Raw genomic sequence first — 144,179 nt, 5'->3', positions numbered from 1 at the left:
GGGACTGCCCGTCTTAGATGCGTACCACAGCCAACCTGAAGCCCCATTTTGAACACATATAAATAATGAAAAGAGACAGACATATTTGTAAAAATGTTCAGTCATTTTATGTTGGAGCAGCATAATTTAGGTTCCACACCGTTTGCGTCATGTGCATACATTTATACACCTATATAGGACATTTATATGTAATTAAATGTAACTGTTGGACCTGTCAAACTGTGGGGGGTCTCCCCCAAACCTTTTGCCTGCTTCCCTTTTTAATGGCCTTCAGACTCTGTGCACTTTACTGCTGCTAACTGTGCTAACATGCTTGTTTTCACTCCCCTAAACATGGTTTCCTTGGCATATACCTGATGGGCATATTTAATTTACCTTTAAGTCCCTTGTAGAGTTGTATACCATATTCCCAGGGCCTGAAGCACCTATTGTGCTAATCACTTAAGTAGCACTTTAAATCATGTCCCAGGCCTGCCGTTGCAGCCTCAATACAGTTTTAAACTGCCATGTCTACTTGCCATTTAAACTCTCTTCCCAATCCTTAAACTTCCCTTTTATTACATATAACATCCCTAAGGTGGGCCCTTGGTAGCCCATAGGGCAGGAGGATGTTTAATTAAAAGGTGGAATATGTACTTGTACGTTTTACATGTCTTGGGACTGAAAACCTCCCAAATTAATTTCTCACTACTGTGAAGCCTATGCTTTCCATAGGATAACATTGGGGATTTCTTATTACCTTTAATAAGCTGCAATTCTTCATTAGGAGCAGATGGCTATGTTATGTTTGGTACCTATGAAATTGTAATAATAGCCCCCTCTTTAATGGTAAAGTCAGACTTTTCATTACAATTTTGAAAATGCCACTTTTAGAAAGTTGTCCTTTTCCTGCTCTCAGTCCTTTGTGCCTGCAGTCTGTCTTAGGTCACATGACTGGGTGTAGCTGACAGCAGACTTTCTGAATTCCTCCAAGGCAGTCACACTATAGAGGAACTTGGTATGCCTCAATGGGCCATCTGCCGGCAGAATGGGAGTAGCAGAGGTGAGCACAGACCCACTTACACCTGAATAGCCTGTGCTCTAACTTCACATAATGGGCATAACAATCTTGTATTGTCACAGCAACCAGCTTGGAGCCGGGGCAGGTAAGCCAGCACATTCCATAAACTTCAAAAAACCTTTCCAGAAGCTTCTTCAACTTCCAGAAGAAGAGCACCAGGGTATAAAGATATGACCTTCAGAGCCACTCTTCAGTTCACTCCTGGCCCTGCGAAAGGACTCACAGAGGGCAGCTTGCTGCTGTGAACTGCTCTGCACTTAGCCAAACTAATGCTGCATCTGGAAGGACTGTTTTACTGGATGAAGCCTGCCTTAAACCCTTTAGAGTCCAGCCCTGCTTTTGAATGCTACATCTCCATATGCACCCTGGGCTAGAAGATGTGATTCTAAGAGCTAGTTTTCATGCCTCCTGTTAAGAGCCACAGGGACATAAAAAGCTTCCACCATCTTTCACCCTCTCCTAGGCCCAGCCTGAGTCCTAAACCCCCAAGAGGTGTCCCACCAGTCTTGGACCCTTGGTTGTGGTGCTAAAGGTGCCCAGATGGCCAATTTCCAAAACTAAGGACTTAGAATAATTTTGGCCCAAAACTACTCCGAGAACCAGGACGAGACCAGGACCAGCTTCCTCACCTATCTACCCGAGGTGCATCGCTGGTCGGATTGATGTCATGGATCCTCCCTCTATGTTCATTTCCATAGCTGCAAATCCTTTTCAGCTGTCCTTCGACAAAGGGGTATCCAGCCTCATGTAACTGTGTTCGGCGACAGCCCTCTGCCTTGTCCCGGTGGAGATTTTTGATTTCCATTTTGGCAACTAAGCCCGAAAGTAGTAATCTTCACAGTGGCTTTGACCCCAAACCATCTGACAACAACGTTCCCTCCTCTGACACCTCCTGCAGCCTTGCCCTTTGAACTTTACCTTCTCTAACACATTTTCTCAGAATTTATTTTAAGTTCAAAAGTAAGCTCTGGCCAGGGCAATGGCTTGCTTGTATCCATACCATGCTCCATCGCATTCAGTCATATTTTTGGGCGTTGACCTGGTCTCGCGCCAATAGATGTCTGCTGTTTACATTTTGATCTTTTAGGTGCTAGTTTGCACTAAAAACATTACAAATTCATAAGTCCAGCACTACGGATTAGATTTTTGTTGTTTGGTGTCAAATAATTTATTAAAAGGACTCTATTTTTCTAAATTGGTGTGGAATTTTTCTTCTGTTGTGTTTTTACTTAATTCCGGATTGTGTGCTGCATAAATACTTTACAAATTGCCTGACTGCTTTTTGTGTCAAGCTACCCACATACAGGTAATTTTAATGACTTTGTGTGGTTCAATCTGCAAGGGATTGTGGCTGTTGCTTGTCCAGGGATCACGCTAACGTCAACCAACAACCCAAACAAGTTCATATTTATAGACATTAAACTATTTTATAGACTTATGTATTATTGATTTTCAATACTGTGATGAGGACACATGTTGATTTGCAGGTTAATGTAGATTAATATTAGGCCTTAACTGAAAATGTTGGATTTAACATTGCCAGTATTGTGCTCCCTTTCCTTTACATGTGCATTATTGTGATTCTCGTTAGCTAGTGATATTGTTGTGTATTAGACTGATGATAGTGAGGTCCAGGAGAAGGGAGTTGGTAACATTTGTGAAGAATCAATGGTAAGAGAAGGTCTTCTGTCCATTTTGTACCAGGAGGAATCAACATTTAAGGATACCAGCTCTGTACCTAATTATTTTGAGATAGGGAATATGTCGACTCCTTTAGAATGTGGTTGGCATCCGATGGTGTGAATGAGATATGAATGTACTAGAAACTGTCAACTGTATTTTTAATTAGGGTTTCATAGTTAGTTGGGCAGACTTCATCCTGATTTCAAGAGGAAACATATTTCTCTCTTCTGTGCTTTCCTGAATGTAAAACTTCATGCAGAGCACACTTCCCCTTTCTTTTGAACTTCTACTGAAGTTAAACTTATTCTGACACCTTCAATGCTTCCCTTTACAAATTATTTTAGTTAAATTGGTCTAACATGTTTAGAATAGAATAGGAGAGTTTCTTTATGAACACCTGATTGCAAAAATTTGCATGCATTATTGCTATTTCTATTTTGTATCTCATTTTATACGACAACATTTACTGCCACATTTTGGTCTTCAGACCGTATTGTTGTATCATTTGAATATTCCTCCTTTGAATATATACTTGTTGGATTAATGTTCTGAAATAAACCATTTCAGTTGAAATAATTGATTCTTGGTCTTCATTGTGGAGTCACATTGGCTTCACAAAATTGGAAATGTATTTCTGATGTTCGATCCCATGTATCAATCACTTCAAGTCGACTAAAAAAGGTCCATACGGCCAATGGGGAAATATATCTGATGATTTCACTACAAGAATGAGGTTCAAAAAACCACATTCCGTCAATGTTTATGCATATCTGCTACCTTAAAAAAAAATGACATCCTGTGAGAGGGAAGGTAACACTTTAGAAGCGGCAGGCCATGTACACATCACTGACCAAAAACAGAGTAATTGGAATAGGTGGAGTTTCATACGGGAACTGCGGGGACAGTAACTTCCATCACACCCAAAAACCCTAACATCTGCAGACTACCCTGTTGTGGGGAGGTTTGAAATCCTTCAACTGGTTCAACTATGGAAAGACTCCACACGAGAGCAGGAACCCAACTGTGTGCAACAGTTTCCAGTGCACCCTGTGCACAGTATGACGTCAGGTCTGCACTAGGTGACCGTTTGAATACTTCCAAAATTGTGTGAAACACATAAGTTGATGAGTTTGTTAATGTTTAAGAAATTTTGCCCACCAACACACTTATTTTTAGGTCTCCCTTCACAGTGCAACTGTTACCAGATCCTGGAATTAACAGAAAAAAATTTAAGAATCCCTACTGAGAAAGGAGTTTTGCTTCACCGACCTTTTGATTTGGCAGCAAGCCTGAATTATTTATTGTGTAAAGCATTTGTCAAATTCAGTAGACCATAATGGATATGCTTGCCAAAAAAAGGAAAACATACGAAGCCCTCAACACTGTGAATTCTCAGACAAATACAAGAGGAAAGGGGTAGGTGGGGTTGGTGGGTTACGTTGGGAACTACTTTTCAAAACAATATTGTGAACACTCTGACAATGCAGAAGGAATGGAGTTTTTATTATAAATTCTTACAAATGCCGTTGGAAGGGGCTTCACATTGTGAAGTCTCTAATAAATGCAATAGGGTTGGGGTTTACTTTGTGAACTCCGACATACAGCAGGTGGGTGTAGTTGAACTCTTGTTTATTTTATTACAAGATTAATTATTCCGAGGAGCGCCGGCCGGCGCTCTGCTATCTGCAATGTTCGGCGCGCTAGTGAATGCGCGTGCACCCGGCGCCAACATGGCCGCCGCACGTCACGTCAACGTGACGTGCATAAACTAGAACGCTACATATCTCCCCCTTTTACCAAAGACTAAAGCAGTCACTTACACCTCGTTGTCTAGTTCAAAGTCTCGAAATCTGGAGGGCCTTACCACTTGCCTTCCGCTCCTGGTAACCCTACCAGTGTTCTCTTGAGTCCCTTGATACTGCGTTCCAGTGCCTTCTATTTCTTCACTCACCGCTCCATCACTGTTCACATTTTCTCCTGACATGTCCATCTCATCTCCTTGAGTCTCGCTCCCTTCTTCACCTTCTCGCGCCTTCGCTGCACTTGCTCCATCACCTTGCTCACTTCCACTTTGCCTACTTTCCACATTCCACTCATCCATGTCTTCACCTTCCGTTCCAATTTGTCCCCATCTCAATACCTTGTTGCACCGAGCCATGCGGTCCTGTGACCACACGTTGCCGTCGCTCAGCAGGGCCGCTCGATCAAACACTTCCTTGACTTGCAGGGGCCTGCTATACTTGCTGTCTCCTTTCTTTTGTAGAGTGGCTAGCTTTACTCTCACCCACTCTCCCTTTTCCAGGTTAGTCTCTTTCACATTCCTCCTTTTGTTGTAGTGGTTGGTGTAGATTGTTTGCGCTCTTTCCAGGTTGGCCCTTACCACTGCAGGGGACCACTCACTGGTAACCACCTTTTCCTTCCAGATCCTGTTGTCGTGCGTGAAGGGTTCACGTCCTCTCAATATTTGAAACGGGCTGTACCCCGTGCCTGTGGGGGTTATTCTGTAGGCCCACGCCATGTTCTCTAGCGCTTTTTCCCAGTCTTTGTTGCTGGATATGGCGGCTTGTATGGCTCCCATCACTACCCTATTAAATCGTTCTACAAGGCCATTTCCCGCTGGATGGTAAATTGCCGTGTGTTTGATGGTGATGCCGTCTCTCAACATGAATTGGTTCCATCTCTCCGACGTGAACTGTGGCCCATTGTCGCTTAAAATGGATTTGGGGATTCCTTCTCTTGTGAAGGTTTCGGACAGGAACTTCAGGATATTCTCAGTGTCCATGGACTCGCTCACTTTCAGCTCTGGCCATTTGGAGTATCGGTCTATGAGGACGCACACGTACTTCTGCGTGCCCTGGTCGTCTAGCACAGGTCCTAAAATGTCTATGGACAGCTCTTCCCACGGATTGGAGGGAGCATCGAACTTGCCAAGAGCTGGACGTAGTGGTTTCAATGTTTTGTCAGCTCCTTGGCATTGGGGACACTCCCTGACATGCCTCTCCGCTCTTATGTCCATTCCTGGCCACCAGTAATTTTGTTTCGATCTGGCCTTGAGTTTTCCTATGCCCAAATGGCCTTCATGTAGCAAGTCCAATAGCTTGTTGGTGAGGTTCCTTGGGGGGATCACCTTGTCTCCTCTATAGATAAATACCCCCTTGTCTCCTACTGACAGTTCCTCCTTAACTTCGTAATAGGGCCTAAGGCTCGTTTTCACATTTCTCTTGTCTGGCCATCCTTGCAGGATGTGCGTTTTCACTTCTTTGATGTCGGTATCCTCCTCGTATGCTTCGGCCCATTCTTGTTGGCTGATTAGCTTCTCCTGGTCCTCTATGAGGGCCACCATCTCCCCTTTGTCCGCAGGGTCTTCTTCTCCGGGATCCATGGCCGCTGCTCTGCTCAAGTAGTCCGCTACTCGGTTCCGGTTTCCCGGGATGTATTCCACATCGTACCTGAACTCAAGTAACTTCAGGGACATTTTGGATATCCTGGGGGTGGCACTGGCGTGCCCGCTCGATGTCAATACTTTTACCAACGGCTTGTGGTCTGTCTTGAGCAGAAATCGGGTACCCCACAGGAATTGCCGGAACCTTGTCATGGCCCAAACCACCGCTAGCATCTCCTTCTCGATCACGCTGTATTTGCTTTCAGTATCCGTCAATGCTCTGGATGCAAAGCTGATCGTCTCCATGTCCCCTCTTCCTCGGTCTTGCATGAGCACAGCGCCCAGACCTTTGTCGCTGGCGTCGGTCGTGAGCACGGTGGTGCCCTGTGGGTCGTAGCCTTGGAGCGGTATGGCTCCCGTGACATCCTTTTTGATGGTTTCGAACTCTGCTTGAGCTTCCGGTGTCCACTGAAATGTCGTGCTCTCCCTGGTCAGCAAACTCATGTTGTAGGTCTTTGAGGCAAAGTGTACCACGAATTTACTATAGTACTCCGCCATTCCCAAGAACGACCTGACTTCTTCCTTGTTCTTGGGGGGTGGTGCTTCGGTGATGGCCTTTACGTTTTCCGCCTTTGGTGTGACCCCTTGTTGTCCGATTTCATGGCCTAGGTACGTCACTGATTGCAGGCCCAACCGGCACTTTGACCATTCTGCTGTGACGTCTTTGACTTCCAGTGTTTTTAGCACCTTTCCCAACTTCCGATCATGATCTATCCTATCACGCCCCATCACCAGGATGTCATCCTGGAAGTATTGGACACCCTCGCAGTCTCTGAATAGTTGGTGCATCATTTTCTGAAAGACTGCAGCCGCCGAGGCTAGCCCGAACGGCATGCGACAGAACCGGTAGCACCCGAACGGGGTGATGAAGGATGTTAGGCTTTTGCTGTCCGGATGCAGTGCTATTTGGTGGTAGGCCGATGTCGAGTCAATGGTGGAGTACCACCTCACTCCTCTGGTCTTGGCCAACATCTCCTCGATTCTGGGAAGGGGACATTTCTCCACCACAATGTTTTTATTCAGTTCTCTCAGGTCCACACAGAGCCTGACCTTCCCGTTGGGCTTCATTACGACTACTAAGGGCGCCAGCCATTCGGCGCATGTGATTGGTTCTATTATGCCCTTCTTCTCCAGTTCTTGGAGTTCCGTCTGGACTGCTTCTCTCACTGCAATTGGTACATTTCTCACTTTGTGAGCTACTGGGATGGCTCCTTCCTTGAGCACGATCTTGTGTTGGAATTTCTCCATTCTCCCCACTGTGCCTCCGAACACCTTCGGGTAGTTCTCCTTCCATTTGTTCATGTCCGGCCATTCCTCCTGTTCTGTAAGTAGAATTTGTTCCTTCCCTCCTGGGTCTAGTTTTATTCCCAGGTCACCCTGGTCTAGCCATCCTAGGACGGAGGGTCCTTTTTCCGCCACGTATAGTTTGCACCACGCTGATCGGCCTCTAAACTCAAACAACAGGTGTCGGAATCCTAACATGGGAATGCGATCACCGTTGTAGGTGACCGGCCGAATGTCTAATTTCTCCAATTCTGGGCCCAACTTGGGTTGGAACTCTACTTCCCATACTGCCCGTTGTACGATGGTAAATGGAGATCCGGTGTCTGCCACTACTGTGATGGTGATGCCGCCCATGGACATGTCCAGGACGGGTTTGGTTGATCTCTTCCCATCCACGCTCAGTACTTGGTCGTATATGCATAAGACAGTAACCACTTCTTCTTCTGTGACTTCCTCGAGGTCTTCTTCACCTTGGTCGACATATTTCACCATTCCCTTTTGCTGTTTCTTCCGACACACCTTCTCGTAGTGGCCTACGATGCCGCAGTGCAGGCATTTGGCCCAGAATGCCGGACATCTTCTATCGTGTGCTTCATGGGACCAACTTCCGCACCTGTGGCACGTTTTCTTGCTCTCATTGTTCGCCTGCTTCCCTTGCCATCTGTTGGTTCCTTTGGTCCCTGGTGGCTTGTTTCTCTGGTCTTTGCGGTGTTCCTCTTCTTGTATTCTGTTCACCATGGTTGGGGTGGCCACTTCCTTCTTAGTTGCATTTGCGCACCTCCGTGCGAGTTCCGCTCTCTTTACAATGACCAACACATCTTTAAGTGTAGTGTCGCTGCTCGCCCACAGCTTGTCTTGTACGTTTGCGCTCGTGGTGTGCATGACAATCTGATCTTTGATGAACTCGTCCTCCCACAGTGCGTATTTGCACGTGGCCGCCAGTTTTCTCAGGGCCGCTACGTATTCTTCAATGGTTTCTCCCGCCTTTTGTTTCCTTTGTTGGAAATTATATCTGTCCACTGAAACGCAGATGGTGGGGCGATAACGTTCATCTAGGTCTTCCACTGCGTGTGCATACACATCGTCGTCGGTGTCTTCTCTTTTTTTCGGTACCAGACTCTTGTAGATTCTGAGTCCCTCTGGACCTAGATTCAGCAACAGGATACGTTTCTTTCTTTGAGGGGTGAACTTTTCTTCATTTTCATCCTCCAGGACCCCTATGAAATTGTCTATGTATTCTTTCCAGTCCTCCCACTTCATCAGTGGTTCTCCGGGTTTCGGCAGGAATTGCACAGGTGCTATCGCATACCCCGCCGGTGTACTCATCTTCACTTCCCTGGTGACTGTTATGTCGGTGCCTTTGCCTGTGGGGCTGCCTGGGGTGCTGTCCTTGATCCCTGTGTGCGTGTCTCCCTGGGGACTCTTGGTGCTGGTCCCCACCTCCTCCTCTTTGGTAGCCAGCGCTACACCCCCTTGGCGTGGATCTACAGGAACGTAGTGCGTGTGTCCTTGACTGTGGGGTGCTTACGCTGCCTCTCTGGCCTATTCTCCGCTACTGTGATTGACTGTGGCACTGCCACGCTCCTCGGGTTCACTGTACCTCGGGTATGTCCTGCCGTGTCTTGATGCGTCGTCTAATCGGCTGGGCTGCGCCAGGTAGACCTTTCCTGTGTCTGGTTGGGCCAGGTGACCGTGTCTGGGTCCTTCTGTTCCTTGTGGCTGCCACGTGGAGTCCGACCTTCCTTTTATACTCTTCGTGGTCGTCTGGTTGTGCCTCCCGACCTCGTCGCCACTGTAAATTGCACAATAACGACATACAGCAGGTGGGTGTAGTTGAACTCTTGTTTATTTTATTACAAGATTAATTATTCCGAGGAGCGCCGGCCGGCGCTCTGCTATCTGCAATGTTCGGCGCGCTAGTGAATGCGCGCGCACCCGGCGCCAACATGGTCGCCGCACGTCACGTCAACGTGACGTGCATAAACTAGAACGCTACACATGTCAAACACCATAGAGGCATTACGTTTTGAACTATTTTACAACAGGAATGTGTTTAAGGATGTTCCTTTTTTAAAGAAATCATTCATCATCATCATCAGGTTGAGAATTCTGGTAGTTTGAACTAACAGTATACACTGTCATAATGAGCACATGCCTCAAATCCCCATGGCTGAGTCAGGTGATGCTTTCACATCCAGGCAGGAGCGCTTGGTAAATGTGTGCCTCCTTTTTCACGTAGTTGCTCGGCAAATGTCTGCAAAGGCACTCTTGTATGAAGGGCAGCAGCTGCCATCAAGTGTCTAACCAAAAGTGGATGCTTCACCTCATTGTGGCAGAATGTATTGCAGGCTGACAGCTATCGCTCTGTTTGGACTGTGGAAAGCCTCTTCCTGAATGGCCAAACAGCTAGTCTGATTGTCTTGACCATATAAAATCGAATGCACCCGTAAACATCCAGCAAGTGCAAAGATTTTTCTGCTGATGTTGAATTATTGGAAAAGAGATGGCTACCTGGTTCCATCGAGTGAAAGTGTGCGGAGCATGGATTTCGGTTTGGTTCGTAGGACAAAATTGTCTCTGGTAAATCACAGAAAGATACCTTTTATGGTAAGTGACTACAACTCCCCTAGGTCAATTAATAAGGCTATTTTTTCAGGTGTAGTCATTGGATGAGTTCATGGGGAAGTAGTACAAATTAGCTCAGTGCCGTGCTCCGCTACTATAGCACCGGTGGGTGCCGCTTAGGAAGGTAAGCCAAACTCCTTTTATACATTGCTTTATGATTCTTTGTGAAAACAAAGATGGAGAAGTCAAGTGTCTTCTGTTAATCTAAATCTTCAAATTGCAGCAGTATAGACTAATTTAGGATAATTTAAGACTACTCTGGACCAGGTCCAACAAATATGGAAGTACCTGATAGGGCTGCATGAAGATCGGCTTAAAGCCAGTTTCTTTGTGCAGAAATTATTCTATTTTGTGTTGCAGGGTTTTGTGATTCCTGATGTGCATGCCTGCACCAGAATGTCTCTGCAGTCTGCCGAAGGTGTAAATGGCCAAATTCTAGATAGTCAAGTACTAGGTTGTCAGGCAGAGAGAGCTAAGATCAGGGTGGAGTATCTTTCCTTTGTGTGTGCATAGGTGCCTGGGATGAATGGTCAGCAGAACTGCTGGAACTGCATGTAACCTGAGGAGGTTGCTGTACCAGTACTGGCGAGGCCATGCTTGGGAAATGAGGTTCACAAGCAGTGATCTGCCTTTGCCTTTCTCAGAGAACTGGGGATAACGCAAAGTGGCGGAAAGACAAAGGCGAAGACGCTCAACCATGTTATTGAAAAGGAATTGTCCTTTGACTTCAGTTGCTAGAACCTGCTTGTTTGCTTGTTCTGAAGTGTTGTAGCAAGACTACTGAAATCCAGTCCCATCTGCTAAATATATTCTCCACGTGGTCTTGGTGGAGCTTCCATTTGCAGCAGTCTGAAAAAGCATGGCTGAGCAGACCTGCCAGGTCATTCTGGCATCCTGGGAGATGTTTCACTGTGATTGTAGTGAGGTTGGTGGATTGACTGCAGACATTGCTAAATTAGCAGAAGCTTGGCTGCGATGCTGCTGCTGTTACAAACTTTACTACATGACTTTGTTTTCACTAAGACTCTGCTTGTGCCTGTTCACATGAGAATCGTCTGTCTTTCGCGTTCCTTGTTCTCTGTGGTTTTCGTCGGTACATGATGTGCAAGGTAAAAAAACAATGGCCCTTGTAATTCTGCTCTGGTCAGTCCCCCACATCTAGACATAACATGAAGAACAGCTGCGCTGCTGAAAATTGAGTGCTTTCAATATTGCATGCATGCATGCATGCATGCATGCTCAAGGCACTTGGAGAAAAACCTTTCCAGAGAGAAGAGCTGTGCTTTTCCAGAGATATAAACCTTTGTATCTAGATTTGGAGGTATGGGGTCCCCCTGACAAAGCCCAGCGGTCTTCCATTTTTATAATAACTAGTTCCTAGCATGGGAGGGTGGCAAGGTACAGTAGGCCGCTTTCCACCAGCTTTATAACAGGATATCCCCGTTCATATTCTATGGAATTGTAACAATGCTCACTATTTTGTGTTTATGCATTCTGCTGTTAGTAATAGCACGTGTACTGCATTTTAGAGCATGTTTGTTAAAATAAATATTTTACATATACAGTGTCTCTGATTACTCATGTTGTGGACAAGTATGAGTGAGTGAGCGAAACAGTGTTCTTGCTCCTGTGATTCCTGAGAGAGTCGGAGTGACATGTTCTGGGTTGTCTAATCATTGGTAGCTTCGCTGTAGTACGGAGAACGAATGAGACACTATAGCTAATTAGATTTTGAATTTGGGCAATAAGGTGGGTAGTTGGTACACCACTATACACTGAGGTCCTGGGATCCTGCGCATAGTTCTGTATATCTGCAGAATCCCTGCAACATGATGTCCATTGCATTAGAGATGGTCTAATCCCACAGCATCTGTTCTTCTGCAGATAGAGAATGGGACCATGTTACTTCTTGTTTTGCAATGTAACACATGTAGGTCATGCTGGCCATTCTAAAGAGCATGGCTCCTGCTACCCTCGGGGAGAATGATTGCAGGCCCTGTCCAATGGCCCATACCTTCTGGGTGTTGATGGGGAGTGTTTTCTCCATCTCGGACTAGAGGGTTCTGGTTGACAGATTTGCATGAGACTCCCAGCCCTCCAGTGATCCTTAAATTGTCATTACTATTCTGTCTGTCGAAGGAAGGAATGGAAGGCCCACACTGAAGTTTGATAGTGACCTCTACCATATCAATCAATGTTTCATAGAGCATTTGTGTAGCATGGGCCCACCTACCTGACTCCTTTGATGGTTTGGTTCCTGCTGTGTGGGTCTCATCTGGAGTCTGCAGAGGGATTTAGCTCAATGAGGGATAACATCAGGCCATTGACGACCTTTTACAATGCGTCAGAGACTGTTTGCTTAGAACAACTGCTTTACTATTGCTTGTAGTTTGACTCTCCTTCATGCTGAAGGGGAGGCTTTTCTTAGCTGCGTGTGAGCCAGCTTAGAAGAGCAAAACTCTTCTGGTTCAAGGTTAGGGAGCAGCCTTCTTCTATTCAGACCTGTGTTTTTGACGTTAGTTGGATGATTAGTCATGGTCATAGCACCTGTGCACTAGGGCGATACAGGAACGACCTTGACCCTTGTTCTGGGTAAACCTCTCCACCTTTGAAAGCCTGTGAATGACAGGATCCACAAAATGTAGTTGCATCAGGGTGCCTAAATTGCAAGAATTCTACGGAATGTTTCATATAAGTATCAGTTTTTATATTGTGTAAGGCATCATCCACGTGTTTCCCATGTAGGGCATGTCCAAGATCCTGGATTGAAGCTCAGAGCAGAAGGCTGTAAAGCAAAGCCATCCTGGTGGCAGAAGTCCAAATTGTACACACCTACTGCTGTGGAAATGAAGGTGGCCGACATATTGGCTCCTTCCTTGGCACCTCTCTCCTGTCTCCTGGAATTAAATGTATCAGTTAGGAGAAGTAATGCATTAACGAATGAATTAAACAATTTATTTCTAAAGCGCAAACATCTGCTTCCAAAGTAAGCATCCAGGCGCTAGGCTAATAGAAAAGCAAAAAACTATTTTAACACATCTTTACCAAGAACATCGATCTTTTATTAAACAAGGTTTTTAACTTGGCCTATAAAAAAACCCTGATACTGTGGCACTAAGTTGCCCTGGCACAGTGTTCCACAGTCTAGAAGCCTGGAAGGTAAAAGACCTGCCCCCCACTCTGGCTTTATGCACCTTAGGAATATATAACAAATTTAGGTTTGCTAAGTGCACTGTACTAGGGAGTGTATATATTGTTTTACTTTCATCTGTATATAAGAAGGGCCCTTTCTTAATTGCCCCTATGAGTAATCATTAGTGCTTGATACTTATTATTTGCTTAACTGGGAGCCAGTGGAGTTGCTTCTTTCGGAAATATTCAGAACCAATCAACCAGCTACATTTTGCACTCGTTGCAGCCTATTTATCACTTTCATGGGTGCAATGAGGTACACTACATTTGCACAGTCAAACCTGGAAGTTATTAATGCATGCACAATGTCCTTACATGTCACTATTGGAAAAAATGTAGCTTATGTTTAAAGATTTAAGCAAGGAGACCCAAATAGCCTCAGTAGCCTGCACCTGTGCTGGAAATGCAAATTCAGTGTTGTTAGACCTGGCATCTTTTGGCATGGTTTCTCCTGACTTTTTGCTTGCTGAACTCCTGTCTGTTTTGACTGTGTGTTGAACTTCTTTTTTGTTGGCTTTAGGACTCTGTGCACTTTTCTTTCACTGTGGATCATTGCTAAAGTGCATGCGCTCTGTGTATAAAATGTAATGGCATTTGTAATGTAATTTGATAAGTCCCTAGTACAGTGCACTTATATGTTCACAGGGCCTGTAAGTCAAATGCTACTAGTGGGCCTGCAGCACTGATTGTGCCATCCACACATGAAGCCTTCAAATATGTCTCAGGTCTGCTACCGCAGGGCCAGTGTGAGAAGTTTTAAACAACCATTTTGACTTGATAAGTTAACCTACTTGTCAGGCCTAAACCTTCCTTTTTATTACACATAGGTCACCCCTAGAGTAGGCCCTGGACAGCCTTTGAGCAGAGCGCAGTGTGCTCAAAAGGTAGGACATGTGATTTTAAGTTTTACATATCCTGTTAGAGAAAAACTAGTAAATTAGCTTTTTTACTACTGCATGGCCTATCTCTACCCTAAGGTTAGCACTGGAGCTGTCTTGTAAAATTTTACAAGTGTAACTTCCAATGGGTAAAAGATGGGAAGAGTAAGTTTCATATCTCTGGACTCATAATATAAAATACCTCTTTTAGTGACGCTGATTTTTAAATTGAGGTCTGCAAATGCCACTTTTAGAAAGTTGGCATTTTCTTACTTTACCCATTCTGTGCCTTCTGCCTGTCTCTGGGTTACATCTCTGAGTTGGGTGACAGCTGGGCTTTGTGCAGTCCCTCCAGACAGTCACACACAAAGGGATCTGAGGTGTGCCACTCACATGCCAATGGCCCTTCCTCAAGCAGATGGGTCTTCCCGAGCTAGAGTGAGAGGGAGGAGGGGACACTTGCACCTGAATAGGGCTGTGCAGGTCTCCACACAGAGGGCTGCCCTTTCCTGCCCTGAAGCCAGGGCAGGAAAAAGCAGGGTCTTGTGCATTATAAACCCCTTTTTTTGAAGTATCCCTACTACAAAGTCTAAAATGAGTATAAGTACTGGACCGCTGACACCATATACACAGATCGCTTTTTGAACTGAGGACATTCTACCAGGAAGAAGAGCTGTTGAGCTGCCAAGAGGAGATGCCTCTTTGCTGCGTGTTTTGCTGTGTTGTGATGGCCTGCTGCTGTTTGCCTGGGAATGAGAGGACTGAAATTGACTCTCTACATCCTGCATCTCTAAAGGTTCTCCAAGGGCTTGCCTCCTGTTTCTGAAGTCTCAAGGATATCAAAGACTTCACTTGAAGCTTGCGACCAGCATCTTGGTTTCTCTGCTGTGAGTCCTTTTTAGGTCTCGCAACCTATCAATGCGCGCAAGCGCATTGAGCGGAGCGAGAATTCAAGTGGTCAAAATGCTCGTGAAACCAAGGGTTTAATTCCTGCGGTTTTGTTTGAGTTCACGTGAATCAAGTGACCAAACAAGCACGCGCATTCCCGGCCGCACAGCACATCAAAGGGCTTCTCCTCCCCTAATTATTCATGGCCGGCCGCAGGCCGGCCGTACTTTCAGTTTCCCGGCATTATCAGGTAAGTGTTGTTTTTCACTTTGGTGCTTTTTCGTTCTAACCTTCTCTAATTTCTCTCTTTCTTTGCAACATCTAATCTCTAGCTGTCTTTGATTCTATCTACAATCTCTCTGTGTCTACCTCTTCCCTCCCCTCTTGGTCCGTCTCTGTCTTTGCCTGTCTTTCTCTCTCCGAGTGTCTCTCGCTTCAGCCCTACCCCCACACACACGATCTTGTTATCCACGTATCCTGCCTGTCTCCTTACCCCTGGCCCTATGGCTTGTTTTATGATTCTTTATCTTCTCCCCCTGTTCATGTCTCTGTCTCATCTCCGTCCCCCACTACCCTGGCACGTAGCATTTCATTTGGAAGAATCACGCCTGCGTGCCTTTCTTCTAGTGTGGCTCCCCAAACCATTTCTTTATTGAAAATTAAACTTTCCTAGGCAGCAGCATGCCATGCTTGATGTTCATGACCCCGCCCACTTTCTCCGTGGCTCGAGCTGCCTCCTTCTTCCCCCTCAGGAGAAAGGCCTGCTGCCTGCACCCAAGCCGCGCTCCTTGCACCAGGAGACTTGAAAAAGCACTCCCCAGCTGACGTGAGAACTGACCTACAGGATCATTCTCCGCAGATACGGTATGAATAGCAAAGAGGAGGCAGGTCCATCCACACAGCATGTCCCTCTGCTTCAATGTATAGAGCTCTTTGCTGCAGATTGTGCGTTATATTTGTGCTCCTGGGTCGGTTTACTCTTTGCCTTCCAATGCATATTAAACCATTGCACCTCATGTAAGGTTTACAGCTGATGTACTTCCATTGAGGGGACACTTAGAATCTGTTATGTCTGGGTTAGTCCCCTGGGTGTGGTGGGGTCAGGAGAGCACATTCTCAGCCCTTGATTATTAGCCAAGCTCTCATTGTACGCCGAAATTCACTTCTAAAACAAAGTACACATTCAAGGTTGTTTCCACAGCTTTTTACACCTCTCAGTCGACAACAAAGTGCTGCTGCATGAATGTTGCGATTAATACAAAAACTGTTTTCATGCACTTTAAAGATTATTTTATTGCAAACTAGCGAAAACAAGAGACGGGACTGCTTGAAGCCCAAAAACTTGGGTGGAAGTAAGGAGCCAGCTTTGGTTACTTTTTTCCTTGCCGCCATTTGTAGTTTGACTTTTAATCCCTTTAAAACAATGAGAATCCCAGCTACCCCACTAACCACGAAGTGTAACCCTGAGTGCGTGTTCTAATACCTTCTTTCCCTTATTTACAAACATAACGGACGTACAAGAATGGTCTGAGCACTGGCTGTAAAACTAGTGCAGCCAATATTGGGCATCATATTACAGTTTAGGAACTTACACGGCCTTCTGCACAATAATGGGCAATACTCGAGTACAAGTGTAATGCCAACGATATCCTGTTGGAATGATTACCTTTGTTGTGCAAGGGCTACGAAGACTATGTTCAAAAATATTAATTAGTTTTTATTGATCTTTGCAAGAAAACTTTGCAGTACTTTTTCCAAAGAAAAATTGCTCATATTAACTACAAAGGACTATCTTAGGTTTCCGCTGATATTAATTTGGAATTAAAGTACTGATCTCAACTGACAGAATTCTGTGGAGGCAGAGCCAGCCACGTAGCTGCTAGTGGTCAGGATGCTGTGAGCTTTAGAGGCTGGTGGAAGCAAACATTGGCTGGAAAAGATGTCATTATGGTGCAAGAAATAGCACATTAATGTACATTTGTTTGAGTGGATTTAAAACGCAGGAGGACTGACATCCAGACATTTAAGTATGTATAAACCATGCTTTGGCAATTCCCATGTGTCTGTTTAAAGTAGAAACATGGAGGTACCAATATCCCATTATTAAATATTATAAGCAGAAAATGTAGCAGGTTTACTAACAACACAATGGGTACACAATGCACACATCTATAGCAACTGAAAACGAAAGCTGTCTGTAGCCAGACTCCAAAACCAGATAACATTTCACAAAAAAGTGGATAAAATAGTGCCAGATTTTACTAGTTAACTTTTATGGCTTCGAAGCAGTTTGTTTTTGTAATGCTACGACACCATTATTGAACTAACATTTATTTTTATTAAGTTCAGTTAAAACTAAAGTAAATAGTGAGAGGTTATCAATCAATCAATCAATCAAGACATTTGTAGAGCGCACTACCTACCCGTAGGGTCTCAAGGCGCTTGGGGGGGGGGTGCCGCTACTGCTCGAACAGCCAGGTCTTGAGCTTCTTCCTGAAGGAGAGGTGGTCTTGGGTCAGGCGCAGGTCGGCCGGGAGGGAGTTCCAGGTCTTGGCGGCCAGGTAGGAGAAGGACCTTCCTCCTGTAGTGGCTCTACGGATGCGTGGGACGGCGGCGAGGGCGTGGCTGGCAGATCGGAGGTGGCGTTTGGGAGCGTAGAAGTTGATGCGGTTGTTGAGGTAGCTCGGGCCTTGATCGTGGAGAGCTTTGTGAGCGTGGGTAAGGAGGCGGAAGGTGATTCTCTTGTTGACCGGGAGCCAGTGCAGGTCTCTTAGGCGTCCGGAGATGTGGCTGTGTCGTGGGACGTCGAGGATGAGTCTGGCTGAGGCGTTCTGGATGCGCTGGAGTCTTTTCTGGATCTTGGCGGTGGTTCCGGCGTAGAGTGCGTTGCCGTAGTCCAGTCGGCTGGTGACGAGGGCCTGGGTGACGGTCTTCCTGGTCTCCGTGGGGATCCACCAGAAGATCTTCCGAAGCATGCGCAGGATGTTGAAGCACGACGAGGAGACGGCGTTGACTTGCCTGGTCATGGAGAGGGAGGAGTCCAGGATGAAGCCCAGGTTGCGTGCGTGGTTCGTCGGTTTGGGTGCGGTGCCCAGTGCGGGGGGCCACCAGGAGTCGTCCCAGGCGGAGGGCGAGGAGCCCAGGATGAGGACCTCCGTCTTATCTGAGTTCAGTTTCAGGCGGCTCGTCGTCATCCACTCGGCTACCTCTTTCATCCCTTCGTGCAGGTTGGCTCTGGCGGCGGCGGGGTCGTTGGTCAGGGAGAGGATCAGCTGGGTGTCGTCGGCGTAGGAGATTATGTTGAGGTTGTGTTGGCGTGCGATGGCCGCGAGGGGGCTCATGTAGACGTTGAAGAGAGTGGGTCTCAGCGAGGATCCTTGAGGGACGCCGCAGATGACTTTGGTGGCCTCTGACTTGTACGGTGGTAGGCGGACTCTCTGTGTTCTTCCGTCGAGGAAGGAGACGATCCATTCCAGTGCCTTCTCCTGGATTCCGACGTTGCTGAGGCGCTGCACTAGGGTGCGGTGGCAGACCGTGTCGAAAGCCGCGGAGAGGTCTAGGAGGATGAGGGCCACTGTTTCTCCGTTGTCCATCAGGGCTCGGATGTCGTCGGTGGCGGCGATGAGGGCGGTCTCGGTGCTGTGGTTGGCGCGGAATCCGGACTGCGATGGGTCGAGTGATCCATTCGTCTCGAGAAAGGCAGCCAGCTGTTTGTTGACGGCCTTCTCGATGACTTTGGCTGGGAACGGGAGTAGAGAGATGGGGCGGTAATTCTTGAGTTCGGTGGGGTCTGCTGTGGGTTTCTTGAGTAGAGCGCTGAGTTCGGCGTGCTTCCAGCTCTCGGGGAAGGTGGCGGTGTCGAATGAGGTGTTGATGATGTCCCGCAGGTGGGGTGCGATGACAGCGTCGGCTTTGTTGAAGACGTGGTGAGGGCAGGGGTCGGTCGGAGATCCGGAGTGGACGGAGTTCATCATGTGGACAGTGTCTTCGGTGTTGACCGGGGTGCAGGCGCGGAGGGTGGTGGTGGGTGGCGTTACTGCGGTCGTGGCGTGCGTCGGTTGAGTGCTGAAGCTGTTGTGTATGTCCGCAATCTTGTTGTGGAAGTAGGAGGCGAGGGAGTTGCAGAGGTCTTGCGATGGGGTGATGTCGTTGTTTCCGGCGTTGGGGTTGAAGAGCTCTTTCACGATGTTGAAGAGTTCCTTGCAGTTGTTGTCCAGTCGGTTCTTGAAAGCCGTTTTCTTGGCGGTGCGGATCAGTTGGTGGTGTTTCCGGGTGGCGAGCTTGAGGGTGGTCCTGTTGTCCTGCGTGGGTTCCTTTCTCCAGGTTTTCTCGAGGGCTCGGCAGTTCTTCTTGGAGCTCTTGAGTTCGTCGGTGAACCATGGGGCTCTCTTACTGCCTGGTCTGCTGGGCGGGATCCTCAGAGGTGCGAGTTCGTCTGCGCAGTTGCTGATCCACTTCGTGAGGTTGTTGGCGGCCTGGCTGGGGTTCGCTGAGCTGGCGGGAGGGTGCTGGCTCAGGGAAGCGGCGAGCTGGTCGGCTGTGATCTTGTTCCAGCTTCTTCGGGCAACCTGTTGCTGGTGGTGGTGGATCGTCGTTCTTCTGAAGGTGAAGTGGATGCATCTGTGGTCCGTCCAGTGGAGTTCTGTGGCGTGGCTGAAGGTGATGTCTTTGCTGGATGAGAAGATGGCGTCGAGTGTGTGTCCGGCGAGGTGGGTGGGGGTGGACACCAGCTGCTTGAGTCCAAGGTTGGCGAGGTTGTCGAGCAGGGTGCTGGTGTTGCAGTCGTTGTTGTTCTCCAGGTGGAAGTTGAAGTCCCCCAGGAGGATGTAGTCAGCGGAGGGGAGGGCGTGCGGGCTGACGAAGTCGGCGATGTCCTCGCTGAATTGAGTGCGTGGTCCCGGAGGTCGGTAGATCAGGGTGCCTCTGAGGGTGGTCTTCGGGTCGGTGTGGATCTGGAAATGCAGGTGTTCGGCGGAGGGTGAGGTGTTGTCGGTGCTGGTCGTGATGCGGATGGTGTTCTTGTGGATGATGGCGACGCCTCCTCCCACCTGGTTGGCGTTGCGGTCCCTCCGGGTGATCTTGTAGCCGTCTGGGATGGCGATGGCGATGTCGGGCGCTGAGGAGGCGTTCAACCAGGTCTCCGTGATGAAGGCAACGTCAGGGGCTGTGGCGTCTAGGAGGTTCCAGAGTTCGATGGCGTGTCTGTGGACGGAGCGGGTGTTGAGCAGGATGCACTTGAGGTGGTTGCTGCTGGTGTTCGGCTTGGCGGGTGCTGGTGTCGGGCAGGTCCGGATGCAGGTGAACTTGCAGGTGTTGCAGCTGAAGGGTCCGTGGACGCGTCGTGGGGTGGCTCTGCAGCATCCCGGGACTCGGCCGGTGTTGAGTGCGATGAGAGTGGCGGCGGTGTATGTCAGGCGGGTCGGCCGGGGTCCTCGTGGGCCAGGGGTCCTGGCACTGGGCGCGGTCCAGGCGCGGACGGGCGTAGACGGGCTTACCTTTGGCGCGCCTTCGGCGCACAATCGGCGCGCCCGCTGCGCGTGAACGCGGCGCGTTCGCACGGTCGCCATATAAGGCGAAGTGCGCGGGTGGTCGGAGCAGCTGGGAGGCGGGAGCGGGGAGGGAACAGAAGGGAAAAAAGGGGCGGGGTTAGCGGCGGTGGCGGGAAGCGGGGAGGGAGAGCGGAGGGCGGCGAGACAGCAGCCAAACAGGAAGGAAAACCACAAATACGGGCACAGAATCAAATAAAAACAGGCACAAAGGAAGGAAAAGACAAAACAAATGCAAAAACAGTCAAGAGAAACTGGCAGGCGCTCACGGACCACGCCGCTCGAGGAGGGGGCGTGGTCAGGGGCAGCGAGGCAGGCAGCGAGGCAGTCGAGGCAAGGGGGCACACGCAGCAGCTGGTGGCCATGCGGCGCGGGGGTGTCCTACAAGTAGGTCACACTCACCTGCGTCGCACGGTCGCCATATAAGGCCAAGTGCGCGGGTGGGCGGAGCAGCTGGGAGGCGGGAGCGGGGAGGGTACAGAAGGGAAAAAAGGGGCGGAGTTAGCGGCGGTGGCGGGAAGCGGTGAGGGAGAGCGGAGGGCGGCGAGACAGCGGTTAAAGGGGCACCTGGAGTGTGCTCACTTCGTATTGTATGCATGGATATGTTTGTCAGAATTAGTCATTGCCATGGCTTTGTGGACCAAAGAAGCTGCACCTTTTTCAGTTTGTCTCCGTGCGTGCGTCTCCCCCGTGGTTTTACCCCACCACTCGTGTTGTTCTCTCCCTTGTGAACCCAACCCACCCCCCCCTTGCATTTCCCGTACTTGTCTTTATTTTTTTCCTTTCAATTCTTTTTTTCTCACGTATATTTTTGCTTCTTTTTCGTTTCATTCCTTTATTTTCCTTTGTGTCTCCCTTTTTCATAGGTAATGTTTCCTATCCCACTGTTCCGTCGTTCCTTTTCTCTTTCTTTCGTGCGTCGTGTTGGTGACGCATTATTTAACTTTGTCTCCGTGCTTGCGTCTCCCTCGTGGTTTTCACCCACCACTCGTGTTGTTCTCTCCATTGCCAATAGGTCTCGCAGTAGGAAAGTTGCAGCTATTACAATTGCAAATAACAATGCCTTTTATTTTTGTTTTCATTTTAAAAACATAAAGGGCTTTGTCATTTACAAAACCAATAGCTCCAACTTTCCTACTGCGAGATCTATTGGCAACGCCAGTGCTTGTTTGCCAAATGGTGTCGCAGGGATTCCGTGCTCATACAGAACTGTGCATAGAGGCTTGGAACCTTAGTAAATTAGGGTGTGCCAAAACTCACCTTAGTACCCATAAATCCCCTCCCAGACTAGCTACAGTGTCTCATTGGTTATCACAAACTCCCAATGCTTAGACAAACAAGAACATGGACTTAGTACACCTCAGGTAACGTGGAACACATGAACACTCTTTCATTATACAATCATTTCAATCCAGAACAAGGAGTAAAAGAGGACACGTGCATATTTGAAATGTTTATTCACTATTCACTAATGCAGTGTTCTCAAACGCAGTATCTTCGCTAATACAAGCAAACATATTATTAGAAACAAAGTAACCAGCGTAGTCACTAGTCCATAGAACACAAACGGTGAAAGCATGGTATTATGCTAAAATGAATAGGGTTTAACAAAACCTAATTCTCACCCTCCCTAGCTAGTATATTATATTATATCTAAGAAGGTCTCTTTGGGTTTTAGCAGGGCGGCCCATACCTCAAGATCCTAGCTCTCTGCATGCGAAGACCATCAAGTGTGTTTGTATGCTCTTGTGTAAAGCAATATAAAACAAGCCTAAAGCCAGAACTTGGCCACAGCTGCATGTATGTTATGTCTACGAATGTGCGAAGATCAGTGCTCACAACAACCACTGTGTTGCGATATCCTTGAAGGTTTCTGCACTCAATGTACAGACACAGCTCGCCAAGCAAGGCTGATATCAGAGTAACAACATATTATTCTGGCATGAATCAAAAACATTCTACTAGGCTCAAAGCTAAAGCAACAGCTATGTGTCGTTTGCAAAAGCAGCAGAAAGGTAAAATGGCGTTTAAACTCCTAAAAAGCTCATGCTAACTTAACACAGCATACAGGCAATATATATCTATATGACAGTGGTGTCAAATCTAGTCCTGGGCCCTTGGAAGTGTGTGTTGGAGCTGCAACCCAAGAAAACCAATGCATCTGCACCAAAGCATCAATCGTAACCTGTGAATTTCTCTATGGTGCTGGTGCATCGCCCCTGCCTGCACTAAAGCCGTTGCTACAGCTCGCTCACTGCGTGAGGCAACAACCTCGCCTTACAACACAGACCCGACTTTGCAGGAGCAGCGTCTTCACATCACTGAACAATGGGGGCTCCACCTGCGCTCCCATATATCAAAGTTCAATAGTACATCAAGTAAAGGCTAGCACAAAATGGTAATGTACATCAAACAATCATATCGCACAATAATAATCCCAATCTCGTGACCAAAAATTCACCGGTCACAAATGCAATGTCCATTCCTCAAATCCTGGTTTGAATGCAATTTCCAATATATCCAAGGGGTTCACAAATAATATCCTTAGACTGTAAATTCGGTCGTAAAGTTCTTCTTTATTCTTGGATTCTTTAGCTTGTCAAGTTCCAATATATTCAATCTACAGCCTAAAGAACTTTACAACCAAATTTACAATTTACAATTTCGTAAGCCAGGGGGCAACATATCCCACAGCCAGAACATGTAATTTTACATTGGCCATAAAAACATGAAAGTGTCGTTCTTACTGTGGTAAGGCTTGGTCACCCAACTGCTGAGTACAAAGTTGCATGTTGCAGTGATGCTAACTCTGGAACAGTGCGACCAAAGTGGGCCATTCAAGGCATCAAACAACTTGTTACATTAAGCTAAACTTTCTCAGGTTGAAATCAATGTAACAAGTTGCAGTGTGCAAATTTAGCAAAGTTGCCACTTTGTTGCCTTTAGTCCTCTGTATCCATATCGGTTGCACACGGGGTCCTGTCAATATGACAGCTTCCTGCCCTCCTGGAGAGACAGGGCTCCAAAGAAAGGATACAATAGGGACATGCTCTAAAAGGAGGTGTAATCTCTCTCATGCAGCAAGCCACGCAGGTTTTGGCCAAAAAGGTGAGCTTGAAAGAAGAAGCTGCCTTTCAAGGACAAATGGTTAACACTTGGGAGAGGGCCAGCTCCATTGTTCAGGCAGACAGGCTGGTACTAAGGACAGGAGAGGGAATACCAGTTGCCAAACCGTTTTTGCTGGGGTGTGTAGCCCCTTGGTAGCCACACCTCTGGGTTGGGATAAGGAGCTCAACACACCGGAGAGGGGTCCTGTCATATTGGAAGTGGTGAGAATGGTGCATTCTGGGATGGGCAGATGCCACTCTTTGCAGGAAGTGGTCATCAGGTGAGGAGGAACCTGGTCGTCCATTGTCTCCCAACAGCATGCTGCCCTGTGGGCACTTTCTGAGCATAGATAGGACACCTCTGGCACCCTGAACTCAGATTTTGAATGGACTGGAAGAAGAGCCAAGGAAGAATTGCCCTTCTGCACTGTGGACCAGCCAAAGAGAGGTCCCCCAGAACTCCCCAGTGGATCTTTTTCATCGTGGTGTCTAAATTAGTCTATTGTGATAAATTGGGTGTCAAATTTCTTTTTGTCTGGTTGATTTCTCCTTCAAATGTTTTGTTGCTGTTTAAATGCTTTATACATGTTCCTTTGTGTAAGCCTTACTGGTCAGACTCACAACTACCCAGGGTTGAGCTGAAGGTATGACAAACGAGACCCAAGGGGCCCAAAGAGGTTGATAAGTGTATTATATGGTGAGGTTCAGTAAAGACATGAGATGTAGGAGGACACCATTACACACAGGTTACAGCAGAGCTCTTCTCACGTACTCCCTGAACACAACATGCAGTAGAAATATGATCTGTGGTGGCCTTTGAAGTGGGTGAGTAAAACATCTCAGCACTTCTGCCTCAGGGGCTGAAGGTTTGGTTGTTTTAAGTGAGCTGGATGTGCTACTAAGAACGTTATTTAGGCCCATAGCCATTTTCACACAAGAGTACTGTTGTTAGATGGGTCTGGGGATAACCAGCCTGACAATGGAAAATTATTTAAGAATGTGAATATATGTTGAACGACCCTTTTTAGGTTGGTTCACAGTAAATGCTTGGTGTCCCTTGAGGTAAACTTTATGTTCATGTCAAAGTATACTTTGGGAAGGGAGGCGCTAGAGGGCGCAAGGCAAGATTGCCGCTCTTTAGAGCAGCTCTGCTGGCCAAGTAATTAATCCTTAATTTATCCTGCACTTCCGTTGTCACTTACGGGCAGAACGGCGAAAAACGCACCTTGGGAGGTGTGGAGGACAGCGTCACCGAAAAACTGCAAGTGGCGAAGCAGATCTTGGAGGGGATCTGCAGCTGGAGCCTTTCCAGGCCTGCGGCAACAACGTGGTGCACTGCGACTGGCCTCTGCTGTAGTGACTGGTGTGGGCCAAAGTGGGTGCCGGAGCTGTGCTGCGTTTGTTGTGGGAGGTATGGCGCTGTTGACCCCTAACCCAGTGGGGCTGCAGGGCATGAGTTGAGGGCTGGCGTGCTCCTGACATGGTGTGGAGGCGGGTGTGGGTGTGGGCCGCCCTTGACTTGCCGCCCTAGCGTCCTGCTGAGGCTGGGGGGTGGGAGCTGTGTTGCCCTCTGTTGCTCGCGGCTGTGGCCTGGGGCCACTGGTACCACCCAGATCCGCGGCTGTTGGGCTAGCAGGTATCAGTGAGAGAGGGAAATCCCTGCCTCTTTGTTAAGCTCTGTGGCATATGGGAGTGCAGGGGAGCCCTCTAGCTGATTGCCCGAGGCCGCTGCCAACAGATCAAAGCAGGTGAGCTCCGTATATGGTTGGTGACACTTGCTGTGACGAGAGGCGACAGCATTCCAGTGGTGATATCCGACATACCTCTGCTGCTGCTTGAGGTGGGTTGCTCTCATGAGGTCCAGGCCACATGTACACATTGCCACGATGAAAGCATTCTGAGACTGGCGGTAGTATTGTGGTATTGCAGAGCTTCTTTCCTTTTCTTCGTTGTTGCACTTGAGATCTGCAGTGGCAGGAAGTCCTGTATCGTCATGGAGCTGGAGGCTGAGTCATTGAGGCCTTGGTTGGTTTGGACTCTGTGGAAGGTGGTGCTTTGGATGCGCTGCTGGATTTCTGTAGCTGTGTGCCCCCTCCAATTTAAAGCTGGGATAATTTTCTGGTTATGTGCTGGTGGACTTGCAACTGGAATCCTTTTTTTCTGCCAGACATGCTGTTTCTGTATGGCGGCTGATGACGATCTGAGAACAAATTGACACAGTGTTTTTACAATATCAGCAGTTCCTCCCTCCCCTTCTCATTGATTGGTTTTTCTGTGTCATATCGACAGCCAGAATAGGTCTCGCCTCCTTTTTTATTTTGTATCCAGGCCTTTCTCCGACCATGGTTGGCTGTAACGTCATCATGGGTAAATCTGAGCGCGGCCAGCCAAGGCTTACGTTTGAACCACGGAAGTCCGGTCGGGCCCCTCAGCATGCAGCCTCTGACTTTGAGGCGGACGCTCCCACCACTCAACCCTCTAATATTGACAAAACGCTACTAGCTGTGCAGGCGAGCCTCCAGTCCATAGAGGGTAAGATTGACCATTTAAATCTACGTATGGACCACATGTCGGCGAAGCTTGATAAACAGTCTGGGTGAGGCGGAGACCCGTATATCAGGCGCGGAGGATGGGCTCAGGCAGGTCACGGATAAAGCAACCTCTGTGGAAAAGATCTTGGCAGTTATCTAGGCCAGTAATGAGGATTTAGAAGCTAGATCAGGTTGAAATAATGTATGCGTTACGGGCCTACCAGAATCCACGAGAATCTACTCCGTGAGATCTTTGGGGCGGAACAGCTGTCGGCAGTCCTGATAGTGGAATGGGCACATCGCTCACTGCTTGCACGCCCGCCTCGTGGGTAACCTCCGTGCCCTATCATTGCCTGCCTTTTGAATTATAGGGATCAAGACAGTGTACTCCGGTTGCCAAGTGAAAAGGGCACCATCATGCATCAAGGGAACACTGGCCTTATATCCTGATTTTACAATACCGGTGCAAGAGGCTCGGAGAGAGCATCTGCTAGTAAAGAAACTCCTAATCACAGCAAAAATCCCATACGCTATGCTTTACCCCGCAAGGCTGCGCATAGGGGACAAGGAGAAATTCAAGATATTCACCTGCCCGAAGGAGGCGATGGCCTTTGCTAAAACTCTCATGAGACGCTGCGGCTCTATTCAGCTAGTGCAGGTCCTGGTGCTGAAGAAAGCAGAGATTTGGTGGACGAAGGATAGGATCTGCGATCCATGTGTGCAGTCTTAAAGTTGATTAATGTGTTACTACTATATTGCATACTAGCCAGCTGATCAAACTGTTGCAATAGCTTTGTATAACAATGTGTTTGTAATTGATATGCACAATTAACATGTCAACTCTAATAATCTGTTGGAAATGTTTACTTTGCATTCAGGGCTTGGTATTTGCATGGTTATAATTAGGCAATTGGATGGTATAATGTTGGCTTGGCCACATCCTGTGCTAGCTGGGAGGGTTACTGTGCTCAGACGCCCCTCTCATGGGTGTTCCCCGCAATTGGTTTCTCCCTTGGCTTCGAACTTGAGAATTGTTTGGGGAGGTTCGGGAAGGCTTTTGCAGGTTGGGGTTGCTGAAGTGGGTGGGGGTATTGGTAGAAGTTTGATCCTGTGTCTGTTTTTGCTTTTTGTTTCTCTAATTCTGGCACATATGACAGTTCTGGCATCTACAACTGTACTTGTTTGCTTGAGGGGACCACCATTTCGTCGCAAAGGGCTGGTGATATCCCAGGTCTGAGTTGCTGCAATTATGTATAGTGATGCGATGTCTGTCTCCTGCATAACATGGAATGCACGGGAGCTGAATTCCCCCAAAAAGATCAAACAGGTCCTGCACACTTGGACCTCCATGGCATTGGTCTTGCCCTTATACAGGAAACTCACCTCACAAAAATGTCAGATAAGTTGGTGGGGAGTAAATGGGCTGGTTGTCATGCTGCCTCCTCATAATCTTCTTATAGCCGAGAAGTCCTCACCCATGCCAAGAGGGGTCTCCCATTTACTGTAATCCACACGCATACCGACAAAGAGGGGCGCCATGCTATTCTGCATGGGAAACTGATGGGCACGATTGTTACTATTGTTAATAATTATGGTCCCAACGTTGATGACCCGGAACTGTACAAGCGCATTTTAGCTGCTATCCTTGAACTCCCAGACGCTATCATACTTTGGGGCGGTGACCTTAATACACATTTGGACCAGCTCAAAGATAAATCTAGTGGCAAAGTGAGGCATTCTACCGGGGCAGCGCATGCGATCAAGGATGGATTGGTAGATTTGGGATTATTAGATGTATGGCAGCATAGGCACCCGGACGCAATGAGGGCACACATATTTCCACTGCAAAAAGCAGCTGGTCCCGTCTTGACTACTGGCTGATGAGTGAAGGGGCAGTGGGCTGGGTGACTGATGTGGCTGGATTACCGCGCACACTTTCGGATCACTGTCCAGTCTTCCTTGTCCTTTCTGTCCCGAGTAGTGTTCCCAGAGCCTTCACATGGCACTTTAGGTCCGAAGCACTGTTGGACCCGGTGTATATGGAGACGATCCATGCGGCTATTCTGCAGTATTTCGAACATAATTGGGGGTCAGTGGAAAGTGCAGGGGTGCTCTGGGAGGGTTTTTAAGGCCACCGTTCTGGGCACCTGTATCTGTACAACTTCTGGCATATTAAAGGATTTAAGGGGGCAACTAAATAAGCTTGAGATTCAGCTTAAAAATCGAGAACAGGATTATGGGGCTAGACCATGCGAGCAGACCCGAGCTTCCATTAAAGAGGCCATATTGAACACGCTAAATTGGCAGAAGAAGAGATGAGGTATGTCTCTTGACGACACAGAGCGCGTGCCTTTGGGGAGAGGTGCAGACCAGGGCACCACAATACGATTAAATTGTGTACGGAGAGTGAGGTAATCACTAAAATCACAGATGAGGTGGGTCAAGATTATTCTAGCGTTCCAGAAAAAGCCAATCAATTCAGACATTTTTATGAGCGACTATATACCTCCAAAGGCAAGAATGATGTAGCCGATCTTGATGATTACCTCTCACAGATAGCCATTGCGTAGCTGTCGGATGGTCAGAGGGCATTTCTAAGCCAGCCGATTACGGTGGAAGATATTCATAGGATGATAAAAGCATTACCTAATAAAAAAAGCGCCAGGTCCCAATGGGTTCACATGTGAATTCTACAATGCCTATATTGAAGAACTCTCCCCTTACTTATTGGAAATGTCCGCTGAAGCGTATGATGCAGGCCAACTGCCGTCATCACTGTGCGAGGCGCTAATTATAACACTATTAAAGAAAGATAAACCCCCCGCCAGTTGCGAATCATACAGACTCATCAATGTATTTGTAAAGATTCTGGCCACCCGTCTCCAGCCGCTAATGCAAAATCTTGTTCTTCCTGACCAGTCGGGCTTCATTCCGGAGCACTCGACTTTCCATAATTTGTGGACATTCTTTGCCACTCTCCACACTCTTAATCCCGAATTGCCAGCGGTCATGCTTGACGCCGCCAAGGCATTTGACTCTATAGAATGGGGCTACCTTTTGTTTAATAATTGGGTGCGTCTTTTATATACTGGCCCAACGGCGCGAGTTCGGGTGGGGGGATATACATCAGACCCGATAAAGAGCACCAGAGGCACCAGGCAGGGGTGTCCTTTATCACCAATGCTTTTTGCTCGAGAACTGGAGCCTCTAGCCTGTCTCATAAGACAATCTCACAAATATGCGGCGCTCAATCTCCATCATAGGCCCCTTATTATATCTCTTTACGCAGATTACATGCTGCTTTTCATTCGTGAGCCCCGCACTCATTTATCATCAGTTCTTCGTGAGTACATTCGGTGGTGATGTCATTGACAGACAGCACCACTCCACATGACCTTGATTTTCCTCTTCAGTGGTCCACAGAGTCGGTGAAGTACCTGGGGGTGTGGATACACCGGAATCCAGAGGTGGTAATTCGAGAGAATTATGGAACAGCTGTGGAACGCATGGAGCAGCAAGTGGATAGATGGATAAAACTCCCACTGTCGCTTGCAGATCGGATTGCTTTGTTTAAAATGGTGGTGCTTCCCAAGTATTTATATCTTTATTGTAATATTCCATTGCAAATTAAGCGTCAATTTTTTAAGCAGGTGCGAACTTTGTTACTTTGTCTTGTGTGGAGTGGCCGATAGGCTCGGGTAGGTTGGGAGACTCTCACGCTGAGTTATAAGCATGGTGGTTTTAACGTCTCAGATTTTTATCTTTACTATCTATGTGCGCAGGCCCAATATGCTCATTTTTGGTTCACCTCACATGACTTTGTCCCCCACGTGGCGGTAGAACATTGGGAGGCCATCCTATCCCGCTGAGCTCCTTAACTCATTCTCACAGGTCGTCCACTTGCTCCACATTTAACACCATTCACACTACGGTAGCCACTTGGCAGGCATTGGGTCGAATAGCAGGAAAACTCCCTTCATATTCTCCGTTATTGCCTGTGGCTTACCACTCGAGAGTGTCTGTGGCACATGAACATGGTGCCTTGCGTACATTTGAGCAAGTGGGAATATCTAATCTGCAGGATTTATTTCCGCATGCCGCTTTTTTGTCTATCGCAGACATGAACTACATTTAGAATAAGACTCCCCTATATGTTTTATGTACACAGATTAAAGAAGGCGCTGCAGTTTCACTACCCTACATTCCACACGGAACCACCCAAAGCATTGACATTACACACACTCCTTGTTGCCCCCTCACAACCGAAGCTAATAAGTAGGTTATATCAAGCTGCTCAAGACGACAGACCTCAGAGCAACGACAGGAGCCTAGACAACTGGAATGTGTATCTCGACCCACCACTCACGCAGGAGGATTGGGAGAGCTGTTGCCAACCCACTAGCGCCCTCCCCTCCAACGGAAACCTCCGAATTATACATTTTAAATACCTGCACCAGGTCTACTATACTCCATATAAGCTTTTTAAATATGGACTCAGAGACACAGATGCTTGCAAACGTTATGGGGCACTGGGTACAGATTTCTGGCACCCACCCTGGACCTGTAGATGGGTGTCAGAATATTGGGCAGCGGTGACCACTACACTATCAAAGATTCTAGGAATAACGTTGCACTGTTCTCCACAAATATGTTTGCTGGGGTTGGTTCCCTTCCTATAAGGTGCTATGGGTAGGTTGAAAAGAATGGCATTGCTTGCTGCTAAGAGAAGGGTGGCGATGGTGTGGGACATTAAAGTGTGCCCTACAATGGAATTGTGGCTTAAGGATCTGTCGCACTATAGAGAAAATGTAGCCCTTCCTGCTGAGGAATTACCAACGCCCTCAAAACCAAACAACATTTGGGAGCCCTTAGTGACATATTTACGTACTGCTTCCCAGCAAGGTTCAACTGAAGTTGAAGATACATAATCATATATGCCATATACTGTTGTAATGTTGTCAGTTTGTCTCATCTTTTGTCATATGTAAAAATGCAGACATTTGCAGTTTGTATCTTGTATACAGGTCAAACTGAGTAAGAGCTATGGAATGCTGATGTGTCTTTACAGTTTGTGTTCTACTTCTGTATTGTAAGTGTCATATGTACAGTATATCGTGAAAATCAACAAAAAATATAGATACTTTGGGAATGCCTAAAATCGTTTAGTCCCTCCAGGCATAAACCACTTAGTCCTGTTTATGTTCATGTTAAAACCTATAGGCCTACATTATTGATTTCTAACCCGTTTACCGCAGCCGTTTTTATGGCGCAGTGCGGGCATTATTTTAAGAGTGGGTGGGGATGCGGCGACCATTTGCAGCACCAGCCAGGTAGTGTTTGCGACGGCCAACGGCCGATGGGAGCACGGAAGGTGTTAAATGTGATGACAAAGGCAGTAGGCTTCCCATTTTTACATTCTGAATGACCTGACAAAGCATGTAGGCCTAACCATGCCGATTGAGAAAAGCTTTGTTTCACAATAGGACTATATGAGGATATTGCTTGTTTATAGATGGGCAAACTGTTCTTTGGTACCACACAGAACAGAAAGAGGCTAGGTGTACCAGGTTAGTTACCCATTGTGTTATTTGGGATACGTGATTTGCACATTGCAATTTTAAACCAAACTTGAAATTTTGTAAATATTTGTAATTTTGTGCGTAGCATTTAGCAATGTGTTCATTATAATTTTCGTTTTAAAAAAAAGCATTGGTTGGATATTGATTTGTTAACATTCATGCGTTGCTGAGGTCTGATTTTTTAGCCCACATCACATCCCTAAGTAACTTTGAGACGGATTTCCCTCATTATACTTAGTTGCAAGTACTAGAAGGGATACTTGTTCCCTGGTTTGAGGGACTGAGGTTCAAAAGCTCCAAATCACCAAAGGAGAAAGACCCCCATTGACATAGTTGTGGGTCCAGTTACTACTAACTGTCCTACGAGATCCTGAACCATAATTTTCAAACTCAATATGAAGAGCTTTCCTAAAATGTTTGATGGGTCTCTCTAGGCAAAGACCTATGGTCAAGTTTATTCACTTTCATATTAGATCCAACAGGCTTACTCTATTGATTATTACATTTGGTGACAAAGGCAGTACCCCTCTCTTTGTACATTTCGAATGTGTTGACAAACCTTGTAGGCGAAACCTTTTTGATTTTGAAAAGCCTAAAGTCTTCCAATAGGCCCAAACTTGAACTGTTTTTTTTCTATCTATTATGGTTAGTTGTCCCACTGAGATATTTCTTCATAGTACGTGATTTTGACCTCGATTAGTCAACAAGGCACATATAGGGATTCCAATTTGCAATTCCAATTGCAATTCTATACATATTTGCCATTTTGTGCACAGTATTTAGTTATATTTGCTTGAAAGCACTTTTCATTCTTAAAGATAAAACATTGGATGGGCATTAAATTCATTTATTGTATGATGATCAGCCCTAGGTTTCTAGCCCACCGCACCCCCTAATTCAGCTTGGACTGCTGTGAGTCAGGTTTTATTTATGAACTCTCTGACACATGTGAAAGGAAGGGATTTAACACTGCGAGCTCTGCAACAACTACAACACCTTCGTTTGGTTTGGTATAGTAGTGATTTACTGTTGGCCCAGGCTCTTCTACGATGACTAAAAATGTTGATGTTACTATCAGTGCTGATCACCTTATTGCCTCATAGTTAAGTGGAAACTGTTGGCAGTCCAGGCAGCTACCTCATCATGTTTGGAAGACAGGAGCCCCGTCTTGGTTGGCTTAGCTAAATATATCATCCGTCACCCTCAGATTGTGCAATATGCATCTGCCATGCCCGTTTCTTAATTCACTTCAGCAGGCTTATGTTACATCCCAGCTGGATTTCCTCCACAGTTTACCAGTGACTAATCAGATCGTTTTAAGACACTGTGCATGGTTCACAAGACACTTGATGGCATGTGTTTTAAGTAGCCCTGCTTCAGCACTAATATGCTCTCTCACATGCACTCTTGATTGTTCCCTCACATCAGAACAGGCCAAGATTTATTGGTTCTCGTTCCTACTCCTAGTATTGAAGAGTTTAAAGAGTCTGTCCATGTTAATACAGGGTGCAGCCCATTAAAACTACTGGCACTGCCAATGCTTGTTTAAAAATGAAGCACTAGCTACAGCATATCAGCTCCATTCGCCTTTCCTCATCACACCTCCTTCATCGTGATTGGTGTTTGCTCACAATCTGGCTTTCTTACCATAGCTGTCAATTGGCCAATAGGCTTGGCGAGCAGGTGGGATTTACTGTCACAACAGGCTTGATAAACTCATTAATTTAACACAGCAGTTCCCCTATATTAATTTGTTACACAGAGCATTCAATCATTAACGGCGATCAAAACAATTCATACACAATGAAGGACTGGGAGCTCTCTAGAGTTCAGTCTAGAGACAAACCTGGTAAAATGCATTTTAGAGCCCTCATTACTAGTGGCTGTTGGGCCACTCGAATGAGAGCGAAAATGTATCTTGCGGTCTTCAAAGTGTGACATTGTAATGTACTGTGGCCCATTTAGGTGTGCATATATATTTTATGCGATGTGGCTTAATAGGAGCATCGAACGTCCTGAAGTGCTCATCAGGTTGTGTCTGACACTGAGATAAAGCATTAGCCATAACTACTCGAAGAATGTTCGGTGCAAGCCAGTGAACTTGGGATGCTCTTACCAATTGACAGCCACAGGCTTGAGAAGTTTAACTACATTAGCAGGTCTATTGCCGTGGCGATACCATGTCTTACAAGTTCAGAGTGGAGAGATGTTCTGCTTTTTATTAAATTAAGAGATTTTGAACATTTAGCTCTCATAAAATTGCTGATGAGGTGGCTGTTCTAAACGTAAAACGTTAACTCAATGCACACGAGCATAAAATGGACAAACTGATGCTTTCCATGAGGCCAAATTGTGGTCTTCCACCTGAATGGCTGGAAGAGCTGTCAAAGAGTGGCATCTCTCTTAATTTTTTATTGTCAGTCAAATCATTAGGAATCACACTGATCAGCCTGAACTCACAAATTAAAGCTACTGCCAAATGTGCTAATTACCATCTCTGCATCAGAAGGAACCTAACAAACTTCCTACTTTAAGCAAACATTGATTCACAAAACTTGAACACAGCCACTCCTTATTCACAGTTTCCCAAATCCTATATTGCACCATTAAGAAGTGTACTTTACTCACAGGTTGACCTTATTGCGGGGAAAAGAAAATGTGATCAACTCAAACTAGGACACAAGTCCTAAAAAAGAAGTAGGGCGATTAACCAAATTAAGTAGCATGCAAGTGACATCATGACGGGTGAGATCACAGCACTTGACATCTCACATGGCATCATAGGAGGTGACATCATAGGAGGTGACATCAGATCATAAAACCTCACACATATATTTAGTAGGTCTATCATGAGAACATTTGAGTGCATTACAATATTTAACAAATTAGATTTTGGGTTGCTGCTCTGCCAGAATAGTTTTGCAACCCTTAAGCAATATCTGAGCATCAACATTATTTTTTAAAACTGCATCCTAAAATATTGAATAGGGTTAAGACACTTGCTGCAGAGATCTTTGTGTGCCCATTATATCTCAGGGAAAAATAATATACCCAGCCGTAGGGGCTATACCAGCCATTAAAGGCCCACTCTAGCGTTAAAGGCCCGAGTTGAGCTAGGAAGGAGGGAGGGGGAAGGATGAGTGCAGCAGGCTTCCAAGTCATATAGGCTGCTGCTGCTCCATTATCTTCAATAGAGCTCTCAACATTCCAATGCTCTAATATAGCCTTCTAGCACACTGAAGGGGCTATACCGGTCATTAAAGGCCCACTCCAGGGTTAGAGTTCCGACTCGACGGCGAGGGCCTTTAACAAGGGAGCGGGACTTCAATGCTGGTATAGCCCAGCTACAGAGGGCTGTTAGAATATTCCGCCAAGAGAGGGCAGCATATTTAAAAAAATAAAACAAAGGCCTCACAGAGCTGAGTGGATTTCAATCCTTTGAGGCCTTTATTCACAGCAACAGCTGTGAAGGACAGCATTAGAACGTTGGCGCTCGGGGCTTCTACTGGCAATTAGAGGCCCAGAGCACTCCTTTGTTTTAAATGGAGCTCTCAACATTCCAATGTGCTGATAATGGTCAAATAACTATGGGAGTTACAACATTTGCTGGAGAGATCTGTGTCTATCCAGTTGTTAATCAAAGTAACATAGAGGGTTAACATGCCTCCTGCAAAGCACATCATGTATTATTTTGATGACAGATTTTTTATTTTATGTAGATAGGTAAGTAACTGCTTTTTACACAGAAACTTTTGTAACTCGTAGTTCATTAAATGTACTCCTAATACAGCATAGTGAGCTATGAAGGACAAGTGACTCCGAAACCCAATAACTCAGACTTATGTAACAAATCCTGTACACTGATTTAAACACTTATATAACGTATTGTCAAATAATGTGTCTGTGTGATATAAGTGCTCTGACACTCTGCACTGGGAAGAGTAGTGGTAAAAAAGAAAAAAAATAGTGGTATTTAAATGGTTAGTTGTGTAAATACTAGGTCAGACCAATACATCTGACTTTCATACAATGCATGCATCTCTTATATACAGGGAATGAACGAAGGGAATGAACGAAGGCAAAAGTGTGTCTCTCTTCAGTACCTGTGAAGTGTTACCAAGCTGTATGACTTTGTATCCCCTCCATTGCATTTGCATCCAAGTGTGAAGCTCCATGTAGCTTTCAGCCAGGATATTCGAATAAGAGGCCTGGTGGCTCCTTAAAGTTGGACTTTGTTTTGGTTTCAGCTGGAATTTAAAGTAATAAAGACCTCTTGCTGTCCACACGTTGCTGGAAGTAAGGCAGACCAATGCAGTCACTGCTGGATGTGTCCATGAATTCAGCATATTTCAGTGGGGCCCAACATCTTGCCAGGGTAAACGGCATCCAGCCTGTGAAAAGAGTGGGTACACGCCGTCTATCCCTTGGTATCCCCGACTTGTGCCATGTCTCAAACCAATTCTGACAAATCTCAAGTGGCTACCCTTAGAAGACTGTACCACTTTTATGACAGCATTGATAACCTAGAAAGCTCTATACTTTGCCACATCTTCCCACCTGGCTACCGATTTATTTCTAACTGGTGGTCTAAAGCATTTAAGGGGAAAGCATGCATTACACCTCAATGTTCAACCTTGAAATGAGCCTTATTAAGCAATGCACCCAAACATGGAACTTTCTCTCCATCAAAACATGCACTCAATACACTCACATGGCTTCCTTCCTCCTCTCTGTTTGAGTACTCTAAACATGCTCAGTGAAACAATACATTGTTCCTTTGTTTCCTCTCTTAGGTCTGTTTTCTAATAGCCTAACAGTTATTTATAAGTTTTAATGTAAATCGCTCTGACTGGTACATGGTTTGAAAGTGCTAAATGAAAAATAATACTTAAAACATGGTTGAACGGTTATTGGAACTTAGTATGAATGGGATTTTTGATTGTTCATCTTTCCTTTTGTTCCACTGTACCTAGCTCTCTATATGTACGGGAAATAGCCTTTACAACACAGCCACTACCACACATCCATTACAGCGCATATGTCTTTACCATGCATATGCCTTTACCATGCATATGCCTTTAAAACAAAAATGTAAGTATTTAGCAGGTAAGTGTATTATACACACACACACACACACATATATATATATATATATATATATATACATACATACATTCACCGTAAGCTGCCTCTGAGGAAGAGGATGTGAATCCTTGAAACGCGTAAGGCAAATTGAACATTTAAATGGAATGCAGATGTTGGTTCCTTCCTTGAATAAAGAAATTGTCAGGTTAACATTCAGCGTGAGTGCCTCCTTGAAAGCTTTCGGGTCTCTGGTGATACATAAATTGCACACGGCTGCCCTGCCGTGAAGGACTGCACTATTTCTGAAATATAGAAAGGCATCTGGTTGAAACAAAATCCTTAGCTGAGTAGCGTCATACTAAATGGGAGAAAAAATGAACCGGCACTGCAATTCAACCTACTAAAGGAAAATGAATTGCTACGAGCAATGTGAATAAGTAAACGAACCTACTGAGGGATGAATCAGCTCAAATAAGAACAGCAAGTCCGAGCATGCAACATCAAGCATCCCGCACTAAGCGGAAGCCCACTGAGTATAACATGCAGTTAATTGAATAATTGGAGCCTCTCGCCAAACATTCACCGTAAGCTGCCTCTGAGAAAGAGGATGTGAATCCTTGAAAGGCGCTTGGCAAATTGAACATTTAAATGGAATGCGGATGTTGGCTCCTTCCTTGAATAAAGAAACCGTCAGGTTAACATTCAGCGTCGAGTGAGTCCTTGAAAGCTTTCGGGTCTTTGGTGAAACATACATATATGGAAAATAAAGAACTAACTATTTAATCCGCTGACAAAGGGGACAATATTGTCTTGCTGAATACAGTGGATTACATACAAGAGGCTTACCGACAACTTGATAACACAGATAATTACACAAAATTGCAAAGTAATCCAATAAACAAAATGACAATGGATTTAAATTCAAATCTAATGAAATGGCACAGTGAAAATTTGATTGATAATGATGAACTGAAATTTCTCACCAAAGACTTCCCGGTAATTCCTACAATTTACTTTTTACCGAAAGTGCATAAGACTCTTCATCAACCCCTGGTAAGATCTATTGTATCGTTCTGTGATTCCCTGTATGAAAATCTCTCCAAGTATGTGGACCAATATCTTGCTCCTATTGCACGGAGCATGAGCTCCTACATCCAAGACACTGGGGATTTTTTGAGAATTTTGAATGGAGTGACGTGGAATGAACAATTGATGTTAATAACCATTGATGTTGTATCCTTATACACGTCCATTCGACATGAAATAGGGTTACAAGCCTGCAAATATTTTTTACAACAAAGAAAGATCACGGAAATGAAGCATACACGTATGCTACTAACCATGATATAAATCTGCCTAAAAAATAACATTTTCTTTTTTAACAAAAGCCTGTTTCAACAAAACTGTGGGAGAAAATGATATTCCCATGGCGGTTCCAACTACGCTAATATAACAATGGGTTGGTGGGAAAAATTGGTGGCATGGGACACAGATAATCAGGACTACTTGGACAAAATTATACTATGGGTCCGCTATATTGATGACCTTTTCCTAATCTGGAATGGCACTGAAAATGAGTTTAAGAGCTATTTTAAAAAATTAAACAACAACCAGATTGGTCTATCATTTACGTGTAACATGAGCAGAACACAGATTGCTTTCCTCTACACGTTGATCTACATAGAAAATGACGAAATCCACTCAACACTCTATCGAAAAGAAACCTCTGCAAACAGCATATTGCATGGAACTAGTTTCCACCCGAAACCATTGATGGCAAGCATCTCCTACGGGGAATTCATGAGAATGAAAAGAAACTGCTCAAAAGCTGAAGATGCTGAAAATAAGATAGAGGAGTTGTTGTAAAGATTGAAAGCCAGAGGATATAAAGATCATACCTTGAAAAAGTGCAAAAAAAGAATAGATCAAAAAACAAGAGAAGAGATCCTGATACCAAAATTAAAAAAACAAACAGATGAACAAAAACCACGCTTTATGACAACATACAGTAAAGAAAGTGGCAAAATCATGGGCAAATTTGAAAAAATACTGGTATTTAATAGAAAAAGATCCTGAGATAGGAAAACTGGTGGGATCAAAACCAATTGTAACCTATCGGAAAACCAAATCGTTGAAGGACATGCTTGTAAAAAGTCACTTCACTCAGAAAATGGACAACAATTGGCTATCCACTCAACAAAATGGATTCTGCAAATGCAACTCCTGCAAGGCGTGCAAGATTGGAAAAAATAAAAAATCCATAATTGACCCAAATTGGAATACAATCACTACAAATGAAAAAATCACATGTACTTCAACATACGTGATATATATCATCGAATGTGAATGTGGAAGCAAATATATAGGAAGTACAACTTGCGCCCTGCGCAAACGCATCTTGGAACATATCAGAGCAGTAAAAAAATAAAGACTTATCATATGCAAATTAGAAACACATGATGCTTTGCCAGAAGGGAGAATGGAAATCAATGTGTTACTATGGTATAAAATCAGTCACCTTAAACGAACGAGGTGGAAATAGAACCAGAACATTGCGCCAAATGGAATCCAAATTCATTATAAGACTAAAAACTAAGGCTCGAGAGGGATGAACAATGATGAGGAGCTTTACACCCATTTGGAATAAGATTCAAATTGCGAACTAAGGACTGTGAGGAGCCTGATGACAGGGTTTAAGCTGTGAAATAACATAATTACCATTCTGCAGTATGAAATGTTGATTGAGCTCAAAGAATCATAAACTGTCCATGAAAAGACACTCATGAGTACTAAACAATATCACAAGGTCCAATGCAATTAAATCGATTGCATTAGTATCACGAAAATTATGAAATGAATTGACAATTTGTCCAGTGATAATTTTGAAAATATGTAAATATGAACATGAGTACTGAACTCGTTTAAAATGGACTAAAGATGTGGTATATGTTGACTTTAAGGATTGTCAAACATGTTAAAATATACAATAATGAAGGCAGAATTGTGTCATGATAATATCAAAAATAACCTCCATAAAAGGGTCAGTGAATGTACATAGAATTCCCCTTTTTTCTCTTTCTGTTAATTATGATTTTGAATTTCAAAGATGAAAAACACTACATTGCTCAGATTGCCCCATTATGACAGACTAGGCTTTAAAAGTGTGGAAATAGAAAACTCACTAACTAAGAAGCCGAGAAGGTTTGTTTTTGCTGAATAAACAAACTTAAGACTTTCACTCCGGAGTGCTTTGCATCTTTGTCCGCAAAATTGAATTCGGGGCCAGGATCCGGCTCCTACGCATAGCACCCTTTGCGAGAGCGCGCTGTATGCAGGATCACTTTGTGGAATACATATATATATATATTCACTGAAAAAACTATAGGTTTCACACCAGTTATAGTTAGGAATTAGCATTTAAAAAACCTATTAAATTCACTGAAAAAAACATAGGTTTGACACCAGTTATAGTTAGCTGGAAATTTTACTGACATAAAACCATTGAAATTCCCAAGTTATAGTTAGTTGGACTCACAATAACTTGCGCGCCTGCAATGCACTGCTGATGACGTCACATATTACATCACTCATGACATGGTCAGTGACATCACTCATGACATCACTGATGACACCATCCAGTGAATGTGTGTCTTTCTGAAAAATAAATGTTTTATATATGTATATGTAAAGGTCGATGGAAGAATACATGTTTAACCCCTTCCATGATCATGACGAGCTGAGCTCGTCATGAACAATAGAAAATCAGGGAATGCAGCACAGGAGGAAAATATCTCTAGCAGCCAAGGTGTCAAATAAGTGTCTAAAAGGATGTTTTTTAAAAAAAATTGATTGGTTAACTGGCAATTAAATTAAGTGTATCTTAGTGAATACATATATTAGCGAGTAATGTTTAAATATTGAAATATATGTATCAGTGTTTCACTTTGTGTATAAGTGGCTGCATGGGTTGGTGAGTAGCTACATGTGTGTGTATATGGGTTATTAGATTTTTTTTAGTATCAGTATAAGTGTCTGTATGGTTTGGTGGGGGTATTACTTAGCACATAGATGCATCAATGACTGACTCACTGTTTGTATGTGTTTTCAAGACAGCATATGTGCAGGACTGTATGGGTGGATGAGTGTGTATATGTGTGTTAGTAAACAACATATGTTTTAATCTAGTATATGTGAGTATTGATTTATATAAGTGAGTATATGTGAGATTGAGAGATTGTAAGAGTTCCTGTTTAAATAAGTATATGTTTCTATAAGTGATTGTTTAAGAGAGTAAGTATTTGTAAGTTTCCTTAGAAGTAAGGTGGTAGTGTGTGTATAGTTGTATATGCAAATAAATGGATGTTCAATAGTTTATTTGCATGTGTGAGTATGTGTGTGAGTAACTTTTGGATGACTGTCGGTGTGTAACAGGATGTATTGATGAATCACTACATATGATGAGTGAGTATATGTATGAGTGACTATATAGAACTGTTGGTGAATGAGTGGATGTGTATATAGATGGAATTACTGAATTGGTTGTGGTAACTGGTATGGGTATCTCTTTTTTTTGAAAATGTTAGTTTCTATTTTTGAATATGTGTTTCAAGGGTTACATTACACTGAAAGGAGGTCTGTCACTCTGTCACAAGGATGGTGTCATCAGTGATGTCATGAGTGATGTCACTGACCATGTCATGAGTGATGTAATATGTCACATCATCAGCAGTGCATTGCAGGCGTGCAAGTTATAGTGAGTCCAACTAACTATAACGTGGGAATTTCAATGGTTTTATGTCAGTAAAATTTCCAGCTAACTAGAACTGGTGTCAAACCTATGGTTCTTTCAGTGAATTTAATACGTTTTTGAAATGCTAATTCCTAACTATAACTGGTGTGAAGCCTATGGTTTTTTCAGTGAATTTCAAAGGTTTTTTAAATGCTAATTCCTAACTATAACTGGTGTGAAACATATGATTTTTTCGGTGAATTTCATAGGGTTTTAAATGCTAATTCCTGACTATATATAGGGCCTCAAACCTATGTTTTTTTCAGTGAATTTCAAAAGGTTTTTTAATTGCAAATTTCTATAGCTATGAAATGTAATATTTTTTATAATGATTCCTATATTGTATATTTATGTAATACTATTTTTTTATGTATATTGTTCATGGTTTTTTTTGGTTTTTTTTCTTGCCCTGGAGCGCTCCCGGTGCGCGTACCGGTGAGCGCACCGGTAAGCGCAGTCATGCGGCGCGCCCCGGTGCGCGTACCGGTGACCGTCCCATTAGAGCTATTGCCGCAAACGAAAACATCATTGTGACATATCGCGTAGGCGCGTCCGCGTGATACGCACGGTGTAAGCGCACCCAGAAGCACTCGAGCGCATACGATCGCACTACGTAGGCGCCTCCGGGCGCGCCCCGGGGCCCACCCCGGAGCACGTAGCGTAAGCGCGTTGGGTCATGTGACCTGAAAATAACACTTTTCATTGGTTCAGGACAGTTTTGGTTTCCAAATGATACAGCCAGTGTCATGTGACCTGAAAATAACACTTTTCATTGGTTCAGGACAGTTTTGTTTTCCAAAAGATGAAAGCCCCCACCTTTTTTCATCATTCTCACTTTTTACTTTGACTGAGGAAGACCTGTTTGGAGACCTATTTGTACCTATTTGTACTGAGAAATGGCTACAGTAGCAGCAGCAGCAGGAGCATCTCAACCACCACCACCACCACCACCACAAGGACCACCACAACACCACAGTGGTGGAGAAGAGGAGGAGGAGGAGAGGCGGTACCTGCCTGAAGATACTACCACCTATAAGCCAAAGGAGCACATTGTCATGGAGTTTTTTAAAATCCCAAGGGGCCTCAAGAAAGTTAATGCGCCAAAGGTTACTTGTCTGATCTGTGGCACTGTACTTTCCAGGGGGAACCCTGCCAAAAAGTATTCTTTTGGCAACAACACCATGATTCGCCACATGCAACGCCAGCACCCAAACAACTATGCGGCAGCAGAGGTCAGAGAACTGACCAGAAACCCTCCCCAATCTTCACCCAGCACCTCCCAAAGAAGGCAACCAACTCCATCAGGTCCAGAGACAAGTGAGATGGTCCCAAACATCCAAACCCAGTTTGGAGATTTCAAAATTGTTTGCAAATTTTGTGGAAGGACAATTTGCTATGGAGAGCAATGTATTAAACTGATTAACCACGCCCCTTTTTACACCTCTCTGCAACGCAGCTCCTGTGCATGTTTGAAGAGGGGGAACTAATTCCCCTTGCATACTAGGGGTCCCTGGGGGCCAACTAGCCCACCTGGAACCTCCAGTATGCACCAGGGGGCACCATTGCACAAAGGTGTAATGAGGCTATGCCCCTTTTTACACCTCTCTGCAACGCAGGCCACTGGCGCGTTTGCAGAGGGGGGACTAATTCCCCTTGCATACTGGGGGTCCTTGGGTCATATCTGCCCAAACACTGATATTCCGAACAATTGAAAATGACTTTTCTTGAGAAACATTCAGATTTGGATTATCAAGTCCTATACTTTGGAATTTTTGAAAGACTGACTTTGAGGATGCTATAAATTACTCAAGTCTGCCCGAATTGTGTGGGTAAAATTGATACCTAGTCACTTTGAATAAGAATGTACTTACGTCTCGTCTAACATTTGGAAGAAATATCTAGTTATATGACAACAGGATACCGACATAACTTGAAGGAAATAAGAACGCCCTGACGAAGTTCTGTTGTACAGAACGAAACGTTTCGGCTGGCTGTGGTACATAAACTTAAGGAAAATAAAAGCATTTGAATATACACCAAGATTCAGCGCTTCAATAAGGACTCTAAGTGATATGATTTGATTGGACTTATTGTGCAAGTGGTGCTGTGCCAAACTTTGGAATATTCTCCACTACTCTCTACTACTTACTCTCCTACTCCACTACTCTCAAATACTCACTCTCTACTACTCATTCTCTACTACTCTACTACTCTCTACTACTCACTCCCTACTACTCACTATCTACTACTCTCTCTCTACTACTCACTCTTTACTACTCACTCTCTACTACTCTCTACTACTCACTCTCTACTACTCTCTCTACTACTCACTCTCTACTACTCACTCTACTACTCACTCTCTACTAGTCTCTACTACTCACTCTCTACTACTCTCTACTATTCTCTCTCTGCTACTCACTCTCTACTACTCTCTACTACTCACTCTCTACTACTCTCTACTACTCACTCTCTATTGCTCTCTACTACTCACTTCACTACTTACTCTCTACTACTCTCTACTACTCTCTCTACTACTCACTCTCTACTACTCTCTACTACTCATTCTACTATTCACTCTACTACTCACTCTCTGCTACTCTCTCTACTACTCTCTACTACTCACTCTCTACTCTCTATTACTCACTTTATACTCTCTACCTATTTCTACTTCTCTCTCTACTAGTCTCTACCTCTCTACCGCTACCTCTCTACCTCTGCCTCTCTACCTCTACCTCTCTACCTTTCTCTACACGCACACATATACACATATATATGCATATGCATTTATATATATGTATGTGTATGTATATTTATATATATAAAATACATATATAGACATATATAATCTGTATATCTATATAAATACAAATATAAATGCATGCATACATATACATATATGCATACAGATGCATGTTATTTACAAGAAAGTTTAAAAAACACTAATAAAAGCAAAGCTAAAAAGCCACCACATTACAAACAGAATGGCTTTAACTTAAACGAGGGCGAGATCTATTGCATTTTCAATGCTTGTTTACTTAGGTTCCATCAATAAGGCATTCAGATGTGTCACACATTTGCCATAAATTCTGAATGTTAGCACTCTAGTTGCTCATTAGATCACTGTAGTAAAGCTACTGCTCACCAGGGAAGTCTGCTGCTGGTTTTCAAAGTGCATGTTTCAGTCTGCATGTCAAAATTGTTTTAATGAAATAGAAGAGGATTTGAGAAGTCACTCAAAATGATCCCTAATTTTTCTTTCTGAAGCACTAATCATACTTTCTATGGCAAAATGAACCCCCTCATTTTGTTCCTTTTTAAATTAAATGTTTTCAGACTTACTTCTTCATTCCAATCAAGATGGCTTCTGGTGTGCCATACTTTTGTCATAAGTAAGACTGTTAGCGCTCTAGTTGTTCTTTAGAACACTCTGGGACATTCTGTCATTGGGCTATACTTGGGCTACATCTGGGTGATATTTGGGCTAAATGTAGGCTCTTTTGTCTCTGGTGGCCATCTTGGGAGACTGCATGTCAGAATTTTTTAATGAAATTGAAGAGGATTTGAGAAGTCACTCAAAATGTGCCCTAATTTTTCTTTCTGCAGCACTAATCATACTTTCTACGGCAAAATATACCCCCTCATTTTGTTCCTTTTTAAATTAAATGTTTTAAGAGTTACCACTTTATTCCAATCAAGATGGCTTCAGGTGTGCCATACCTTTGTAATAAGTAGGACTGTTAGCGCTCTAGTTATTCTTTAGAACACTCTGGGACATTCTATCATTGGGCTATACTTGGGCTACATCTGGGTGATATTTGGGCTACATTTGGGCTCTTTTGTCTCTGGTGGCCATCTTGGGAGACTGCATGTCAGAATTTTTTAATGAAATAGAAGAGGATTTGAGAAGTCACTCAAAATGTGCCCTAATTTTTCTTTCTGCAGCACTAATAATACTTTCTATGGCATAATATACCCCCTCATTTTGTTCCTTTTTAAATTAAATGTTTAAAGAGTTACCACTTTATTCCCATCACGATGGCTTCAGGTGTGCTATACCTTTGTAATAAGTAGGACTGTTAGCGCTCTAGTTGTTCTTTAGAACACTCTAGGAGGCTGCAGTAGAACACAAAGGAATCAACTGACAGTCTCTGTCCTTGTTGGATGTACATGTTTTACTGAGAATGTCAGACTTCATTCTCACATGACTGAGAAAGATAATGTGAATTTTCAGAAAATATGCTTTCAGTTTAGCTTATAGATCCCCTTCCAAACCACTGTGGGAAAATCATGAGATATTAGTTTTCTTTCAAACATGATTCATGATATCACAGCAGAAGGCTTTTTCACATGGTAAAATCACCTTAGAACACACCACAATTCCTAAAATGAGTATGGTACCATCAACAAATGATTTATAATGTAACTAAAGTCCTAAAACCTTTATTAACTACAATGCTTTTTAATGAGGTGCTATCATGTATATTGGTCCCAAGATGGCTGCCAACACTTCCTGGATGAAGTGCTGACAGCCAATCAGATCAGATGTGTGGTTAGGCTCTGCCCAGATATATATATATTTTTGAACCTAAATTACTCAAAATCCATGGAGCACAAATCTTGAGACATAGCAAAGGCACATCGGGCTACTAGTCCCTACAATTTTGCCAAGTTTGGTGGAAATCCATTCAGCCGTTCGGGCTAAAAGTGAGGTTGACCGCCCTATGGAAATTAACATGGGGAAAACACGTTTTGGGACCCCCCTTTTATCTCGGCCCCCGCTTGACGAATCCCCCCTAAACTTTCAGGGAAGGACTGGAGCGAAAACATCATCGTGACGTATCGCGTAGCCGCGTCCGCGTGATATGCACGGCGTAAGCGCACCCGGAAGCACCCACGCGCATACGAACGCGCTACTTAAGCGCCCCCGGGCGCGCACCGGGGCGCGTAGCGTAAGCGCGTCGGTTCATGTGACCTGAAAATAACACTTTTCATTGGTTCAGAACAGTTTTGATTTCCAAATGATGAAAGCCCGGCTCATGTGACCTGAAAATAAAACTTTTCATTGGTTCAGAACAGTTTTGTTTTCCAAATGATGAAAGCCCCCACCTTTTTTCCTCATTCTCACTTTATTCTTTGAGTGAGGAAGACCTGCTTCTATTGATAGAGAAATGGCTACAGTAGCAGCAGCAGCTGGAGCATCTGCACCACCACCACCACCACCACAAGGACCACCACAACATCACATTGGTGGTGAAGAAGAAGAGGAGGCGGAGGAGGAGAGAAGGCAGTTCCTGCCTGAAGACAATCCCCCATATAAACCTAAAGAGAACTTTATATGGGAGTTTTTTAAAATCCCAAGGGGTGCAAAAAAAGTTAATGCTGCAATGGTGAGCTGTCTCATCTGTGGCGCTGAACTTTCCAGGGGGGAACCCTGCAAATGCAACGAAAACACCCCAATAACTATTCTGCAGCAGAGGTCAGAGAACTGACCAGAAACCCTCCCCAATCTTCTCCGAGCACCTCTAAACAACCCACTCCATCGGGTCCGGAAACTAGAGAGATGGTCCCATGCATCCAACGGCAGTTTGGAGAATACAAGATTACTTGTATATTTTGTGGGACTACCATTTCTTATGGGGAGCAGAGCATCAAACTCATAAACCGTGCTGGAGACAACCACCGGTGCCGAAAGAAGCCTTAATTTGTTCCTGTTTTTTATGCTCCAGTTGAGCTGTTTACAATTCCCTGTTTTTTGTTTGGCCCCATAAAAAATACAAAAAATATATAAAACTGTTCATAAAAGCCAAAAAAAGTATAAAATGTTCCAAAAAACAAAATAAATAAATAAAACAAGAAAAAGAATAAAACAGTCCTTTATAAATAAAATAAAATAAAAATAAATATTAAAATCAGGCTCCCCGAACGATGGCTGCCCACCCTCAGTCCTAGGAAGCGTATGTCATTCCCTACCGGAATGCATCTTACCTCTTCTGAACGGCTCGCTCAGCACAGGCATTGTCCCCAGATCCTTCAAAGAGGCCATCCTAGTCCCGCTACTCAAGAAACCTGGCGCGGACTCAGCTGAACTGTCCAACTACCGCCCCATATCGCTTCTGCCCTACTTCTCCAAACTACTCGAAGCACATGCCACCAGATGCCTCTCCAACTTTATCGAGACCTCTTGCTACCTGGAGCCTAATCAGGCCGGCTTCAGGCCTTCCTTCTCTACTGAAGGCCCTCGTTCTCCTGGACCTATCGGCCGCGTTCGACGCGGTTGACAATAACATCTTGCTTCACAGTGTCGAATAGGCTGGCATCCAGGACCCTGCCCTCAGCTGGATTCAGTCTTTCTTGTCTGGTAGAACTCAAGCCGTCCGGCTGGGCCCCTACACAGCACCCAAGACCCCACATCATGCGGAGTTCCAGATATATATATATTTTTGAACCTAAATTACACAAAATCCACTGGAGCACATATCTTGAGACATAGCAAAGGGCTACCAGTCCCTACAATTTTGCCAAGTTTTGTGGAAATCCATTCAGCCGTTCGGGCTAAAAGTGAGTCCAACCGCCCTATGGAAATTAACATGGGCAAAACACGTTTTGGGACCTCCCTTTTATTTCGGCCCCCGCTTGACGAATCCCCCCTAAACTTTCAGGGAGGGAGCGGAGCGCAGCGAGGCAAATTTAAGGACAATTACAGGCAGATTCCTCAACCAGCGCCCAAGTTATTCCCAATAGAATGTTGCGGATTTCCTATAGAAAACAATCCTAACTATAACTGCCAGTAGGTAATATATACATAATATATATATCACTGAAAAAACTGTGATGTCATGAGTGATGTCACTGACCATGTCATGAGTGATGTAATATGTGAAGTCATCAGCAGTGCATTGCGGGCGCGCGAGTTATAGTTAGCTGAAGTAACTATAACGGGGAATTTCATTGGTTTTATATGAGTAAAATGTCCAGCTAACTATAACATGTGTCAAACCTATGGTTTTTCCAGTGAATTTCATAGGTTTTTTAAATGCTACTTCCTAACTATAACGTGTGTAAAACCTAGGGTTTTTTCAGTGAATTTCATAGGTTTTTGAAATGCTATTTCCTAACTATAACGTGTGTAAAACCTATGGTTTTTTCAGTGAATTTCATAGGTTTTTTGAATGCTAGTTCCTAAGTATGAAAGATATACCTGAAATAAATATCGACATACCAATCTTACGTGCACAACTGAGTGCACGCACCCACCTATTTATTTCATGAAAGCTTTCCAATTTAAACCTAATGAATTTCTTCATAGACCAATGAAAGAACTTATACTACGTTAAGACACTGAACCTAGGCTTTTTTTTGTCATACAAACCTTTTAATTAAATGGAGCCAAATTTTTTTAATTGTTCGTGCGTGACTGATTGTACACACCTTAATATTTTTAAAAAAAAATATAAAAGGTTTTATAATTTAATAATTGTATACTTAAATCGAGCTCTAAAAATATGTGAAATCCGTATGTGTTTGAATTCACTTCTTTTCACGTTTTTAAACTTCACTAAAGAACATCGCTACTTCCAAATCACGTTCATAACTAGATAGTGTCACCGCCTACACGTCCTGAGAAGCGCATGTAAAGTCATGTGACTTGAAAACAACACTTGCAATTGGTTGTTGGTAGTTTCTATTCTGGAATTTGCACGCAGCACTCCACCCACTTCCATCACTTTCTTTTCTACTCTCAATAGAGAACAACGTCGAACATCTTCCCGAAGACTTTGCTGCAATGGCTACCGTTCCGCATTCATCTTCCGAATCTGAAGGAAATGAGCGACCACCTTTGACTAGAAAAACGGAGGCCACGCTATTACCATCAGAAGTGACCAGCACATCTTCTGCAAAACGACCTGTATCTCCATCGAGTGCTGACATGGACTTGAAACTATATCTGGCGAACGTGCACATGAAATGCAAGAACTGTGGAAAACTTCTTATATACGGAGAGCAAAGCTTTATTCTAATTAAACACAACATTGAGAGTCATAAATGCTCCAAGAAAAGTTAAATTTCTTCACTTTATTTGGATAGTATGACATACTGAAAAATGTCGTAGCAACTTTAAGAAATCAAAAGCATCATAACACTTGTTTCCAAAAAAAAAAAAAAAAAAAAGTTCTTTTCAGAACTAACTCTTTGTACCAAAACGAGCTCCAAGAGCATATTAGCTGATATTTTCTCGCCGCTTTCTTTTAGTGCGCGATCGGGTGCGCGCACCCACCTATCACGTAGAGGCAGCGACACACGCATGTGAAGTCATGTGACTTTAGAACAACACTTCCAATTGGTTCTTACTAGTTTCTATTCTGCAATTTACACGGAACACTCTACCCACTTCCCTGGAAAACCAGTTTATCGAAAAACTTTTAAAGCCTCCTCTTATGAAACATTCAACATCGTTCCAATAGCAGTGTAGTAAATAGCACTATATACACTCCGTCCCTTAATTATAAGAGACTTATTGCTATGTGAGAACAACTTTTGTTTTCACGCGATAATGTGAAATGCTGAGCCTGTTACAGAATTTTCTTTCACATATATGTTACTATTCTCCTTCGAGCACTAACACCGTAGAAAATACCACCAATAGCGGTGATATTTTTTACACCGAGAACGGGCGATTTGTATCGCTTAGAGCCCTTACAATTATAAAGTTTTATTTCCTAAGTCTCTGATCTCCAACTGTGCAACGTGGCTCCCCTGTGTCGTAATGAGGTCCATAGACAAAAACTACAGGGCCAGCATTATACACATGCACAGAACCACAAAACCACAAGAGCCACCATGTTAATATATATCCTTAATATAATAAACCTCTGAGAATGGATACATATTTCCGTGGCACCCCATAACAGAAATGTGGCGTCCTCTGACTCTGCTCCATTACCAAACACCCTAACCCCCCGCCCCCCTCACTCTTCACTAAACTCTGCACTCCACCCCACCCGGACCCCCTATTACAAACCCCCAACCTACCCTCCCTGCCCAAGCCCACCATGAACCTCAAACCGCCCCTGGAAAACTTATAAGACACAGGATTACTAAAACTCAAAGAATAGGCAACAGGCAGATAATCTAAATAGTACATAAAGGCACATATTTTTTCCATAATACTATTGAAAAACATGTTCTATTTTTTATAAATCTATCATGCATCTGACCCTCTAGAACCGCTTTCAAAACGTGAACTATAAACCTCTACATTTCATTTTCAAACCATACACTTTCAATTACATTTTTTTTTTTTTACAATTCATGTAATGTTACACACCTTTTCTAAAATACACCAGTCCCTGTTATTTATAAGGATTTATTTTCAGTCTTCATCAGTGACACTTTTTTAACATATAATGAAAATCACTGTAACTTTTTAAACGACAATGCTAACGCGGTAAAAATTACCCTCCATTTGCTTTCCTTTAAGAATGCAAACTATCTACCCCACGCATGCATTTCTTGATATTTGCATTTGGCAGCGAATACCGACCTTGAATCGGAAGACATGAACAAGAGCTCCATTGTCACATTTAAAACTGAATGTAGCATCTGCTCACACACATATCTTTCACTTAGCTAACATTCACAGAAAACAGCATTGATGTAAAAAAAAAATGGACCTTGCTTTACAACTTGCTCAAATGACTCCCTTATTTTTTAACGCATCCTCCACTACAAGACAGGCTACTTTTTTGATAACTACTAAGCAATATTTAAGTGACTAGACTCCTAGAAAATTTATCAAGTCATTCTGCTCCTCTCCACTGCATAGCCGGCGACCTAATTCTGTGGAGTTGCTATACAACCGGCAGTGCTGCGCCGTTTCCTTTACCATCTTGGGAAATTCAAAATGGATGTCCCTCCTGCCTTCGCAAACGAGCCGGACCACTTAGAACTATTTCGACAGAGAATGCTTCTGTACTATGGCACCTTAGCACTCTCAACTTTGAATACTTCATATCGATTATCATTTTGATATTCGTATTTCACCTGTGTGCAGCCTGTATTTCATTGCCTGAGCTGTGATTTCACGTGGGCCCTGGATTTATGTCTCTGCAATTTGGTACCTCCTGAAGCGAATTACAATCACCTCATGAATCCGTTACTTGATCATGAACAGCTTTGTTACAACGGAGGGTTTATGGCCTTTGCAGCGATACAAGGAGTTCTGGGTCATTGGAATATATTCGCAGCGACGCAAGATTTCCTAACAGAGAGCTACATCGAAAACCCACCGAGCTGCCCTATGATGGTAAAAGACGCTCCAATAATGACAGATCATGAATGCTCCTTTCCTCTTCTCAATTGGATGGCTGACATGTTTTCAGATAATAACAGTGATTTCTTGTTAGAAGCACTTGCTGCCTATTTTGCCTACACAATGGACGGTTAACTCTTTCCTAACAGAGAACTACATCGAAAACCCACCGAGCTGCCCTCTGATAATAAAAGAGGCTCCGATTTTAACAGATCATGAGTACTGCTTTACTCTTTTCCATTGGATAGCTTACATACTTTCAAATGATAAAAGTGATTTCCTGTTAGAAGCAGAAGCTACCTATTTTGCCTAAACAATGCTTCAATAACTCTTATACAAGCCATTGACGTCCTCATTTCCTTTTGCTTCCCTATATTCTTCACGTTATTTTCCATATTTTCTTTTGAAGAACAGACCTATTGCCTTTACTAACAGTGGACATTATGATTTCGTGCTGGTTAAATTTTGGTCTTTTATGTGGACTACATTTGTTTCTTCAGCTACTCGATTTTCAACTTTATTTTTTTACAGTCTAATCTCAACAATTCTATTGCATATCTTATCTAAGGTTATTTCAAAAGTACTCGATGCAAAACTCGCTAATATATGCTACATGTGCCCTAATTAATGTGTAAATTTTAAACGAGTTTTTTATAACTGTAAACGCCATTTCGCATCTCAACTGCTTATTTCCGCCTCACACGCCTCTACTCCTTTAATTTCCTATAAAATTATGTTTTTAAAATACTTTACAGAAAAATATGTTCTTTCAACAATATTTCCATTATTACTTGTGCTGTATTTCAAATGCAATACTGCAAACTTCAAAAGATATCTCAATACAGTAGTTCTCCTCAATAGTGATTTGCGCAGCATCCAACAGATTACATACATGCACCTCTCACCATTTTATCGCTTTTGGCGCCTATTTTTTCCCCTCACACACTGACATAACACAAACTTGATAGTGCTTCGCATGTAGACAGCTGATTGATAAAGTAATGATGTATAACCACTTGCATTTTCATATATCGTTCCCTAACTGAAAGGCCAGAGACCTTCTTCCATTTATTAAAATATGATATACTTCCTTATAAGAGTGTACAATGTTTTTTTCCAACTATATTCATTTTTCTTCAACTATAGCGTTTGTATTCCATGTACTACTGACAATACCAATTACTGTGTTTTTTGCAATTTCTGTACTCATATTACATAATGATTTGCCTTTAAAACAGTACATTTCTAAATAAACATTTCAAATATTCACGGTTTCTCTTTTAATCCATAATCTCAACTGAAATGATTTCATATTGAAAAACTATTCATGGGTTCCACATAACCTTAATTGTAGTCACTGTGGACCTTATTTATGAAGACCTTCCGCCGCCGGTGCCTCATTTTTTAAAATGGGAAAAAGTGACGCACCGGTGGCGCAAGGCCTTCATAAATAAAGTCCTGAATGTTTTCTTTTCTCGACCTCACTTACTGATACTAGAACCTGCAAGCCAATTACGGCCCGTGAACTCTTTCTTAGTAGGTCGCGCACCGTACAGACAGTTGTACCTCTGTTAAAATTTTTTTTTTACTGTTACCAAGCACCGCCACAGTTCCGCTTCACTCAGAGTTAATCACTGCTCCCACGCTTCTACAGGCCAGACGCTATGTCGTATTTCTCTCCTTATCACCCTTTCATCTCCACAATAACAAACAGTTCTCCGCCTGCCACCACAGAACAGAGTCAGATGCAGAGGCACCAAAGAGTGAACCCATCACCAACTGCCATCTCCGGCTGTTTTCATGGTTACACCTCATTCTGCACCTTGCTGAAGGCAGAGGTCAAAAGTTCATGTCTCAACGTTCTACAGCAAACTAAGAACACTGTTTTCCCTCCAGAAACACCTGCCAATCCACAACTCTGTTACATGTCTTTTTTTTTCACACCCAATAGTACTTTTCGTTTAACATAAACATTAACATGCAACGTACTCTTCAATCTCCACTTATTACAATCAACCAATCATTTTTATCTTTTTAACCACACCCAGCCTCTTCCTTTTTCTTTATTGAGAATTTCAACTTCTAACTACCATTCCACTTCCAGAACCGATCGGAGGACGACTACAAATCCCTTGAAAATGAAGGTCTGGCTAATAGGACACAGTTATATTCACTGGAGTGAAAAATATGCAGTAAGCAGACGAATTTGCAACATCGGCTTACCAAATGTACACATAACATGGATTGCCAAAAGAGGATTGAAATGTCACAAATTGATTCCATTGGTGAAAACTTTTATGCATCTCCCAGAACCAGACCTTACGTCTCTCCTACTAATACTCCATTATACCCCCAAACCACCAAACGCTTATCTTACCTGTAATTTGTGTTTGAAAGTAGGGCTAGACCCAGGGCTGGCTCCACGGCAAACAGCGAATAAAGTTGGCAATCTTGGTCGGATAAAATTTCCTCATAGCGGTGGTACTAGTGGTGTGACACAGTGGAAGTTGCATGCCTATGAAAAAAAAGAAAATTAAATCTGGTTTGTCCTCCTGAGCAATTCAACGGTACAACTGAGAATATAGCAGGTGACAGAAGTACACTAGAACAGTGCCACATTGTAGCCTAACAAATGGTAAAGTATAACTACTAATTCGGTTGAAGTTCTTTGACATTAGCCATGGGTCTTTGTCAAGCAGAGTAAGAATATATCCTCGGATTTCTTCACCAGCCTGTTGCTATCACCTTATCCTCCCCAGCAAGTGTGTGGATTTATTGCTGTAATTTAGTCACACATCAATCAAAACCACACAGCCCGGGGGAAGAGGGTTAGGGTTTGAAAAATGGATGGGTACGGGGGTTTTTGGGAAAGGTTTTGGCAGACAAGAAAAAATAGCACAGCATGGACAAACAATTGTGAACATAAACAAATCTTTGGGTACAAACCTATCCATCAATCTTTGAAAGTGCATGCACTACTTCATGCATGTCAGTGAAAAGTAAGTAGTACTTTCGACAACTGTCGAAGAAAGAATGCGACAGTACAGGGCCTGTGTGGAATTATTCATAACTATATTCAACATAAGGTCTCTGTAGCCAGATACCTGAGAGCCTTGCTGGTCACTATAAATCCATTCACAACAACACTCAATGGGGTTGGTCTGGAAGGTATAGTAGATAGCAAAGGAGAAATTGCTTTTTTTCTAGGTGTCCGCTCACTCACCAGGGTTGCCCCTTGGTGACATGCTTCATCATTGGGGCCATCCCAGTCCTCTACGGGCTGGGGCGTGCTGCGACTTGCGAATTACGTAGGAGCACTTACAAATGACTATGTGTGGTGCAGATGTGATAGTGGAGTGGACTAAGTGATGTGTTAAGGGATCAATTTAGAAGCAGAGAGAGATCCAAGAAATGCAGTCACAGTCAGAGAAAAAGGCAAGGGATACTGTATCTATGTTGTTGTAGTTGTCCTGTTGGAAGTGGTAAGTAAGTTGCCTGCAGAAAAAAAATCCTCTTATTAGCGGCACTCCTCCATTGCAGCCGACGCTTCGTCCATCGATGTTGGTCACCAGAAGACACCCTGTAAAAAAAAGCACAGCATAGACAAACAATTGAACATACACAATTCTTTGGGTACAAACCTATCCATCAATCTTTGAAAGTGCATGCACTACTGCATGCATGTCAGTGAAAAGTAAGTAGTACTTTCGACAACTGTGGAAGAAAGAATGCGACAGTACAGGGCCTGTGTGGAATTATTCATAACTATATTCAACATAAGGTCTCTGTAGCCAGATACCTGAGAGCCTTGCTGGTCACTATAAATCCATTCACAACAACACTCAATGGGGTTGGTCTGGAAGGTATAGTAGATAGAAAAGGAGAAATTGCTTTTTTTCTAGGTGTCCCCTCACTCACCAGGGTTGCCCCTTGGTGACATGCTTCATCATTGGGGCCATCCCAGTCCTCTACGGGCTGGGGCGTGCTGCGACTTGCGAATTACGTAGGAGCACTTACAAATGACTATGTGTGGTGCAGATGTGATAGTGGAGTGGACTAAGTGATGTGTTAAGGGATCAATTTAGAAGCAGAGAGAGATCCAAGAAATGCAGTCACAGTCAGAGAAAAAGGCAAGGGATACTGTATCTATGTTGTTGTAGTTGTCCTGTTGGAAGTGGTAAGTAAGTTGCCTGCAGAAACAAAATCCTCTTATTAGCGGCACTCCTCCATTGCAGCCGACGCTTCGTCCATCGATGTTGGTCACCAGAAGACACCCTGTAAAAAAAAGCACAGCATAGACAAACAATTGAACATAAACAATTCTTTGGGTACAAACCTATCCATCAATCTTTGAAAGTGCATGCACTACTGCATGCATGTCAGTGAAAAGTAAGTAGTACTTTCGACAACTGTGGAAGAAAGAATGCGACAGTACAGGGCGTGTGTGGAATTATTCATAACTATATTCAACATAAGGTCTCTGTAGCCAGATACCTGAGAGCCTTGCTGGTCACTATAAATCCATTCACAACAACACTCAATGGGGTTGGTCTGGAAGGTATAGTAGATAGAAAAGGAGAAATTGCTTTTTTTCTAGGTGTCCCCTCACTCACCAGGGTTGCCCCTTGGTGACATGCTTCATCATTGGGGCCATCCCAGTCCTCTACGGGCTGGGGCGTGCTGCGACTTGCGAATTACGTAGGAGCACTTACAAATGACTATGTGTGGTGCAGATGTGATAGTGGAGTGGACTAAGTGATGTGTTAAGGGATCAATTTAGAAGCAGAGAGAGATCCAAGAAATGCAGTCACAGTCAGAGAAAAAGGCAAGGGATACTGTATCTATGTTGTTGTAGTTGTCCTGTTGGAAGTGGTAAGTAAGTTGCCTGCAGAAAAAAATCCTCTTATTAGCGGCACTCCTCCATTGCAGCCGACGCTTCGTCCATCGATGTTGGTCACCAGAAGACACCCTGTAAAAAAAGCACAGCATAGACAAACAATTGAACATAAACACTTCTTTGGGTACAAACCTATCCATCAATCTTTGAAAGTGCATGCACTACTGCATGCATGTCAGTGAAAAGTAAGTAGTACTTTCGACAACTGTGGAAGAAAGAATGCGACAGTACAGGGCGTGTGTGGAATTATTCATAACTATATTCAACATAAGGTCTCTGTAGCCAGATACCTGAGAGCCTTGCTGGTCACTATAAATCCATTCACAACAACACTCAATGGGGTTGGTCTGGAAGGTATAGTAGATAGAAAAGGAGAAATTGCTTTTTTTCTAGGTGTCCCCTCACTCACAAGGGTTGCCCCTTGGTGACATGCTTCATCATAGGGGCCATCCCAGTCCTCTACGGGCTGGGGCGTGCTGCGGCTTGCGAATTACGTAGGAGCACTTACATATGACTATGTGTGGTGCAGATGTGATAGTGGAGTGGACTAAGTGATGTGTTAAGGGATCAATTTAGAAGCAGAGAGAGATCCAAGAAATGCAGTCACAGTCAGAGAAAAAGGCAAGGGATACTGTATCTATGTTGTTGTAGTTGTCCTGTTGGAAGTGGTAAGTAAGTTGCCTGCAGAAAAAAAATCCTCTTATTAGCGGCACTCCTCCATTGCAGCCGACGCTTCGTCCATCGATGTTGGTCACCGGAAGACACTCTGTCCACTGCCTGCCTGATGCTGAATTGTGGCTCGCTAATGTGAAGCCTGACTCCATCCTTCTTTCCCCATTGCAGAGACTGAAACCCGGCCTGTAATTATTCAACGAAAAACAGGAAGTGATATAATATTACAACACCACTGATAAATAAATATAAGGTATGTAGGCTGTGGAGTGCAAAAAGTCACAATTTGATTTTCCTAGTAGACAGTACAATATTTTTGAAAGTGCGTACTCTGTCTGAGTCACCTTTTGAAGGATAAATAAGTAGGGGCAAATTAATGTAGCGGATCTTTCCCCTCAAGCTAGGTGTACTGTAAACTGTGTTTTAGAACAAAATTAGATCTTCCTAGCAGTGCTCCCACCCAGACCCTTACTAAAGCCAGTCGCAAAAATGTAGAAGACCCCCAATCAAATCTCAAAAAACGAGGCCTAGCAGAAAACTGGTGACAAAACTTACTTTGAAAGTAAAAGTAGGCCGAAGTACCCCCTTCCTAATTACCCCTTACCCACCGTGGATTGCATTCAAACCACTTGCAAGCAACCAAGCAAAAGTAGCCATAGCCAGCATCGCTCCAAGACTCGAAATCCCCCCCACTCAAACACATGCAATAGAAATACTGCTAACCCTAACGAACCCTAAGTTAAGAATAGTGGCAAAGGCTTTCTTTAACTATGCCAAATCCCCCCTTTCCCACCATGGATTTTCTTCAAATGACTTGCAACCAAAATTACACATTCTCACGAGTGCTCTAAGACCCCAGAACTCAGTTGCAAAAATCTAGAACACCCCGAAACACATGCAATCCTGCTGCTAGGGCTAACCCTAACGAACCCTAAGTTAAAAAAAGTGCCAAAAGGCTTTTCCGCGAGGATTTTGTCCCAACCACTTCTACCCGGTATTAGACCTTTCCAGGAATGCCCCAAGACCCGCCAACCCACCCACCAAGAAGCATAACACCCCAAACAGGCCAAAAGCAAAATCTAATACTTGCAATATTTCTCGGCCTTCGGTCCAAACGCGCTGCGTAGCTAGGCCATAAGTCGGGGTTGCCACGACGGATTTCCTGAAAAGCAAATGCAATCAAGATTAGAGTGTCCCAGCAGTGCTCCCAGACCACGAAACTCACCCACAAACAGACGGAACCCCCCCTAAGAGCACCTCAAAGGCAAGCAAGTCATCAAATATATGTAAGAAGGAAGGGGTATCCCCGACTAGAGTTCCTAATTCGGGATGGGTATAGTATTTGGAAAGAAAGTAATTAGGAACTAGTATTTAAACAAAGGACAAAGACGGACTAGTGACAGCAAAAACTATGAGTGAACAAAATGCATGGTACAAAATTGTGGTTTTTATTTTATTCAATCTTCATTATGGTAAAAAGCATTGTTAATTAATTACAAATAATTAATTATTATGTGCATGCCTCCATTATACATGTGACTTTTTATCTACATATATATACACATATTGTTGTATCCTATACATATTTCAAGATAGTTGATTTTAACTTGAGATCTGTGCGGAAGCTTGTTTTAGCACATTTGTACATAAAAACATGGCTAAGTATGTCATCTACGCGCGTTTCGGCTGAGGGCCTTCATCAGGGAGCCATGTGGGTATCCAAGTGGACCTATGCATATAGAAAAATATAAACAATAGCAGTGCTTGTCAATGTCCGTGAAATGTCCTAAATATATACATGTTAAAAAACAGAGAGAATTGTTGAGATACATTTATACAGTGGTACAAAACATGACATTAGTGTCCTAAAAGTACTTGAACCTGTCCTAATATTTACAATTATATACAGTTTGCTACCCATTTTAGACTCATACATTTAATGGGTTGCAAAAAAAACTTTATTATACATGTAACATTTGCTACGCAACATGCTGGAGGGTAAGGGCAGTGGAGTGGGGAAGGGCATATAGGGTGATAGTCTATACAACACTCTGAGATATAGATGCTGACTGCATGAAAACAGGAACTACTGATGCCGTGCAGGTTGGATTGAGAGGGGAAGGGCTCGTGAAGGATTGAAGAAGTATAAGAGATGATAAAGAGTATAGGAGAAGAGTCAAAAGTAAGATAAGGGACTGTAGGAGCTGATGAAGGATGTACGAGAAGAGTTAGAAATAAGGTAAGAGGGGGGAATACAGTTATAGAGGATGTAAGGAAAGAGTTAGAATTAGGGTGGAGGGGGGGAAAAAACAGATGGATACGGAGGCATATGAGAAGCCATGATTATACCTGGACTTATAGATGGTGTTGAGAAGGAGTAATCTGAGATGTAGCGATGTCTGTCTTGGAGACGTGGGCGCTAAATGGTGACACAAATATTAAGTGCGTAAATATGGGTGCCCAGAAAGTAACAATTCAGAGATTGAGCAAGCAGGTTTACAAAGTTGATGGGTACCTTTAATGCATTTTACTGATCTGTCTATGGTTTTCTATTTCCAGGTGTCCTGTTATTTAGGAGTGGCCTTCGAGTATTAAGCTGTGGAATGAAAGTGACAACCGCAGAAATTATGTGGGTCAGACTAGTGTCACGGGTACTAATTGGTAGCACAAGGCAGGATTATTACCTGTAGGGTTACTCCTATACAGTTTAGAGGCTACGTACTGCTGGTGTCCAGGGGATGATGTGCAGATAACCTGTATATCAGAGGACATTCATGGGAGGTGGTTAGTGATGGTGGTTTGATGCGGCTGCTAATAGTAATAATATTAAGAGCCAAATAAATACCTGCTAATTAAATTCAATAGTTCTCTTCGCGGGGGTCTTTAGACGGTTCTAGTCGCGCTGACAGTCTAGGTGTCAAAGGGGGCATAAAACGAATTGGATATTAGAGAGTTAATTTAGCATGTCATTATGTTTTGCTGCTTGACGTCGGGTATTCATGTACAACTCGTTACCTTTAGTTTACGTCCAATGTCCATATAATGGGGGTCTGTAGGCTTCTGGGCGTTTAGCCGACGGGTGCCGGCATGTTACTAGCGGTACGGAGACACTCTAAGTGACTGGAGGGGAGACACAAAGCCAAAAGTTATCGTTAGGCTGTGTCTTAAAAGGCGTGCATGGACGCTCGCAAGTCATCAAAAACACAAAAAAATTTCCGCCTGGGATTTGGTCCAAAACACTTTTATCCGGTATTAGAGCTTCCCAGCAATGGCCCCAGAGCCGTCAACCCAGGAGAAAACGAGTAGAAGACCCCCAAACAGCAAAAGTACAAAAATGGGGACTTAGTCAATTTTTCACAAATTTCCCAAATCACTCCGCGCGCGCTCTGCAGCTAGGCCCTAACTCCCCGCTGCCACCATGGATTTGCTTCAAACCTCTTGCAAAGTAAAGTATATATAGCCAGCAGTGCGCCCAGACCCCGAACCCCACCCACAAACACCAGGAAGCCCCCCAAACAGGCCCCCGAAAACGCTACATTGAGCAAAATGTCAGAAATAGCCCAAAAAAAATCGGCCTGGATTTTGTCCCAACCACTTCTACCCGGTATTAGACCTTCCCAGGAATGCCCCCAAGACCCGCCAACCCACCCGCCAAGAAGCATAACACCCCAAAACAGGCCAAAAGCAAAATCTCATACTAGCAATATTTCTCGGCCTTCGGTCCAAACGCGCTGCGTAGCTAGGCCATAAGTCGGGGTTGCCACGACGTATTTCCTGAAAAGCAAATGCAATCAAGATTAGAGTGTCCCAGCAGTGCTCCCAGACCCCGAAACTCACCCACAAACACCAGGAAGCCCCCCAAGCAGGCCCCCAAAAACGCTACATTGAGCAAAATGTCAGAAATAGCCAAAAAAAAATCGGTCTGGATTTTGTCCCAACCACTTCTACCCGGTATTAGACCTTCCCAGGAATGCCCCAAGACCCGCCAACCCACCCGCCAAGAAGCATAACACCCCAAAACAGGCCAAAAGCAAAATCTCATACTTGCAATATTTCTCGGCCTTCGGTCCAAACGCGCTGCGTAGCTAGGCCATAAGTCGGGGTTGCCACGACGGATTTCCTGAAAAGCAAATGCAATCAAGATTAGAGTGTCCCAGCAGTGCTCCCAGACCACGAAACTCACCCACAAACAGACGGAACCCCCCCTAAGAGCACCTCAAAGGCAAGCAAGTCATCAAAAACACAAAAAAAATTCCGCCTGGGATTTGGTCCAAAACACTTTTATCCGGTATTAGAGCTTCCCAACAATGGTCCAAGAGCCGTCAACTCACCTGCAAAGAGGTACCACAACACCCCCACAAGTGCTGAGTCTTTCTTCATTGGGCGTAAACCAGCCCTCTGGTTTGATGGAAATAGGAGTCTGGAGGAGGAGGATAGAGGAGCATGTTCTTCTGAACTTGTGAACCTGAGGAATGCAGACTGGGGCAACTTCAAATCAATTAGCAAACCAGTGAAGACAGTTCTGCTGATGGGCTTGATTTTGTGATTATCTGATTAAAGTTTGAAATATATTAACTGTGCACAACAAAGAAAGACAGACACACAGGAATAAAAGTGAATAAGGATGAAAAAGAAAGTTATTGATTCGTTGTCTCATTTTCAGGGCTCGGTATCACGGTCCAGGAATAAGAATAAGGCTTCGTCATCATACTCTGCGAATTCAGGCAGGGTGAGCTCAGTGTCACCTGACAGAGTAGAAATTCCCTCATCTATGTTGCTGGCCACCTCCTCTTCATCCAGCATGCTTTCTCGTACTCTGAAATCTGGTGGTATGAGGTGCTGATTCATCTTGATCATTGTTAACCTCTCCACATTTTTGGGCGAGAGGCGGCTCCGTTTGGGAGTTACAATGCCACCAGCAGCACTGAAAACCCGTTCAGAAGACACACTTGCGAGTGGGCAAGACAAGTAGTTTAAAGCCAGGTTGGTGAGCTGTGGCCACAATTCTTTTTTCCCATGCCAATACGCCAATGGGTCAGAATTAACATAGACCTCTGTTGAGTCATTCAGATAGTCCTTCACCATCGACTCAAGGTCCTCATCCAAGGTTCCTCCACTTTGCTTAGCTCTTGCTGTGCCTCTGACCTTTTGAGAACTAAACCCACGCAGAGCTAGCCAATCCTCTTCAGCCTCCAATGTTTCTGTTGTGTCTCGTGCAGATGATCCGGTTGCCGGTGTCTTTAACGGCTGAGAGGTCACTTGTGCCACAGCCACAGGTGCAGAAGTGGATTGTTTTGACTGGGGATGGCCTGCTGATGTACTGCCATTTCCTTCAATTTTCAGCCGTTCTCTTTCAAACCTCTTGGCTGACAAGGCTAGCCAACGTTTGTACTTTGGAACATGTTCATCATCAAAAGGAAAGAATGCTTGGCCTGCCAGCGCCTTTTTGTAGCGTGGATCCAGAATATTAGCACAAATGTAATGCTCTTCTGAGTGGATCTTTTTAAGACGTTCATCACCTTGTAGGAGCTCTAATAATTTCTCAGCCAGAAGCAAAGAGTCTTGGTTTTTTTCATCTTTTTCAAACACAGAACACACCTCCTTCAGTTGGTCCTCCAGCATGTACAACAATGGGATAGCTTTTCCCAAATTAGAGTCCTCCTTGCTGACTGCACGCGTGAAGAACTCAAAAGGACGAAGCATGCGTGTCAGGCTTTGAACTATGTTCCATTGCGCCGCACCCATCCTCAGCTCCTCTGTACCCTCTGTAAGGAAATATTGATCGAGTTCCTTATACTGCTCATACAGACGCTCAAGCATGTAGAAGGTTGAGTTCCAACGTGTTACCACCTCCTGGATGAGTGCTTTCACTGGCATTTGACGTTGATATAGCAGGCTCCTCAGCTGCTTCCGGGCCTTAAAAGAATGGCTGAAATGCTTGCACATTTTTCGGCAGGTGTCCAATACACTGTACGCTGCACTGCCTTTATTACCCAAGAATTTTTGGACAACCAGGTTTATACAGTGCGCCAAACACGGCACTCTGAAATAGTCACCGTCCCTCATGGCCTTAACTATATTGGAGCCATTGTCCGTGGAAACATAACCAACCTGGCGTTTTAGTGGGGACAGACAGTTAAGGACCTTTGTGTTAAAGACATCCAAAATGTTATCTGCTGTGTGACGTTTCTCCAAACCAAACATGGCTAGTGTTGCATGTTTCCGAGCAGCTTTAAAAACAATGTCCGCGTCAACACCTGCGTTTAGCTTTGCTTTAGCCCCTGAAAAAGAGACCCAGTGTGCAGTGATGCACATGTAATCAGCGCCTGCTGGTCCACATGTCTGTTGTCAGATGTATAGTGTGAACAGCACTCTTCTGCAAAGCTGCCCCAATCACCTTCAGAACATCTTCATGTAGTGCTGGAACCGCAACTCGGGCAAAATAGAACCGGCTAGGAACCTTCCATTTAGGGCAGAGCGCTGCCACTAATTCTAGGAAACCAACCCCTTCTACAAAAGAAAAAGGGAGAAGGTCCAGAGCTAGCATTTTAGCCAGCTTAGTGTTATACAGACGTGTCAGTGGGTGGTTGCGTGCATATTGCGCTTCTGTAAACAACATCTTTTTAATGTTGCCCTGGACCAAGGATTTACGGGATGATGATGATATCTTCGACCCAGTTACGCTCGCTGATGAACTTTTCCGCATTGATGTCTCACTCTCTCCCACACTCTTAGTGTGCCTCACATGGGGTGTGCTGCTGACAGGGGTACTGGGTGTAAGTGAAGTGTTTGACACGTCTTCTGCCTCCTCGTCATCATCAGATGAAACATCATTACGTGCAATTCGGGCTTCCTTGATCGCCTGTAGGTGCACAAACCATTGGACAGTGTGCTTTCTTTCAAGATGACCTCTCTGGCCTCCGGTACCATAGTTGGAACCAAACTTACCACGACTAACTGCCAACTTACAAATGCTACAAATGGCGAGGTTTTCCTTTTTTGTGGAAACACTAAAGAAGTCCCAAACTGCGGACTTGAAATGTCTTTGGGGGCCGGAGGAGGCAGCGATACTGGTGGTGGTGGTCCTGCTGCTAATGCCAGATGAAGTGGAGGATGTGGATTGCCGAACTTCAGTACGTTTTGCACTTTCACCACCACGAATTGAGGTCGAGGTGGGTACCTTCTTGCGAGGAAGAAATATGGAAGCGGTAGGTTTTGGTGTACTACTTAACTCCAAATCTAATGATTCCATTTCCATTGCCTCCTCGTCGACATCATCATCACGCTCAGCAGCTTCTCGGGATAGGGTCAAAATGTCTCTTTGCTGCATGCCCGGTGGGGCTGCAGTGACCTTTGTGATGACTGGCTCGTCGTCATCGTGAGAGGCTTCATCACCAGCAGTATCTGTCACTTCATCACAATCCATAGCTATGAGTTTTTCGACGACCTTCCTTTTACGCTTAGGTACCTTTGTCAGATCATGGTGTGCCTTACTGTCAGACCGCAGTTGTGGTTCCCAAGAAGGATCACTTGCATCAGAAGGAGGTGGGCTTGAAGAAGATGTAGACACCCCCCTTGATCTTTTCCTTGCTAGGGATGTGGAAGACAATGAATGATCATCAGGAGGAGTGGCTTCCAATACCTCGGCTTCATTGTCGATTTCCTGATGTGCCCCTACTTCGGGAGGAACAACTATTGTGGGCACTTGTGAACCTCCATGCACCTTTGCTTGCGCATCTCCTTTTGCTGCCTCTCCTTCCACATGTACTTGGGCGTGTACATGCACATGGTGTTTTGTTGCGGCTGTGGTTGTTCAACACTTGTCAGATGAGTTACAACAACCTGTGTTGATTCAGGGACATTGCTGCTACTTTCTTGCGATGAGCCAACATCACTGGTCGATGGTGATTGGAGAAGTACACTGACTGCCTCTGAAGCACTCAAGGGCTTTGACTTAAGTTGGCGTGGTGGTGGAGGCACTGAACCCAATGGAGCAGGGGTGCTGCTCCCAGCTTGGTGCCCAGCAGATCCTGCTGCTGCAGGCGTACTTTTTTTTTTGCTCCCAAAAAACGTGGCGGGTGGCACACCAGCCTCCTTGGTAACTTCCTTCTTCTGCTCCTTACTAGCAACTTTCTTGCTAGAGGAGCTACGGAGAACTTTTTTTGGGGCCATCTTCTTCAGAGCAGGTCAGACAGCAGGCCGCAGTTGCACGAATTGTGGAGTTGTCTGAGGCCAGACGTGACGTCGCGTGACGTTATGCTGCACACACACACCGCTGCAGGACTTCTTCCTGGCACTGGTGGTTCTCTTGAGTCTTGTGCACCTAAAAACAATGGAAGACAGAGGAACATCAGTTCAGTTATACAGCACAAAATAAATCGAAAAACACTGCAAAATCAGCACAATCCCATTCCATCCATGCCCTCCAAGATGTTTAAGTTCAAGACAGCCCACAGAAAGACTAGGCCCATGCTAGACTCAAATACCCCGCCCTGGTGAAAAGGCCACAAGTACAGCCCCAAAAAACGAAAATCACTGAAAAATCAGCACAATCCCAATCCATCCATGTCCTCCATGATGTTTAAGTTCAAGACAGCCCACAGAAAGACTAGGCCCATGCTAGACTCAAATACCCCGCCCTGGTGAAAAGGCCACAAGTACAGCCCCAAAAAACGAAAATCACTGAAAAATCAGCACAATCCCAATCCATCCATGCCCTCCATGATGTTTAAGTTCAAGACAGCCCACAGAAAGACTAGGCCCATGCTAGACTCAAATACCCCTGGTGAAAAGGCCACAAGTACAGGCCCAAAAAACGAAAATCACTGAAAAATCAGCACAATCCCAATCCATCCATGCCCTACATGATGTTTAAATTCAAGACAACCCACAGAAAGACTAGGCCCATGCAAGACTCACTACCCTGGCCTGGGCATAAAGGTTGAAAAGTAGGCAAAATGGTTGTAGGCCTAACAACAAAGCCTGCATTCAAAATGCCCACTTGCCTCTCCCAGCACATGGCCAGTGCCTGTAGCAGCACTCAAAATGGCCACCAGCCACATGGCCTGTCCCTCCCCATGAACACCCCCAAAAATCGAAAAACACTGCAAAATCAGCACAATCCCATTCCATCCATGGCCTCCATGATGTTTAAGTTCAAGACAGCCCACAGAAAGACTAGGCCCATGCTAGACTCAAATACCCCTGGTGAAAGGGCCACAAGTACAGGCCCAAAAAACGAAAATCACTGAAAAATCAGCACAATCCCAATCCATCCATGCCCTCCATGATGTTTAAGTTCAAGACAGCCCACAGAAAGACTAGGCCCATGCTAGACTCAAATACCCCTGGTGAAAAGGCCACAAGTACAGGCCCAAAAAACGAAAATCACTGAAAAATCAGCACAATCCCAATCCATCCATGCCCTCCATGATGTTTAAATTCAAGACAACCCACAGAAAGACTAGGCCCATGCAAGACTCACTACCCCTGGGCATAAATAAAGGTTGAAAAGTAGGCAAAATGGTTGCAGGCCTAACAACAAAGCCTGCATTCAAAATGGCCACTTGCCTGACAGCACATGGCCAGTGCCTGTAGCTGCACTCAAAATGGCCACCAGCCACATGGCCTGTCCCTTCCCATGAACACCCCCAAAAATCGAAAAACACTGCAAAATCAGCACAATCCCAATCCATCCATGCCCTCCATGATGTTTAAATTCAAGACAACCCACAGAAAGACTAGGCCCATGCAAGACTCACTACCCCTGGGCATAAATAAAGGTTGAAAAGTAGGCAAAATGGTTGTAGGCCTAACAACAAAGCCTGCATTCAAAATGGCCACTTGCCTGCCAGCACATGGCCAGTGCCTGTAGCTGCACTCAAAATGGCCACCAGCCACATGGCCTGTCCCTCCCCATGAACACCCCCAAAAATCGAAAAACACTGCAAAATCAGCACAATCCCATTCCATCCATGCCCTCCATGATGTTTAAGTTCAAGACAGCCCACAGAAAGACTAGGCCCATGCTAGACTCAAATACCCCTGGTGAAAAGGCCACAAGTACAGCCCCAAAAAACGAAAATCACTGAAAAATCAGCACAATCCCAATCCATCCATGGCCTCCATGATGTTTAAGTTCAAGGCAACCCACAGAAAGACTCAGTCCACCCACCACTGAGTACCCCTGGGCAAAGGGCCCCAAAACAGCCCAAAAATCGAAAATTCCAAAACTTTAGTTGCAGCAACTGTAATGCCCCAAACAAACTTACTTGTAAAATTTCTAATCCAACAGTGATCCAAAGAAAGTCAAAAAGGCCTCAAATCCAAAGATCCAGCAGCATCCACAAAAAGTAATCCTTCCAGCTCCAGATCCAAATGAAAAGTGACCAGGAGATGGACAAAGCACTGGGAGGAGCCTGCTGAACAGGAACAGGAAGTTGAAGACTGTGGGGCACTTCCTTCCTCCCACCCCCCTCCCCAAAATGGACTCCTCGCTAAAAAAGTGCAGGGAAATGTCAACCTAAGGAGTTATTCAGATAAAAATCATCATTTCAAGAAGGTTTATGCTGCTTGCTGGTGGATTTCTTGTGCAGAATTGCAAATTTTATATTTTCGCTTGTGCGAGATTCTTGCTGCTCGCCGCATCTCAAATCTCGCAATTGCGAAGTACCGCGAGACGTGATCTCGCCGTACTCGCGTTGACAAACTATCGCTGGCAAGCCGCGATGACGTAATCGCGCTCGCCAATTCCCGCGGGATCACACAGCAAGATCCAAAATGGCGCAGCACTCGCAAACTATCGAGAAAAACAACTCGGCAAACGATGATAAACGCCGCGCGTCGCAAAAATTGTATCACCAACGCCGCGTGCCACAAAAAAAATCCGCTGCGTGCGAATTTGCGGATTTTGCGGAAAATTCGCAAATCTCGCGGATTGCGAATTTCCCAAAAATCCGCAAAATCCGCGAGCGTAACAGATTTTCCGCCCATGCTTAGATAGTGGTGAGGAGGAAGGTGTGGACCAGAGGCGCCAGCTCATTGAACGCTACTTCCCTTGATTGTGAGTGTGCCCCTCTTGTGCTGCTTGTGTATGCCCTGTGTAGGTTTGCTGCTCTTGTGTCATTGTGTTGGGCATCATCTATGTATTTTGTTATGTGATGTATGCATGTGTGTGTGTGTCTTCATTTATGAGTACATGCACTTCTTCATGATGTGTGTAGTGTCATCCATTCGTGTAGTGATGTGTGTGGTTTGTTGAAAGTTGCACTGCAGTGAGTTGGGATGAGTGTGATGGTGTTTCCTAACGTGTGTTTGCGTTTTCTATGTTTCCCTAGGTAACTCCCTTGCGGCATGATTCTGTACCACTTGGATCCCTGAACCTGGTTACGTCTGTTTCTGATGCAATCATGTGAATAAACATGGAGGCAACACATCATTGAGTGAGTAAGTGGTATTTATTTAAAGATTGTGCATAGGTGTAGGTGCATATTTACAAATGAGTGAAGGGGTGGGGGAGTGAGAGTCCAAGGTAATGGCAGATGAGATGTCCGTGCAGACACCACATAGGGTGGTGTGTGCCTAGTGCAGCAGGCCTGTGCCAGGTGGGACCGGATAGTTGGCAGGATGGATGGCAGGCTCAGGTACTCCAAAGAGTCATTGTCGGCTCCTCTTGGAGCGTGTGGCAGGACCTTCCACACTGCTTTCGCCCACTTCCAGCCTCGGACGGCCCCTCCGTCTTTGTGTCGGGACGGAGTCAGCTGGGGGCGCTGGCTGATCAGGTGGCACATCCGCCGCCAGGGGCGCAGGTGGCGGTGGCGGTGTTGTTGGCGGTGGCGTTGTTTGAGGGGGGGTGTGGTGGGTGGTGTTGGCGGATATCCTCGTGCTAAAAATGTCCACGAGTTGGCCAAGCCGCCTCTCGATGGCCCCCAACATCGCTGTGTTGTCCACAAAGTCCTGGTGGGCCCGGTCTGCATGTGCCTGGCCACGTAGATAGCCCGCCTCCACCCTGACTAGTGCTTCAAGACATTGTTGCACGGCATTGGGTGTAGTGTCATCATGCCTTCTTTCTGCTGTGCTCCTGCCTGCAGGATCTGGCCTTGCATTTGTGGTTTGCCTCACTCTCTCCCTGCGTGGCTGTGATGGCGCTGCCCCAGCGTTGGCCGGTGGGTTGGGCAGGGTGGCAGGGGCAGAAGTGGCGGTAGTAGTGGTGGTGGAGGTGGTGCTGGAGGTAGCTGTGCAGGTCACAGTAGCCGGTGTTGTTGTGATGCCAGAGGCCGTAGTTGTTGTTGTTGCAGGTGTGACCTGCGAGCCAGAGGTCCCTGGCTGGCTGCTTGAGCCGGCACCATCCTCAGCCCCGGAGGTGGCTGCCCAATCGTCCCCTGAAAGTTCAGAGTGTGGGGATGCTGGAGGCCTGGTGTTAATTGCAGCTGTCAGATTAGGATCCCCTGCAAAACAAAAATGTGAGGATGAGTCATGTTGCCTAAACGTGTACATTTATTTCTATTTGACATTCAGTCGGCAATGGCACACACCCCACCCGCCACCACCCTCTTTATGGACATGGGGGCCTGTGGGGAGTTGTACTTCCGTCCCCTCACACACCCCACCCACCACCACCACCCTCTCTATGGACATGGGGGCCTGTTGTGAGTTGTAGTTCCGTCCCCTCACACACCCCACCCACCATCACCACCCTCTCTATGGACATGGGGGCCTGTTGTGAGTTGTAGTTCCGTCCCCTCACACACCCCACCCACCACCACCACCCTCTCTATGGACATGGGGGCCTGTGGGGAGTTGTAGTTCCGTCCCCTCACACACCCCACCCACCACCACCACCCTCTCTATGGACATGGGGGCCTGTGGGGAGTTGTAGTTCCGTCCCCTCACACACCCCACCCACCACCACCACCCTCTCTATGGACATGGGGGCCTGTGGGGAGTTGTAGTTCCGTCCCCTCACACACCCCACCCACCACCACCACCCTCTCTATGGACATGGGGGCCTGTGGGGAGTTGTAGTTCCGTCCCCTCACACACCCCACCCACCACCACCACCACCCTCTCTATGGACATGGGGGCCTGTTGGGAGTTGTAGTTCCGTCCCCTCACACACCCCACCCACCACCACCACCCTCTCTATGGACGTGGGGGCCTGTTGGGAGTTGGACTAGTGACCCCTCACACACACCACCCACCACCACCACCCTCTCTATGGACATGGGGGCCTGTGGGGAGTTGTACTTCCGTCCCCTCACACACCCCACCCACCACCACCACCACCCTCTCTATGGACATGGGGGCCTGTTGGGAGTTGTAGTTCTGTCCCCTCACACACCCCACCCACCACCACCACCCTCTCTATGGACATGGGGGCCTGTTGGGAGTTGGACTAGTGACCCCTCACACACACCACCCACCACCACCACCCTCTCTATGGACATGGGGGCCTGTTGGGAGTTGTAGTTCCGTCCCCTCACACACCCCACCCACCACCACCACCCTCTCTATGGACATGGGGGCCTGTTGGGAGTTGGTCTAGTGACCTGTAGCACTCCCCACCCACCACCACCACCCTCTCTATGGACATGGGGGCCTGTTGTGAGTTGTAGTTCCGTCCCCTCACACACCCCACCCACCACCACCACCCTCTCTATGGACATGGGGGCCTGTGGGGAGTTGTAGTTCCATCCCCTCACACACCCCACCCACCACCACCACCCTCTCTATGGACATGGGGGCCTGTGGGGAGTTGTAGTTCCATCCCCTCACACACCCCACCCACCACCACCACCCTCTCTATGGACATGGGGGCCTGTGGGGAGTTGTAGTTCGGTCCCCTCACACACCCCACCCACCACCACCACCCTCTCTATGGACATGGGGGCCTGTTGGGAGTTGTAGTTCCGTCCCCTCACACACCCCACCCACCACCACCACCCTCTCTATGGACATGGGGGCCTGTTGGGAGTTGGACTAGTGACCCCTCACCCACACCACCCACCACCACCACCCTCTCTATGGACATGGGGGCCTGTTGGGAGTTGTAGTTCCGTCCCCTCACACACCCCACCCACCACCACCACCCTCTCTATGGACATGGGGGCCTGTTGGGAGTTGGTCTAGTGACCTGTAGCACTCCCCACCCACCACCACCACCCTCTCTATGGACATGGGGGCCTGTTGTGAGTTGTAGTTCCGTCCCCTCACACACCCCACCCACCACCACCACCCTCTCTATGGACATGGGGGCCTGTGGGGAGTTGTAGTTCCATCCCCTCACACACCCCACCCACCACCACCACCACCCTCTCTATGGACATGGGGGCCTGTGGGGAGTTGTAGTTCCATCCCCTCACACACCCCACCCACCACCACCACCCTCTCTATGGACATGGGGGCCTGTGGGGAGTTGTAGTTCCGTCCCCTCACACACCCCACCCACCACCACCACCACCCTCTCTATGGACATGGGGGCCTGTTGGGAGTTGTAGTTCCGTCCCCTCACACACCCCACCCACCACCACCACCCTCTCTATGGACATGGGGGCCTGTAGGAGTGGTTTAGACGTTGGTGAGTATATGGACTGCATGCATGGCTGGGGTCAGTGAGATGTGTCTTCAAAGTTGTGTGAGGCACACCTTGTTGTTGTGTTTGTGGTGCTTGGTTGGTACTTACCAGCCTCTTCTCCCTCATCAAGTCCATCGATGGTTTCAGGGTGCAGGATGGTCAGCACCTTCTCCTCCCACTCGGTGTACGGTAGGGGCTCCGGGGGGGTTCCACCGCCTGTGTGGTTGGCCCGGAGGAAGTTCTTGGCTCTGATGGACTTCACCCGGGTCTTGAGGTCGTTCCACCGCCTCTGGATTTCATGCTTGGTCCTCGGGACTGTCCCGGAGGCATTGACCCTGGTGACGATCCGGTCCCACAGGCTGTTCTTCCTAGCTATGCTGGTCTGCTGCACTAGGGATCCAAAGATGTGGGGTTCAACACGAATAATCTCATCGACCATTACCCTGAGCTCGGTGTCGGTGAATTTCGGATTTTTCTTGGGTGCCATGGTGCTCGGGGTGTGTGTTTGTGTGAAATAGGAGGTGCTGGTGTGTGGTGTTTGGGTATGGTGTGGTGGGTCTTAGTGTACAGGGTGTGTTTGGGTGTGGGTTATGTGTATGATTTAAATTGTATGCTGTTGGCCAAGTGTTGTCTCCTGCTAGCAGCTATGCTGTGATGCAGAGGATTTCTGGAGTGGGTGGGAGTTAATTTATAGTCTGTGTGTTGGCCCTGTGTGAATGTTGATTGGCAGTCAGGTGATAGGTGGGTGTGTTGGCAGGTGTGGTTTATGCAGTTCTTGGGGGTGGGTCATTGTGTCTTGTGTTTGGTTTAGATGTGTCAGGTGGGTGGTCGTTCATTTTCCTGTGTTTGGTGATGAATTCTGTCGGTATGTATGCCATTGGTTTGACTGTAGGGATGTTGGACTTCCGCTGTGGTGCACGGTTTCTCCTAGCATTGGTACCGCCGCGGACGTGGATCGCGGTGGCTACCGGGGTACTTGCGGAGTTATCCTAATTGCGGGCACGGACACTACGCAGGTATCGCGGGGGAGGTTGTTGTTCTCCTGGTCATGTGCGTACGCGGCGGTCGGTGTTTTGTAGGTTCCGTCCGCATGCCGCGGCCTCAGGTGTACTTCGACCGCCGCGGACGGAGATTGTTGTGCTCCGTCCGCCGCGGTCGGCGTTTCTATCACATTTGATCCTAATCGCTATTGCGGTTTTTCCGCGGGCAGGTCCGGAGTATCTTGCCACCTTCCTCGGCGGACGGAACACGTTTCCGTCCGCGATCCTAATCGACCCCTATATGTGAAGGAAGCAATTCACCCATGAATAACATTGCACACAATGCAAAGTGTAGCGGTGATGTGCTAGAGACATCTGAGTATGCACAACACACGCCTCTCAATGTGCACAATTACTACTGGTGCTTGTAGTGTTGTGGACAGTGGACCCAACCATGTTACGTCAAACACTAGGGAAGATATCAGTCATGTAGCTGTGTCGTCCCCCACTGTAAGCATAAGCGTAACCGGAGTGGGCTGGTCCAACGTATACCACTTTAGCATAAGAGTGTGAATAAATAGGCCGGAGCTCTGGGCGTGGTTCACTTGTGGGAAAGCCAAAGCATCTGCCAGTGCGGCGTCCCTCACCCTACCACGAGGCCGCCGTCATGACAGCCAGCATCCTCAGCCGATCACTGACTTCCGCCACACAGGCCCCCAGCGGCACAGCATCGCGGACTTATGTCTACAAACTACTGCCTTCGATATACACTATGGACAGCAAGGCTTACAATTCATATCGAGTCGCGATTGCAGATGACCTAGTCCAGTAGGGAACAGATATTGCTCAAGTCAACAACACGTGGCTGTGGGTCCTTCCTCACCTCTGCCTTCGGTCTACACTGCGTTGAGTAGGGCTCACAATTCAGATCGAGTCACAATTCAAGATAACGCAGTCCAGTAAGCAAAAGACTTTGCTTAAGTCAACACGACTTTCCTGTGTGCTTTTCCTGACCGATGCCACCAGCTTACACTGTGGTGAGTAGGGCTCACAATACAGATTGAGTCGCGATTATAAATGACGCAATTCCAGTAAGCAACAGACATTGCTCAAGTCAACACCATGTGCCTGTGGGCCTTCCTCACCGCTGCTTCCACTGCGGTGAGTATGGCTCACAATTCAGATCGAGTCACGATTGCAGATGACGCAGTCCAGTAGGCAACAGACATTGTTACCAGTATGCCCTGCCCGGACGACGCATCAGTGGCACAGTAGATCCCACACGTGCAACTGAGTCCTGAATGGCAGTGACCCCAAATCCGTGGCACCGACCACAGCACCAGAATCCCTTCAATCAGTGAGGCATATTATCACTCGAAGATCGAATAGAGGCAGAATTCCATAGACAAAAGACATTGCTCCGAGTGCGCCCCACCCGGACCACGCATCATCGCAGGGTATGTACACGCTGAGAGCCAAAGGTACTACTAACTCAGTGCACCTTAAGTCATCGCCACTTGGCCTTACTGAAGCAGAATTCAATAGACAAAAGACATTGCTCCGAGTGCGCCCCTCCCCGGACCACGCATCATCGAAGGGTACGTACACGCTGAGCGCCAAAGGTACTACTAACTCAGTGCATCATAAGTCATCGCAAGGAAGAGTGAACAGTTTCATGTCAGCCGGGAGGCATATTATCACTCGAAAATCACCCGAAAATACTTATAATATATAAAAAAAAGAACAATCAAAGTACATTAATGATTACAATGCGGTGATTTAGAAGATGTGGAATGCAAATATTGACATACAATATGGTGCAGATAACTGAATGTCTGTTTCTTGCTATATCATGTCATATATTACCAAGTCTGAGAAGACAGAATTCAAAGAAATGTGGGAAAAAATTTCACAGGAGAAGACACTTAGCAAAAAATTGTACAGCTTCAGCTTAAAGATGCTTTCACATTGAGAAATTAGATCCTACTAATGTTCGCATCGATAGACATCTGCAAGTTTATATTCAAAGTCAAGAGGAATCATCTGGATAAGTCTAGGTCTCGCTGCAGCACAAAATGGAGTTTTAATATAAATGATATAAAACAACTTTGTGATGATATAGAGTTATGTTTCTTTGGTAGTCAAGAGAAGTGAAAGGAAAAAACCAGTTTGATAAGTGTAGGTGTTGAAGAAGAGATGGAAGATAAAGTTTCAAAAAGAAATAACAAAATGTAAAGTAGTTACTGGTGGAAATTCCAACGAAGTATAACGTCCCTCAAATATACACAATATCCTTTTAGTATCCTTACTTAAAGAACTGAACTATGCAAGCCAGTGGGGCCACCAACCTATGCACGTCGCTGTGGGCCCTTGCTCACTGCTACCTCTGGTCTACACTGCGGTCAGCAGGGCTCACAATTCAGATACAGTCTTGATTGAAGATGACACAGTCCAGTAGGCAAGAGACATTGCTCCCAGTGCGGCCCGTCCACACCAAGCATCATCACAGGCTCATACACTCACAATGCTTCTGGTGCCACTAACTGTGCACCTCAGCTCAATGCCACATGGCTATGGGATCATGCTGACCGCTACCTCTGCCCTACACTACGGTCCTCAGGGCTCTTGATTCTTTAATTACAGAGTCCAGTAGGCTAGTAACTATCACAGGCCTAAAACCTATATAATATCCTTTTAGTATCCTTGCTTCAAAAACTTTTTATATCAGTTATAGCTTTAGTGCAATTACCAAATTCCTCTTCAAGTGCAAACAAACAGTCAACACAAGTCTACACTGCGGGCAGGAGAGCTTGCAATTCGAATTTTGGACACGTTCTGCCACTAACCCTCTTCAAAACAAGCCGATCACACTTGTGTAACTGTATCCTGAGTCCTGAATGGCAGTGACCCCAAGTCCGTTGCAGCGACCACACACCAGACTGCCTCTGATCAGTGAGGCATATTTCCATATGCAAGACTGGCGACATGTGATGCTACTAACCCTGAACAGTTCAAGCCGATCCCACATGTGTAACTGTGTCCTGAGTCCTGAATGACAGTTACCCCAAGTCTGTGGCAGCGACCACAGCACCAGATTCCCTCTGATCAGTGACGCATATTTCCATATGCAAGACCGGCGACACGTGATGTCACGAACCCTGAACAATACAAGCCGATCCCACATGTGTAACTGTGTCCTGAGTCCTGAATGACAGTGACCCCAAGTCCGTGGCAGCGACCACAGCACCAGACTCCCTCCCATCAGTGAGGCATATTTCCATATGCAAGACCGGCAACACGTGATGCCACTACCCTGAACAACACAAGCTGATACCACATGTGTAACTGTATCCTGTGTCCTCAATGGCAGTGACCCCAAGTCCGTGGCAGCGACCACAGCACCAGACTCCCTTCGATCAGTGAGGCATATTTCCACATGCAAGATCGGTGACACATGATGCTACTAACCCTGTACAACACAAGGCGATTCCACATGTGTAACTGTGTCCTGAGTCCTGAATGGCAGTGACCCCAAATCCGTGGCAGCGACCACAGCACCAGACACCCTGCGATCAGTGAGGCATATTTCCATATGCAAGACCAGCGAAATTTGATGCCACTAACCCTGAATAACACAAACCTATCCCACATGTGTAACTGTGTCCTGTGTCCTGAATGGCAGTGACCCCAAGTCCGTGGCAGCGACCACAGCACCAGACTCCATTTGATTAGTGAGGCATATTTCCATATGCAAGACTGGTGACACGTGATGCCACTAACCCTGTACAACACAAGCCGATCTCACATGTGTAACTGTGTCCTGAGTCCTGAATACCAGTGACCTCTAGTCTGTGGCAGTGACCACAGCACCAGACTCCCTTCAGTTTTATTTGTTGTTGTTTTCTTTAATTAAAATGTTTTATATGTAAATCTATACATGAGTAAGATACTTGTTTGTCCAACCGCACAGGGACACCATGGTGTTAAATTTTGGGGCAGTTATCGCAGGAATATTGGTGATGTCTGCACTTTGCACCAGCTTCTGAATAGTGTGTTTGATTTATCTCAACTTTTTTTTTTTTAACAAATCTGTTTGTATTATTTTAAGATTACACTCGATAGCAACAGGCATTTCGTACAGAGGTTCGCTTTCACGTGTAACTTGTTAATCAATACATGGGCACGTGGCCACATTAGTTTAACGTACATTCCAACTTCACTGCGATTAAAACCAGGAACGCTCACCCAGGAGCTACAGTCTTTAAAATGCAGTATAAAAGTAGTGTGTCAACATCCCTCTTGCTCATGTAGTCCAATGCTGATCGTTCAGCTTGATCAATGAAAGAGATGTTTAACTTACAAAGTAAAGGAGCAATAACTATGGCAGCTCAAACCATTTGAACACCTGCGTAACTCCCTCCCCCCTCAGCTCTGTCCCCACCCCTCACACCCCCCCCCCCCCCCCGGGGGCCCTTCTGTGCTCCTCAGCCATAATTGTACTAGAATGTGTGTATGTGCACCCGCGTCAAAGTAGGGCAGGAGAAAGTGGGACCAGTCTATCGCATCAGTGCAACAGCCTGTGGCATGCATCCGCCTGCGCAGTCATCATCTACCTCCCCTGCGTGTCTCATGTGGCTTTCCCCTTCCAGCCGCTGTAACGCACAGAGCATATGCTCCCAGTGGGCCACAATAGGTTTCTTCCTCAACCCCATCGTTTCCTCCCTACCAATGGCAGTCCCCTCTGCCTAGCCCATGCCTGAAATGAGGAGCGCCATGCCCGTATGTGTGGCGGGTCATGCGCCTTCCATCTCTTTGTGGAGAGGCGCTTTGCTACCACAAGCCCGAGGTCCACGAATCGGGATTTTACCTTGTCTTTGGGGACCTTTCGTGCCAGTCAAAGGGTATAGTATGACCCGTGCTACCCTATAACAGCCCACTAATCACGCACCAGTAGTTGCCCAACCCAGGACAGCTCCACAGCATATGCAAGAACCGTGCCCCCAGCTCGTGACACCTAGGGCACAGTGCATCAGTACAATGAAAATACTTGTTGATCAGTTCTGGTGTGAGATAAGCCCTGTGGACAATGAATAACTGAATCTGGCAAAACCGCATGTTTATGGGGATACGCGCAGGACTTTTGAGTATCCTTTCCCACTCCTTAACCAGCAGTGGCCGCCCCAGGTCCAGTTCCCATTTGCATCGAAGCAGGCCTAAGCTGGTAGCCGCATGCTCCCTCAGTGATGCCGCAAACCAGATGCCTACCTCTCCTCATGACGTGCAGGTATTGCAAGGGTAGATGCTGATTGGGCTCCGTGATCATGTACCCCCATTTGGCAGTCAATTTCGCCACCGTGGAGCGGTTCGCCAGAAACCCTCCTGGTGGGAGCCCTTCCTCTGCCACCAGAGTCTCGTGTAGTATGAGCTCACCGTCCCGATATAGGTCTCCGAGCGTACGAACATCGGCCTTCCACCATTCCTCGAGCGCAGGAGCCGTAAACACCCCTCCACCACTTGCGGAACCCTCCAGAGGTATGGCTGGTGCGTACGGGACAGCAGTGCGGGTGAGATATAGTGCCCATCGGTAGCACTTGTATGCCACCGCCAATAGGAGCGGCATCAGCTGCGTAACTGTAGCAAGGGGGTGGAAAAGCCTGGTTATTTGTTCCAGTGAGTAAGGCGGCATTGTTGTGGCTGTATCATCTCTGCCTCTGTCCGCCAGCCAGCGAGATAGTAGTGCTCGAGACAGGGGGCAGCCAGGCCACACCGGTCCGTCGGCAGGAATAATTTGGCAAGCGCCAGCCTGTTCCTAGCTGTGCCCCAGACAAAATCCGGCAACATCTTGTTGAGCATTTTAAAGAAGGGGGCCGGAATAAATAGCGGCAAATTAACAAAGTAATACAGAAGGTGGGGGGAGTATGACCATTTTGGCGAGCGCCACTCTACCTGTAGTCGTCAGCGGTAGTGTACTCCAAAAGTGCACCTGCGATTTAAGCGCAGTGACCGCCCTTCCCAGGTTCCCGTCAAACAAATCAGCTGGGCTACGGTAAATTTGTACCCCCAGATATCTGAAGGTACTCTCTATCCACTGGACCTGCTTACCGTCTAGACAATATCCCGGGTCCGCTGTGCCTGCGCTGAAAGCATAAAGGCAGGATTTGCCCGCGTTCATGCGAAGCCCCGAGATAGTGTCAAAGGTCTGCAGCAACTGGGCCAACCGACCGGCATGTGCCCCACGTCTCTCACATAAACCAGCAGGTCGTCCGCGTAGAGTGACACCTGGTGAACCGCATCCCCCAGTGGTATACCATCCCCTAGAATCTCCCGTATAACCACCGCTAGGGGCTCAATTGCCAGTGCGAATAGCAACGGGGACAGCAGGCACCCCTGCCGAGTGCCCCGACCCACTGACACCGCTTCAGAGACGTAGGGGCCTAGCCGCACAAGGACTCTGGGATTCTTGTAGACCAGGCCGACCATGTGGAAAAACCCCACATCCAACCCATATCGCAACAGCACTGCCGACAGATAACCCCACTCTAGGCAATCAAACGCCTTCTCCAGATCTAGGATAAGACATCCCGCCCTGGGCCACTTTTGTGTGACCTAGGCTGCCACCCTGAAATACCTCAGAAGATTCAATGACGTGGACCTCGCAGGAACAAACCCGTTCTGGTCTGCGTGTACTAAGTGAGGGGCGACTGGTGCCAACCGTTCTGCCAGTACTTTTGCTAGGATTTTATACTCCACTTTTAACATCACCAGGGACCTATATGATCCAAAAAAAATAGGGTCTCTGTCCGGCTTGGGCAGGGAGACCATGCACACCTCCAGCATGGAAGGGGGCAACGATCCGTCCTCCACCGCTTTGTTGTAGAGCACATGAAGCAGCGGCGCCAAGGACTCACGATATGCTTTATATTATTCAGCGGGCAAACCGTCCGGCCCCGGCGTTTTCCCGGATGCCATCGACTGGATCGACTCCCTGATCTCCTTTAAGGAGAGAGGTGCATTAAGTGCTTCCTTGTGCTCCTCGGAGGGCGCGGGCATCTGGATAGTCCGAAAACTCCTCTAGAAGGTGCCTGGGTCCAACTCCCTTGACCGTATACACCAGCGTCCCATCCACCCCGCGAATTGCTCCTATCAGGGCGTGGCGTTCCTCCTGCAGTATCAACTAAGCCAATATGCGGCCCGCCCTATCCGCCCTAGCATGCGTTCTGGCCTTGTGTGCCGCATAGTTATAACATCGGAGTCTCTCCAAAAGCTCTGCGTGTTGGGCGTGGAGATCTCCCAATCTGTGCGAGTGTCTACCCCCTCCTTCTCCCTCCCGCTCATATTGCAGTAACTCATCTTCTGAGCGCGCCAGGGAGTCGAAAAGCGTCTGACATTTATTCCATGTGGCCCCCAAACAGTGACCCCTGACAGCGACTTTGAGGGCGTCCCACTCCACTAATGCGCTGCTCGCTGTACCTTCATTGATGTCAAAGTATGCTAATATTGCCGTACCCCGAGACGAGCGGAACTCCGGGTCCTCTAGCGCGCTAGGCTGTAGTATCCACGTGGGCACCGGCGAATGATCCGCCTCCCAGCCAATCTGAAATTATAGGGGATTATGGTCGGAGTGAGTCCACCCCAGATATTCTGGCTGTGCTATAAGCGGGAGAAATGATTGGGAACCCACTATCCTGTCTAACCGGACATGCAAATCATGTACTGCTGAGTAGTAGGAGTAGATCTTATCAGTCAGGTGGAGGATGCGCCACAGGTCCTTTAGCGCCCAGTGTGTAAGCCAGTCCCGAAACGCCTGCGCATTGGACTCCGACACTGTGGGACGGAGGGGGGGAAGAGATCTGTCCAACTGGACATCCAGCACCATGTTAAAGTCCCCTCCCCTTAACCAAGGGAGCCCAGCATAGGGATATAGGAGCTGCTTCAGCCACACCAGAAAGGACGGCTGGTTCACATTAGGTGCATATAGCGATCCCAGCAACATCTCTTGACCATTTAGTTTCCCCCACACTAGCTTGTATCTGCCCTCCCGATCCACCTCCTCCTTTTCACACTTGAAGGGAATGCCCGCCCGCACCCAGATCAGTGTGCCCTGCGCTGAAAAGGTGGTGCTGTATACTCGTCCCCTCCAATGCCTGCGAAGTCTGTCAAGTTCCGTCTGGGTCATGTGTGTTTCCTGTAGGAGGGCAATCCCCACAGAGTGTCGCTGTAGGTAGGAAAAGATGGAGTAGCGCTTTGACGGTGTGTGCATGCCACGTATATTCCAGGTTACAATATTAGTGTGTGCCATCGTGACTCTGGGTAGTTAGGTGCAGCGCGGCGCAAACTGGCCGCACCGGGGGGGTATGGGCCATGGCCTGAGGGGAGCATATCAATGCGCTGCCAAGTGAACAATATAACCACTGCAAACAGTGTAACAAATAGGGCACATCCCTGAATGGGCATCTGTCCAAACCGCAAAAACTTCAGTTAGAAGTGAGCTACTCCAGTGTGTTGCCTGGTGGGATGCGTGCGGTAGCGGTGACCTGTCTGCACTATTCCCCCTCCCATGTCTCCCCTGATTACGGGAGGTGCAGTAGCATATTGTGAGGTAAACTAATGCGCATGTCTGGTGCGAGTCGCAGCGGCAGGAGCCCGCGAATGCAGGCGAGTGTGGCACCAAACACCATGTGTCCCGCCCCCACGCAGCATGCTGTTCCCTGCTGTTACTCATGCGTCCCGGTAGACTCCAAGGACCCCCCCAGTACACATTACAGTTCAATGAAATGTACACAAACATAAAAAGGGGGGGAGGGAAACGGCAATTCTTGACCAGAGTGTGTGTGTGTAAACCTTGTCCAAAGGTAGCATTCTGACACAGTATCACACAATGTGATCAGCAGTCTGTGGAGTAACCACTGGCAGGTTTGAGTCCTCCGAGATCACAGTGGATGTTGACGACGCGCCGCTGGTTCCTGGAGCACTGCTCATGGAGGTCTCCACGCGGTCACTGCTGTGCATTGTCCCAAGTGTCGCCACCGTTTCAAGTGCCTCCTGTTGTTCCATTCTGATTCTCTCCAGACTGGGGGCTACTGGGCCCGGCCCTGCGGTTTATTGTGCCCCCCGGCGCCTCCGCCTTCTGTTTCTCCTCTCCGGTCGGATACCGGCCTCTGAACTTGAAGGTCTCGTTCCTGTCCACAGCCCAGACTCCTCCAGCCAGTCCCACACATCCGCCGGGAAGTCAAAAAAGCGATTCCCCTCCTTCGTGACCACTCATAGCCGGGCCGGGAACAGCAGAGAGTAAGGCAGCTCCAGTTCCCTAAATTGACGCTTCACAGCCATGTAATTACTTCTTCGCTGCTGCACAGTCGCTGTATAATCTGGGAAAAACATAACTCGGCTGCTGCCCACATTCAGGTCGCCTAATTTCCGAGTTTCACGCAGGAACACGTCTCTGTCCCGGTAATTAAGAAGTTTGAAGAGGAACGGGCAGGGCCTGGCCCCCGTCCTGGGCATCTGTGCCGGTACTCTATGCGCTCTTTCCACAACAAATTGTTGAGATAACGCCCCGAGTGGCAGGGGGTCACGTAACTAGCGCTCAACATACTGCTCCGGGTTTCTCCCCTCCTCTACTTCTGGAAGACCCACTACGCGTATATTATTGCGCCGGGAGCGCCCTTCCGCATCGTCTATCCGGTCTTCAAGCCCATGGACCCGGTCGATCATGTCTTGTAGTGCTGCAGTGTGGCTCTGGGTGATGGGCTGGAGCTCCTAAAGTGTCTGACTATGTGCTGTGACTCTCTGTCAGCTTACGGTGGTCAGCGTGGAGGAGGGTGAAGTCCGACGTGACCTTGTCGATCCGCGTTTCTAGGGACTCCTTGGTCTGCTCCAGGGTAGTTCCAATTCTCTCCACCGCCGCAAGTACAGAGTCCACCTTGGCCGAGAGGGCAGCTGCTTGCGGCTCCATGTCTCCAGTTTGGCGCCCCTGTGGGGTCTCCAAGCTCCCCGTGCGCGTCTGGCCTTGCTGCGACTTGTCCCGCAGCCGGACCATCACCAGTTGTTGAGCAGGTGGCATCTGCTAGTTGTCTGCAGGCTATGAGGGCACAACCAGTGGTAGGCCCTCCGGGCAAGGGCCCCCTCTCAATGTCGAAATGAAAGTGTGCCTCTCGCCGTGCTGCTAACCGAGCATTCCACTGGGGCCCCCATGTCCTGAGCGAGGTCTGGGTTCCGTGGCCCGTTTGTCAGGGGCCCAGTGTCCAGTCCCAAGGGTTAGGGGAAAACCATATGCTTTGTGCCAGCCACTGGCGCAAGGGGCCGCTCAACCCACCCTCAGTGTCTCCTGGTCTGTGCAGGGGTTCCCTTGCCATTTCTTACTTGCTCTGGGGCACGGTGCCACTGTCCCTGCCCACTCTATAATTCCCCTACTGTGTGCAGCCCCACCCCGACAAGACTGCACCTGGCAAGATCCCAGCCGATCCGCCCGTGTCAGCGCGGTTAATCAACACCTCAACAGGGGCCGCGCTCTCCTGGCAGGTCCCCACAAGGCTCCGACTCTGTGTCCCACTCAGAATGCACACAATATCGTTGGGCATGGTCTCCGCCCTCAGGCTTGCCACTTGCGTCGAGGTTGCGCCACGCTAGCGCTGGTCCCACTCAAAATGGCACCTCCCGCAAGATGGCGCCCACTGCCTACCACACCAATCTGCTGGCCAGCAATGTCCCCAGGCCTGGCAGCAAACTGCTCCTCCCAGCTCCTCCGCGGCCTCAGATTTCTCCGGACCCCTCAGGTACACCTCCTCTCAGGTCCTGCACACTGAACTGCTTCAGGGCCTTTCACCCAGCGGGGAGTGGGGCAACCACCCATTCCACAGTGATCCTCCCAGGGGCCCAGTCCAGATCTCAGCTTCCAGCACCTCACCTTAGAAGGGGCCCGCACCACTCCCAGGCCGCACTCCTCGCCTCTCTGTCCACATGCACAGACTGCCGGTTCCCTGCAGCCTTCAGCAGCGAGCACGGTCACTGCGGGGCCTGCTCCCTACACAGGGCCTGAATGGGGCCGGGACCCCCGCTCTCCTCCCACTGCCTCCACTCCACAGCTCAGATGGCGTGGCAGTCGCTACCGCTAAGGACACGGAGCGCGGTTTCCCCTTCTGAGCCGCGCCGCTCTGCTAGGCCACAGCTTCCCTCGCTACTCGGCTGCCAGCGGCGAGTCCTAGAAGCCACACGTAACCCAGTCTCTGCTCCGCACCGCGGAGCTCCGCAGCGGCACCAGGCAGCCAGCGCCTCCGGCTCTTGGCGGGCTTCGGGCGCCCAGGACGTTCACCAGGCACTGCGGGGCCGCACCTGCAGCGCTCCTCTGGCTGCCTCACGGTGCAGTCTCAAGTGTCAGTGACGGCCATTGCCGCCCAGGACACTCTGCGTGCCCTTTCCTCCTGGGCCGCTCTTCTCTCCCAGTTCTCGGCGCTTCGTCCAACGCTTCGTGGTCCACGAACCTCCGGGTTGTGCAGGCTCCACACCGCTTCCCTGCACCAGATGGGCGCAATTTGCACCTCAGCAGGAGAATTTTCAGGAAGAACCGGGGTATTGGTCGGAGCTTCAGGGCCCCACGTCCACCATTTTGGCTGGCTGGCCACGCCCCCAGATTTATCGCAACTTTAGTTGCATTAAAGTGCTGATAATGAGATGCAGAGTAGGCGTTCCCGTGCAAAAAGACACGGTGTGCACCTTTACGATTCATTCTAAATACTGAAATTCTATATTGAATTGTACTGTGGTAGTGGGTGCATTTACAGTGTACACACAAAATCAATGAAGAAAACTCATTTATATTGATTAGGAATAGTGACTCAGGTGCTGGATCTTGATGAGATACACTGCCCAGTTTCTTTATTTTTCTGTACCCGAAAAAACCACATCACAACTTTCACAACGAAAGGCAAAAATTGCGATGCGAAACAAATTCCGGTGATAAGCAGCGTTAGCACAAGGGATTTTACACCTGCTTTCTGCTGGTGTTAAGCAGGACGACTACCTCCAACATTAAAGGGAACACAGCCAAGAGCCACACCGGAACACCCACAGGTGCCATAGAGTCAATGAGCATGATACACGGATACCCATGAGGACCACAACACTTATCGCAACAACCCCAGGAGTGCCAACGTCCCCCAAACCTGCATCTGAGCAAGTGTGTCCATGTGATCATTGTGTTAGCATGATGAGCACGGGCCTCTAACATCACAGTGTGCTGTCTTCAGCAGACGTTACCATGTCACCTCAGCGTTGGCAGTGAGCCTGGACATGTAGCTACGCACGCATCCTCCTGCATGCACAAGCGGCGTGTGCTGGTCCGGCATACACAGGTCAGCGCACGGGTGACCCTATCCAGCAAGGGGATCGGGGTGTCTCAGACATGTCTGTGTGCCGCAAAGTAATGTAAGTGTGTCTCTGTGTTCTGGTGTAGCCACCACAAGGGCCATAGCAGTCGATGTTGTAAAGTGGCATGCACCACCTCCAAACAGCAGTGTCACAGTGTGGTTGGAATGCTGCGGGACATGCGCAAATAAATAGTCATTACAATGGTGTGCTGTAGGAGTGCACAGGATACAACAGCGCACAGCATAAAAGTGTGGTGGCTCATAGGAGGGAGAAGCAGCTGTTTGGCAACGTAACACACAGTGAACTCGCCCATGTGCCACATGCTGGGCATCTCATCCATGATGATCAGGGTCGCAGACATCCCAAAACACCCATGACCGGCCTTTGTACACATCCTGTATGAATGCAGCTAGAGAAGTTACTGTAAGGATGAAAGGTTCTTTGTCTGAGCTATCCTGCCAGCATTTGTGTCCTGTGTTCAATTGTGCGAATGTTTGTGTTTGGACAACATTGTGTTGGATGTTGGTGTACTGTGCTTTCTATGTGTGTGTGCTGCATTGCGTGTGAGATGTCCCTTCATGTGAGGTTTTGTTCACCCTTTTCCCTTTCAGGCAGTGTGGTTTACACTTCTATACTTGTTCAGTGGTGTAATGTTGGTGGGTTGTGTGACTTGTGCTCCTTGTTGGTGTGTTTTATTTTGGCCATGGTTTGTAGTTGTGCTGTACTTAATTGTGCATGTGTGCCACTGTACCCATCTCCCCCCATGCTCCCATTCCCTGCTTGTTCATCTTCCTGGTGCTTTTGTGTCTGTAATTTTGTTCCTCCTCACATAAATACATGTAAAGAACAAATTAGAATAATTCCTTGATTCTTTTAGATTGCAAAACATCTTCCATATAAACACTTTTTTTAATATTCAAGGATACATAGAAGTCAGAAGTGCAACGTATTCTATCAACACACTTTCTAGAACATTCTACAGCATGTGCAGTTTAAATGTTCATAATTTTTGTTTAAACTAACAATATTTTTTGCAACACTTTCTTAAACATTTAATGGCAAATGCAGGTTAAATGTTCACGATTGTTTTAAGTTCAAACAGTGCCTTCCAAATGCAAGTAGCAGGTGTGGTTGATTTGAGCAAATTTTATCCTTTGATATGTACTCCACGTTTAAACTGCTTTTTATTAACCAATCACAAAGATGCTTTTCCACAAAACAAATGTGCACCCAACTTTTAAAAAACAATGCTTTTCATCTCCCAATAAGTTATCGTTTTGTATGGGTAAAAAAAGACGTTCCCCATCTTTAAACACATCTCCTATTCTACAAACGGACTGCATGAGCTACAAACATCTATCCATACCTCCACCTATACCTTCAAAATGCTAGTGTGGATCGTAGGACATAGCTATGTTTCCTGGTGCAAAAGATATGCAGAACTGAGACGTATTGACTTACACCTAACTTTACAAAATCTGGACATTAAATGGTTTGCACAGAGAGGATTGAAGTGGCACCAATTGTTGCCTTTGGTTAAAACCTGTTTGCATCTCCAACAACCTGACCTCATGGTTGTGTACTGTGGTGGAAACGACCTGGGCACATTGACAGGGGTATGTTTTGAAATGCTAATGAAGAACACCTTTAGACAATTAATGTTGCTTTTGCCTCAAACTGTCTTTGTATATTCCAATATATGCTAAAGACAGAAGTGGAAATGGTCAAACCAATTTTGTCCTCCGATTGAAATATCGAGGAAGAATGTCAACAAAGCTGTGTCTGCATACCTCAGAAACCATAGAATGAGGTCGATTCACAACAACATCATACGTTTTGATATGGCTGATATCTACAGAAGTGATGGAGTACACTTTACAGATCAGGGAAATCGAGTTTTTCTGAATAACCTGAACCTGTGCATCCGCACTTGTATGTAGCTCCAACTTATAAACACAAGGGCTCTTTTTTCCCAATATCAGTTCCCAGAGTGACAGCTGTGATCCGTATAGCACCGGAAGACCTGCGGGCCATCGAGCAGGCTCGCAAAGGGAGAGCTGCGGTCCATCTGCTCTGCTTGCACAGTGTGAGCTACGAGTTGTCGGCTGGCAAACGCACACCAGCGAGATGGCTTGCAGAGGGAGAACTCGGGTCTAACTCGCAAAGGGACACCATCGAGCCAACGGCCCTGCTAGCAGAGACACATCTTTCACCTAACGGACTGACTCGCACATGTACAGCTAGGGATACCACAGCTCGCAGACTCACAACTGCAAGCCGACGGGCTGCTACTTTTTTTATGCTTTAGGGTAGCACAGTAGTGTTTATGTACTGTAGAGTGTTTGTGCTGGACTTTGCATATTAGCGTTTAAGGTACTGCAGTGGTGTTTGGGTAGTGTAAGAATCATGCCAGAGGTAGTGTTTCAGAGTTTACAACAATGCACCAATGTTTGGGTAGTGTAAAGGGTCATGCTGGGACTACTGTTTTAGGGTTCAGGGTAATGCAGTGGTGTTTGTGTAGTGTAGGGGGTCATGCTGGTAGTAGTGTTTACGGCAGTACAGTGGTATTTAGGTAATGTGGGGGGTCATGCTGGGAGTAGTGTTTTAAGATTTAGGGTACTGCAGTGGTGTTTGGGTAGTATAGGGGGTCCTGCTAGGGTTTATGACAATGCAATGGTGTTTGGGTAGACATTAGGTTGTGTAGGGGATCGTACTGACAGACTGACTCACAGAGCTCCGAGCTGACGGACGGGCTTCAAAAGTCATACCCACGACCTGCTGATATGAGGAGAGGCACTGTGAAAGGCAGATCTCACACAGATGCTAGTGTTGCCTTGCACAGGTAAAACTGCTGACCAGATCTCTTCTAAACGGAGAGATGCAAGCTGACAGAGTAAATCACAAAATGGCTGCCAACACTAGTTTCAACCATTCACAGCCAATAGGCCGCAAGCTGGTGCTCGTAACGCCTCAGCCAATCATATGTCAGAATTCTCAAATATCGATATCTGCAAAATTTCATGTTTCTCAAAAAAAACTTAACGGATTTACACCATTTAAACAAAAGTGTGCTTTCTGGACCATCACCTTTCTCCCTGCCAAATTATGTGTAATTCTGTTCAGCAGTTTCATCTGTAGCCTTCTGAAAAGTTTTGTATAGAAATTGGATGGGAAAACACGTTCAGGGCCCTTTTTTTTCTCAGCCCCTCCTACACCATTACCCCCCAAATTTTTAATATAGGATCTATTCAAAAAAGAAAAACTTTTTGGATAATTTCATAAAGATTCGTCAAACAACGCCAAAGTTACAAGTACATAGAAGACTCCAGGAGGGGGGCAGAAAAACCCCCCTCCCAACATGAGTAAAGCCCTGCGGCTGCGCGGACCCCCGCAACCCCTGGGAGCCCCTGTCATTATCTTTTAAGAAATACCCCTGGAACCTAGCCCACCCAAGGACCTCATTAAAATAAAACACGAGAACCCGCGACCCCAGCGCAAATTTTTGCTGATTTATTATTTTTTTTAATAGTTTTTGGGGCCCTGAGGTTCCTTCTGGGACCCCCTGAGAAGACCTAGTGGGTCAGGGTTTTTCTACCCTGCCCCCCCTTCTCTTGTTTTATACATTTGTTTCTCCTTTTTCGGAAGACTCGCTTCTACCGAGCCTCAAGGTTGCTGCCAACACTTCCTGGTTTGAAGTGCTAGCAGCCAATCTCAGTGAAACTCACGCATGTGACTTAGGCTCTGCCCAGATATCGAAACGTTTACTTTTCTAATTTCTCAGCAACAACTGAACGGATTTACACCATTTTTTAAAAGGGTTGCGTTCTGACCCAAGCACTACCTTCCTGTCAGATTTGGAGTAATTCCGTTCAGTAGTTTCGGATGTAGCCTTGCACAAAGTTTCCTATGGATATTGACATAGAGAAAATGACTTTTGGGACCCCCCTTTTTTCTGAGCCCCCGCTTGACAAATCACCCCCAAACTTTCAGGATAGACTTTTAGGGGGGAGAATTTCAGGAAGATTTGTCATACGACGCAAAAGTTATTAGCAAATCGAAAAATAGTTTTCCTATGGAAACTAGGTTCAGTAGGATATATATATATATATATATATATATATATATATATATATATATATATATATATATATATATATATATATATATATATATATATATATATATATATATATATTCACTAAAAAAACCATAGGTTTCACACCAGTTATAGTTAGGAATTAGCATTTAAAAAACCTATTAAATTCACTGAAAAAACATAGGTTTCACACCAGTTATAGTTAGCTGGAAATTTTACTGACATAAAACCATTGAAATTCCCATGTTATAGTTAGTTGGACTCACTATAACTTGCGCGCCTTCAATGCACTGCAGATGATGTCACATATTACATCACTCATGACATGGTCAGTGACATCACTCATGACATCACTCATGACACCATCCAGTGAATGTGTGTCTTTCTGAAAAATAAATGTTTTATTTATGTATATGTAAAGGTCGATGGAAGAATAAATGTTTAAATAAGTGTCTAAATGGATTTTTAAAAAAAATTGATTGGTTAACTGGCTTATTAAGTGTATCTTAGTGAATACATATATTAGCGAGTAACTTTTAAATATTGAAATATATGTATCAGTGTTTCACTTTGTGTATAAGTGGCTGCATGGGTTGGTGAGTAGCTACATGTGTGTGTATGTGGGTTATTAGATGTTTTTTTTAGTATCAGTATGAGTGTCTGTATGGTTTGGTGGGGGTATTACTTAGCACATAGATGCATCAATGACTGACTCACTGTTTGTATGTGTTTTGAAGACAGCATATGTGCAGGACTGTATGGGTGGATAAATGTGTATATGTGTGTATTAGTGAGTGAATGACTGTCTCACTAGTGTCTTTATCAGTAATGACATATGTTTTAATCTAGTATATGTGAGTATTGATGTATATAAGTGAGTATATGTGAGAGTGAGAAATTGTAAGAGTTCCTGTTTAAATAAGTATGTGTTTCTATAAGTGATTGTTTAAGAGAGTGAGTATGTGTAAGTTTCCTTAGAAGTAAGGTGGTAGTGTGTGTATAGCTGTATATGCAAATAAATGGATGTTCAATAGTTTATTTGCATGTGTGAGTATGTGTGTGAGTAACTTTTGGATGACTGTCGGTGTGTAACAGGATGTATAGGTGTATCCCTAGATATGATGAGTGAGTATATGTATGAGTGACTATATAGAACTGTTAATGAATGAGTGGATGTGTATATAGATGGTGGAATTACTGAATTGGTTGTTGTAACTGGTATGGCTATCTCCATTTTTTTTAAAATGTTAGTTTCTATTTTTGAATGTGTTTCAAGGGTTACATTACACTGAAAGGAGGTCTGTCACTCTGTCACAAGGATGGTGTCATCAGTGATGTCATGAGTGATGTCACTGACCATGTCATGAGTGATGTAATATGTGACATCATCAGCAGTGCATTGCAGGCACGCAAGTTATAGTGAGTCCAACTAACTATAACGTGGGAATTTCAATGGTTTTATGTCAGTAAAATTTCCAGCTAACTATAAATGGTGTGAAACCTATGTTTTTTTCAGTGAATTTAATAGGTTTTTTAATGCTAATTCCTAACTGTAACTGGTGTGAAACCTATGGTTTTTTCAGTGAATTTCAAAGGTTTTTTAAAAGCTAATTCCCTTCTATATCGAGTTTCTAACCTACAATTTTTTTATACATTTGCTGTTTTGTATAAGTATTAATTATTCTTTTTTATAATATATATATATTTTGTTATCATTTTTTCCTGGGGCGCTCTGGGTGCACGCACCGGTAAGCTCTCCGGAAAGCGCACCCAGAGCGCTACTTGCGTTTGTGAAAAAAAATATAAATGAAAAGTAAATAATAATGCAAGACATTTAGTACCATACATATAAAAGCAGTTTTTTTGAATAAGGAAATGAAAATGATTTTGCATTTCCGTGAAACTATCAAAACGTCACTTAGGCGCGCCGCGTAAGCGCCCCCAGAAGCGCCTTCGTTCGCGCCGCGTATGCGCCCCCGGAAGCGCCTACGTTTGCGCCGCGTGAGCGCCCCCGGAAGCGCTTCGGTGCGCCCTGCGTAAGCGCGTCAAGTCATGTGACCTTAAATAACACTTTTCATTGATTGCTAACAGTTTTTTTTACAAGGAATGAAATTCCCACCCATTTCCTTCACTTCTTCTTTCACTTTTGTGACTGAAAGACCTGCCTTTAAGCTCTCAGTTCTTTGTTGGATAGATTGGATTATCATGGCTGCCAGACCATCCAGCAGTGAAGATGACTCCAATGAATTCCTTGATGAAGAGCCTCCTCAGCCGAAGGTGAAAGAACATTTCATCTGGAAATTTTTTTCCATACCAGAAGACCAAAAGAAGGTAAATGCTCCAAAAATGGAGTGCAGGATCTGTCACACAGTCCTGTCACGGGGTGACCCCACTAAAAAGTATTCTTTTGGGAACTCCACAATGATTCGCCATGTGGAGAGGAAGCACCCCCAGAATTTTGCCCGGGAAAGTGTCAGGGCTCTGGCACAAGAGGTTCCCAGTGATGGGGCCTCTACATCCACCGGTGGACCAACAACATCGGTGAGGGGGAGATCACAAGAGATGGTTCCGAACATTCAGCCTGCATTTAACAAAGGCATCCTTAAATGCAGATACTGTGATTAGCTACTTTACTAAGGGGAGCAAAGTGTTCTGCTCATGGTTCGATCATTGGAGAGCCATCGCTGCCGTTCCCAGCCCTAATTTTTTTTTTTTTGCTCCTGTTGAGCAGTTTCTATTCCCTGTTTTTGTTTTTGTTCTAAAAAAAAGAAAAAAGAAGAAAAAAAAGTTCTTTTCAGAACTACCTCCAATTCTCATCAAAGAGCTATATTCTTAAAAAAATGAAAAAGAGTAAGTGAGGTGGAGTGCATTGATAAAGGAAAGGAAAATGAGTAAGAAAGAACAGAGAGGTATGAGAGGGGAAAGGAAGTGAAGTAGGGGGATTGAAAGAAGGTGAGTGTTGGGAAGGAAAGTAAGGAGAAGGAGAGTGAACATGGGGAATGTGGATATTCAAAGAAAATGTAGAAAAGGAACAGGGGTGTGGAAGGGTAAGAAAAGATGCATTGCTGGAGGTGCATCATTTTTGTGACGCACTCCAGCAATGCATCACTTTTGCGCTTACAGATACGTCTGAAATACTGACGTATCTGTAAGTACTTGCAACATAATATGTTATATATTTAATATGATGCATGAGTAGAAGACTGACGGCCTCATTTAAAAGGCAATGCGTCACTTTTACGCCACCGGTACGTCACTTTTTGTGACGCACCAGTGCTGTAAAAAATGCACCTTATTGAGTCATATTTACGAAGTGACGCATCTAGGTAGATGCGTCTGTAACAGGGGAAACCCAATAAACCCTTGTAGGCTTGGGCAATGTTTCGTTCAGGTCAAAGGGATGCTACAAAGGATTTGTTTTTGGAAAGTACTAGCTCAGTTGGGAGTTGTATTGATAATATCTTACTCCAGCGTACCCACAAGGTATCACAAATAGTAAAAATGAAAATCAATTATTGGAAGGAGAAGAAAACACGGAGAGAATAAAAGGTATATTATTCCAAAAATTTTATATGAATCCATAAGGTAATTTGCAATTCAAGGTGTGGGGAGATACAAATAAAAAGCAGGAAAGTAGTGAACAGAGGTATATGTGACTTCACCACATCAGTTCACAACTTGAACATCAACTCCAATTTATTCATAACAACAACCAAAACAAATTAATTAATCATGGTTGTGTGCTTGTGCACAAGCAGCGTGGATGGAGATGATGTAGCTGTCGACGTTTCGGTCTTATACTGCTGCCGTCATGAAGACCATCATAAGGACCATAAAGTTCATTGCAGGTTAAAGAGACCCCCTGAAGATTCCAGTTGAGCAATCCTGCGCTTACAGATACGTATGAAATACTGACGTATCTGTAAGTACTTGCGACATAATCCGTCATATATTTAATATGACGCATGAGTAGAAGACTGAAGGCCTCATTTATAAGGCCATGCGTCACTTTTCTGCCACTGGTACGTCACTTTTTGTGACGCACCAGTGCTGTAAAAAATGCACCTTATTGAGTCATATTTACAAAGTGACGCATCTAGGTAGATGCGTCACTTTGTAAACCCCTGTGCCACATTATACCTACGTCAGGTGTAATGTATGCAAAAGGGGCGTATTGATGCAAGAAAGGGTCGTAGAGATGACGCAGTGAATAAACTGGGTTTTCCCCATGATATGCTCCCCAGTCCGCTCCCCGGTGCGCGTACCGGGCGCTCCCCCCACACAAATCGAAAAAAAAAATCTTTTTGCCCGTGGGGCCCTTTTATACCCCCACATCAAACCTAGGGGGTCAGGGGGGGTCTACTCTGCCCCCTTATGGTCATTTCCCCCTTTGTTTTTGCCACCTCTTGTGTCTCGATCTTACCGAGACACAAGATGGCGGCCGCTCCGGACTGTTTCGAATGTTTACAGACACCCGAGAGCCAATCAGCTTTCCGCACGCAAGTCACGTAGCGCGCCCGGTGCGCTCCCCGGTGCGCGTACCGGGACGCGCCTATAGATATATATATTTTTTTGAACCTAAATTACTCAAAATCCTCTGGAGCTCATTTCTTGAGACCTAGCAAAGGCACATCGGGCTACCAGTTCCTACAATTTTGCCAAGTTTGGTGGAAATCCATTCAGCCGTTCGGGCTAAAAGGGAGTTCGACCGTCCTATGGAAATTAACATGGAGAAAGCACGTTTTGGGACCCCCCTTTTTTTCTCGGCCCCCGCTTGACAAATCCCCCCCAAACTTTCAGGGAAGGACCGGAGCCCTGCGAGGCAAATTTGAGGAAATTTTCTGGCAGATTCCTCAACCAGCGCCAAAGTTATTCACAATAGAATGTTGAGATTTTGCATTGAAAAAAATCCTAACTATAACCACCTACTGGCGATCGCCAGTAGGTAATATATATATATATATATATATATATATATATATATATATATATATATATATATTATGATCTGATTGTGGAGATTGCTGGAGGTCTGCGCTCGCCTGAACTGCGTCCTAAGCAGTTGTGAGTTTGCTGTTTCATTCATATATATATATATATATATATATATATATATAAATAAATTCACTGAAAAAACCATAGGTTTCACACCAGTTATAGTTAGCTGGAAATTTTACTGATATAAAACCATTGAAATTCCACGTTATAGTTAGTTGGACTCACTATAACTTGCGCGTGCAATGCACTGCTGATGACGTCACATATTACATCACTCATGACATGGTCAGTGACATCACTGATGACACCATCCTTGTGACATAGTGACAGACCTCCTTTCACTGTAATGTAACCCTTGAAACACATATTCAAAAATAGAAACTGAAATTTAAAAAAAATGCAGATACCCATATCAGTTACAACAAGTAATTCAGTAATTCCACCATCTATATACACATCCACTCATACATATACTCACTCATCATATGAAATGATACACCTATACATCCTGTTACACACCGACAATCATCGAAAAGTTACTCACAGACATACTCACACGTGCAAATAAACTATTGAACATCCATTTATTTGAATATAGAGTTATACACACACTTCCACCTTACTTCTATTGAAAATTACACATATTTATTCTCTTAAACAATCTCTTATAGAAACACATACTTATTTAAACAGGAACTCTTTCAATCTCTTACTCTCACATATACTCACTTATATACATCAATATTCACATATACTAGATTAAAACATATGTCGTTACTGATAAAGACACTAGTGAGACAGTCATTCACTCACTAACAAACACATATACACACTCATCCACCCATACAGTCCTGCACATATGCTGTCTTCAAAACACATACAAACAGAGAGTCAGTCACTCATGCATCTATGTGCTAAGTAATACCCCCACCAAACCATATAGACACTCATACTGATACTAAGAGAAACATCTAATAACCCATATACATACGCATGTAGCTACTTACCAACACATGTAGCCACTTATACACAAAGTGAAACACTAATATATATATTTAAATATTTAAACATTACTCACTAATATTTATTTTTCAGAAAGACACATATTCACTGGATGGTGTCATCAGTGATGTCATGAGTGATGTCACTGACCATGTCATGAGTGATGTAATATTTGACGTCATCAGCAGTGCATTGCACGCGCAAGTTATAGTGAGTCCAACTAACTATAACGTGGAATTTCAATGGTTTTATATCAGTAAAATTTCCAGCTAACTATAACTGGTGTGAAACCTATGGTTTTTTCAGTGAATTTAATAGGTTTTTTAAATGCTAATTCCTAACTATAACTGGTGTGAAACCTATGGTTTTTTCAGTGAATTTCATAGGTTTTTTAAATGCTAATTCCTTTGTATATCGAGTTTCTAACCTTTTTTTTTTTTTACAATTTGCTGTTTTTTTTAAAGTATTCATGTTTTTTTTATATAATTTTTTTCTTTTGCGCTCTGGGTGCGCGCTCCGGGAAGCTTTCAGCTAAGCTCTCCGGTAAGCTTTTCCGTGAGCTCATCTGAAAGCGCACCCAGAGCGCAACTGTCGTTCGTGAAAAAAAATATGAATGAAAAGTTAATAATAATGCAAAACATTTCGTACCATACAAATAAAATTAGTTTTTTTTAATAAGGAAAATGATTATGCATTTCTGTAAAAGTTTGATGACGTCACTTCGGCGCGCAACGTAAGTGCCCTCGGAAGCGCCTACGTTCGCGGCGCATAAACGCACGCAAAAGCGCCTACGATCGCGCCACGTTTGCGCCCCGGAAGCGCCTACGATCGCGCTGCGTAAACGCACCGGAAGTGCTCCGGAGCGCGCAGCGTAAACGCGTCGGGTCATGTGACCCTAAAATAACACTTTTCATTGGTTGCTAACAGTTTTTTTTTACAATGAATGAAATCCCCACCCATTTCCTTCACTTCTTCTTTCACTTTTGTGGCTGAAAGACCTGCCTTTTTTGCTGTTGCATATTTCTTGATTAATCATGGCTGCCAGACCATCCAGCAGTGAAGATGACTCCAATGATTTCATTGATGAAGAGCCTCCTCAGCCGAAGGTCAAAGAACATTTCATCTGGAAATTTTTTAAGTTTCCAGCAGATCAGAAAAAGGTGAATGCACCAAAAGTAGAGTGCAGGATCTGCAAACAGGTCCTGTCACTGGGTAACCCCCCAAAAAAGTATTCTTTTGGCAACTTCACCATGATTCGCCATGTGGAGAGGAGGCACCCCCAGAATTTTGCCCGGGAAAGTGTCAGGGCTCTGGCACAAGAGGCTCCCAGAGATGGGGCCTCTACATCAACAGGAGGAGCAACTTCTTCTGGGAGAGAGCAATCGCAGGAGCAGGTGGCAAACATACAACCTGCATTTAACCATGGGGTCGTAAAATGCAGATACTGCAATCAACTCCTCACCTATGGGGAGCAAAGTGTCCTGCTCATGGTTCGAGCATTGGAGAACCATCGCTGCCCTTCCCACCCCTAATTTTTTTCTTTTCTTTTTGCTCCTGTTGAGCAGTTTCCATTCCCTGTTTTTGTTCCTGTTCAGTTAAAAGAAGAAAACCAAAAGTTCTTTTCAGAACTACCTCCAATTCTCATCAAAGAGCTATATTCTTAAAAAAATGAAGAGTAAGTGAAATATAGTGCATTGATAATTGAAAGGAGAATGAGTAAGAAAGAACAGAAAGGTATGGGAGGTGAAAGGAAGTGAAGTAGGAGGAATGAAAGAAGGTGAGTGTTAGAAAAGAAAGTTATGACACAGTGAATAAACTGGAGGCCTCATTTCTGAAAAGTGACGCATCGCTACGTGAAAACAGCGATGCGTCACTTTTCTGGACGCACTCCTTATGACATTCCAGATATGTCATATTTAATATATGACTAATCAATTCGCAAGGAGTTACAGATATGTCAGTATTTCTGACGTATCTGTAAACACAAAAGTAACGCATTGCTGGAGTGCGTCACAAAAGTGACGCAACTCCAGTAATGTGTCCTTTCACATGGAAAAAGCACCATGTGAAAGGTTTGCTGTGAATCAGGCGCAAGATTTTGGCGCAACAGCATCCTAAAAAAGACGCACTGCGTCATTATTACCAAGCTTTTTGCAGGGGAACACCCCCTCTGCATGCATTATACCTGACACTATTTTTAAAAAGTGACGCATCTAGGTACATGGGTCACTTTTTAAAACTCTGCGCCACATTATATCTGCATCAGGTATAATGTATGCAGAGGGGGCAATCCCTCGCAAAAAGCTTGGTAATAACGACGTACTGAAATCTATGAGATTTCTCTGCGTCACTTTTAGGATGCTGTTGCGTCAAAATCTTGCGCCTGCCTCGCGTCACTTTCATGTTTACAGATATGTGAGAAATACTGACGTATCTGTAACTCCTTGCAAAATGATTCGTCATACATTAAATATGACACATCTGGAATGTCATAAGGATGGGGCACAGAAAAGTGACGCATCACACCAGCAGTGTAATAAAATGTGCCTCGTTGCACTATATTTAAAGGATGCAACAGCATCCTAAAAGTGACGCAGTGAAATCTCATAGATTTCACTGCGTCGCTATTACGAAGCTTTATGCGGGGGAACGCCCACTCTGCATACATTATACCTGACGCAGGTATAATGTGGCGCAGGGTTTTAAAAAGTGACCCATCTACCTAGATGCGTCACTTTTTAAATATAACGCAACGAGGCACATTTTTTTACACCACTGGTGCGATGCGTCACTTTTCTGTGCGCACTCCTTATGACATTCCAAGTAACGCATTGCTGGAGTGCGTCACAAAAGTGACGCAACTCCAGTAATGTGTCCTTTCACATGGAAAAAGCACCATGTGAAAGGGCTTGCGTCAGTCTAACACCTGCTGTAAAGCAGGCACAAGATTTTGACGCAACAGCATCCTAAAAGTGACGCAGTGAAATCTCAAAGATTTCACTGCGTCGCTATTACAAAGCTTTTTGCGGGAGAACACCCCCTCTGCATGCATTATACCTGACGCTATTTTTAAAAAGTGACGCATCTAGGTACATGGGTCACTTTTTAAAACTCTGCGCCACATTATATCTGCGTCAGGTATAATGTATGCAAAGGGGGCATTCCCCCGCAAAAAGCTTGGTAATAACGACGTACTGAAATCTATAAGATTTCTCTGCGTCACTTTTAGGATGCTGTTGCGTCAAAATCTTGCACCTGCCTCGCATCACTTTTATGTTTACAGATATGTCAGAAATACTGATGTATCTGTAACTCCTTGCAACATGATTCGTCATACATTAAATATGACACATCTGGAATGTCATAAGGAGTGTGCACAGAAAAGTGACGCATCACAACAGCAGTGTAAAAAAATGTGCCTCGTTGCACTATATTTAAAAAGTGACGCATCTAGATAGATGCGTCACTTTTTAAATATTGCATAACAATGCGCATTTTTTTACACCGCTGGTGCGTCACAAAAATTGACGCACAGGAGGCGCAAAACTAGCAGCGCAAGGCCTTCATAAATATGGTCCTGGATTTTCCCCGTGCTTCGCCGGTGCGCGTACCATGCGCTTCCCCCGCGCAAAACGAAAAAAAAAATAAAAAATGTAATGCCCTGCAGGACCCTATTTTAGCCCCTACATCAAACCTAGGGGGTCAGAGGGGGTCTACTCTTCCCCCTTATGGTCATTTGCCCCTTTTTTTTCAAACCCCTTGTGTCTCGATTTTACCGAGACACAAGATGGCGGCCGCTCCAGACTGTTTAGAATGTTTACAGACACCCAAGAGCCAATCAGCTTCCTGCGCGCAAGTCGCGTGTCGCGCCTGGAGCGCACTCCGGTGCGCGCACCGGAGAGCGCCTATAGATATATATATTTTTTTGAACCTAAATTACTCAAAATCCACTGCAGCACATATCTTGAGACATAGCAAAGGCACATCGGGCTACCAGTCCCTTCAATTTTGCCAAGTTTGCTGGAAATCCATTCAGCCGTTCGGGCTAAAAGTGAAATCGACCGCCCTATGGAAATTTACATGGGGAAAACGCGTTTTGGGACCCCCCTTTTATCTCGGCCCCCGCTTGACGTATCCCCCCCAAACTTTCAAGGAAGGACCCGAGCTCGACGAGGCCATTTTCAGGAAATTTTCAGGCAGATTCATCAACCGGTGCCAAAGTTATTCCAAATAGAATTTTGAGATTTAACATTGAAAAAAATCCTAACTATAACTACCTACTGGCGACCGCCAGTAGGTAATATATATATATATATATATATATATATATATATATATATATATATATATATATATATTACCTACTGGCGGTCGCCAGTAGGTAGTCATAGTTAGGATTGTTTTCCATAGGAAATCCTCAACATTCTATTTGGAATAACTTTGGCCCTGGTTGAAGAATCTTAGCGAATTTCTCAAAGAAGATGGCTCGGTCCGCTGCGCTCCTTCCCTGAAAGTTTGGGGGGGATTGGTCAAGTGGGGGCTGAGATATAAGGGGGGTCCCAAAACGTGTTTTCTGCATGTTATTTTCCATAGGACCTTTAGACTCGGCTACAGGTCGAACGGCTGAATGGATTTATAAGAAATTTGGCAAAACTGTAGAGTCCGGTTCGCAGATTACGCTTTTTTTGGAATGGTGTAAATCTGTTCAGTAGTTGTTGAGAAAATTAAAGTTAAAGTCAATTATATATCTATCGGCGCGCACGCGTGCGCGCACTCAAGCGGCTGCGCGTGAGCGGATTTTTTTTTTGCTGCGTGACGTCTGTTAACGTTCGATTCGAAGGAAATCAGGAAGTTTTGTCCGCCATTTTGTCACTGCGAGTGAATATATTGTTCATTTCAAAGCGTTGAAACATGGAAAGGGGAGAAGGTAGAGATTGTCTTGCTGCGTAGGTTTTCTCGGGGTGTGCAGTAAGGCCCTTAAACGCGAAAAGATATAATTTTTTTCTGAAAAAAAATACGGGGTGCGCGCACCCGGTCGTGCACACCTATTTACAAGAGTGTGAAAATGGAGATAAATCAGAAGTTTGAGTGCTTAGATGTAAGGTGGCTCTGAAAAGAGCCCTTGTGTTAATTGAGTGTTTTCTGCATTTATAAGTAAGTACCGATGCAGAGCCTGATGTTGCAGAGGAAGATTCTGTTTCCCTCATTCATGAAATGAACACCGTCTCTCCTATAGACGTCTTGCATGTGGTATCGCAAGTTGTTGTGGTAAATAGAACCCATGCTATAATCTCTGAGGAACGCAGAAACAGATTTATTTACATGTCTCCTTGCTTTCTCAAATTGTGCACAATGTTGATTGGACCAATTCCATTTCTGTCTTATGCGTTTATTGGAATATACCAAGGCAGATCGAGGAAAAAGTGTCATCAATTGTCGAAAGGTGTCTTTTAGAAGCATTTCCAGACCTACCCCAGTGATTGTGCCTAGATCGTTCCCAAGTCCTAGGACTCTTGGATTCACTTCACTTACTCTGTGAGAGGCACTTAGTGTTGAAAACATTTGGGCATTTACACTTAAAGGAAGAAAATGGAACTAAACTTTCAGGAAAACAAAGTCGCTGTTAAACCCCCACCCACCAGGCAAGCAGTAAGAAACGGGTATGCTCAGATAAAGTTTGAAAAAGTATATTTATATCCCTAACAAAATAATCTCCCGCAAGACCCTCCCTAACCCCAACGATTGTCCTTCAAAAGTCCCCAAAAACCCAACTCCCAATTCCCACCCCCCAAAAGTCTCTAAAAAAGGGGCAAGGGACACTATGGGTGGATGCTGTCTACTTTTTGGGCCAGGGCATCATGTTCCTGGCGGAGCAAGGCGTGCTCTACGCGGAGCCCCTCCAACTCGTTTGAAAAGTGGTGGAGCTCCTGCTGGAGGCGGGACACCATCAGGGTACTGCGGCGCAGGCGTGCCTTCAATGCCTTGCAGGTGCAACGGCTGTGAGAGGAAGCTGTTGTCCTTGCTACTCGGCGGTGGCGTTTGGCTTTGGCAGCCCGGCTCAGTCTGGGTGGACCACTGTGCTGGGTGGCAGCCCGTGGGGGCACGGAGGCCGATGCAGACGACGTAGTTGTTGTGGTCGACTGCACACTTTCTTCGTCCTCCAGGGCCACCAGCCGCCGATATTCGGCCACAGTGGCATCGATCCTCCGTTGCCGGGCCGCTCTAGCCAGCTCCTTCCTCCTTGTTCGTTTGGAAGGAGAACCTATATGAAGAAAGAAAGACATAGTCTGTAACCAATGCTCTTTAAGATTAACTCAATCATTCAGCAGAAATTTGTGTTGCACTACAACTAGCAACCTGCAAGCGCATTACATAACTATTGAGGCCAGTATCTATCTAACCTCACACTTCTTCATCCTTGCTCTAACATTAGTGGGAGTTTAAGGAACAAATTCTACGAGCACTATGGACTTCCATTGGAGTCGACTATGAAAGTACACCAGTCTTATTCTTCTTCTTGTCTCTTGTTTAGGAAAATTGGTACGTTATCTTCTGCAAGCCGGCATAATGCCAGCGCAGTAAACTTGCACCCGAGAAAAAGAGACGCACGCCATGAGGAGTGACCTAGACTTGCGTTGCGTTACTGTACCCGTCCAGTACATGCAGGTGGTGAAGCTCTTACTTTTCTATTACGGGTGGCACTGAGAATACTCTGTTACAACTCAAGGGCTACTGCTTAATTAATTTAACTTTCACCCTACAGTGGAAATGAGTACTAGAAATGGAAAATTGAAGAAGATATCTATCACTTCACATGGGATGTTTTTGCTTATATATGGGATGACTTTAGGTGCTTTGCTTTTTATTGAGTGACCAGTGATACATCCACACATGAATGACTGAGTACTACTAAACTTATTAAGAGAGGTAGGGAGTGGCCACCCTAATAACCGGATCTATGCTGTGCTTGCAATACAAACTACTGCTACTATTGATGGTAGTATTTGGACAAAATTAAAACTTCTTTTCCTTGCCTTTCCTACACTGGAACGGACGTGCGGGTGCAGTGTTACATGCTCTTCAAAGTTACACTTAGTTCATCCACTGACCGTCTACTCTCTCTAGATCATGGGTACTCACAAACTTTCTCTCAGGGGCTAAATTTACAGTGTAGTTTGTGGCCGAGGGCTGCACTGGTGGGGGCGGGGGCGGAGTCAGAGGGGGCGGGGCTAAAGCAAAACGAAAACTTGTGACCATGAGGTTGCACACAGGTCCCTGCAGCAGATGCCTTCATCCACTGAGCCACCAGACCCAGCATTTACATACATCTCTCTCACTCATGCTCTCCCTCCTGCCCTCCCTCTCCATCTCTCTCTCCCTCCTGCCCTCCCTCTCCCTCCCCCTCTGTCATCTCACTGTGTGTGTGTCTGTCTGTGTCAGCCTTCAGCCCGGGCTGAGACAGCTTCCTCAACGCGCACACACAGACAGCCACACCAAAGTACTTAACAGGTTTTTAAAAGACCATTAACATATTATTGAGACTTTGTTTGTTGTAGCGGCCCCACAGAGCAGAGGCTTTGGCTGATTAAAATGCGCCTCAAGATTCTTGTCTTGATCTTTATCTTCTGAATCTGTATTACGTCAGTTACGCGGAGCACAACGGAGTTAGTAACAAGAAGGCATCGGTGCCACCGGCACTTGAAGCAGATCACGGATATCGTTCAGAGCGGCAGGGACTGTGAATACAGATTCAGAAGATAAAGATCAAGACAAGAATCTTGAGGCGCATTTTAATCAGAAATCCAAGACATAGTAAAACCAGAGACAGAGAGACAGGATTCAGTTCATTGACCACCAGAACCCACAGATACTGCCCCTGATGAAGGCACACACGAGTGCCGAAATGCATTGGGCTCATTCATAAAAATGTTGATTGAATGCATTATATAACATGTGCCAGATATATGCTGACAAACATGAAATGAAAATGTTCTGTGAAAAATGCCAGTAATGAAAAGTAATATGTATGTAAAACAATGCAAACAAAACTTATATGCAAAATAATATGAGTTAGAGAAGATAAATATGAAATAAAAGAATGAAATGAAACACTAGAGTGGTTAAAATACAGTTTGTATTTATAAGACTAAACAAGGCGCCATAACGCCACGTGAACAGTGCGCGATTGGGTGGCAACTCAACACCACCATAACGTGTCAGTCCTTTCGCCTGCTTCAAGCAGGCATAAGGAATTGAATTGACGTAGCAGCGTCGCAGAAGTGCCTGCGTTAAATCTTGTAGATTTCACGCAGGCATTTTTGCGAGGCGCACAGCCGCCGGACCGCCCACCCTGCGTACTAGGAACGCACCCATTGTGGTGCAGGCCCATGGCTTTATAACGTGACGCATCTCCCTAGATGCGTCATGCTGTAAATGACTCGCAGGGATGCGGCACGTTTACGCCGCTGTTGCGTCACGCAAGGCAATGTAAACGTGGCGCAAGGGGCTTGTAAATGTAATCTGCCCCCTAGTGTCTAGCATTACGCAGTTCTGTAAAGTACACTCATACATAATAGTTACTCAGGCCAATGAGACCACAAAATAGAAAACAAATAAGCATAGTAGCAACGCCACTGAGAAGGAGAGCAGTGCACCTGAAATGCACAGAAGATTTTGAAATACAATTTAACTACAATGTAATCGTCATCAGCGGCATTATTGGCTTGCTCCATGTAAAAGAGAAATATTTGCAATACAAAAACACAGAGCAGGAGAAAACATCATAGTAGTGAGTGATGAAATGGCTACTACTACTCACCAATCCCGGGGATCTCCAAGCCGAGCTGGTCCAGCAGGTCGCGCTCCCGGTCCAGGAGGTCCGTCCAGCGATGGGTGACCTGGCTGTAGGTGCGTTGGACCCCGTAGAGGTGGGATATGGCCCAGCACACCTTCTCCCACCGCTTCCGGCGCTCCCGCATTTTGTAGCCGCCGGCCGCGATCCTGCCGCCTCCCGCGATGGTCCTGGGCAGGCGGCGCTGGACGAAGTAGACCAGCGCGCCCACTTCCTCCGGGCTGAAGATCTCCCGTCGCATCACCTGCTCCCCCCTCAATCGACCGCATGGTGTCCTGGCACGGGGTCCAGGACTCCTCCTCCCCGCCGCCGCTGCCGCCCTCAAGTGCCTGGGCAGCTTCACGGCACCTGGCTTCACCATGGTCTGGGCAGGTAAGGTAGGAAGTAGAAAATTAGGAAGGAATAGGATAGGGAAGAAGAAAAGAAAAGAGTTTAAAAAAGTAGTTTAAAAGTAAAGAAAAATAGCAGAAAAGACAAAAATATACAGCTAGGAAAAGAGAGGGATAGATAAGAAGCAAAATCGTAAAAAAAAACTGAAAACAAGCAAAGGATGGCAAAGATAGCAAAAGGATTAAACACCATGCCCAGACACAGGAAATTAATGAAAAACAAGATGGCCGGCACCCGTTCACGAGCGCGAAAGTAAGTTTGCGTGAGATTTTCCTCGCGATCTCGTGCGAACCTCTACTCGCAATACGCTTACTGCGCGAGATTATACATAGCGGGCGGAAACGGAAATACGCCACGCAAACAAAATGGCCGCGCCCGTACTCGACCTTGGGGTAAATTCGCGTGTTGCGCTGCAAGCGGCTCGCGAATACTGCAAAAAAACTCGTGAAACAACAAGCCGCAAAAAAATAAAAAGCTCATTCGCACGAATTGGCGGCTTCCGCGGTCTGTTTCGCACGACGCCGCGCCCCGCGAATACCGCGAAAAAACCGAAAAACGATTTTTGCAAAAGCAAAAGCAATGAGCAGGTGCAAAAGGTCAACCTCATGATTTGTAACAATTCCCTGTAGTGCTTCCTGAGGGGGCCCTCCAGAATTCGGTTGCCTGCTTGCAACTATTGTGTGACCCTGCTCTGACCTTAACTGTATGCCACAAAGGTCCTGATTTACAGCTAAAGGAGCAGACAAGCAGGTGCCAGGCTGGAACTTCAAATTCTTTCAGTGACACATTAATTAGCCCCTAATTCATTATTGTCAGTTGGGGCAGGGCAGGTGTTGTTAATAAACTAACCCCAAATTAATTCATGTCAGTTCAAGCAGGGCAGGTGGGCTTGCTTTTCCCCCCCATCTTCTACAGTGATGATGAACCAGAGGGTGGCATTGATGTAACACAGAGGGTGGCATGGGTCAAAGAGAGGGTGCCAGTGGTGAAACAGAGGGTGCTGGGAGGCTGTGATGATGAACCAGACGTAGAAACAACATAGTTGCGACCGTTGCGAGCCGACAAGTAAGTTCGCAATTGCGAACTAGTACCAAATCCTCGCGAACTGGCAGAAACACTTGCGAACACAAAAAAAATCTGCAAATTCGCGAGAATTCGCGGATTTTGCGGATTGCGAATTCGCAAATCCGCAAAATTCACGAACGCGAGATTCGCAAAATTCGCCCATGCTTACCACTATCCTCATCAGTCAACATGGGTGAGTCGGGAGGGCGAGGAACTTGCTGTTCATCTGGGTCCAAGATCAGTACAATGTTATTGCGCACAGCCAGGTTGTGGAGCATGCAGCAGGCAACCACAATCTTGCATACTTTACAGGGTGCGTAAGGCAGGGCCCCTCCAGTCTTATCCAGGCACCGAAACCTAGACTTAAGCAGGCCAAATGTTCGTTCCACCACTCGACGTGTCCTACCATGGGCATCATTGTATCTCATTTCTCCTGCTGTAGTGGGATTGCGTATTGGACTTAGAAGCCAAGGCCTGTTTGGGTAAGCCGAGTCGCCTGTGTTTGTGGAAATTAGAGAGAGAGAGAAACATCACTACCTGAACATGTGGCCACACAAAGCCACCCAGATATCACTCCTGTCACCACAGCATACTCACCAACAAGCCAGGCTTGTGCCGGACGCAGATTTGCCATCAGTTGGGGGACAATGCTGCTCCGCATGATGTGGGCGTCATGTGCAGAGCCAGGAAATCTTGCACACACATGTGAGATTATGTTGTCGGCCTGGCACACCACCTGCACGTTTAGGGAGTGGAAGTGCTTCCGATTCCTAAACACCTGCTCACGTGCCCGTGGTGGAATGATCGCAATATGCGTGCCATCAATGGAACCCACAACGTGTGGTATGCGACCCAGTGCATAGAAGTCAGCTTTGACCGCTGCCAACTCTGCCGCCTGTGGAAAATGTATGTAGTCATTCTTGTACAGCATCATGGCTGTCAGTACATCCCGAAGTACTGTGCTGAACATGGCCTGTGACATTCCCCCGGCATTTCCAACAGTGTACTGAAATGTGCCTGTTGCAAAAAAATGGAGTGCCGCCATCACCTTTTGGGTGGGTGAAATGGAGCCTGGATAGGTTCTCCGCGGCTGCAGGTGAGGAGACAATTGGTTCACAAGCTCCAGCAATGGACGTCGATCAAGCCTGAATTTCCTGATCACCTCCTCGTCCACCATATCCTCCAGCACAGTGTATGGGCGATGGACATTTGGAGCCCTCCTGTGTGGGAGTAAATGGAATGGAAGTCAATTCACATACAACGCATGTCTGTGCAACTCACTCACATGTCACCGCACTCTATCCAACATGTAATAGGCAGTGTTCAATTAGCATATGTGTGACATCTCTGATTGTCACAACAACATGGAATGACGTAGCAATGTGCACCCACCAGCTACATGATGTGTTGCAACATGTGCAATGCACTCTGTCTCACCTCAACATCACTGCCAACAAGACATGTGACATGACCCAAAAGTGACGGACATTAGTGGCACACCGATGGGCATGGTATGGACACACATGGGATAGAGCATGAAGTGTGGAGTCACGCAATCACGCACACAACCGTCATCATGCAGCTGCAGACAATGAAACAAGGTGCATCGTCAGCTGACATGCAATCATTGACGCCGCCATGGCGGTGCACTGCTTCCGCTGTTTACGTCTGGCCATACGCGGCCCGCGTTCAACATTCCCATTGTCTGCATGTGCACAGACCGTCACGCTCACACACCGGCAAGTGCATGTGCTAGACACCGGGACGGATGCATCATTTGCAACAAAGTTCCACCAGTGGCGCCTCCATGGCGGGGCCCGTATTCGGCGGGGGAGGCGGAGGCCAAAACATCCATAAGCTGATGTCAATGCACATGGCAGTTCATGACCCCCCCATGACCGCCGTGCCAGGCCCAGCCCATGACCGCCGTGCCGGCCATGCCAACTACCGCCGCAGGTTCAGGTCCCCTCCACTACCGCCGTGCCAGGCCCAGCCCATGACCGCCGTGCCGGCCATGCCAACTACCGCCGCTTCAGGCCCCCTCCACTACCGCTGTGCCAGGCCCAGCCCATGACCGCCGTTCCGGCCATACCAACTACCGCCGCTTCAGGCCCCCTCCACTACCGCCGTGCCAGGCCCAGCCCATGACCGCCGTGCCAGGCCCAGCCCATGACCGCCGTGCCGGCCATGCCAACTACCGCCGCTTCAGGCCCCCTCCACTACCGCCGTGCCAGGCCCAGCCCATGACCGCCGTGCCAGGCCCAGCCCATGACCGCCGTGCTGGCCATGCCAACTACCGCCGCTTCAGGCCCCCTCCACTACCGCCGTGCCAGGCCCAGCCCATGACCGCCGTGCCGGCCATGCCAACTGCCGCCGTTTCAGGCCCCCTCCACTACCGCCGTGCCAGGCCCAGCCCATGACCGCCGTGCCGGCCATGCCAACTCCCGCCGCTTCAGGCCCCCTTCACTACTGCCGTGCCAGGCCCAGCCCATGACCGCCGTGCCAGGCCCAGCCCATGACCGCCGTGCCGGCCATGCCAACTACCGCCGCTTCAGGCCCCCTCCACTACCGCCGTGCCAGGCCCAGCCCATGACCGCCGTGCCAGGCCCAGCCCATGACCGCCGTGCCGGCCATGCCAACTACCGCCGTTTCAGGCCCCCTCCACTACCGCCGTGCCCTGGCGGGCCTGGCACGGCGGTCGTGGGCTGGGCCTGGCACGGCGGTAGTGGAGGGGGCCTGAAGCGGTGGTAGTTGGCATGGCCGGCACGGCGGTCATGGGCTGGGCCTGGCACGGCGGTAGTGGAGGGGGCCTGAAGCGGCGGTAGTTGGCATGGCCGGCACGGCGGTCATGGGCAGGGCTGGGCCGGCCGGTGTAGGCTGGCTGATGCAATGTCACTGTAAGGGGGTTAAGGGGGGTCATGAACTGCCATGTGCATTGACATCAGCTAATCAATGTTTTGGCCTCCACCTCCCCCGCCGAATACGTGTCCCGCCATGGTGGCGCCACTGTTACAACTTTGTTGCAAATGATGCTTCCGTCCCGGTGTCTAGCACATGCACTTGCCGGTGTGTGAGCGTGACGGTCTGTGCACGTGCAGCCAATGGGAGGTGTGGACATGGGCCACGGTTGGCCAATAGCAAGTACCGTATGCTGTTCACTGCAACACCAGGGCCAATCATTGGCCCAATTCCAAACACGCTCTCACGGCTGACCAATGGCTGGCGCCGTATGCCACTGACATGGCCACAGGGTCCTATATATGTGTGATGTGCAAAAGCATACCTTCTACGATGACCACCGACTGCTGCCTGTGACCATCACCTCCACCTGCTGCTGCGGAGCTGACCACCGACTGCTGCCTGTGACCATCACCTCCACCTGCTGCTGCGGAGCTGACCACCGAATGCTGCCTGTGACCATCACCTCCACCTGCTGCTGCGGAGCTGACCACCGACTGCTGCCTGCGACCATCACCTCCACCTGCTGCTGCGGAGCTGACCACCGACTGCCGCTCTAGTGCCATACTCCGTGACCTTGGCATGTCGAGAGTCAAAGAGGTCAGGTCTCGTCCCTTCACAGCCGCGGAGCTGGATGTCCTCGTGGACGCTGTGCTCCGCAACTACGGACGCCTGTACGGCGCACCCGGACAGGTGGTAAGTGCAGTGGGGGATAAGTTGTTGTGCATGAGGTGTCATATGACATCTGGGCTCTGGAAACTTGGCGGTGTGATGTGTGACCAACTAAAGAATCGATATGTGCATGGCTGCAGAGAGAAATGTGTTGCTCCTATCTGTGTGACTGGCCAACTGTCCACTGACTTCCACCCTTTTGTCTCCCATCATGGTAGGTGAAGCTGCACCTTCGCAAGGACGTGTGGAGGAGCATTGCACGTGAAGTACGAGCAGCGGGGGTGTCCAATAGACGACATACACACTGCCACAAACGCTGGGACAACATTTCCAGACTGAGCAAGAATGTAGCAGAAGTGACACTAGGGATGATTCCAAGGACGGCACGTCTGGCCCGACGCTCAATGACCCCTCTCATGCACCGTATCATAGCTGTGACGCATCCTGACCTGTCCGAGCGGTTGCGTGTGGATGAACAGCAACGTGGCGGTAAGCATACTGTCAGTGTATGTTGCTTGTGAGTGCAATGCATGTATAGTTGCCCACACACATTAGGGACTTCCGTCGATCGTGAGGCTCGTTCCAATGGCATGTTGGTGACATTGCCGCAGTAAAATTTCACTTCCCGATGCGGCATGTTGAGACGCCACCCGCTAAGCGGTTCAGTTTTCATGCACATGCTGTAGTGCTCCGTCACCCCTTGGCAACACTTGTGTGCAGATGTAGTTCCTCATGGCCAGTGTGCATGCTGTACATGTATTACGGCCAACGCCACTTAATTCCTGTGAGGATGACTGGTTGGGGTGGGCCGTGTGCAGGTTGGGGGATCGATGGACATTGTCATCAGTGGCTTTAGGGATTCCGCAGCAGTACTGTACGTGTGTGTGCCCATTACTTACACCCATTTCCTGTGCATTTCAGCTTTGGCAGAGGGCACTCAGCCACAGACGGCGGAGAAGACAGAAGGCAATGCATCCTGATCAGACGTCGCGCACACGCAGACTGACACCGAAGGGGCCAGCGCCGGAGAGGGGGACAGGACCGTCCCGGAGGACTCGCATGTGGAGACAACATCGTCATCATCTTCCGACAGTGTTGGTGAGTCAGCACTGTTGTCACAGACTGGGAGTGGCAATCAACACCTTCGGTCGGGACACAGCACACAGGGCCCACCCTGCCGCCAACTGCACCATGTACTGTTCGTGCACGCAGGAGTAGGGGGAGCAGAGTGGCGTTCGGTGTCGGCACCGCTGCCCCAGCCTCGCTGCCCCAGCCTCGGTGAGCCAAAATGCACTTTGTGCAGAGGCTGTTGATCTGCTGCGACAGCTGTGTGTGGGCCAGACCAATATGATTAATGCTTTCCAAGACCACGATAGGAAGTTGGGGCAGGTGGTGGCATTCATGGAAGGTATGCATGGTGATCTGGCTGGTGTACACAGGACACTGGAGTCATTGTCTAACAGTGTGTCGTCTGCCATTGTACAGTCGCATGGACTGGGTGGTACTTCTGTTCCACCATCTACAACTCGGGATGTGTCAGGGGGGAGTGAATTTTCTGACCAGGACTCTAATACAGGTTATTGCACTAGAAGCAGCGTCAGCCAGCACGTCAAGGCACAGAGGCCTCAGACCCCATCCCCTAGGTCAGGTAAATCTGTTCACAAGGACAACGTCAGATATAGTGGAGTACACACACGTGAAGCAAAAGAGGGGTTGGGTGTAATGGCTACACATGCTGCACAGCCATCCCACACACAAGGTACTACCAAGCCAAGACTCACTCCAACTTCCATTGACACTACCTTGTACGAGGACATTGAGAAGACGAATACATCTCTTGAGGGCTCGCATACTCCCAGTGCCAGGGACACTAGGAAGGAAGGAGCCACTCCCAAGGGCAGGGAAACTAGGAAGGAAGGAGCCACTTCCAAGGGCAGGGAAAATAGGAAGGAAGGAGCCACTCCCAAGGGCAGGGAAACTAGGAAGGAAGGAGCCACTTCCAAGGGCAGGGAAACTAGGAAGGAAGGAGCCACTTCCAAGGGCAGGGAAACCAGGAAGGAAGGAGCCACTCCCAAGGGCAGGGAGACTAGGCAGGAAGGAGCCACTCCCAAGGGCAGGGAGACTAGGCAGGAAGGGGCCACTCCCAAGGGCAGGGACACTAGGCAGGAAGGAGCCACTCCCAAGGGCAGGGACACTAGGCAGGAAGGAGCCACTCCCAAGGGCAGGGAAACTAGGAACGAAGGAGGCACTCCCAAGGGCAGGGAAACTAGGAAGGAAGGAGCCACTCCCAAGGGCAGGGAAACTAGGAAGGAAGGAGCCACTCCCAAGGGCAGGGACAAGGACAGTCACAAGACAAACGCACCTAAGAAGAGCACGGACACTCCCAGGGGCAGGGACACACACGGGGAGAAGGTGTGTCCTGGGGATATGTACACCACACACGACAAGTCTGCTGCCTGGAACATGGCACCATCCAGGGAACAGGGAAAGTCCGCAGACAACAGTACTCCTACGGAAATGGAACATCCAAGGCACAAGGCATCTCCCATGGACAGTGGCGCTGTCAGGGACAGGCATACATCACCCATTGTTGCACTGAGGCAGCTGTTTTCTGGGAAACGGAATACAGATGTCTCCGCAGTGGAGTCACCCCTTACCTCCACTCCCATCAGGGCCCGTCAGGAACGGATGCAGGTGGACCCTGTAGTGGCATCCCCCATGACACATGTTGCAGAGGCCACATGGCAGCCACACAGCAAACGACAAGCAGGCTCCAGCACGTCCCCAGAGAGCATTCCCCCCCCCAGCAGATGCACCTCCCATGGTGGGTGAAATTTCTTCTCAGTCCGGTCCACTTGTAAGTCCTGTCCTGTCCAGGGTGCAGGCACATGTCCAAAAGAAACGTAGACACACACCATTGACACATGCACAATCCGATGTCGGACAATTGCAACTATCCCCCGCTCCCAGAGCCACCCTGCCTCCTGGACCATACAGCCCTGTGGCTCATCATTTCAGTGTTCCCAGTGGCGCTGGTGCAGTTGACTCGCATGTGTCTGTTAGTGGCAGGGTATCAGTCGAGACATATCCTGTATCAGGTGCTGGCAGTGTATCTGGGTCTATGGGCCATGTGTCAGTCACTCGGTCTGTGGCTGTGTCTCACACTCCTGTATCAGGTGCTGGCAGTGTATCTGGGTGTATGGGCCATGTGTCAGTCACTCGGTCTGTGGCTGTGTCTCACACTCCTGTATCAGGTGCTGGCAGTGTATCTGGGTCTATGGGCCATGTGTCAGTCACTCGGGCTGCGGCTGTGTCTCACACTCCTGTATCAGGTGCTGGCAGTGTATCTGGGTCTATGGGCCATGTGTCAGTCACTCGGGCTGTGGCTGTGTCTCACACTCATGTATCAGGTGCTGGCAGTGTATCTGGGTCTGTGGCTCACGTGTCAGTCACTACATCTGCGGCTGTGTGTCACACTCCGGTTTCTGGTTCTGGCAGTCTGTCCGATGCGGGTACTTCACGCAATCCACCTGATAGTGTGCTGTAAGTTGCTGTAGTGTGCCCTCAGATGTACTGACTCTGATGTACCTGCTCTGGTGTCCACACTGCCCTGTTGGTGCCCTGTTGCTATTCTCATACTGATGTACTGCATCTGATGTACCTGCTCTGGTGTCCACACTGCCCTGTTGGTGCCCTGTTGGTGTTCTCATACTGATGTACTGACTCTGATGTACCTGCTCTGGTGTCCACAATGCCCTGTTGCTATTCTCATACTGATGTACTGCATCTGATGTACCTGCTCTGGTGTCCACACTGCCCTGTTGGTGCCCTGTTGGTGTTCTCATACTAATGTACTGACTCTGATGTACCTGCTCTGGTGTCCACAATGCCCTGTTGCTATTCTCATACTGATGTACTGCATCTGATGTACCTGCTCTGGTGTCCACACTGCCCTGTTGGTGCCCTGCTGCTATTCTCATACTGATGTACTGCCTCTGATGTACCTGCTCTGGTGTCCACAATGCCCTGTTGCTATTCTCATACTGATGTACTGACTCTGATGTACCTGCTCTGGTGTCCACACTGCCCTGTTGGTGCCCTGTTGCTATTCTCATACTGATGTACTGCCTCTGATGTACCTGCTCTGGTGTCCACAATGCCCTGTTGCTATTCTCATACTGATGTACTGACTCTGATGTACCTGCTCTGGTGTCCACACTGCCCTGTTGGTGCCCTGTTGCTGTTCTCATACTGATGTGCTGCCTCTGATGTACCTGCTCTGGTGTCCACACTGCCCTGTTGCTGCCCTGTTGCTGTTCTCATACTGATGTACTGCCTCTGATGTACCTGCTCTGGTGTCCACACTGCCCTGTTGCTGTTCTGATACTGCATTGTGCCCTCTCATGTGCTGCCTCTGATGGACGTTTTCAGTGCAATGGACTGTTGGTGCACTTAGCCCCTCTCATGTACTGCCTCTGATGGAACTGTGCCTTGCCATGGACTGTTGGTGCACTTGGCCCCTCTCATGTGCTGCCTCTGCTGTACCTGCTCTGGTGTCCACACTGCCCTGTTGCTGCCCTGTTGCTGTTCTCATACTGATGCACTGCCTCTGATGTACCTGCTCTGGTGTCCACACTGCCCTGTTGCTGTTCTGATACTGCATTGTGCCCTTTCATGTGCTGCCTCTGATGGACGTTTTCAGTGCAATGGACTGTTGGTGCACTTAGCCCCTCTCATGTACTGCCTCTGATGGACCTGTGCCTTGCCATGGACTGTTGGTGCACTTGGTCCCTCTCATGTGCTGCCTCTGATGTACCTGCTCTGGTGTCCACACTGCCCTGTTGCTGCCCTGTTGCTGTTCTCATACTGATGTACTGCCTCTGATGTACCTGCTCTGGTGTCCACACAGCCCTGTTGCTGTTCTGATACTGCATTGTGCCCTCTCATGTGCTGCCTCTGATGGACGTTTTCAGTGCAATGGACTGTTGGTGCACTTAGCCCTTCTCATGTACTGCCTCTGATGGACCTGTGCCTTGCCATGGACTGTTGGTGCACTTGGCCCCTCTCATGTGCTGCCTCTGATGTACCTGCTCTGGTGTCCACACTGCCCTGTTGCTGCCCTGTTGCTGTTCTCATACTGATGTACTGCCTCTGATGTACCTGCTCTGGTGTCCACACTGCCCTGTTGCTGTTCTGATACTGCATTGTGCCCTCTCATGTGCTGCCTCTGATGGACGTTTTCAGTGCAATGGACTGTTGGTGCACTTAGCCCCTCTCATGTACTGCCTCTGATGGACCTGTGCCTTGCCATGGACTGTTGGTGCACTTAGCCCCTCTCATGTACAGCCTCTGATGGACCTGTGCCTTGCCATGGACTGTTGGTGCACTTGGCCCCTCTCATGTGCTGCCTCTGATGTACCTGCTCTGGTGTCCACACTGCCCTGTTGCTGCCCTGTTGCTGTTCTCATACTGATGTACTGCCTCTGATGTACCTGCTCTGGTGTCCACACTGCCCTGTTGCTGTTCTGATACTGCATTATGACCTCTCATGTGCTGCCTCTGATGGACGTTTTCAGTGCAATGGACTGTTGGTGCAATTAGCCCCTCTCATGTACTGCCTCTGATGGACCTGAGGTTCCGTGACGGTTCCGTGACGATTTGAACCCGTGTTTTCAAGTTTGTCAGAAATACATAATATTGGTATCAGTGAACCGCAAATGATCCATTTAGCATACCCTGGTGTTTTCGCTACGCTACAAGCAAGAGCACTCCTTTTATTGATATATTTCTGATCTACCCACGGCATCCATCTTAGATCATGGCAGCCATTTTGTGTTTCTTGCCCTCACATACGCAATAACCTCTGATCACTTCATTTCGATTAAGGACACGTAGCCTTAGCCGGAGATTCACCTCTTTCATGACACGTGCACCTCAAACCAGATCACGCTGTAACTGCATGACTCGACAAAGACTGCCTCCTCTGCCCGAGGCCAGTCCTGCCAAACTGGTCTTCGTGTCCATTGTCCTGATCATGATTAGGCGGCCGAAGCCGGTAGCCTTGCCCATTTACAACCCACAAGCATCTCTTATCCCGCTTTCCTATCTTCCACACCTGGCTCCGTTCCTTTCTTTCTGAAACTTTATTAGGGGGAGGTAACGAACTTTACGATGAGGCGGTCCGGCTCTTGAATACAATATTGACAAGGGATTGTGATGAACTAGTGGGAACCCCTCTTCGTAGATGTTTCGTATCAGATTTTATCAACGGTTCCTGTGTACGCCAAATATTTATTGTTTACGACACAAAGGTTTTGGGAATGTACCAACATGTGAAGAATTCGCCTGAAGGCCAAAAACTAGTATATAAGGAGCAACCCGCTTTGTACAATTTGAACAGGCTCCTAGATTCTGCCCGTGTGTAGTATCTGTGACTTCTGTGTCCCTGCAGTAATAAACCTTTGGTCTTTGACGCCACCATCGAGAAGCCCGTGTTTCTGTTCATTTGTGCACCAAGGCAGGTGGAACTCCGGGGTCTTTGGGTGTTGTTCCCTGACACCTCTGGACGGAACCAAAAAGTCCAGAACTCCAATTGGCGCCCAGCGTGGGGCGACGTCATTCGGTACCGGTCCAAAAGCCTGAAGAGTTCGAGAAGCTTCGTGTGAAGATTCCTGAGGGAGGCGCCCCACTTCATCGATCCCGGCATATCGCAAAAGTGGCCCGAAGTTCTCTTCCATGAGGGTTTCCCGTTCAGGACGGCTGCAGTGGGCCGTTGCGTTGACCGTCGCCCTGTCTTGGACCCGAGGTGCAGTCCTTAGTACGGCGAAACGTGACGGGTTTCTCCTTGGTGACGTCTTCAGTGACTCAGTTAAGTATTTAGTGATAGCTAGCTGGTTATTTTGTGAGGATTGTTAAAATCCTTGATTAGGTTCTTGGTTTGGTTTTGGTTCTTGGTAGGATTATCACAGGTTGTTCTGGTTAAGATAATCTATTTGGTTTAGTTTGGGTATCGATACATCAGTTCGTTTTGGTAGGCCTAAGTTCTTGGTTCGAGTGCACATATTTGTTCCGTGTTTTGTTTGTTTTTGTGTTCCGGACTGAAAATGGTAAGTCGGAAAATGTTGTCTTGTTTTAGTTGCAACAGTGACTCACGATTGGAGGACTCTTGTCTGGTTCCTCCGATTGGGACTCCCCTATATGATTTATATTGTAAACATGGTGTGGGTCCTATATCTTATAATGAGGTATGGGTCCGTTACACTGCGAAGGATGGTGTCCTTAGTTGGCCACTGCATGGTAGTTTTGAACCTGAGATTCTCGACAACTTAGAAGCGAAATTGTTTAGGAAGAAAGCCCGGCCGGCAATGTTTGATTCTTTCCGTTATTGGCGAAAAGAATCCAAACAGAGAGAAATGAAAAGGTTGAAGAAAGAACAGAAAGAACAAGAAGAGTTGACTCTAGAACAAGCGGCTAAGCAGTTGCAGGCTAACGAGTGTGAGAAGGCCATAGATGTAGCCATTAGAGAGCATAACTTAGCGATTGACAAGTGCTATCCTGCCTTGCCATCGAAAATGGCTAAGATACTGGAGGATTCCGAAAACGATCCTCTGTTATCTTATCTGTTACGGTCACCTCCACCGTATGCACAAGGTGCTGCGGCTCCACTTGTCCCGAATGTTCAATTGCCGGTTGCTGGACAACCTGGTGTTCTTGCTCCTGTCCCTCAGAATCAAGTTCCCGTACCTCCTGTGATGAATGTGAATGTTCCTACAGCTCCTTCTCTTCCTGAACTGTCAGCTTCTGTAACTACTATTCCACAAACTATTTTTCTCGATACTCCTACTGTTCCGTTATCTATTCCTACCTCTACTGCGTTCTCTACGTCTGCGAGTGTGCTAACTCCACTTTCTGTTCGTCGAAGAATCACTGATTCTGTTACTAATATGCTGTCTCCTTTATATAAAACTTTAATTAAGACTCCTACTCCTGATTCAGTTCAGAGACGTAGTCAGCTTCCAAGTACTGAGGAACGGGGAATTTTAGATTCCACGGCTCTCAGATGGATTTCGAAGAGTAGAAGATATAGTACGAGAGATGTGTTAGACACATTTATGCAGTGGAAGGAACCAACACAACGGTATGTCTTTAATGAGATGTGCTCGTTGTTACGTGAAGAAATAGAAGAAGATGATGTTGAATCAGATTTGGAAGATTTAATTAAAGTTCAAAAAGAGTTTGCTGCTGGAATGATAGTGGGTGATAATATAAAAGAAGCGATGGAACTTATTTTAAGTTTTAGGAATGATCCATCTCTTCGTTCGCCGAGAGATTTAGAAAGAGGAAAAATGAAGCTAAGTCGCCAATATCCTATGAGGGAAGTTCCTCCAATCTGGCGTGAAGCAGTGGCACGTGATGATAATGCTGGTATTGCAGGTGCTCCAGCGCAGTTCCAAAGAGTGTGGATACACATTCCATGGAAGCGAGCTGAAGTGCTAGCGGTAAAGCAGGCCTTGCCAGATCCACGCAAGAATCCTGCTGGATATTACAAGGAATTAACACAGACAGTTGAGGCTTGTATAATGAACTTAGCCGACATCGATATGTTATTTGGCAATGTAGTTCCGCAACCAGTGTGGGCTAAAATTCGTAGAGAGGATCATCAAGCTGCCTTAGGTGGTGATTGGGCAGCTATCACTGCAGCAGATGGTCAGCAAATAGGTGGTGCGAAACCCGAACCCCTAATTGCTAATCTACCAGGTAGAATAATTGATCTAATGAAGACTCTGATGCCAGCATTGCGTGTAAATTGGGACAAGCTGTCAGCATGCAGGCAGAAGAAAGACGAAAGTGTCTCCGACTTCTTCACAAGGTTTGAAGAGACTTTTGTAGATCATAGTGGTCAGGACATGAGTACAGAAGGAGGACAAAGACTGTTTGTCGATAAATTTGTGCATAATTTGTTACCTGAATTATGCAATAAATTAAAAGACTCAGAAAGTGCGTGGGCTGTATCCACAACAGCGCAAATACTTGCGACTGCACAGTACTACGAAAATAGGGATAAAGAGGAAAAGGAGAAATCAGAAAAGAAAACGAAAGATTTAAAAACTAAAGTTCTTTTGCAGCAGGCGTATCCGCCTCGCATGAATCAATCTAATACACAGCAAGGTTCGTACCAAAGGACAGATTATAGCTCATCAAGACCTCAATATCAGTGGAATCAGTGTGCGTACTGTAAGAAAGAGGGTCACTATAAAAATGAATGTCCAATCTTAGCGCAAAATAATGAAGCAGCAGCCCAGAGAGGTCGTGGTGGTTTTGTGCAGAATTCTAGAGGTCGAGGACGAGGTACTATGCCTCCACAAACGAATGATCGATCTTCCAATCACTTTGATCAACGAAGTGGACAATCTACTCAGCAAAATAGATCTCAACAATACCTTGTTGAGGACTATTGTGAAGTAGATGAGGGTTTTCAGCAAAATGGGTACTAGGACAGCCATGGACAGAGAGAGGGAGTAGTATCAGTTCCAGTGGATCAGAGTGGGCCTTATGTCGCAGTAGCAACATCAGGTGTAGTCGAACCGTTTCTGTTGGATACTGGTGCCGCAAAAAGTTCTATCATTCATGCGAAACTCCCTGGCGCACCTTTGTCCGGCTCAACAAATGTTTCCGTAGGTTTTTCAGGCGCCCCTGTTTACAACCCGATATCTGGTCCTTTGTCTATTTCTGTTGGACCGTGCCAATTGAAAGCACCCCTGATTTTGACGACAGGTTGTAATGAAAATCTGCTTGGTTTAGATTTGTTAAAACGACTATATGCGACATTGTACTGTTCTCCGGAAGGAGTACAACTCACATTGGGTAAAAATATCACATCTCCGATGTACTTGTCAATGGACGCACTCCCGCCAGAGCTACGCTCACTCCCTGATTCTCTTTGGGCAACTGGTCCTAATGATGTAGGTCTCTTAGAAATTCCACCGTATGTGGTAACCTTGAAAACAAATGTAAAATTTCCAAGAATTCCCCAATATAAAATATCTAGTGAAGGAGAGCGTGCACTTTTATTGATTGTGCAGGATTTAATTAAGAAAGATGTGATTGAAGAAACTAGAGGAAATGTCTGTAATAGCCCTGTACTACCGATTTTGAAACGAACTGATCCTACAAAACCTCCAGTGTACAGGTTTGTCATAGACCTTAGAGAAGTTAATAAGATTGTGGTTCCGCAGTTTCCTGTGGTTCCGGATATTACTGCCTTGCTAACATTGATTCCTGCTACAGCCACATGGTTCTCAGTTATTGACTTAAAGAATGCCTTTTTCAGCATTCCGATAGCCGAAGAAAGTAGAGATATTTTCGGCTTCTGTTTAGGAGGACGAAGCTTCAGATTTAAACGAGCTCCACAAGGCTATTGTGAAAGTCCATCCATTTATAGTCAAGCATTAAAAAGCCAGTTAGATTCTTTTGTCCTTCCTCCAGGTTCTGCTCTAGTACAGTACGTAGACGATCTTCTAGTGGCTGCCGATGACAAGGAAACTTGCAAAGCAGCTACAATTTCCTTATTGCATCATTTGTCTAATTTGAATCACAAGGTGTCTCCTTCCAAAATGCAATACTGCTGCCAAGAAGTGACCTACCTAGGTCATCTCTTGTCAAAGGAGGGAAGGAAGTTGACCCCAGAAAGAATAAAAGCAATTACACAGATGAGTGTTCCACGCACACAGAGAGAAGTACGTGCCTTTCTAGGTATTACCTCTTACTGTAGGCAGTGGATCCCAAATTTTTCTCTTTTAGCGAAACCATTGGTAGCCTTGACTGGGAAAAATGTTCCGAGTCCGGTGCCATGGTCTGATGAATGTCAAGAGAGTTTTACTGAATTACGAAAAGCATTGTGTTCAGCTCCTGTATTGGGTACACCTGATTACAGTAAGCCGTTCACGCTCTACGTTCATGAGAGAGAAGGTTGCGCGTTGAGTGTTCTGACACAGAAGTTTGGTGATAAACAACGCCCTTGTGCGTATTTTTCATCAACATTAGATCCGGTAGCCAGAGCGTTGCCTAGTTGTTTGAGAGCTACAGCGGCAGCTGCGGCTTCCATTCGACAATCTGCTGGTTTGGTGATGAACAACATGCTAGTGGTCATGGTTCCTCATGCAGTGGATACACTCATGAACCGAACGAAGACACAACACCTTACTAGTGCGAGATTATCTGGTTACGAGCTGACATTACTAGCGAGTCATATTCAGATCAAAAGATGTAATGTATTGAATCCAGCAACACTGTTGCCGACTGATCAAGAGTCGAGTGATTCCGAGCCACATGATTGCTGTTTTAAAACGGAGGAAGAGACAAAAGGACGCATTGATTTGAAGGATACTCCGTTATCCGATCCAGATGGTACGCTGTATGTGGACGGGTCATGTTTTAAATTGGAGAATGGTGATGTGACTGCTGCTTACGCAGTAACGACTTTGAAGACGATTGTGGAGACTGCAAGAGTGAGTCAGAATTCTGCCCAAGCTGCAGAATTAATAGCTCTAACGAGAGCGTGTGTTTTAGCTGAGGGAAAGAGAGTGAATGTGTTTACAGATAGTCAGTACACATTTGGCGTGGCCCATAGTTTTGGCCGGTTGTGGAGAGAAAGAGGTTTCATTACGTCCCATGGGACTAAGATCCAACATGGTCAGCTAGTTAATGACTTGTTGGAATCTCTAACCTTGCCGACTGAAGTTGCGATTGTGAAGTGCAGTGCTCATAAAGCAATCACGGATGATGTTGGTCGTGGGAATGCTTTTGCTGATGAAATTGCTAAACAGACAGCTAGAGACACGATGAGCAGAATGTATGTTGCTACGTCTGCAAGATGGATTGCTGAGTCTGGAATGTGCGAGGATACTATGGAAAGTGTGAAAGAGATTCAGAAAGAAGCAACTGAGGAAGAAAAATGTGTATGGAGAGAAAGTACGGGCAAGTTGGACTCGAATGGATGTTGGATTGATTTGACAGAACAGCAGCGTTGGATGTTGCGTGATGCGTATGTGCTTGCAGTAGTGACGATGGCGCATGGAGTAGCGCATATAAGTTCTAAAGGGATCTGTAAAATGTTGGCTCCGGTCTGGAAGAATGAGGGAATCAGTAAGTGTGCAGAGAGAGTGGTGAAAAATTGTATGGTGTGCTTGATGCATAATCCTGGCAAGGGAACTCCAACTCCAGCTGGTCATTTCGCTCCTCCTTCCTGCCCTTTTGAAGTGATTCAGTTAGATTTTATTCACATGGACCGCTGTAATAATTTAAAATATGTCCTAGTGGTGGTCTGTGCTTTTTCCAGGTGGATAGAAGCATACCCACTAAAGGACAACACTGCCCTATCGACTGCCAAAATTCTTCTCAAGGAATATTTCCCTAGATTTGGAATGCCACGGATTGTATGGTCAGATAACGGAAGTGAGTTTATAGGGAAAGTTATGCAGAGTGTGTGTGCCGGCCTAGGGCTGAAACAGAAATTCCACAGTGCAAACCATCCCCAGTCTGCTGGTTTAGTGGAGGGTTACAATGGCACCCTCAAGCTGAAAATAGCTAAAATACAAGCATCCACAGGTTTAGCCTGGCCAGACGCACTTCCTTTGGCCTTGTTATCAACGAGAGCAACGGTACATTCTAGAATAGGGCTTAGTCCTTATGAAATAGTCTTTGGTCGCCCGGCAAATATCTGGGGTGTGCCAAGGCCTAAAGAATTTTGTTCCATAGAATATCCTATGTTGATAGACTACCTTTACGACTTGACTGCTAAATTGAGTCTTATTCATCAACAGGTTTTCGATGCTTTGCCAAAACCTCCGGAGAGTCCAGGGCATCAGCTGAAACCGGGAGACTTCGTCGTCATCAAAAACTTCGCGAGGACGAAGAACCTTCAGCCGAGATTTGTGGGGCCCTTCCAAATCCTACTTGCAACGAGGACAGCAGTTCGTGTAGCTGGCCGCAAGCACTGGGTACACGCGTCACATGTTAAGCGTGTCCCTTTGCCGCTCCCTTACGACGACTGGGTAAAGAAGGGAATTGGTGCCTCCGAATCTGAAAGCACACCGAAGTTCATCTCTTTCAGCGATGCCGAATTAATTACTGACACTCCAAAACCTGACTCTCCTCCTGAAAAGACTCCTTTGAACACTGAACATTTGTCTTCAGCATCAGAAGAAACTTTGCCATCTGCGAACTTAAACACTGCAACAGCTGCTAGTGATACACTATTTGCCGATCAGACAGTACCAGCGAAACAGAGATATAACTTAAGAAGCCGTAAAATGGACAAATAAAGCAGGCAACTGCATATTGTGATTTTGATATATTGAACTTTTGCCTTCAGCCAGGAAGTTTGCTATTGTTTATTGTTTTTTAAAAATTGCCTTGCCGTCTGGGTAGCCGTAGGGTCGTGGCTGTGTGCCTAGTTGAATCTGCAGGGGTCTGACACAAGGTCGATCTTTCTGTTGGTTCTGGGAACTCCCAGGGCTGATAGAGGCATTTTCATCTACGTACACATCATCAGTGGTCGCGAGCGGATTGTAGAAGATGGAGCTTCCTGCGCTGCAACGAGAAAATGTGATTTATGTTCGCAGAAACAGACTTCATAGAATTTTTCATAGCAAATGCTTTTTGATGCAATGTGCCATTACATTCTTGATTATTTTAGCAACATTGGTGGGTGGAATCGTCTTTAGTATAAATTTGATTTTTGTGCCAGTTACTACAGTACCTCCCCTTGATCCTGCCATTTCTACTGTTTCTTCTATACACTCTTTTCACTCGTTTCCGGAACATGAGCAAGCCCGACGCTCAGAATTCACCAACAACACTTTTGTACAGCTCTTGCACCAACACCAACTGGTAGTTAACACTACAGACTGCTGGGTGTGTGGCTTGATACCCCACACTATGGATAAAGGTATTCCCTATCTGGTTTTGCCTTACAGCTACAATGGATCATTTCAGGCCCTCCAAACCATCTTTGCTTATGCCCTTGAAACCTATCCTCCACGTCCACCGCGTTCCACTAAATATAACTCTGCCAACAAAGCCTTAGTCCAGGGAATTATTGACATGGTCAAGGACGTCAATAATACTCCATCTTACCCTAGAGACGAATTGCGAGTATATTTAAGTTGGAATACTTCAGAGTATCGCCTTAGTTTAGGAGAAAGCAAGCGTAAAAGCTCAACTCCAATCTGGGTCGTACCTCACCGAGGTCAGGTCTGTTTGCAAGGTAATGGGAGAAATCCGAGAGCTCAGCTAGGAAGGAGTGAGTGCGTAGAGACTTATGTGTTTCCGGCTAACTCTTCCCCTGCCTTTCTCACTGCTAGGGGTACCTACTTCATTTGTCGAGACAGAGCTTATACATGGTTGCCTGCCGACTTTTCAGGATCATGTTATATTGCTCGATTGTTGCCTCCGACATACACTGCTTCATCTGATTACCACAGAACCAGAGTAGCGAGAGGTGTCTTCAGCAAGGAAGATACCGCTGGTCAGGAAGCTGGAGACTTCTTCAAAGGCTTCCTTCCATTCTGGGGGCCTATGGCCAATAGTAGAAACATACGTCAGCTAACACGGGTAGTTGAATCTACTATTACCGAAACTGCTGGTGCCCTTAGCAACTTGACAGCTGAGCTTCAGGCGGATAGACTCATGACGTTGCAGAACCGTATGGTTCTAGACGTTATACTTGCAGATCGAGGTGGGGTATGCAGAATGATCCAATCGAGCTGCTGTGTCTTTATTCCTAATAATGCTCCAACAGTCTATGAGGCGATCTCTAAGCTACACAAGATTTCCGACTCTATACATGTAGACAAGGGAAACTGGTCCTTCATGGAGTGGTTTTGGACTCTGATATCAGCGTGGGGATGGAAGGTTCTAATGGTCATTGGTGTCATCTTAGTATTCCTATTCTCATGCTGCCTGATTATCCAGTGTGGTCCTGCTCTGTGTAGTCTTTGTGCTGCAACTTGTCTCAGAAAACCACCTGCGTTTGGAGAAAAGGCACGAGAAAGGATGATGATACAACAGCATGTCACTGACCTGATGAACATAGAACTAGATTCTGACATAGACTGAGTAATTGCCTATGTAAGGGCAAAAGGAGGGTCTGAGGTTCCGTGACGGTTCCGTGACGATTTGAACCCGTGTTTTCAAGTTTGTCAGAAATACATAATATTGGTATCAGTGAACCGCAAATGATCCATTTAGCATACCCTGGTGTTTTCGCTACGCTACAAGCAAGAGCACTCCTTTTATTGATATATTTCTGATCTACCCACGGCATCCATCTTAGATCATGGCAGCCATTTTGTGTTTCTTGCCCTCACATACGCAATAACCTCTGATCACTTCATTTCGATTAAGGACACGTAGCCTTAGCCGGAGATTCACCTCTTTCATGACACGTGCACCTCAAACCAGATCACGCTGTAACTGCATGACTCGACAAAGACTGCCTCCTCTGCCCGAGGCCAGTCCTGCCAAACTGGTCTTCGTGTCCATTGTCCTGATCATGATTAGGCGGCCGAAGCCGGTAGCCTTGCCCATTTACAACCCACAAGCATCTCTTATCCCGCTTTCCTATCTTCCACACCTGGCTCCGTTCCTTTCTTTCTGAAACTTTATTAGGGGGAGGTAACGAACTTTACGATGAGGCGGTCCGGCTCTTGAATACAATATTGACAAGGGATTGTGATGAACTAGTGGGAACCCCTCTTCGTAGATGTTTCGTATCAGATTTTATCAACGGTTCCTGTGTACGCCAAATATTTATTGTTTATTACACAAAGGTTTTAGGAATGTACCAACATGTGAAGAATTCGCCTGAAGGCCAAAAACTAGTATATAAGGAGCAACCCGCTTTGTACAATTTGAACAGGCTCCTAGATTCTGCCCGTGTGTAGTATCTGTGACTTCTGTGTCCCTGCAGTAATAAACCTTTGGTCTTTGACGCCACCATCGAGAAGCCCGTGTTTCTGTTCATTTGTGCACCAAGGCAGGTGGAACTCCGGGGTCTTTGGGTGTTGTTCCCTGACACCTCTGGACGGAACCAAAAAGTCCAGAACTCCAGACCTGTGCCTTGCCATGGACTGTTGGTGCATTTAGCCCCTCTCATGTACTGCCTCTGATGGACCTGTGCCTTGCCATGGACTGTTGGTGCACTTAGCCCCTCTCATGTACTGCCCCTGATGTACCTGCTCTGGTGTCCACACTGCCCTGTTGCTGCCCCGTTGCTGTTCTCATACTGATGTACTGACTCTGATGTACCTGCTCTGGTGTCCACACTGCCCTGTTGGTGCCCTGTTGCTGTTCTCATACTGATGTACTGACTCTGATCTACCTGCTCTGGTGTCCACACTGCCCTGTTGCTGCCCTGTTGCTGTTCTCATACTGATGTACTGCCTCTGATGTACCTGCTCTGGTGTCCACACTGCCCTGTTGGTGCCCTGTTGCTATCCTCATACTGATGTACTGACTCTGATGTACCTGCTCTGGTGTCCACACTGCCCATGCTCCATCCTAGACTGTGATGTTACTCCGATTCTGCGTAAATAAAATTGTGATTCATGTGTCGTGGTTTGTCGGAGTCATTCTTGTGTGTGTGATGCTGGTGTGGATTAGTATTTTCTTGAGGGCGGTGGGTTCAGATACATGTCACTGTCCCCTACCTGGGTCACGACCCTTGGAGGCGTTGCCGTACACAAGAATATGTCCATTTCGGGACATGTCACTCCCCCCTCCCTACGTCACGGCCCTTGCAGGTACTCCTCTCCAGACAGCGAATGGTTTGTAGCCTACCTGAGTCGTCGTTGATGGTGGGCCAAGACTAGGACGTAGTGTATCGCGTAGAGTATCGGGTAAGCCTGTAGTGCAGGGTCCATGTCGGCGAGCGGCTCGTGGTGGTTATGGTCGCTGTGGAGCATACGCAGTGTTCAGGCAGGTTGTTTTTCCGCTGCGCTTTTATGTGTATTTTCCGCCATCTTGATTTGGAGGACGGTCCTAGACGTCAGTCCGTACGGCGGAGTCTCTGGATAGGTTACGTCCGCCGCGTGGTTGGGTGTGGTGGTGCGGCGGACCGTGTTCTACCGCCGCGGACGGATTTTGGCACGTATTTCGTATCCTGATTTGGCGGCCGGAGTGTCCGCGACGGGCGCACGGAAAATAGGCATGTTCCGCATGCTCTGGGTCTGCGGAGGCACTTACGTCCGCCATCCTAATGAGCCCCATAGTTTGTTCAAACTTTTCCCAATATTGAGCTATTGTGTGGGTGAGGGGCCATGCTGTTTTCGGAAAGTTCGCTGGCTTGTTCTGCGCTGCCTCGATGGTAGAGGGAGGGGGGGTCCTGGGGGTGGTGGTGGGTGTTGTGCCGTTCTTGGGTGTTTGAGCTGCTTGATCAGTAGGTCTACGACATGTGTTGGTCTTGAAATGTGGCTGTGGGCAGGGCTCCCTTTCATACTGTATGTAGTTGTTTAATATTTTAAAAACAAGAAGACATTATATAGTTAAAATAATAATAAAAAAATTACAAAAACTATTTTTAGAATATTAAAGTTACGAAATTTAATTTTTTTTCAAAATTACTGAGAAAAACATTGGTTTTTTAAAGTTTATAATTGGAAATTAGTATTTAAATAACCTTTGAAATCCACAAAACAAAAGGTCTCGGGAACATTAAAGTTAGAAATTAGTATTTAAAAAAGAAATTCAAATTTACTGAAAAAACGATTGCCAAATTTCACAACATTGAGCTATTATATGGCTGAGGGACCATGCCGTTTTTGGAGGGTTCGCTGTCCTGTTCTGCATTGCCTTGGTGGTAGTGGGGAGAGAGGTGGTACTGGGGGGAGGGGAAGGTCCTGAGGGTTGTGGCAGTGGGTTTTGTATACTTCTCGGAAATCTATAGGTTAAATGAACATTATAAATAGAAGTTATCATTAAAAAAAATGTTAATTCACTAAAAAAACATAGGTTTCAGGCATTTTACAGATAAAAATTAGCCTTTAAAAAACCTTGGAAATTCACTAAAGAAAACAATAGGTTTCAGGCACGTTGTAGTTAGAAATTACCATTTAAAAAACCATTGGAATTCATGAAAAAACCATAGGTTTGAGGCCTGTTGTAGTTAGAAATTAGCATTTAAAAAAACCTTAGAAATTCACTGAAAAAAACCATAGGTTTCAGACGTTATAGTTAGTTGGACGTTGCACTCGTACAAAACCATAGAAATTCCCCTGTTATAGTTAGTTCAGCTAACTATAACTTATGCCCCCGCAATGCACTGCTGAAGACGTCACATATTACATCATTCATGACATGGTCAGTGACTTCACTGATGACATCTCAAATGACATCACTGATGACATCATCCAGTGAATGTGTTTTTCTTTAACTTTAAATATGTTTAAATATATACCAAGCTGTATTGAAGAATGGGTGTATAAAACCTACTGGTTGTAGGAAGTTATAGTTAAGACCTAGTTACCATAGTAAAATTGCAACATTCTATTCCCAATAACTTTGGTGCCGATTGACGAATCTTCGCAAGATTTTCAAAACTTGTGGGGCGCTCCGGTCCGCTCGGATCTTAAAAGTTTCAGGGTGATTTGGCAAGCAGGGGCCGAGAAAAAAAGGGGGTCCCAAAACATGTTTTCTCCATGTTATTGTCCATAGGAAACTTTAGACACGGCTACAGCCCAAACTGCTGAACGGAATTACACCAAATTTAGCAATAAGGTTGCCCTTGGTTCAGAAAGAACTCTTTTTGTTAAATTGTGGAAATCCGTTCAGTAGTTGCTGAGAAAAACAAAAACATATCGATATATAGAGTAGAGCAGGATCGGCGCACCGTGCAGCTCAGGATCCGCGCACCATGCCGATCACGAGCTGCATTCTAATTGGCTGTCAACACTTCAAAGCAGTAACTGTTGGCAGCCATCTTGTGCCTCAGTAGGAGTAAGGCACAAGAAAACAGAAAAACTAAGGCGCAAAACAATAAAAGGGGGCAGGGTAGAAAAACCTAGGCTTGCTTAGGGGGGTCCCACAAGGACCTCCAGGGCCAAATAAACCATTTTTGTTTTGAAACCTGCTCTCTCTTCCAAAATTCAAAATTAAAAGCAGAATTGCTCTTCCACGCGGGGAGCTGCATGTTAGAAGCTCTCAGCACGGCCCCCTGGTTTCAACGCGCTGGGCGCGCGACTCGAAGCAATTTTTTAAAATATTTTTCAATATAAATCTAGTTATATGTTTGGATCTTGGGTGGCTCTAAAAAGAGCCCTGGTGTTTATTTGGAGATTTTGGTACCTACAAGTAAGTGCCTATGCAGAGTCTAAAGTTGTTGACAAAGACACTCTGTAACCCTCATCTGTGAAATGTACACCATCTCTCCTGTAGATGCCATCCATATTAAAACGCAGATTGTTGTTGTATATGGACCCCATACTATAATCTCTGAGATAAGCAGAAACATAGCTTTCTCAATCTGTGGACAAAATAGATTAGACCAGTTCCATTTCTGTCTTTGGCATATGTGACAGTAGACAAAGCATTTCTTGCCTAGGTCATTGCCATCACAATGCACAATTATGAGGTCAGGGTGTTGGAGATGCAAAAAGAATTTAACCAATGGCATCAATTGGTGCCACTTTAATCCTCTCTGTCCAATCCATTTAATGTCTACATTTTGCAAAGCTAGGTCTTTGTCAACACCTGCTTTCAGCATATCTTATGCACCAGAAAACATAGCTGTGTCCCGCAATCCACACTCTAAGCATCTTGAAGGGAAGTCTGGATGCACTCAGAAGATGTCTGTAGCTGAAGTGGGAAGTTTGTAAACTAAGATGTCTCTAAAATGGTGGACAAGATGAAGTTTTAAAAAAAAGAAGAGAAATGAGTGGCTTATTTTAAAACAGTATAGACTGAAAAATAGGGTGCATGTTTCTTTGTTTAAAAAGCATGTTTCTTATTGGTTAGTAAAAACTGTTTGAAAGGTACATTAGATAGGATAAGCTTGTACTTTGGAAATTCAAGCACACTTGCTGTTTGAATTTGCAACATTGTGTGCTAAACTTGTGACTTGTGTGTTCAGTTAAGTGTTCCATGAACTATTACTATGGTAACAGACATTAAGCAGAATGGGGGTAGGGTTGGAAGTAATGTGTGGCATTAAAATGTGTATTTTATATTAATATTACAGTAATATGTAATTGCAGTGAGATTTCCCAAGTCACTGGTACAGTTTAAAGTAGTGTGTTATGAAAACAAAATGGTAAAACTATTTGTAATATACTTTTGAAGTCTCGTCTGGATCCACAGTTTCATCGCTTGCGGTGCACAGACCAGGCGCGACTCCAGAAAATTCCAGAAGCAATTTTGGTTCAGTTAGAGGTCAGTTGGCAAGGGTTGATATGTGTAACCAATAGAAATGTGTCTTAGAATTTGAATTAATATGGGAAGCAATGTGATTCGATATCTACATGTATATGTGTGCAGAATGAGAGGGAAAGTTTGCCATTTTTTGGTTTTGCTAAGAGCAGTGCACTATTTTCTGGTGTGTGATTCAGATATTTCATAATCTACAAATCAATTTGAAAGGTGAGTTATTAATTTGTGAGGTGTTCTATGTGGTGCATGTGTTTTTAAATATAAAATATACTCATACAATTTGAAGTTAGTGATATATTTTCAAATGAAGAATGTTTCAAATGAAGAAATATTCATTGCAGTTTTTTGTAATGTGTTTAAATGTTGTTTAATATTAATTGCGGGTTTCTAATGCGCTAGAATCAACTCCCGAAGGAGTATCTCTGCGCTATAGACCGCTGGGGAACCCATCCTGGCTTTCCCTGTGAGATGGTCCCTACTGGGTATCTCCGAGGTGAGACCAGTCATCCCCGGCATATGTGGGGGGCCGTTGTGGAGATGAGGTAAGCTAATGCCCAGAGTTGGCGAGTGTGATCCCTAGTTAGAGTAGGCACCGAGGCGAGAATTATCGAGTCCGCTGACCCTGGTCGGGACTTGAACCCTGGACCCCGGCCGTCCTATGCTCCCGGGTCTGCCGCCTCTAACCAGTGAGCCACACCACTCCACTATAATATACAGTTTGCATACTATTATGTGTGTTTTGGAATAGGGATTGCTGATTATGACTGATTGTTTTATTGTGTGCACATTTATATTGGTATTATAGTGCATAGATTTTATAAGTGTCTACAGAGGTATAGTTTAAATATGCAACAATTGTTGGTGTTTGGTTTCAAATTGAAGCTTGTATTGTGAATTTATGTGGTGTAGATAGAGTTCTGTATAGATGCACTTATTTATGTTTTTCAGAGATATGATGAGAGTTATAGTAGAGAAATGTGAAAGGTTTCGGATTTGTTTTCGACTACATGTAATATAAAAAGTAGTTGTAGGAAGGTAATGTAGCAGTAGAGATTTATACAGTAGTTTCATTCTATAAAGTTTGCTTCCTTAATTAATCTCTCTGCTGACACATAAGCACTTAAAAAATTATCCTGTTGTCAACTACTAGCAGACTGAGAACCCAGTCTCTGTGTATGCACTTGGAGAATGAGTCAGGTATTCAGCGAAGCAGTGGTACAGTCAAATGTGCACAATGTATGCAGTCCCCTGATCTCTTGCAGACTACTGTGTCAGTCCTGCAAAAGTCTAGGGAATAGTCATGCTTGTCTGTAATCACATTGTGAGTCTGTATCCACTCCTACAATCATCCTGACAGAAGCATGTCAAATATGCACAATGTATGCAGTCTCTTTACCCCTTGCACACTACTGAGTCTGTCTTGCAAAAGTCCAGAGAATAGTCATGCTTGTCTGGAATCACACTGTCAGTCTGTCTCCACTCCTACAATCACCCTGACAGAAGCATGCCCCTATGTAATCTCTCTGCTGACACATAAGCGCTTATAAATGTGTCCTGCTGTCAACTACTAGCAGTCTGAGAACCCAGTCACTGTGTATGCACTTGGAGAATGACAAGCAGTGGTACAGTCATATGTGCACAATGTATGCGGTCTCTTAACCCCTTGCAGAGTATTGAGACAGTCCTGCAAAACTCCAGGGAATAGTCATGCTTGTCTGGAATCACACTGTGAGTCTGTGTCCATTCCTACAATCATCCTGACAGAAGCATGTCCTTATTTAATCTCTCTGCTGACACATAAGCGCCTAAAAAAGTATCCTTTTGTCAACTACTAGCTGTCTGAGAACCCAGACTCTGTGTATGCACTTGGAGAATGAGTCAGGTAGTTAGAGAAGCAGTGGTACAGTCAAATGTGCACAATGTATGAGATCCCCTAACTCCTTCCTGACAGAAGCATGTCCTTTTTTAATGTCTCTGCTGACACATAAGCGCTTATAAACTTATCCTGCTGTCAACTACTAGCAGTCTGAGAACCAAGTCACTGTCTAAGCACTTGTATAACATTTATTTATTCCAATAATTAATCAGTAAATTCATTGTGATTTCAAAAAGAAGTGTTTAAATGGTGTTTATGTAGAATGTGTTTGTTTAGTAATAGAATAGTATATTTTTTAGATTTATTAAAATAATATTACATATATTTATTTTTTACAGATATCGTTCATCATCATTAAAATAAACTTATCATGGCTAGAAAAACAGAAAAGAGGAAACAGAAAAAGGACGATTATTTGAAAAAAACTCAAAGGCAAGAATTAGAAGAACAGCAGCATGTTTGGAAAAATAAAAAGTCTCACGGTAAGAGAACAAAAGCATTTATTAAAAAACTTTCAAAGCCTAGAAACAGTGCGCAGGTTGTGGAAAGTATAAAGAATGCCTCAACAACAAAAAAGAATAAGAAGAAAAAAAAAATGTAACAAATGGGAAATTACATTCAAAAGAAACAATGTATGGTAAAAGGCGGCAGAGTCAGTATGAAGAAATAAGAAAGAAGATGTTTTACAATAGAGTTGTCTTTAATTTTTTGAAAGATGTGAAGAAATACCAAAGAAGAGCACCATTTTATAAAAAGAAAGAAATTTAAATTATTGTTGAGAAGGCTTTTGAATTAAAAAGGAAATTATTCATTTTAGTTTTAAACAGAATTCGATCACTAGATAAACCAATACATTTTATGAAGGCCAAAAGTAAAAAGAAAAGAGTGTTTAACAGAACTAATTTTTGTGATTATTTTGGGGTGAATGGAAACACAGTTCAAGTTCAGAGCCTTTTTTTAATTAGGAGAGTTATTTTCAGACCAATACGTTATTGCTTGCAGTTTATACCACTGGTCGAGCTTATGAGGTTAGAAATGGTTGTCCTATTGAGAAAGAGAAGATGGTTTCTAGAAATGTAGAAGAACTAACAGCTGATGAGGTTCTAGGGAGACATCCTAAAGCCCCAGTGTATACTTGGGATTGCAGTAGTATTTGTAATATACGACAGGAATATATTGATATTTTACGCAATTTCTTACGAGAATATAGTAAAAAAAAGTGTTAAACAAAAGATTAAGATGTTGCAAGGACTAGATCCTTGCAGAGTGAGAAACAATACTGGTTTGCAAGGTCATTCTCTGGCTTGTCTTTCTAGGAAAGTATGTCACAGTGTTTTTCATAATTTCAGAATGTTAGCAGTACATCATTCTCAAATTCGTAAATTAGTCAGAAGAATGTATTACGCAAAAAGTCCAGCAATAATTTGAAATGAGTTGAACAGTGCTCTTTTGCGTGGGTCAGTATCAGATGTAAAAAAAGTTTTGTGATGAAATTGAGTTTCGTTACTTTGGTCCTGAACAAGAGAGTGCAGAAACTGACACATTAATAGAGGAAGATGTTGAAGAGAATGTGAAACATACTAATACAAAAAAATGTTGAAGAACAAATTACAAAGCTTAAGGTGATTTCATGTGAAAGGCCAAATTATTCTTGTATTTCTTGCTGACGAACTCACTATAAAAATCAGACCAGGACTGTTGATCTATATTTAAAAAGTGAAAGGGAAAATAATGATTAGTGGAAGGAATTTTCAACTTATTTGTTGGTAGAGGACTGCTTTGATTTGGGTTCTGATCAGCTTATTTGTAAATATTGTTATAACAAATTAGACGAGAATAAAATGCCTGCTAGAGCTGTCCATAAGAATCTAGAGTTGGTAAGTATTCCTCCAGAACTGATTTAAATACATAGGAATCTATTCTGATTCAATGTGTGCACCCATTTCAGGCAATTGTTCGTATGGAGCCTAAAACAGGTAAATTGCTTCTAACAGAATTACAAAGAAGATTAAAAGGAAGAGTTGTATATTTACCTCTAGATTTAAAAAAAATATTGAAACTATTGGTGTTAAGAATGTAGAAAGTTAACCACTAGTTATTATAGTTAATGGTGTTCCTACTAAGAGTTAGAAAATCTGGCAGGAATTAGTGGATATCAGGAAAGTTCAAAAGGCAATGTTATATCTTATAAAACAAGCACTGGCGTTGCCAATAGGTTTCGCATTTGGAAAGTTGGAGCTGTTGGTTTTGTAAATGACATTTTATATTTATATATCGTTATTGGCATTGTCAATAACAATATATAAATATAAAATGTCATTTACAAAACCAATAGCTCCAACTTTCCAAATGCGAAACCTATTGGCAACGCCGGTGCTCGTTTAATCTTTATCCAGCCTTGGGGTTGTTCTTTTATGAGGCGGCGCGGGTTCAGACACCGCGGTGTGTTCGTGTAATGGCGGCTCGGTGCTAATTACCTCCAGTTGCGCCCAGTACGCACCGCTTGCCAGCTGCACCGCCTTCCCATGTAGAGGGTTTTACGCGGCAGACACGGAGTGTCCCAACACGGCCACCGTATTCCCAAAATACGTCATTAAGCACAGGTAGCGCCGAGGGGGGGGGGCGACGAGAACGACTGATACAAGGCTGTCGTGATCCAAATGTCAGAATACTGAAAAGGTGGTCTGAGAAAGAATGAACCGTATAAAAATGTAAGAAAACGTCCAATAAAGCCAAATAAAAGCTATCGAAATGTATTATTTAAAAAAAAAAATGATATAATCACAGAAATACAAAGCTCTAATCTGCGGCAAGCAACGGGCTGAGTATGCAAATACATTTTCTTAGAAACTACAAATGACACTGTTGTGAAAGCAACTTGAGCACTGAGAAACAGAGGAAACAAGCACTGGTTAGGGAGATGCGTGGAGGGAAGCCGGATGGGGGCGGGAGAGCCTGGTGGGGGGGCAGGAATGCGAGCGAGGGGAGAAGTGTGGCAGGCGGATTAGGGAGATGCGCGTGCTTATGTGGTCACGTGACCCGCTTTTGTGGTCACGTGACTCACATGCACTGTGAAAAAAACGCAGTGGTTTGACGAGTCGATGGAGCACTTGAATTCTCGCCTATTACATTAACAAGTGAATGATAATAGGCGAAACCTAAAAACAATGATTACTACTAAAATGGGTATGTAGAAAAAGAAGAAATACTTTTAGGAGATGATAGTGAAACGTCAAGTGGTCAAATTGAAAAAGTGGACATGTCCAAAAGTGAAGAAATTTATGAACATTGTAGTGTTCATTCGAACGATGGGAAATACTATTGAAATATTTCAAATGAAGAAAGCGAAGGGGGCTCCCATGAGTGTATGGGAAAAAAGTTTGGAAGCTCGTTTTCCGTAGCTGTTCCCAACTGGAAAAGGTAGACAATATGACGAACGATCAGTGCAGATTCCTGCATCAGAATATCGGACAACAAGATAGTATGCACAAGATCCAAGATTTTGACAATGTATCCCATATATATTTCATCTTTTGTTTGAGAGTGACTTGTCTGAACTTTCATATGCAGTCAACCACATATTAGGAACAGGAGTACATCTTCAAAATGTTTTAGCAAAGGAAAATATGGATAAAGTACATCAGAGAGTCATATACTTAAGGAATGGCCTAGCCACTAACCCAAGTACAGGTGCAATGTTTTGTATACTATGCATGCAGACCTTTAATAAGCTTCATACTATTATTACGCTCTTGTAAATACCTACTTAATACCTATGCAGTGTTGGAATCCTAATGTCTGTCCCATGCATTTCTCCAATCACCCATCTATCACTATCTACGTATCCTTTCACTTCACCAATACCTAATCACTTTTAAATTCAACATGTACTCTCTTTGCAGCACTGAAATTATTCTAGTTACTGGTCAAGTATCTTAGGAATGGCCTAATCAGAATAACTAGTACAGCTACAATATTCTGTGTGCCATGCATGCAGACCTCTAATCAGCTACATAGCATTGATACAGCCTTTTAAATATTCAGTTAGTACCTAAGCAGTCTAGGAATCCTTCTGTCTGTCCCATGAACTTCTCCATTGACCCATCGAGCCCCATCTACTTATCCTATTACTCCACCAATAACTAAGGACTTATAAATTCACTATACACTCTGTAATACTGTAATTATTCTAGCTACTAGTCATGAACTTATTAAATGGCCTAGCTAGTAACACAAGTACAGCTATTATATTTTGTGCACTATCCAAGCAGATTTCTAACTAGCTAGATATTATTGATACACTCTTCTAAATACCCAGTTAGTACTTATACAGTTTAGGAATCGTTCAGTCTGTCCCAAGCACTTCTTTAATCACTTATCTATCAGTATCTACCTATCCTATCACTCCACCAATACGTAAGCACTTATAAATGAAATGATCACCGTGTTTGCAACAATGTCATCATTCCAGTTACCAGTGGTATTCTTATAAAATGACTTGGGCACCAACACAAGTACACATACAATATAATGTGCACAATCCCATCAAATCTCTAAGTAGATACATACTATTGGTCCACTCTATTAAATACTGTAGTAGTACCCATGCAGCATAGGACAACTACTGTCACTCTCATGCAATTCTGTAATCACCCAACCAGCACTATGTTCTTTTTGTATCAGTCTGCCAATACCTAAGCACTTATGGGGCAGATTTACAAGCACCCTGCACCACCAGTATGTCACTTTTTGTAATGTAGTGATGGCACCAGATACTCCTTCATATTTATAAGGAGAGGAAAAGCCACCTTGTGTAACTTTTCTTCTCCTTGTAAATACAACCCTTTCATACACAGCACTTTGCGTAAGTGTTGTTGTGGGTGTTCTCAAGCAACACTCATAGAACAAGACACATCTCCAGATTTATGAGAAATCATAAATCTGTAGATGTGTGTGAATGCTGTGGCATCCTAGAGTTGGTGTAGCAAGGCACAACGGGGAGAATTAATTTCATGTCTCCTAATTTTTTTCTCTTTCAATGCATGCTGCATTAAACAGCATACATTGAAAGAGGCAAATGCCTTTACTGATTGTTTTTGTGCAGGAACGTGTCCCTTCCTGCACAAAAACAATCTCCCCATGACACAGACATCCTTTCACCATGGTGCAAGGATGCCTGTGTCACCGCATGGCTGCACTTTGTGCAGCAGTGCAGAGGGAAGAACAGAGTTGCAACAAATTCATGTACATATGTCTCATCTCTGTGCTTCGGAAGTGCCACAGCAGAGTGCAGCTAAAGACCTTGCAGTGTCACGAGCAGTACTTCCTCATAAATCTTCACTTATAAATTCACCATACACTACTAATGCATTCTTTCAGTCGATCATACTCTACACATATAATCAACCAAACTTTCATACATTATTATGAAATATAGTTCTTTTTTTAACCAGAAAAGGTATGTCTGATAAGAACTTTTTTTCAACTTCTTTTTTCTTTTGTATTTTTTTTTAACAATTTTGTATTTTTTTAAAAAATGAACAAAAAAAAAGAACGAAATAAAACAGTAAACTTCTGGAATTATTTATCATTCCAAAAAACAAAAAATTAACAACAATGGTTGCGTTGCGCAGCACAAACAGTGCTGTTCAAGAATTCTGGCCTAATGTCTGGTGCAGGGGTTGCTGTGGATGCACCAGATATACTTGGCTCAGCAGGTGAGGGGTTCATAGCAGCTTGCCTCGATTCCTCCCGATGTATGGTTCGCAGATGTTTATACATGGAAGCAGTGCACAAGAATATTTATTTTCACTGCTCTAGACAGGACTCGGTCACAAATTTTGCATGTGACCTTTGTTGCGTTGACTTTCTTCTGTCCACGTTGAAAAGTGAAGACTTTCCACATGACAGACTCCTGCCTCTGTGAACGTGGTGCCTCTTGCAAAAATTGTCCTCCTGCTGCTGCTGTCCAGAAGCCATTTTTTGATAATATTTGATAAAAAACAAACAAAATAAAGCAAAGAAGGTTCTTGAAGGAAAAGAGATGTCTCTTTAAAGATGCTCCAACAAGAATGATTGAAATGGGTGGGGTCCTTCAATAGTTACAGTGGGAAATGTTATGAACCAATCAAATCTTTTGTTTTTCAGGTCACATGGGATCCGAGCACCCTGCGCTCACAAAGCACGCACCCGACGCGACTTTGCGAAAATATATTTAAAAATAATGTAAGTTTATTATAAGTACAAATATATTATTTTTATGACTATCTTGGATAATCTCATTACCTAATATGTATATTAAAGACACATACATATCATTTTAGAACATAACAAAATTTTGCGTGAGTCACGTACCCAGCAGGTATATGACATCACGCGGGACCCACCACCGCGCAAGGGTCGTGTACCGTAATGCGCCTATGTTGCGAATGCGCGGGAGCAGGAGTCGCGGACCGGTCGCATACCAATTGCGCACATCACATAATATTAAATGTATATGACTGTGAGAGGATGGGCCCCGATACCACAAGAACACTACAAAGACCAGAATCATCCAGGACCGAGGCTCTCTTAAACGGCGGAGTCATCACTCATTTGGAAAACAGGAGCAAATTCCACCCACCTCTCGTCTTTCTTCACAGAGCCGTAAGGAAGCGAGTGAGGGAGGAGCTAACCCCGGAAACAATAATTCGCCTTCATTAAAAGACAGGATCCAGCAAGACGAGGGCGCGTTATCCTGCGGAAGCGGAACCCGAGAGGAGGAGCCGAACACGGAAGTGCCTGGCGAATCAGAAGACCGGGAACGCCAGGACGACGCTGCAAGCGAAGACGGAGAAGATGACCACTGGACCGAGGATTGGTGGCGTCCACCGGAGGAGGCTGAGGAGCGGCCGCAACTCCGGAGAGTTGCGGCAGGGTCGGTGAGTCACACTGCTTCACGGGCAGTCGGGGAGGGTGGTAACGAGGGTAAAGGTCGGGGAAAAGCTGTTGGGTAGAGGCGAGCGTGTTGGTTGTAGACGCCTTCAGTAAACAGGAACCTTGACACACACAACCCTCAAAACCCCGCATTTCCCCCCCCATGTTTTAATTCAACCCACAAATCCCACTCCTGAGCACCCCTACCTCTCCGCTCATTTATCCAGCAGTGTTTTCAACCACCGGGTGATGGTGACGGTAGCGTAAAACGTCTTAGTTCTGATACCACTGACGGCCCTCATTTCTTCTTTTTTCCTTGACGAGCCTCCGGGTCCGGACACCATCACAGAGAAGGAGAAGTCCCAAGCCACGGCCCCTAGCCCCGTACTGGGCGACGTCAAGACCCCTATATCAACACCTGAGGAGTCAGAAGAAGAGGACACCTATTTTCCCACTTTATCCTCCCTGTTGTACTTCCTGATAATAAACCAACCACTGCCAGACAATACATCAAGCCACCGCGTCTATATATCCTACCTGCCTTCCCACAATGACATAACTAAAATACACGCAGCCGTCGCACACCGTACGCTGATCCTTCATGACTTTTCAAAAATGCCGGCTAGAATCAGTGCACCCATCGTGATGGAGACGCTTTGGGTGCGCGACTCCCCCCCCCTCAATTTTCTTTTTATTTAAAAAAGAAAATATTATGAATATATTAAAATAAAGTAATAAAACAAAAAAATTATAAAAATATTTCAGTATCAATTTTTTTTCTAAAAAATGTTGCAATTTTCAGAAAAAATATAGTGTTATTTAATTAATAAAATATTTATAAACAGTTAAAAACTGTAGAAAATCAGTACAAAAAACTGTAGAAAATCAGTACAAAAAATACATATTACTACTATTACACTTAAAAATTGGCATTTAAAAAACCTTTGAAATTCACTCAAAAAAAACAATAGGTTTCAGACACGTTATAGTTAGAAATTAGCATTTAAAAAACTTTTAAAATTCACTGAAAATACCATAGGCTTCAGAGGTGTTAGCTTGACATTTCACTTGTACAAAACCATAGAAATTCCCCCGTTATAGTTAGTTCTGCTAACTGTAACTCGCGTGCCCGCAATGCACTGCTCATGATGTCACATATTACATCATTCATGACATGGTCAGTGACATCACTGATGACATCTTAAATGACATCACTGACGACATCATCCAGTGAATGGTTTTGTTTGATATTTAAATATGTGGGTAGGGGTATTTGGATGGCAAGGGTATTTTTTAGAGCGGGTAGGGGTATTTGGATGGCAAAAGTATTATTAGGGTGGTTGGGGGGTCGATAAAGTAATATATATATATAAATATATATATATATATATATATGTGACCAAGCTCCCACGAGGAGCGAAACGGGACATGTCATTGACTGACATTTTTGCCGAAATAAATGTCTACACTGCTTTGCCACAATCTTCTGTGTGGAGGTCTTTAATCGTCTGGGAAGTACCGAGAGGTCTGTGCCTGCGTGCTGCTGTTCCTTGAAGGGGGACGGGCAGGAACTGATTTGATCTATAGATATATATATATATATACACACACACACTCAAACAAATATAAATATATATGCTTTATACTTTCCTGAGAAATAACAACATTTTTGTTGTAAAGGCATGTGTGGTAATGACATGCATGGTTCCGTCATACAACCATATCTACAGGAGGCAGGATGGCCCTTTCTCTTGAAGCTTTGTTATTTCCACACTACATCTTCATTTTTAGGTCTCGCCTAGACGAAGCAAAAGCGAAGCTTTTGCGTCTTGGGCGAGACAACTTATGCAATCACTTTCAGGGGAATGTGGACAGCAGACTGTCACGAGTTAATACTATCTTATGATACTATACGCAATGTTATGTGATATACAGTCACAGTATGATTGGGCTACTCACTTGTAAAGAAACTACTCTCAACCACGGTGCGCACTTCACTATTGACAACCAGATTGGAATCTAGTGTCACACTGCACTAGTGAGCATGAATCTACTATGTAAAATACCCGAATTCCCTATGACAGATACCCACCGGCAATATGGTACGTATGTAATTTGGTATGCATCGATTAGAGCACTTCGGACGATTGATATTGCGACCAACTGATCGCATATCTATAACAATATACTCGCGTTGAATAAACCTACATGAATAAAGTTTTACTTCATCTTATACGAAATATTACATTAACGATAATCTTACTCAGCATGTAGGTGAATTGAACGTAACTAAAAGAAACTATCCAACATGGCCGATGCCCTATTCTCTAATGCGTTCTAGTTCATTGAACGCGTCAAGTTCAGGCGCGCATATACGTCGGTTTGAACACAATCACGTGTCCAAACAGGAACAGAGCTCGGAGGAGGTGCACCCACCAGACACAGTCGGAAGAGCCTTACACGGGTAAGTGAATCATGCGAGCATACACGGATACTAAAATAGGAGTTTTTTCATGATTCACTCTCTGTAAACGAGTATAGGTCTAAAATATTCCTATCACTCAATTTCTTTTAGCTTGGTACACTCTTGAATTGGAACCGCAACCGGTATCCACGCACAAGAAGTCAAATAGGTAAGATTAAACCTAGACCTTCCGAGATGTAACTTTGTCCAGTAATGACTATCCTTGTCTATATATGACAGTAATATCATTTTCTCTAACAGCATCTTTTTCGAAAACGGAAGTTTCAAAATTTCGTGAATTATATCGGGTGGTCTCCAAGCCCCATTTATACTTGTGTGATCTCTAGACTCATGTAAGTAGAATAGAAGTACTTTAAGGGTTATGCATGACACACAACGTATGCTTAAGAATTCGGTATAATTAATGAGATCTGAGTAAAAGAAAGGGAAGTTCATGGCAGGTATTTTGATTACAATGGTTCTAATGAGATAATTCTTGAGACATTAGATTACATAGTTAAGTACCAACCCAAGTCACCGGGATGATGTTTCAAACAACATGTATTTAAGGTGACATATCTATTTTTACTCTGTCACAGAAACAAAGATTTTTACCGCTGCTGGACGCACTCGAACTAGTGTAACAGGTCAAGGGCCCGGCTGGGTCGGAATTATCACCAGCTGAGCGGTGAGTCTGCTTGTAGTTATTGGCGGACAGTCTCATTATGGTGATATCTTGCCTGAATATCACATTAGTACGGTTAGTGATGAGATTTTTTCGATTTGTCTTTTTCTTCTCAACAAATATACAGACCTTCTGACGTTGACACGGCCATCTAGGTATGCTTTCACAATGACACTTGTTTTCACTATTTCACAAAGATTTGGCATGATGGATGTAAGAGCCGTACACGGGTAGGACACTTCCGTTGCGACGTAGAGCACGTGTCATTTTTGTCGTTGGAGAGAACCGATGATTTTTTCGTCCCTGCACATTTCCATCACAATCATGATCACATACATCCACGTCCTTATAGAATATCGATAATAGACACTCTTTTTCGACACGGATGCATTGTGGTGGCACTAGTGAAACAAACTTGAAAAAATCACTGTATGCTCACTGCAAGAGGAAGCACTCACTGTATGCTCGTAATGACCAGAAATTATGGTCTTGTATGTAAATCTATTTGCTCAAAGAATATGCTAGACGCTACTCATTTGTTTGTTTCAGCCCTGAGGAATCGCGAAGGCGATGAAACACGTGTCGGCTGGCTGTAATCTTCATTAAAGACTCCAAGATTTACTCATCTATTGGAACTTTTGTCACTTCTGTCATATTGGTGTTTTGTAATTGCTTGATAAATTGTCACTGAACAATCTTTTTACTCGATATAGAGTGCTTCGGCAATCCATATACCAGTTAGTAGTAATTCTCTACTCATAGGAGTGGTTCAGGTTTGTCCACTCGCCAATTAGCACCTAGGAAACTCATAATTATAACCATATGCGTATGAACTGGCAGTGCACCCAATTAGAACTGATTCAAAAACCTTCTTCTCCTTAGCAGACTGTCACGAGCTTCTCCTGCCGGAGATTGTAGCTCGTGAGCGCGCACGTCGCCGTGCCTGATATTCCCATGCACAGAAAGGCTCCCGCACGCATGCGCACATACACACACTGCATACACACACACACACACACACACGCACCCCCCCTTAAAGAAAGGCTCACGCACGCATGCGCACATACACACATTGCATACACACACACACACGCACCCCCCTTAAGCAGACACACGCACGCACAGACACACTACAACAGACACACGCGCACACCCCACCCCCACTCACCCCTCCTCTCCCTCAACAAACTCACCTGTTCTGGCGGTGCGCGGCGGCGGTTCTGCCTCTCGGGCGGCGGTAGCGCTTTGCAGGGCTCTCTCACCACATGAGAGCCCCGCCTTCCCCATGCGCCCGGCCGCTCTTCACCCGGTCCCCCATCTCGGGACCTGGACTCGATCAGGAGCCCTCGGGGCTCCTCGGACAGTGGCTTCTCTCTCGCGCCGCGATGGGGGCGGGACTTCCGGTTGGGGCCGCGCTGCGATTGGCCGGCTGCCCAACCGCTTCCGGGTCGTCGCAGGCAGCGCGGCGGCCCAGCGGGAACTTGAAGAAACTCCTGGGCTGCGGTGGTGAATTAAAGGCACACGAGGGTCAGCCTGGAGTGCTGCATATTAAGTGTGTATAGGTGTTCCAAGTTTGGCAAAGTAGTGAGCAGGTTTCTAAATTTGGCCTTTGTCAACTATAGTGACTCAGCTTCTGTCAGCAAACCACTTTGTCATGCCTTTAATACATCTACGAGGTGATGCTGCCCGGCGAGCAGCTGTTCGGCGACTACGTGGGCAGCCTGGGCAGGGGCAACAGCACGCACGTGGTGGTCTACAACGGCGACCATTTGGGCTCCTTCTACGCCCCGCGGGCCTGGTGGATGTTCCGGGCCTTCGGGTGTCGGTGCTCAACGGCGGCTTCCGGAACTGGGTGCGGGAGGGCCGCCCCGTGACTGCAGAGGCCAGCCCTGTGACTGCGGAGGCCAGCAGGCCCGAGCCCGCCCAGTTCAAGGCCACGCTGGACGGTCGGCTGGTGAAGAGCTTCGAGGAGATGCTGGAGAACCTGCGGACCAAAAGCTTCCAGGTGGTGGACTCCAGGTACGAGGGCCGGTACCGTGGCACCGAGCCGGAGCCCAGGCAAGGTGAGAGTAGGACCAGTGGTCCGTCAGCAGGAAGCACTGCCAGGAAAGGGGGCAGTGACTTACTCACCTAGATTGCATACAAACGTCTTCACTGCGATGATTGTCCATCCACACACGCCCAGGGCTGTACAATTAGCCATCCGTGTATAGTCCCCTTCTGACGTGCGGGTATACACGCACTAGCAGGCCGTGGCATGCATTGACATCCACATACACAGACTAATAAACACTCATATAT

Source organism: Lissotriton vulgaris, chromosome 5, assembly GCF_964263255.1.
Source record: "Lissotriton vulgaris chromosome 5, aLisVul1.2, whole genome shotgun sequence".
Classification (NCBI taxonomy): Eukaryota; Metazoa; Chordata; class Amphibia; order Caudata; family Salamandridae; genus Lissotriton; species Lissotriton vulgaris.
The sequence above is the reverse complement of the archived record's forward strand: the minus strand, read 5'-3'. Positions refer to the sequence as shown.